Source organism: Myotis nattereri (genome assembly GCF_964212035.1).
Source record: "Myotis nattereri genome assembly, chromosome: 2".
NCBI classification, from domain to species: domain Eukaryota; kingdom Metazoa; phylum Chordata; class Mammalia; order Chiroptera; family Vespertilionidae; genus Myotis; species Myotis nattereri.
Window position 1 is genome coordinate 123,080,723 of NC_138076.1, and position 122,658 is coordinate 123,203,380.

At 43.0% G+C, this 122,658-nt stretch overlaps 1 protein-coding gene and 1 long non-coding RNA gene across 2 annotated transcripts; both read right to left on the reverse strand.

The window, feature by feature from the left end:
- Positions 1 to 10,237: 10,237 nt before the first annotated feature.
- LOC308513844 (maestro heat-like repeat-containing protein family member 1) lies at positions 10,238 to 76,414 on the reverse strand (the record flags this gene model as incomplete). Its single annotated transcript, XM_081083945.1, has 37 exons — positions 10,238 to 10,509; positions 16,507 to 16,572; positions 18,756 to 18,861; positions 19,738 to 19,860; positions 20,439 to 20,597; positions 31,662 to 31,835; positions 32,164 to 32,304; positions 32,953 to 33,070; positions 33,279 to 33,416; positions 34,231 to 34,415; positions 35,057 to 35,189; positions 35,444 to 35,598; positions 36,664 to 36,813; positions 37,376 to 37,473; positions 37,932 to 38,067; positions 39,040 to 39,144; positions 42,519 to 42,608; positions 44,093 to 44,228; positions 44,819 to 44,898; positions 45,268 to 45,393; positions 46,109 to 46,261; positions 46,574 to 46,696; positions 49,517 to 49,633; positions 53,433 to 53,540; positions 54,360 to 54,412; positions 54,894 to 55,053; positions 57,448 to 57,492; positions 57,721 to 57,837; positions 60,595 to 60,668; positions 61,828 to 61,938; positions 62,484 to 62,562; positions 63,113 to 63,211; positions 72,609 to 72,757; positions 73,204 to 73,296; positions 74,632 to 74,794; positions 75,842 to 75,964; positions 76,316 to 76,414. The coding sequence occupies 37 exons, from the start codon at positions 76,412 to 76,414 to the stop codon at positions 10,238 to 10,240; spliced, it is 4,557 nt and encodes a 1,518-aa protein (XP_080940071.1).
- Positions 76,415 to 110,859: 34,445 nt separating this feature from the next.
- Positions 110,860 to 117,735, reverse strand: LOC308513256. The gene is made up of 4 exons (XR_013995523.1): positions 117,555 to 117,735; positions 116,412 to 116,491; positions 112,208 to 112,391; positions 110,860 to 111,934 (listed from the first exon to the last, which is right to left on the reverse strand). It is a non-coding gene; the product is annotated as an uncharacterized lncRNA (long non-coding RNA).
- Positions 117,736 to 122,658: the final 4,923 nt, after the last annotated feature.

The following is a 122,658-nucleotide window of genomic DNA, read 5'->3' on the forward strand; positions in this document are numbered from 1 at the left end:
CACGTTCGAGGAGCGGCAGCCCTGCGCAGCACACACTGGTCCGAGGAACGGAGCCACACACAGCCTGCACCTGTCCGATGAGCTGCAGCTGGATGAGTAGCCCGTTCCTGTCCAACGAGGAGCAGCCACGCATGCAGCTCACTCCCATCCAAAGAGCAGAAGCCAAGCAAGTAGCCCACCCCGATCCAAGGAGCAGCAGACTTGCAATCAACCAGTCCAACTCCAAGGAGCAGTAGCACCACAAGCATCCCACCACATCAGAGGAACAACAGCAGTGTGCAGCCAGCCCCCATTCAAGGAACAGCAGCCACATGAGCAGTCCGCCCCACTTCAAGGAGTAGCAGTTGGGTGTGTAGCCCGCCCCCATCCAAGGATCAGCAGCCTCGTGATCAGCACACCCTCTGTCTGAGGAACAGCAGGTGTGTGAGAAGCCTCTCCCCAACAGCCAGAGGAGCCACCACAGCTGTGAACAGCACCCACCAGAGAAGCTGCTGCCAACTGAGGAGCAGCTGCTACCACACCTGCCTGAGGAGCAACCGCAGACTGAGGAGCCACTGCCACCCAAGGAGCAGCCCCTGAAGGACTCAACATTAAAATTTGTTGGTGAGATCAAACATGGGTAGACAAAGAAACCCCCAAAAGGAAAGAAAAGGAGGACTCACCAGAAAAGCAGCTAGGTGAAACAAGGGATGCAACATGTCAGAAAAAGAATTCAGATTAAGGGTCCTAGAGTGCATTAACCGGATGGAGGAAAAAATCAACAACTTATGCAAGAATCAAGAAGAAACGGATGAAAAAAAAATCAACAACTTACGTAAGAATCAAAAAGAAATGGATGAAAAAAATCAATAACTTATGTAAGAAGCAAGAAGAAGTGAAGAGTGATATAGCTGCAATAAAAAAACACCATTGAAAGTTTCAACAGTAGACTAGGAGAAGCAGAGGACCAAATTAGCGAATTAGAAGACAGGGAAGCAAAACACACACAAACTGAACTGCAATTGGAGAAAAAAATTAAAAGACAGGAGGAGATCCTAAGGGAGCGATGGGACAACATGAAACGAAACAACATACAAATAATAGGGGTGCCAGAACAACAGAAAGAGGAACAAGAGTTAGACAACCTATTTGAAGAAATAATATCAGAAAACGTCCCTGAGATGGGAAAGAAAAAAGTCACACAAGCACAGAGAGTCCCAAACAAGATGAACCCGAAAAGACCCACGCCAAGACACAGCATAATTACCATGGCCAATGTTCAGGAAAAAGAGAGAATCTTAAAGGCTGCAAGAGAGAAACGGAAAGTTACATACAGGGATCTCCCATTAGATTATGAAATGATTTCTCAACAGAAACACATCAGGCCAGAAAAGAATGGACGGAAATTTACAAAGTGATGCAAAGCAAATGACTGAATCCAAGAATACTCTATCCAGCAAGGCTATCATTCAAAATTGAAGGGGAAATAAGAAGCCTCACAGACAAAATAGGCTAAGGGAGTTCATCACCAAGTCAGCAATGCAAGAAATGCTAAAGGGACTGGTGTAAAAAGAAGAAATAAAAAGGTAAGAAAGAACACAGGCACAAAAAATAGAAATGGCTACAAACAAGTACATTTCAATAATACCTTAAAATGTAAATGGACTAAATGCTCCAATCAAAAGACATCGAGTGGCTGAATGGACAAAAAAAAAACATGACCCATATATTTGCTGTCTACAACAGACACACCTCAGAATAAGGGACTCACACAGACTAAAAGTGAAGGGATGAAAAAATATCTTTCAAGCAAATGGAAATTAAAAAAAAATAGCTGGGGTACCAATACTTATATTGGACAAAATAGACCTCAAAGTGAAGGCCATAACACGAGATAAGGAAGGCCACTTCATAATACTAAAGGGATTGATACAACAAGAAGATATAACCCTGATAAACACATATACACGCAATGCAGGAGCACCCAAATACATAAAAAAAAACCTCCTGGAAGATATCAAGGGAGACACCGACAACAAAACAACCATAGTAGGGGACTTTAATACACCACTGACATCACTGGATAAATCCTCTAGACAAAAATCAGCAAAGACACAGCAATCCTAAATGACTCACTAAATCAGATGGACTTAATTGACATCTTCAGAACATTTCACACCAAAGCCACAGAATATACGTTCTTCTCAAGTGCACATGGGACATTTTCAAAAACAGACCACATACTGGGTCACAAGAAAAGTCTTCCCAAATTCAAGAAGATTGAAATCATACCAAGCATCTTCTCATACCACAATGGCATAATATTAGAAAAAAACTGAAATAAAAACATTCCAAAACACTCAAACACTTGGAAGCTGAATAGCATGTTATTAAATATTGATTGGGTTACCAATGAGATCAAAGAAGAAATTAAAAACATCCTGGAAACTAATGACAATGAAAACACAACAATCCAAAACCTTTGGGACACAATGAAAGCAGTCCTGAGAGAAAAGTTTATAGCTCTACAGGCCAAACTCAAAAAAAAAAAAAAGAAAGAAAGAAAGAAAGAAAGAAAGAAAGAAAGAAAAAATGGTAGTAATCATCTAACTCTACATCTCAAAGAATTGGAAAGAGAACAACAAGAAAAGCCCAGAGTGAGCAGAAGGGAGGAAATAATAAACATTAGAGCAGAAATAAATGACATAGAGAACAAAAAACAATACAGAAAATCAATGAAACAAAGAGCTGGTTCTTTGAAAGGATACACAAGATTAATGAACCTCTAGCCAGGCTCATCAAGAAGCAAAGAGAGAGAACCCAAATAAACAAAATCAGAAATTATAGAGGTGAAATACAAGAGACCCCACAGAAATATAAATGATTTTTAAAAATTACTATGGACAACGCTATTCCAACAAACAAGACTACCTGGAAGAAATGGACATATTCCTAGAAAAATACAACATTCCAAAACTCAATCAGGAAGAATCTAAAAATCTCAACAGGCCAATAACTATGGAAGTAATTGAAGGAGTCATCAAAAAGCTTCCAGCAAACAAAAGCCCAGGGCCAGACGCCTTCACAGGGGAGTTTTACCAAACATTCAAGGAAGAAATAAAACCTATCCTCCTCAGACTATTCCAAAGAATTCAAGAGGAAAGAACACTTGCAAGCTCATTCTATGAAGCCAGAATCACCCTAATACCAAAACCAGACAAAGACAACACAATGAAAGAGAATTACAGGCCAAAATCCCTCATGAATATAGACGCCAAAAACCTCAACAGAATCTTAGCAAATCAGACCCAGCAGTACATCAGAAAGATCATACACCATGACCAAGTAGGATTTATCCCAGGGATACAAGGATGGTACAATATTTGCAAATCGATAAACGTGATATATCACATAAACAAATTGAGTGATAAAAACCACATAGTCATATCAATTCATGCAGAAAAAGCATTTGACAAAATCCAACACCCATTTTTGATAAAAACTCTCATCAAGGTGGGAATAGAAGGATCATACCTCAACATAGTAAAAGCCATATATGACAGACCACAGCCAACATCATAATCAATGGGCAAAAACTAAAACCATTTCCCCTAAGAATAGGAACAAAACAGGGATGCCAACTCTCACCACTCCTGTCCGACATTGTACTGGAAGTATTAGCCATTGAAATTAGACAAGAAGAAATAAAAGGCATACAATTTGGAAAAGAAGAAGTAAAACTGTCCTTATTCGCAGATGACATGATATTATACATAAAAAACCTAAGGACTCCATCAAAAACCTATTAGACTTAATAAATGAACTCGGCAATGTAGCAGGATACAAAATTAACGCCAAGAAATCTATGGCACTTCTATACACCAATAGTGAACTCACAGAAAGAGAGACTAAAAAAGCAATCCCATTTACCATCGCACCAAAAAAATTAAGGTACCTAGTAATAAACTTTACTAAAGAGGTAAAAGACCTCCACTCAGAAAACTACAGGATGTTGAAAACAGAGGTAGAGGAAGACATAAACAGATGGAAGAACATACCATGTTCATGGATTGGTAGAATCAACATCATTAAAATGTCCATACTACCCAAAGCAATCTATAAATTCAACGCACTTCCCATTAAAATACCAACGGCATATTTCACAGACCTAGAAGGAACTCTCCAAAAATTCAACTGGAATAAAAAAAGACCCTGAAGCTGCAGCGATTTTGAGAAAGAACAACAAAGTAGGTCGGATCTCAATACCTGATAGCAAGCTGTACTACAACGCCACTGTTCTCAAAACTGCCTGGTATTGATTGGCACAAGAACAGACATATAGATCAATGGAATAGAATAGAGAGCCCAGAAATCGACCCAAACCAATATGCTCAATTAATATTTGACAAAGGAGGCAAGAACATACAAGGGAGTCAAGACACTCTCTTCAGTAAATGGTGTTGGGAAAATTGGACAGATACATGCAGAAAAATGAAACTAGACCACCAACTTACACCATACACAAAAATAAACTCAAAATGGATAAAGGACTTAAATGTAAAACGGGAAACCATAAAAATACTAGAGGAATCCAAAGGCAACAAAATCTCAGACATATGCCAAAGCAATTTCTTCACCAATACAGCTCCTAGGGCATTGGAAACTAAAGAGAAAATAAACAAATGGGACTACATCAAAATAAAAAGGTTTTGCACGGCAAAAGAAACCATCAACAAAACAATAAGACAGCCCCTGCATGGGAGAACATATTGGCCAATGTTATCACTGATAAGGGTTTAATCTCCAACATTTATAAGGAACTCATACAACTTAACAAAAGGAAGACAAAAAATCCAATCAGAAAATGGGCAAAGGACCTAAATAGACACTTTTCAAAAGAGGACATTTAGAAAGCCAAGAGACATATGACAACAGGCTCAAAGTCACTACTTATCTGAGAGATGCAAATCAAAACAACAGTGAGGTACCATCTCATACCTGTCAGACTGGCTATCATCAACAAATCAACAAATGACAAGTGCTGGAGAGGATGTGGAGAAAAAGGAACACTTGTGCACTGCTGGTGGGAATGCAGACTGGTGCAGCCACTGTGGAAGACAGTATGGAGTGTGCTCAAAAAGTTAAAAATGGAACTCCCATTTGACCCAATGATCCCACTTCTAGGAATATATCCCAAGAAACCAGAAATACCAATCAGAAAAGATATATGCACCCCTATGTTCATAGCAGCACAATTCACCATAGCTAAGCTCTGGAAATAGCCTAAGTGCCCATCAGCAGATGAATGGATTAGAAAACTGTGGTACATCTACACTATGGAATACTATGCTGCTGTAAAAAAGAAGGAACTCTTACCATTTGCAACAGCATGGATGGAACTGGAGAGCATTATGCTAATTGAAATAAGCCAGTCAATGAAAGAAAAATACCACATGATATCACTCATTTATGGATAATTAAGACCATTATAAACTGATGAGCAAAAATAAATACAGAGGCAGAGCAACATCGAGCAGACTGTCAAACTACAGCGGGAAGTCCGGGGAGGGTTGGGGTGGGTGGGTAAGAGATCAACCGAAGGACTTGTATGCAAGCACATAAGCATAACCAATGGACACAAGACACTGGGGGGTATGGGAGTCTAGAGGAAGGTCATGGGGAGGAAAAAAAAGGAGACATATATAATACTCTTTGTAATACTTTAAGCAATAAAACAATTTTAATAAAAAGAAATATTCAAAGTGATGAAAAGGAAGAATCTACAACCAAGATTACTCTACCCAGCAAAGCTATCATGTAGAATTGAAGGTCAGATAAAGAGCCTCACAGACAAGAAAAAACTAAAGAACTTCACCACCACCAAACCAGGATTATATGAAATGCTGAAGTGTATTCTTTATGAAGAGTAGGAAGAAGATGATGAACAGAATAAACTGGTGAATATAATAGAAGCAGGGGCACAGAAAAGGAGTGGACTGACAATTCTCGGGGGGAAGGGGGTTTGAGGGGTGGAGGAAGAGATCGGACAGAAATACACCTATGGATGAGTACAGTGGTGGGGGGCAAAAGCATGGGGTGGGGTGGGAACCAGGTGGAGGGGAGCTATGAGGGGAAAAAAGAGGAACATCTGTAATAATCTGAACAATAAATATTTATTTAAAAAAGAAGCAAAAAAGGGCCCATATTTTTCTTAATGGTTAGAGCCTTGGCCCATGGACCAGAAGGGTCCGAGTTTGATTCCCGGTCAAGGACATATATTTGGGTTTCAGGCGTCACCAACCTAAGTTGGGACCTGTGCAGCAGGCAACTGGTCCATGTATCTCTCATATCAATGTTTCTCTCTTGTGGCCCCTCCCTCCCTTCTACACTATCTAAAAATCAATGGGGAGATAGCCATTTTGGCTCTTTGGATAGAGCATTGGCCTGTAGACCTAAGGGTCCCAGATTTGATTCTGGGTCAGGGCACTTGCCCAGGTTGTGGGTGTGGGTTGTGGGAGGCATGCAGGAGGCAGCCAATCAATGATCCTCTCTCATCATTGCTGTTTCTCTCTCTCTTTCCCTCTCCCTGCCTCTCTGAAATCAATAAAAATATATTTATTTAGCCCTAGCTGGTTTGGCTCAGTGCATAGAGGGCTGGCCTGTGGACTGAAGCGTCTCAGATTTGATTGTGGTAAAAGGCACATGTCTGGGGTTCATATTCAAAAATATGTATATATTTACTTTTTAAAAAAATCAATGTGAAAATAATATCCTCGGGTGAGGATTAACCAAAAAATAAATAAATAAATAAATAAAAGAGGTTAGAGGGGCTTATAATCGAGATGGCAGCACAGGAAACACGGTACTCGCATCCTCCCACAACCACATCAAAATTATAACTAAACTACAAGACAATCATCATTCAGAATTATGCAAGAAAAAACTGGAAGGATATACATCAACATGGTAACATATCCACATGGTGCAGTATTCACACCTAGTAGTACATATACTATTCTGGACATTTCATATAAATGAAATTTTGCAATATGTGTTCTTTTGTTTCTGGCTTCTTTCATGGAACACACATTTTCAAGGTCCATCATTATTGTAGTATGTATTAGTAATTCCTTATTATGGTTGAATAGTATTTCATTATATATACATACTACACTTAGGTTACTCTTTCATCACTTGATGTGGTTTTGGTTGTTGCCACAGTTTGGCTCTTGGGGTTAGCGCTTCTATGAATATTTAATACAATTCTTGGCACTTCTATAAAAAATCAATTGACTATAAATGTTATGGACCAATGTTCGTGATTGTAAGACCACCAACTCCAATTAAGTCTTAAGCAGCAAGTGAGGATTTATTGAAAGCTGGCCAGCGACTGCCGTAGGAGTGTTTTCCTATGACTGCGCCTACCCTGGTTCTGGGCCAGCCTTTTATTCCCCAAAACCATACAACGGTTGGCTAAACACACACAAAGTTACCTGGGATACATTAATAAACACTGCCCCGTTACCAAGGTATTCATTAATCAACTTGCCCCGTTTCTCTAGCTACTAATATCAACTTGCCCCATTGCCCCGACTACTAATATTAACTTGCCCTGTTGCCCCAACTACTAATATTAACTTGTCCTGTACCCTAGACCCTCGATCACAGTTGGTTCCATTTCCCCACTACAAGAGGGGCTTAACTGTAACATAAATATAAGGTTCAAATTTTTTTAATTTATTTATTTGAGAAGGAGAGAAATATCAAATTGTTGTTCCATTTATTTATGCATTCATTGATTGATTCTTGTATGTGTCCTGATGAGGAATCGAAGCCACAACCTGTGGCTTATTAGGGCAATGCTCTAAACAACTGAGATACCCAACCAGGAGCCAGGAGGAGGGGGGGGCCCTCCCCTTCCTCTCCCCCCCCACCCCCCCCACCACCACCATCACCTTTCCCCTAGGACACTACTGGCCCAACCTATTGTTAAACAGACAGCAACCAGCAGCCCGCAGGTCCTGATCACCCAATCAGGTCTGGGCTGTAGGCTGACATGGGAAATTGGGGGTGGGTGGCAGCAACCAACTTCCCAAGGTACCTGAGCTGGGGGCTTCGACCTCTCACAGGCAGGGTGAGAGGGACAGAGGTGTGGTGAGAATGCGGGGTGTAGGCCAAACTTGCTCTCACTCCCTTTGCTACCCTCCCCAGGATGCCAGGGTTCACGCACTGGGGAAGCCCCTGCACTAAGGTGCCTGGTGCCTGCTCCACACCCGTGAGGCCTCTTCTGGGTGAGCCGGGACTCAAGCGCCGGGACCACTGGGGCCCGTCGGGCTCCCTGTGGGTTCATGCAGGAGCTGGTCTGTGAGGCCGGCCAGGAGAGCGTGTGCTGCCTTCCCAGCTTCTGTGTGGCACCGCTGGCAGCCTAGAGGCCCACGCTGTGCCCTGGCCTGCGGTGTCCAGCTGCACTCAGCACATCTCCACGTGGGGACTCGGGCACTGTGACTCAGCAGAGGGGGACGCGTGAGGGCCCAGGAGGCCCAGGTGCAGCCCATGGCCCACAGGTCACCTGGGACCCGTCCTTCCATGCCAGACACTTGTGCTTCAATCTCTGGCCAGGTCTAAGGACCGCACGCATGCAAGAATTTCTTGCACCGGGTCTCTACTTAAAGAATGAATGTGTGATCATGATACTCTGTTAGGTTTTTTTGAAGCAACTTTATCTTTTACAGATATATACTGAAGTGTTTATGAATGAAATTATATGAGACCTAGGATTTGCTTCAAAATAGTAAGAAAGGGGGGAACAGGATGGAGTATGTGTGACACATGATTGATTCTGAGTTAATAAATGGTGAGATTTGGTGATGAATACAAAAGGCTTACTATGCTATTCTCTTGACTTCTGCATATGTGTAAAATTTTCCACAAAAGAAAATTTTCCTAAAAATGTACTTCATAGGTTTGTAATGAGTATTATAAGAAAATGAATAGAATGTTTATCACCATGGCTTACAGTCCCCATTGTTTTCTATTGTTATACTAGAGGCCTGATTCACAAAATCCATGCAAGGGGCTCGTCCCTGCTGCCACTGTGGCTGCCTCTGCCTCAGCCCCTGCCACTGCGGCTTTGTCCAGAAGGTCACCTGGAAGGACATCTGGTCTAACTGGCATATGACACTTTTATTATTATAGATTTTCTTTCAATTAATCACACCTAGAAGAAGTACATTATTTAGACCGTGAGCCATGGCCCACATGACTTTGTCCACCTAGTAGAAATTTATTAAAACTTCAAGTTTAGAATTAGGAAATGCCAACCTATCATGCAACAGCAATCAACAATTTCAAAAGCCTCCCTACCACTTCTAGTAAATAGGATTGTCTTCTTATCACCTTGTAGAAATAATTGAGATCATTAAATCATTATTTTTCAGTCATTTATCATGAGTAGGTTCTGAGGGTGCAAATATTAACACAGTGGACCCTTGACTGATTGAATGTATTTCAAGTGCCAAATGAATTCAATAAAAAGTGCTAAGCAACTATTATTGATACATAACTCAGTAATCATTAACTCCCCTCCTAAAAGCTTTTTGATGTGCTTTTTGAGTGAGAGTTAGAGTTATTGCTGCTCCACTGTATGTAACCCGAAGCACGCCTTTTATGCTTTAACCTGAAATCTGAATACACCCGTGGAAATGTGTCAAACATGTGAATTTCCTGCAACCTGTACAGAGGTGGGGGAAAGACTGAAAACTAGGTGCCCTGTGATTCTACCACCCTGCTCCTCCCTTTTGCCATTTGAAACTTTACCTGAAGGTAGAAGGAACTGCTTCCAGAGCTGTTGCTGCCACTCAGGTTTACCCCCTAACCCCCAAACTAGGATGGAAGCCATTTTGTTTAGGATGAAAAAATAACGTTTATTTACAAATGTATATACTGATAGCTCACAGTACCCTAGGGGAGATAAAGAACAAGGACTATACTATCTCTTCTAAGATCAAAACTACCTATTTGGGGTTAAACCAAAGTTGCCCATCCAGTTGGAGAAAAAGTGGGAGAGACCACGGCAGAGTCCAGCACTGACTCTGAATAAACAACTGGAAAAGGCTTCAGCCACCGGCTCTAAATGTTCACAGTGGCTCAGGAGCAACTTGTTTCGGGATCAATGGAGTTTCCTCAGGGGGACTTTCAGACTCTGGTGCTTGTGACTGTGTTGACTTTTCTAAGTTGCCTACTAGAAGGGGAGTATTTTTTACCCTCCCTTGCACCAGCTGCACAGTAAATTTAGAGGGCCTAGGAGCCAATTCCTGGGCCGATCAGTATCATTATCTCCTTCCCGTCTGACAGTCTTAAATAGGTGCCTCTTTCTTTTTTGGGCTTTCCTGGCACATAATCCGAAGAAGCGAGTACTTATAATGGAAGTGGAGCTGTCCTCGGGATTAACATATTCCTCAATATTTTGAAGAAGAGTAGTCACCAGAATCTGGATAGATTCCACAGGATCATTCCTCATACTTTCTAGAGCTGAAACCAGAAAGGAAGTCAACTCAGATTCGCAATCTCCAAAAACTGTTTACCCAAACTCCATTGTTTTCCACCCCACATGTCACATTATGACTTCATTTAGAATACTTTTTTGTCATTGTAAAAGTGCTATTGTTTGATTATAGAAAATGTTTAAATACAAATTGTTTTTTAAAAAGGAAAGGAAGAAAAAGCACTCAACCCAGCAAAATATATATATTTTCATACCTGTCCTTGCAGTATTTCTTTAATATCTAACATAGACACTTTGTTTTACAAAAATAGGATTAACATTTTTCTCCCCATAAAATATTTCCCCATATAACTTAATATCCAATCACATGATTCTATCATAATTTCTTTGATGAACACCTTATTAGTAAACAATAAGGCTGCTTGCAATTTTTCACTGTTATAAACAATGATCAACAACTCTTAATTGAGATTTACAGTACTATCATCATGCACTGTGCTATAAACAAAGACTATATATCCCATCCTCCCTTGCAGCTAGGTGTGGTCATATAACTAAGTTCTGACCAAGTGGGTGTAAGGGAAAGTGGCATATGCAACTTCCTAGAGATATAGTAGTGAATAAGAAAGACAGATTCCCCACAGTCAAGAACATTCTAGCCCAGCCGGTATAGCTCAGTAGTTTAGCATCAACTTATGAATCTGGAGGTCACGGTTCGATTCCTGGTCAGGGCACCTACCCGGGTTTCAGGTTCAATCCCCAGTGTGGGGCATGCAGGAGGCAGCCGATCAATGATTCTCATCATTGATGTTTCTATCTCTCTCTCCCTCTCCCTTCCCCTTCCTCTCTGAAATCAATACAAAGAGATATTTTTAAAAATAGAACTTAATATTCTAGTGGAGAAAAAAAAGTAAACATAAATTAAGTGCAAAGAAGGAAATTTAACAGTATGATGAGAACACCTAACTGGGAAGGACCCCTTTAGATAGGCCAGTCAGGGAATGCCTCTCTGAGAAGGTGACATTTGAGCTGGGATGCAAAGAATGGGAGCCACCCTCCAAGGCAGCCCCATGAAGATCAAGGGCAGAAAGTGTCTCAGTGGAGGCAGGGATTGCGTCATCCTGCAGAAAATAGCCAGAGTGGCTGCCCCTTCTAGTGAGGGGGACATGATGTAGGCTAAGGGTAGAGAGAAGTCAGAAGACATACTTTTCAGGGCCTGTGACCCAGGGTAAGGGACCAAACTTTGACCCAAAGAGCAGCGGAGAGCCACTGAAGGGGTTTAAGCAAAGGCGTGCCATATCCAGTGTACACGTTTCAAGGAGATCCTGGCTGCTGCATGGAGAGTAGTGTAGAGAGAGGAACCGCATGTCAGGAGCTGACAAAGTGGTCCAGTTAAGGAATAGGGGTGCATAGTTCAGAGTTGAGTGGGAACAGAGGGATGGAGACAGGAAATTACTTACTAGTATTGCAAAGGAGAAAAGGGACAGGAAGAATGTGGGCTCAACAAATCTAAAAGCCAACCAGGCCATCAAAGTCTACAGCTTCACGTTGATCTCATTTAGAATAGAAAAAAAGAGAGTTGGGCTTGCACTATATAGAAAAATATACAATCCTTTAAAGAACCACTTCTCAACCACAGGTTTGCTCAGCACTAGACATGGGTGGAAGTGTAATTAGAAGTATTTGTGGGAAGCTGATATAGGGTTAAGCCTCGGACTGACCTGTGGGTAAAGTCACAAACAATTCCCAGCTTAGAGGGCACAGTCCTCTTAGCATAATTAGGCTTGACCTTATAACACTCCCTAGATCTTATCTGGGAAGCTAAGGGGCTGAGGAAGTGCAGGAAGTGTAACCATGGTCAAAACAAGTGAAACTCACAAGAACTGTGTAACTATGGTAACCACTACCTTGTTTACCTCTCACTATAAAAAGCTTGGTGAGACCTGAGCACAGTGGAAGTCCTTCTCCTTGAGTTGGACTTGCTCGCCTGGCCCCCAATATTCCCAAATTATCTCTTGTCTTTTCTATTTCATTTGTTGTGCGGCTCCTCTTCCAGACCCGAACCCTGAACCACGCAGGACGTGGAGGGAAACACGACAAGTATTTTCCTTTGGAAAAATGTCCTCCTATCTAGGTATTTGGGCATCTTTCTAGGAGGCTGGGTGGGAAGAGGAAGGCAAGGGGAATTCAATGATAGACATAGGAGTCCAACATTTCCATTCTGGATATACTTTCCCTGAAATTGAACTATGGTAGCTGGAATAGGTGTCTACTATTTAGTAGAGACCTCAACTGTAAAACGTAAGAGAAGGCAGCCAGCATACAAAATATCAGAGCCAGAAATAAAGCCAGGGTCAAGCCCTCAGAGGGCAGATGCTACCAGCTGATGGTTAATGTGCTAGCAGTAGAATGGCTTCTCTCTGGGAAGCAACAAATATACTCCCTTAGCTACAAATATACTCCCTACCTGCCCTCCCACTACCACCCCTCCCCTGGTCCAGAAGCCTGAGTCAGTTCAACACAGATGTTTTGTGGGACATCTATGTGCCCAGCAAAGCTCAGTGCTTCCCATGTTTTGTGTTCAATCTTCAAAACAATGTTCAAGATCAGCACTATTATCCTCATGATGCCAATGGAGAAACTGAGGCACCCCAAGTTCACATGGCTCATTATCAAGAGATCTAGTATGTGACAGTGGTCTGAGTAATGCAGACTTTGTGGAAGAAAGTACCCTTAGAAGTCATTTACCATTTTACTCTCTGGACAAAGAGCTGTAAAGACAAGGACTTGTCTCTCTCCAGTTGTCTGCTAGGTATTTCCTCTTAGACACGATTCCACCACTACCTCACAAACAGCATCCCTCAAATATTACCTCACAGCAGGCACCAGGAAACTTTAACTGGGCTCAAAGTAGAGGGCAAAGCCCCTGAGGATAGGCATCTGCAACACCAGAACAGCAAGCCTGTGGCATTCATGCCAGGACTTTCAGACAAACACATAACACTCTCAACTACAAAAGGGCTGAGACATAGAAACAGGAGCTAGAAAAGCAAACATTCTCTTCATCTTGTCTCTACATCAAGGAAGGAAACTGTGGTATGAAAAATAGTGAAGAATAAGTAATTCAAAAATCCTTTCCATTTGGTCCTGGAATGAATTATACCACTCACCATTGATCACAAGCAACCTAAACTCTTCCCAGTGTCCATTAGCAGAGTTAAGAACTGTGTTCCATGCTGCACCCTACACTCAAGTAAAACCCTAAATCTTTACCATGGCTAAAGGCCGCATCAACATGACCCCACTGCTGTTCTCTGATCTCATCACCTCCTGCCCGTCCTTTTGCTCACTCCATGCCATCACATTGCTCTTCTTGTTCTTCCTTGAACATGCCAAGTGCTTATCCCTCAAAGAGTCATAGGGTTCACTCCCTCATTTCCTCCGGCTGTCTTCTTAAATGTCCCATAGCGGAGGGGTACCCCGGACCCCACTCCGGCCCTTCTTACCCCTTGCCTTATGGAGATAGTGACCTCCACAGTGCTTATCTAACATCTACGTATTTGTTGAGGGGGTATTCCTCCCTTCCCGACTAGAATGTAAACTGCATGAAGGATAGGTTATCAGTTTTGTTCACTGCACTATCTCATGCTTAGAATAGTACATGGTATACAGTAGGTTTTCAATAATTAACAAATGTAATTACTAGAGAACAATGGCAGGGAGTCAGCAGAAGTACATCCTATATAAAACATAGGTGTGGCTCTTCAGGGACTGAAGGGAGCAAAGGGTTTTGAAAGGTGAGGTAAAACTTTCTCTTCTGATGGACATTGGGAATAGCAGCTCCTCTTTCTCCACACTACCAACTTCCATTCCTACCTCTTTTTTAGGACTTTGGTAAGATTAAAAATAATGGAGACCTGGCCAACATGGTTCAGTAGTTCAGCATAGACTCATGAACCAGGGGGTTACTGTTCGATTCCTGGTCAGGCCACATGCCTGGTTGTGAGCTCAATCCTCAGTAGGGGGCATGCAGGAGGCAGCCAATTGATAATTCTCATCATTGATGTTTCTATCTCCCTCTCCCTCTCTCTCTCTCCCTCTCTCTTCCTCTTTCTGAAATAAAAAACAACAACAACAGCAAACCACATATCTTTTAAAAAAGAAAAGGTGACCATGAATTGCTACTTGCTGAAATTGGAGTATGGGAACCTGGTTACTATATTACTAGAGGCCCAGTGAAAGAAAATTCATGCACTGGATGAGGCTCCTCTCACAGTCCAGGAGCCCTCAGGTGTGGGAGGTGACCCGGCAATCAGGGGCAGGCAACACCCCATCACACCTCTGCTGCTGCCCCTGCCGGCAGCATAAGCATCGGCTAGCCCTAATTCTTAGTCTCAGGCTGGACCTGGGCAGCTGGGGGGCTGAGTGGAGTGGGAGTCTCCGGAAGCAGGCAAGTGGAGCAGCTGTGCCCACTGGGGGCAGGCTCGGCCTTGCTGCGTACCTGCCGCCCTGGGGGGGGGCTGAGGGGACTGGGCACCGCCATCTTGTGGCTGTTGGTGCCGCCATCTTTGAGGGCGGGGCAGTCAATTAGCATATTCCCTCCTTATTGGCTGTGGACACTGCCATATTTGCGCTGGAATAAGGGTCAATTAGCATATTTCCTCTTTATTAGATAGATTCTCTATATTTTTAAATAACATTTTAAAAAATCTTAAAACAGCCACAGGAAAAGGAGAGATTACCTACAATGGAAAAAAAAAACTAGAATAGTAGGCTTCTAGTTAGCAACAAAGAAAGCCAGGAAATAATAGCACAATGTCTTCAAAATGCTGAGAGAAATTAATTGTTGGTGTAGAATTTTAAAACTAGTAAAGCTATCTTGCAAGGATGAGGGTAAGAAGAAATTCTTACAAACAAAATCTAAGACAGTATATTATCAAGATACCAGCACTAAAATGCAATAACTTAATCAATAAAAATATTAATAAAAAGTGTGCAAAAAAAAGATACCAGCACTAGCCCTGGCCAGGTGGCTCAGTTGGTTGGAGTGTCATTCCCTACACCAAAAGGTTGCAGGTTCCATCCCCTATAGGGCACGTACAGGAGGCAACCGATTGATCTCTCTCTCTCTCTCTCTCTCTCTCTCTCTCTCTCTCTCTCTCTCTCTCTTTCTCTCTCTCCTACTCTCCCTTCTCAAGGCAATAAACATATCTTCCAGTGAGGATTTTTGAAAAAGATACCAGTACTAAAGAAACTTCTAAAAGGATGGAGAAAAATGACCCCTGAGGGATGGTCAGAGATATAAAAAGGAATGGTGAGCATATAACACTTTGTAAATCTATAGTTTGTATACAATAACAGTAATCATAGCATATAAATTATGATTTTACAAAAGGAACTAAAATATTGGTTAATAAAAGTCTGTAATTGGGAAAGGCGGTGATTGAAATTCATGTCAACATAGTAGGAAAGATTAAAATGTTGTACTTTAAACTCGGTTAAGTTCAACATGCATAATAAAAGTCTACCTTTTAGTACCTAGTCTGGAGTAAGAATTACACTTGCATATAAGGAGGCATATATAAGAATGTTCATGGTAGCATTGTTTGAATAGCAAAAAAATTGAAATAACTTAAATATTAATATATCAAGGGCTCTATAAGTATAAATTAATTTTAAAATATTTTAAGGCAGTAAAAAAGAACACAAAACTGCATGTTCTTCGGGGGAAAAGGAACCATGTCTGCCTTACACACCTCTGCAGGGTCAGCCCAGAGCACAGGACAGAGGAGCAGTGACAAGAACGTGTTGTTAGCAGAGCTTTTATCTAACTGGTATGATGATAAATAATCTTATCTTTCTCTTACTTCTCTTCACTTAAACTTTTAGATATAACATTCATACTGGTAAGAGTAAACTTTTAAAATAATGGCATATGTACATCAGGAATTGCCCCTTCCTAATTTCTATCTTGACCCATCCCCTTATGTAACCCAGAACCCAGGTGCGAGGCCCAGACTCACCATTTCGTAACAGCTGCACATCATCCTCATGTATGGAATGCAGGTTTATCTTCTTAGCTATTAATGCTAAAGACAGAACAGATGTAAAGTCTATCCAGAATTCCTGAGCCTTTGGGCCATCCCTTTCCCCAGGCTCGGTAGTGAACAAGGAAATTTATAAAATGATTTTAGCAAGGAATGTATGTAAGAGATGCCTTGCTGGCTACATGTCAGTGACCTAGTGAAAGAACAGCCCTCAGAGCAGCTGTGACCCAGCTGATAAGTGGAGCCTGCGCCAAGGATGTTAAACTTCATGGGGCTCCTACTCCAACAGAAGGATGGACAGGGGGCACTAGGCAATAATTTGCAAAAATAAAATATGGATGGGCAATAAACAGGACAAAATACATAACCTAGCTGTTGATTAAAAAAAAATAATAATAACCAAAACAACAAGCTTCTTTGTTTTCACCTAGCAAATTGGTAATGATTTTAAAAACTTATTACCTAGTGTTGCCAAATGTTTGGCGAAATGGATACTCATATACATACTGGTGACAAGAGAAAATGAATCTAACTTTTTAGAGGCCAGTTCCAAATCCTTAAAATTCCGCATACCCTTTGGGTCCAGGAACTCTACTTGTGTGTGTGTGTGTGTGTGTGTGTGTGTGTGTGTTTTGTTTTGTTTTTTCTTTTTTTTTCTTCTTTTTTATTGCTTCAAGTATTACAAAGGGTATTACATATGTGTCCATTTTATCCCCCCGCCCTAGACAGTCCCCTAGCCTCCCCTATTCCCCAGTGTCTTATGTCCATTGGTTATGCTTATATGCATGCATACAAGTCCTTTAGTTGATCTCTTACCCCCCTACCTCCTGCCCCCCAACCCTCCCCGGCCTTCCCAATGCAGTTTGACAATCTGTTTGAGGCAGCTCTGCCTCTGTATCTATTATTGTTCAAAAGTTTATAATGGTCTCTATTATCCATGAATGAGTGAGATCATGTGCTGTTTTTCCTTCACTGACTGGCTTATTTTACTTAGCATAATGCTCTCCAGTTCCATCCATGACGTTGCAAATGGGAAGAGTCAGGAACTCTACTTTTAAGCAATGTATCTTAAAAAAATAATCATGATGACATGCAGAGATTTAACCACTATGTCCCTGTCTATAAAAACAAAAGATAACACAGTCTCAATATTCAAAAATAAGGACTGGTTTCATAAATCCATCTATACAATAAAATTAATATCATGTAGTCATTAAATAAAATGTTGATGAGTATGTAATGCATGTATTTGTGATAGAGCTATGTACCAAAGTTTACTTTTAAAAAGTTTGCCCTAACTTTTTGCTCCCAGGTTCCATTCTGGTCAAGGGCATGTACCTTGGTTGTGGGCACATCCCCAGTAGGGAGTGTGCAGGAGGCAGCTGATCAATGTTTCTCTCTCATTTTTTTTCTAAATCTCTATCCCTCTCCCTTCCTCTCTGTAAAAAATCAATAAAAATATTTAAAATAATCAAATAAATGGAAGTTCTATAGTTCTGCTCCAGTGGGTCAGTGATTGAGCATCGGTCAAGGACCCAAGATATTATGGTTCAATTCCCAGTCAAGGCACCTACCTGGCTTGTGGGCTCAATATCCAGTAGGGGGAATGCAGGGGGCAGCCAATCAATGATTCTCTCTCTCCCTTCTTCTCTCTCTAAAATCAATTAAAAACATATATTTTTTAAAGTGCTATATATATGTGTGTGTGTGCATGTGCATGTGTGTGTGTGTATGTGTGTGTGTGTGTAGCATATTTTTAAGAAAAATAATTCTATGGTGTTAGTAGTGGTTAAATCCAAATGATGTAAGTTCTGGCATTACTCATTGTCTTCTTTCAGCCAGTCTGAATATTTTATGCTTTCTAACATAAACACATACAGTTATAGTTTAAAACAAAAAATATTTTGAGAAATCCATGGGGTTCCAGTTGAAGCAACAGTTTTTTCCTTCCAAATGCATACATTTCTCTTCCTCACAAAGCAGCATGCTGACAAAGTGGGTAGATGCACACAGAGCCAGGACAAAGGCGGATAGCTTACTACTCCTCCCCAGGCTTTTCTAACACAAATTTTGGATTCTGACAGCATATCTCAAATCAGGTCAGAGCTAGGAAAGGATGTAACCAACTTCTTCATGCCATGGTTCTGGCTTAGCCCTTTAGTGAAAGGTCAAGGAGGGCTTTCCTGCTGGAGAGAAGGGAGGAATTGACAGGAGGGACCCCTTACCTATGAAATGGAGTGCAGCTGTCCGTAGGAAGGACTCGGAGCTCTTCAGGAAGCTGAAGCTCTGAAACAGTAACTCCCCCACTAATTGTCTTTTGCATGTATTCACCTGTGAAGTCAAAGAGGTGTAATGCTGACAAGGAGAGGGGGGCTGCTGGGAACTCTACTGAAGACCGTCTTGCAGCCTTGGCCCTCTCACCTTGTCCACAAGCAGCAGCATTTTCTGTCTTCAGTCCGCTTAAACGATGTGAACCTAGACACTCAGACACCCCCACCCCAGCAACAGTGCAGACTCAGCAGGAAGTTCAAAAAGAGAATTTTGCCCCTAGGAACCAACATGATAAGGGAGAAAACAACTGATGTAGAGCCAGGAGACGCATGTTTGAATACTGGTCCTGACACTGGCCTCAGCTTTTTCATCTGAAGTGTTGAAATAAAACCTGCCGAACCTACCAGTGGCTCCAATGGGATAATGGATGTTAAAGTATACAGGGTAAAGTGCTCTATCTATGTAAAACATTCAAATTCATAATATTAGAATTAATCATTTAGTTCCTAACCTACTTGCGTAGCCCTTAAATGTTTACTTTTCAACAAGGATTCCTGCTCTATGGCCTGTTCTTGACTTCACTGAAGTCACTGAAGCTACAGACCGTTACCACCATGATTGGTGATCTCAAGCCCTGAGGAATCCTGTCTATACTTCTTCCTCTAACCAGAAGGCTTCTATCCCATTGGCATCTATTCACCTTGCATGATGTCCCTAGCCTCTGAGGCAGTTTGGGATGCTAAGAGGATCAAATATGGAGATCCAGGGACTGGCATCCCAAATGTGGGTTCTCAGAGTTTGCTGATGAGAAAGAATGAGAATCAAGGAAAGGAAAGAATACATCTTCTGTCAGCCTTCTCCTCTTTGCCCACCAAGCCTGCCAGTGAGTCCATAGCATGCATATTGCAACTGGCTTCCTCAGAGACTCTCACTCACCAAATGGTTGCATGTTTCTTCCAACACCTGCATGTGATCACTGAGGGTGGTATGCTGAAACATCTGTGTGAAGGACGACCAGCCAATCACCTTAGTCCACTCAGTCAGGGCTGCTCCACAGGCCTATGGGATGGAGACAAGGAAATCCTAAGTCTCACTCCTATAATTCTAGAGAGCCAGGCCTGACCATGAAACTAGCCCACAAGGGGTTTGGTTGGGATTAGTTGCTGGGATCAGGGGCCTTGATCGTGTGAAAAGATGTAAATAACTTCAGGGAGGAGTACCATATCTGTCTAAGACTGATGGCACCCAGTAGAGGGTAAAAGTGCTCAGATTCAGCCCAGAAGATGATACCAAAGAGGTGTAGAGCAGCGGTTCTCAACCTGTGGGTCGTGACCCCTTTGGCTGTCGAACGACCCTTTCACAGGAGTCGCCGAAGACCATCCTTCATATCAGATATTTATATTACGATTCATAACAGTAGCAACATTACAGTTATGTAGCAGCAACGAAAATAATTTTATGGTTGGGTCACAACATGAGGAACTGTATTTAAATGGCCAGAAGGTTGAGAACCACTGGTGTAGAGTGAATGTAGATCCCAGACCAGGCTCATGAAAGAGGACTAAAGGGAAGGGGCTGTGCTCTAGCAGATAGGGGTTGTATCAGGCTGAGTTTGGCAGGACAGAGATCACCCATACCTTGACCACCTCTGTGTTGTCGTTCTCTAAGCTAAGCAGCAGCGGGACTAAAAAACTGTACAGATGTTTCTTGATGCCATATCCAGGCCTGAATTTGTTGACTCGATGTAGCATGTGCCCAAAGGCAGAGGTGGCTGTGATCCTCACCTGGTCCCTCTCCTGCCATGAAGAGCAAAACGGAGAATGAGGAAGCTATGGTTTCCCTCTGACCCTGCCTGGCTTGGCTTTCATACACCCACATTTCATTTTTCATGTCCAAAGGATGCTGCTTTTACATACTGGAAAGGCAACATGATTTGTGTAGCTGAGTAAATCTCTTAGCCCCCTAGAGCTAATAAGCCTCCTAGGGTTATGGCACTGTGCTAGGGAAACTAAGATTATAATTTCAGTTCTGCTCTGGATCATATCTACAACCTATCACTTTATTCTCTTCTGGGGATTTAGCTCAAGAATGCCAAATTTAAAAAAAATTTAATTGTCCCGGTTATGCTGTAATTGTTTAAATCTATATTAGCTTGTGTTAATTAGCAAGGATCACAAACAGCTAAACTTTATACACTTTCAAGAGTATAGTATATATTAACTGTACAAATATTTTTTAAGCACCTATTATGAGCTAGGCACTTACTAAATAGCAGACATGATGGGACAAGACAGTTCCTCAATTTGTAGGATATGGAAAACAGATATTTTAACAAGTTGAATTATATTTTGCACAAAGCACATAATGGCTATACAGAGGGATGATTCAATGTTAGTATTTTAATTAAAAAAAAACCCAACAGGATCCAATACAGTGGTGGAGTAGGTGGAAGTTACACTCACCTCCTCCCAGGATCAAACCAGAAGTACAACTAAATTTTAGAACAATCAACCTAAGTAACCAATTGAAGTCCAGCTGAACAGAAGTCTTATGACCAAGGATTTACAGAAGCAGCCACATGGAGACTGGTAGGATGGACTGAGGCTCAAAAAGAGGTGGCCCCACATGTGCAGCAGTAGAGAATCTGGAGAGATATTTCACCTACGAAGTCCTCTGTCAGGAGCAACGGGCTCAACGCAACACAGGCTCCTCAGCCTGGAGCACCACAAAAGGAAGAGAAACCCACCTAATTCCTGGCTGTGAAAGTCATCAGAGATTCCATCTATTAGGGAGAGAAGGGAGTCTGCTGGAATCCCAGGAGCCCCCTTAAAAAGTCAGTGCAGAAAATGTTGTTTGCAGCCTCTCGCCATGGACTCCAGCACAGGGAAGGTGGCTCAGGGCAGACTGGAGTCATACAGGGAGAGACTGGGTTGTGTGGCTTCAGGGAGAGAGCTAAAGGGACAGCCAGCAAGGTCCTTGTGTTGAATCCCTCTCCCACCACAGTCCACAGATGCCATATTTCTTGGGTTGAGCATTCCCCTCCACAGGGCATCAGCCTGGTGGAATGTATTAGTACTCTCTCCCAAATACCTGTTTCCCTGCCCTGCCAAGCTCCCACCAGCCAGCCTGAGCTGGCAGTGCAGACTTTCTTGGAGGGATCTTTAGGATGTGTAGGCAGACAAACGGGATGTCAGATACTGAGTTCTGTGGCTTTAGGGTGAGGGTCATTTTCCCCCTCACATGCTGACTGGAGCCACCATTGCTGTGCAAAGCTCTCTATCCACATGACCAAATATTGGTCTGTTTTAGCCCTATAAACTCTGCTGGCCTCACCCTGATGACTCCCTTAAAAACCCACCCCACCACAAATGTCTGTAGGCCCAATGCAGGTGGCAGCTGGCAGCTGGGCCTGGTGTACAATGAGACATTTGCTGAACGGCCTCAGAAGTAGTACTGGCTTCAGGTTTGTATATGTATCAACCTGGTGAATACCACTGGCCCTAACATGAGAACCTACTTCAATTTGCATATTGCCAGAGGCAATTCCAGTGATTTGGTCTAACAGGAAGCCAGCAGGAAAGGCATATCTTGGAGTGCCTTGGGACTTCTGCTGACCCCTCCCATGGGTTTGGTGCTAGTGGAGCCTGGCCTTGGCATGCACTTTGGCTCCTCCCATATGCACCCCTGTCTTGCAGAGGCTTCCACAAAATGTGGATCTTTTGTAGCTCCTGACAGGTAGCCCAGGGCCAGTCACAGGCAGCATCTGATATTCACCAGCACCAGAGTCCCTCCCAAGAGGCCTCAGGACCTGGTGGCAGGCTTCAGACCACATTAGAGCACAACGCAATTAGCCCCACAAGTGGCACATTGAAAGGAAGATTTTGGCAGATACCAGACCCTGCTGGGGTGAATTCTACTTCATGGGGTTAGTCCCTGCCCAGCAGCTCATACAGTGAGATCAGGGTCAATCCTCATATTCAGCCAGCCTGAAGGTAAACCCCACCCATGGATGCACCAACATCAATAAGGGTCAACTACAGCCCTGGCTAGTGTGCTTCAGTAGGTTGGTTGTCTTCCTGTGCACTGAAAGATTGCCAGTTCAATTCTTGGTCAGGCCACATGCCCAGATTGTGGGCTCTATCCCTATTAAGGGAGAGTGCAGAAGGCAGCTGATCAATGTTGCTCTCATACTGATGTTTCTCTCTCTCTTTCTCCCTTCTTTTCTCTCTAAAAATAAATAAACATTCTTTTTCAAAAAGACCCTACTACAACAAGAGGGCTCACATAACACACTCCCAGAATACCTTGCTCTAGTGATCAGGGAGACAGCACTACCAAGCCCCGCAGGACACCTACGAAATAAATACCAAGATGGGGAGACATAGCAGATCTACCTAATACAATAAAGCAAATACAGAGAGGTAGCCAACGTGAGAATACAAGGAAACACGCCCCAAATAAAATAACAGAAGAAATCCCCAGGAAAAGAACTAAAAACAATGAAGGCAAGCAATCTACTAAATACAGAGTTCAAAACAATGGTTAAAAGGATGCTCCATAAACGTAGGGAAGAACGGATGAACTCAGTGAAAACAAGAAAAGATAGTAATAGAACACAGAAACTATAAAAAAGAACCAGTGAAAAATACAGAATACACTAGAAGGAACCAACTATAGACTAAATGAAGCAAAGGATTGAATTTGCAATTTGGAAGATAAGGTAGCATAGAATAGCAAATAAGAGCAGTGAAAAAAAAAGAGAGAGAGAGAATTCTTCTTGTTGTTAATCTTCATCCGAGGATATTTTATCTAGTAATTTTTAGAGAGAGTTGGAAGGGACTGGGAGAGACAGAGGGAGAGAAACATTGATGTGAGAGAGACACATGGATTGGTTGCGTCCCGCACACTCCCCAACCAGGGCCAGGTATTGAACCTTTGACCAGAATTGACCCTGTGACCCTTCTGTCCATGGGCCTATGCTCTAAACACTCAGTGAACGAGCCAGGGCTAAAAGAGAATTTTAAAAAATGATAATGCCATAAGGGGCCTCTGGGACAACATCAAGTATACCAATGTCTGCATTATCGGGGGCACCACAAGGACCAGAAAGCAAGCAAGGGATTAAAAACCTATTTGAAGAAATAATGATGGAAAACTTTCCTAACTTTATGAAGGAAAAAGACACACATGTCCAGGAAGTGCAGAGAGTCCTCTACAAGATAATCCCAAAGAGAACCACGCCAAGACACATCAAAATTATGATTTTAAAAAAAACTCTCAGCAAAGAAGAAATAGAGAGAACATACCGTAACATAATAAAGGCCATCTATCACAAACATGCAACTAACATCAAACTCAACAGGGAAAAACTAAAAGATCAGAAACAAGACAGAGATGTCCATTTCCACCACTCTTAGGCAACATAGTTCTGCAATGAGACAAGAAGAAGAAATAAAAGGCATCAAAACTGGAAAGAAATAAAACTGTCATTATTTGCATATGACATGATACTGTATATTGAGAACACTAAAGATTCCAACAAAATAGACTACTAGAATTGATAAATTAATTCAGTAAAGTATCAGGATACAAAATAAATATTCAGAAATCCATTGCATTTTTTTCCTTTTTTTCCTTTGCAGTTGCATTTGTAAAAACCAATAATAAACTACCAGAAAGTAAACCTAAGAGAACAATCTCATTTACAACTGCATCAAAAATGATATAAAATAGCCGAAACCAGTTTGGCTCAGTGGATAGAGCGTCGGCCTGTGGACTGAAGGGTCCCAGGTTCGATTCCCGTCAAGGGCATGTACCAGGGTTGCAGGCACATCCCCAGTAGGAGATGTGCAGGAGGCAGCTGATCGATGTTTCTCTCGCATCGATGTTTCTAACTCTCTATCTCTCTCCCTTCCTCTCTGTAAAAAATCAATAGAATATATGAAAAAAATATATATAAAATAAAATACCTAGGAATAAATTTAACCAAGGAGATAGAAGAACCATTCTCAGAAAACTATGGAAGACATTAAAGAAATACACTGAAGAAGATACAAATAAATGGAAGATTATACTGGATAGGAAAAATTAACATAGTCAAAATATCCATACTACCTAAAACAATCTATACATTTAATATAATTCCTATCAAAATATCAATGTTTTATTTCCCAGAACTAGAACAAATAATCCACAAATTTATCTAGAACCACAAAAGACCCCAAATAGCCAATAACAATCTTGAGAAAGAAATACAAAGTTGGAGGTATCATGTTACCTGATATCAAAGGCCATAGTAATCAAAACAGCATGGTACTGGCAAAACCCCTCCCCGCCCCCCCCCCCCCCAAAAAAAAAAAACAAAAAAAAAATCAACAGAACAAAATGGAGAGTCCAGAAATAAACCCTCGCCTATATGGTCAAAGGAGGCAAGAACATACAATGGGGTAAAGACAGTCCATTCAATAAATGGTGTTGAAAAAATTGGACAGACACATGCAAAAAAAGAGAAAGAAACTAGACCACCTTCTTACACCATACACAAGAATAAACTGAAAATGGACTAAAGACTTAAACCCATAAAACTTCTAGATGACAATAGAGTAAAATCTCTGACACTTCTCTTAGCAATATTTTCCTTTCTGATATATCTCTTTGGACAAAGGAATCAAAAAAAAAATAAACAAATGTGACTACATCAATCTAAAAAGTTTCTGTACAGCAAAGAAAACCATCAACAAAGTGAAAAGTCAGTCCAGCCGGCATGGCTCAGTGGTTGAGCATCAACCTATGAACCAGGTAGTCATAGTTCGATTCCCATTCAGGGCACATGCGTGGGTTGCAGGCATGTAGACATGCAGGAGGCAGCTTAACAATGACTCTCTCATCACTGATGTTTCTATTTCTCTCTCCCTCTTGCTTCCACTCTTAAATCAATAAGAAAATATTTTTTAAAAAGACAACCTACTGAATAGGAGAACATGTTCGCCAATGGGTTAACATATTCTGATAAAGGGTTAATATACAAAATTTATAAAGAATTTATACAGCTCAACACCAGGGGGGAAAACTGATTTAAACACTTCTCCAAAGAGGGCATACAGATGGAAAATAGACATGAAAAAATGCTCGTCACTAATCATCAGGGAAATGCAAATTAAAACCACACTGAAATATCACCTCACACAGTCAGAATGACTATCATCAATAAGTAACAATTATTGGCATGGAGAAAAAAGAATTTTCACGCACTGTTGGTGGGAATGTAGATTGGTGCATGGGAGTGGAAAAGAGTATGGAGATTCTCTCTTTGGCCCTGACTGGGTAGCCCAGTTGGATAGAGTGTTGCTGACTATGGCAAGGTTGTGGATTGATCTCTAGTCAGGGCACCTACAAGAACCAACCAATGAATCCATGAAGAAGGGGAACAACAAAACGGTTTTTCCCTCTCTCCCTTCTCTCTCTCTCTCTCTCTCTCTCTCTCTCTCTCTCTCTCTCACCAATGCTTCTCTTTTTTTAAAGGTTCTCCATTTTTAATCTTTTGCATTTTAATTATGTATTTTGGTGTGGGCTTCTTTGGGTTCATCTTATTTGGGCCTCTCTGCATTTTCAGGACTTGTATGTCTGTTTCCTTCCTAGGTCAGGGAAGTTTTCTGGTTTTTTCAAATAGATTTTCAATTCTTTGCTCTCTTTCTTCTAGTACCTGAATGATACAAAGGTTGGTACACTTGATATCACAGAGGCCCCTTAAACTATCCTCAACTTTCTGTGGATTCTTTTTTCTTTTTGCTGTGTTGAGGGGGTGTGGTCTGCTCCCTTATCTGCGAAATCACTGATTTGATCCACTACTTCATTCAATCTACTGCTAACTACTTCTAATGTATTTCTTTATTTTTCAAAGATTTTTAAATTTATTTTTAGACAGAGAGGAAGGGAGAGGGAGAGAGAAGCATTCATGTGAGAGCGAGGCATTGATTGGCTGCCTCCTGCATGCTCTCTACCGGGTATCAATCCTGCAAACCGGGCATGTGCCCTGAGTAGGAATTGAACCTACAACCTTTAGGTGTACAGGACACCATCCAATCAACTGAGCAACACCAGTCAGGGCTCTAATGTATTTCTTTGTTATTGTATGTTCATTTCCAAATAGTTCTTTTTTTATATTTTCTATCTTCATGGTTTTTGAAAATATATTTTTATTGATTTCAGAGAGAAAGGAAGAGGGGGAGAAAGATAGAAACATCAATGTCAGAGACAATCATTGATTGGCTGCCTCCTGAATGTCCCCCAATGGGGATGGAGCTCACAAATGGGGCATGTGCCCTGACCAGTAATTGAACTGTGACCTCCTAGTTCATAGGTCAATGCTCAACCACTGAGTCATGGGGGTCAGGCTCTACCTTTGATTTTAGATTTCTTCTGCATTAAAGTTCTCACTGAGACCATTTAGCATCCTAATAACCTGTGTTTGGAATTCTGCATCTGGTAGATTGCTTGTCTCCATTTTATTTAGTAACTTTTCTGGAATTTTGTTCTGTTCTTTCATTGGAACATGATTCTTTGTCTCCTTATTTTGGCTGTCTCCTTGTGTTTATTTCTATGTATTAGGGAGAGCTGCTACATCCCTCACTCTGGTAGAGTCGTCTTATGTAGTAGGTGTCCTATGGGGCCCAGTGACACAGTCTCCCTGTTCACCTGAGCTGGGTGCTCTAGGTATGTCCCTTCTGTATGTTTGTGTGCCTTCTTATTGTAGTTGAGCCTTGATTGCTGTTGGCACATCAATGGCAGAGATTGACCTTCAGGCAGATTGGGTGTGAGGACTGGTCATGACTCCAGTGGAGGAGCTATTGTGCAGGAGTGAACCTACAGAGCAGAATTTGCTTTAGCAGGACTCTGGTACCATGTGAGTCTGCCCTTTGAGTGTGTCATTATGGATGGAGTTGGGTGCTGCTCTGGTGTAGTCTGCATCTGACTACTGGGCGTGTTGGTTCTGGGGCCTATTGAGAGGTGCAGGTGAAGGTTATCTGTGGCTTGTGACCTGCCTGGGGCCACCTTGTATTAGTTACAAAGTTTGCCGCTTGTGGTGGACTGGGAGGTGCCGGGGAGAGGCTAAGATGCAAACTGAGGCCAGATGCTGCTAGTGCCAGGCTTGGAGCTGCTTGGGAAGTGGGGCAAGGCATGCCAGGGCCAGATGCTGCTTTTTTGGGGTTTGTGAACCTTTGAGATATTTCTAGGAATATTGGCATATGCCAAGACAAGCTTTTTGTATGGAACAGTGTTATCGAGGTTAGTGGAGACTCAGATTTGATGCTTGCCTATACATGCATGGGGAGGGCTTAGCAAAGGAACAGTAGCTTCTGCTAGCACTTCCTCTGGGAGACAGCTGCCCTTCCAGCCTTTCCTTGAAGCCAGATAAGTCAGTTCTACCTCTGGCATCCTTTGAGGTACTGCCCCAGGGCTGGAGATCAGAGCAAGTAAACGCATCAGCGAGTAATTCCATGCAAAAGCCCTTTAAGAGGAATGCTTGGGATTCCAGGAGCCTCACCCCCTCCACCTGCCAACCCCCTAACCCCCGCCTCACTGAGCCACCATCTCTACTGTTTTTCTTAGTCAGAAGTTAGGGACTTCTCTTGCCAGCACTGGAACTGGAGAGCCTGGTGTGGGGCTGGGACTCCTACTCCACACTGGGAGACTTCACAGCTGAGATCTCTCTCCCAATTTTAACCAGTACATGTGGGTGTGGGACCAGCTCATTCCAGGCCTCTGCCCCTCCTACTAGCCTTGATGTGGCTTCTTCTGTATATCCTTAGCTATAGGGCTTTTGTTCAGCTAGAGTTCAGGCAGGTATCAATGATGGTTGCTCGGAAGTTTAGTTGTTGTGGTCATGGGAAAAGGGGAGTACAGTGTTTACCGATGCTGCCATCTTGACTGGGAGCGAAAACTACAGAGTCTTAACCAAGTAAATGTATATGACTAGGTCAATGTTAAAGGAGCACCTAGAACCCAAATTTCACAGCCCTTGCCTTTCAGTTTCTAGGTTGCCATTGTGTATATAATGGCCATTTACTATTTTTCAGTTAGACAATAAATCTTGACTTCCCACTCCAGCAATATGGAAGATAACCTGAGAACCTTCCCATTATAGACATCTTAAAATGCAAAAGAAAATATACTAAGAAATATTTAAATAATTACAATTTCAAGAAAGGGAAATTCCCAGGGCCAAAGATAAAGAGGCTGCTGACACTCCAGCGCCCATGGGGTAGAGGGATATCACTGGTTTCTATGACCTAGGGGCCTGGCTTTTCCTGTCGATTGGTCTTCCCAACCTGCCCAGAAGGCAACCAGAAACTGGGAAGGAAACACCATAGGCTGACAGAATGCTCCAAGAGAAGTCGTCTAGTTAATCTCAAAGAGCCAGAAAGGGAACTCACACTGCTCAAAGAGAGGGGAAACCCCTCAGTTCTTTTTCTCCTACTGTTCTCTCATGCCACAGCCCCCACACAAACCTGGGGGAACCTATAGGAGGCAACACTCTGAGGGAGGGAAACCTTACTTTCCTTTTGAAGGAGCTGAGGCCCCAAGAGGATGGGCAACCCCCCATTTCTTTATTTCCTCTCTCTGCCTTCATGCCACTTGGCCCAAACATAGGCACAGTCACAGAAGTCCCTGGCATTGCAGGCTAACTAAAGCCTCAGCTTTGTGGCCGGGGAACCCCAGGGAACTGTAAAATCAGGGAGGTCACAGAGAGGGAGGACCTAGGGAAAGTGAACATTCAAGGGGGCAATGGCTGGCAATTCAGACTGACATGGAAATCACACTGTGCACACAGAAGGCTAGTCAGAACTTGCAGCCTGAAGTTAAATAGGCCAGTTGCCTTCTAAAGCAAAACTATAAACATCCTCCATAGGATTTCAATGAGACTCAGAGTCACATAACTTAATATTTATAAAGATACGATCAAAAATCACTCTGGCCAGTTTTTCTCAATGATTAGAGCATCAGCCTGTGGACCAAAGGGTCACAGGATCAATTCCTGGTCAAGGGCATGTACCTCCATTACAGGTTCGGTCCTCTGCAGGAGCAGGAGGCAACCAATCTACGTGTCTTTCTCATATCCATGTTTCTCTCTCTCTCTCTCTCTTTCTCCTCTCTCCCCCTTCCACTCTCTTTTATAAAAAAAATCAATAGAAAAATTATCCTCAGGTGAAGATTAAAAAAAAATCACTCTGTATATGAAGAGCCCAGAAAATCTTGACTCACATGGGAAAAGCCAATTGAGATGAAACAGTTAAGATGAAACGGATACCAGTTAAGATGAAACAAATGTTGGAATTATCTGATGTAAACCTTCAAGGAGTTATGATACAAAATACTCCAAAAACAACACTGAATAACCTTGTAATCAATTCAGAAATAAAAACCTCAGCAAAGAAGAAGACAAGATAAAAAAAATGGGAAATATTTAAACTGATAAATACAAATTAGCAAAACACAGGTGTCAGAGGAAAGACACAGTGAACTTGAAGACAGATCAATAAAAATTTTCCAATCTGAACAAAAAAGAGAAAAATTATTGAAAATGAACTGAATCTTGGGACCGAGGGACAAGAGGAAAAGGTCCAACATATCTGTCATCAGATTTCTAAAAGGAGAGGAACACGAATGTGCCGAAAATGTTTTGGAGAAATAATGGCTACAAACTTTTAAAGTATGGTAAAAGACATAAACATAGAGATTTCCAAAAATTCAGGCTAAATCTCAAGAAATTCATGCCAACACATCCTAAACTGTTAAAAACTAAAGACAAATGTGAGACAAAATAAAGACATTTTCAGACCCGGACTGAAAACATTTGCTATTAACAGCCCCTCACTGATGAAGCCACAAAGAAAAAAGAAGAAAATGAATCTAGAAGGGAGGAGAGAGCTATAAGAAGGAAAGGTAAATGAAGAAATGTGTAAGCAACATATGGGAAAATCTAAATGAGTATTGACTGTATAACATAACACCAATGGTGGTGATTATGTTAAAGACCACATTTGGGGATTTTAAAAGAATGTGAAACTAAACTACTAGACAATATTAATTAATAAAACGGGGGCGGTGTAATCAAGCTTCGAAGGTTCTTATATTGTTTGGATGAAGGGTAAAGATTATTTTTAGGCTTTGTCAAGCCAAATATACATGTTGGGTTTTAAAAGTAACTGAAAAATGGATGAATCATGGAGTGAGTGTCCAGGCTCTTCGAGATTATGAGGCCGATACAAAAATAATTGAAATCCAAGGTTCAAATATTAAAAATTGATAGATCCCAGAACAGGAATACTGTTAAGTAAGCATACACTCAAATGTGAAGTCCCTTCAACTCAAAATGGCTCTGATCTGTAAAGAGGCTGAGACATGGAGTGGGCTGTTACTGGCCTGGGAAGTTCAGATTTCTGATCCTTTGGGTATTGTAACAAGGCTCCTAGCATTCTAGGGTCCCTGTGCTGTTGGGAAGGAGGGTAGAAGTTATGAGTTCTTCCCCCACTCTTTAAGTTTGCAGGAGAAGATCGTTGGAGTCAGAACCAATTTTACATCAGTATGTCACATTTTCCCCTTCAGTGGCTCCTTCAGGAAAGTTGTGGTAAGAGAGTAAGTGGATGAGTGCTACATCTGTATGGAATAGGGAATGAATTTTGCACCTGTCTAATGCACTGCTTCAAGTAGCCAAGTCTCCTTTTTTCTGCCCCTCAGTGATTTTAGCCTTCCACCAAGTCCCATAGCTCTGCCCCAGGGCCCTAAATTCAGCTTCCAGGGTTCACCTTCAGCCCCAGCCCATACTGTTCCCAACTAATCCTAGGGACTTAGGCCCATACATCATTGATGAGTGGACGCAGATGCTTGGAGATGCTGCAGAACATCACCTTGACCTCTTCTCCATACCCATGTACAACGATGTTCCGTAGGGCCTTCACTGCCTGAACTGTCACTCGTGCCTCACTCTTTAGGAAGTCTCGCAAGGATGGAAACACGTTCTTCACAGACTCTGACTGTTTGAAAGAAGGCAGAGATCACTTTCCACCTGGGCATCATGCAACACTTTAGGGATAGGGTTTTGAGAAAACAAGTGGTGCCTAAAAGAAACAGACGTAGGGAATCTAGGGGCTGGATGTGCAGAGGAAGTGGAAGGCTGGTGCTCAGGGTGTTTGGGAGGCCAGATGGCCAGGCTATGTAAGTCTATAAACTGGATGTTGTACTGCCCTAGGATGAGGGGTTGGGAAATTTACTAAGCTCTGAGTAATTAAGAGACCCCAAGGGAAATAAATTAAGTGGTCCAGAGACTAACATTTGATTCCCATTGGGCCCCCCCACTTTTACTTGACTTTCATGCAGTGCCAGGTTACTGATTCCACGGAGTCCAATTTCTTTCATGATGAGGTTGGGCTCCTTGGTCCACTTCATTAGATTGCCCACAAAGTCTTGTCCCAGAGTCTGAGCCACTGATTGATGCCAGAGGAGCTGTGGAAACAAGGTGACTATAACCATGGATGGAGAAAAGGTCATGGGTACCTGGTGCTTCCCTAGCTCCCCTCAGGCCACATACTCAGGTAAGAACTGTGACCAGTTGAGAGCAGTAGATCTATGCACATGGGGTAGAGTCTACGGCAATGGTGGATAGCGCTGATAACGTTAGCATTTTGGGCCAGATCCTGGGATCCTAAAATCATTCTGGGAGGACTAATGCCGCTGATCCCCTCCCCAGGCTTTCCCTGCCTTTTTTATTTTTTAAAAAATATATTTTATTGATTTTTTACAGAGAGGAAGGGTGAGGGATGAAGAGTTAGAAATATCGATGAGAGAGAAACATTGATCAGCTACCTCCTTCACATGCCCTACTGGGGATGTGCCCGCAACCAAGGTACATGCCCTTGATTGGAATCGAACAGGGAACCCTTTAGTCCACAGGCCAACGCTCTATCCATTGAGACAAACTGGTTAGGGCTTCACCTGTCTTTTTTAAACCAGGCTCTGAAGTGGCAGGGAAGCAATCCCACTCAATTCTATTCTTTCCACTTTCTGGGGCAAGTTATTTAACATTTCTGTTAAATGTTCCTCAGCTACAGGAAATGAATGGCTAGGGCTGTGGTCCTCCCTCCAGGCTTTCACCTGTGCATAGACGGCCCTGGCCAAGATCTTCCGATGATTATCTCCGCTGTCAAGGAAGGTCTTGGCAAGCTTCATAATTCGGTGCAGCATGACTACTTCACAGTTCTTCACAATGCCACTGGGGTGGGGCAGAGGAAGCCAAGAGTTGCTGGGTGGGGAGTGGGCAGTGGTGGAGGGGAGGTGGCAAGGGAACAGTATGCACAGAACAGGGAAAATGTGAAGGCTGAGGTCTGGGAGATGAGCAAGGGAGGGTTAAAGTCTGCTGTATTTGAAAATTGGGATTGGGGGCTAGAGTGGTATAGGGCATGCTGGGGAAATGGTCCCACCTTGTCAGGTCCATGATGCCTATGTAGTAAAATTTAGAGGAGGACAGATGATCCCAGCACTTATGCTCATCTGCATAGACCACCACTCCATCATATGCGGCTGCGAACAACACAAGCTTCACCACCTCCAGGGCACAACTGAAGGCCCGTCGTCACGAGGTTTGTGAAAAGAAAGGAACAGAAGGATGGACAAGGTGTTATGCCCTAGTTTGCATCCTTGTCCTGGCAAGCCAGGAGACAGTTCTCTAATCTGGATCTGGTGCATAGCTGGATCCTGCTTTCCAGCTGATGAAAACCCATGGCTCTCTGAAACCCATCTCCAATTGTGTCTGCTCACCCCTTCAACCTTGGTGCTCATCCAACCACAGAGTCTTGTAAAAGAGACTATAGAGATGTGCTAGTGCCACAGCTTTCAAATTCAGCTCTCCAGAGTGTAGCAGGGTTAGGATACCTCTTCACCTCCACACCCACCTAACCAGAATGTCTCTGGTTACTGGTTTTATTTTTTTACTGTAAGATTTCACTTGAATAGAATACCCTGAGGTTTTTTAAAAAGGTCTGACAACCGCTTACTTAGGAGTTCAACACCCTAAACTGCAGTAGTAACTTCCATGAGATGGCGCAGTTAGTGACAAAGCTAAGCCAGAGGTGATCCAGATTCGAATGGCCACAGCTGCATGGAGAGAATTGAATCTTTCATGGGCCGAGTCATGAACAGAGACCTGAACCGCTGGGTGAAGCAGAGGAGTGCATGCAAGGAAAAGGATAACGAGAAACTTCAAAACACGTGAGAACATTCCAGCACGTGATGTTGGGGCACCCACACCGACATTCCAGCTCTGTGCTGCTGTCAGTCTCTTCTTCAGCTTCCCTAGGGGATTGGCATCCAGTTGTCCAGGGCCCTCTGGAGTTGACTAGTCTCATTTCTCCATCACACCAGGGTTAGGCTTACCTACTGGAGTCAAAGGCCTTGCCTAAGCCCCCATCCTTCCTGTAGACCACCACCTTCTGGGGGGTATTTTGTTCAATCACCCAGAAGAGATGACATAGCACAGCCAGCAATAGCCGGGGGTAGAGTTCCAGGATGGCCTCCCGGCACAGAGTCCCGGATAGCATCTCACACAAGGCACACGCCGCCTGGGGAGGACACGTGGAAAGGAGGAAGCAGAATTGACTAGGTCTGGTAAAGACAGAAATGGTCCCACAATCCCACACACTGCCCCTCCCTGTCACTGCCCATAGGTCACAGTGCACTCTGACTGAGGTTTCTAAGAAGCACTCAAAGACTGAATGCCCACAGCTCAATCCTGGGGAAATGAGGGGCCACACACATGTAATCTGCTCTCTCTTTATTGACAAACATTAAAAACAAAAAGGGAACCAACTCTAATTTTTCAGCAGAAAATAAATTGGGCCACCCAATTTCAGACAACCAAACTTCATCCTCTGCCCCAGCACCGCATGCCCCTGGCCAGGCCCCAGAAATATGGGCGCCAGACACAAACTCAGGAGATAGAAAAGCTGATTAACACTGAACATCAGTTTCCTTGTCTATGAAATGGGATTGATTCCTGCACTTTCTACATCATGCAGTTCTTGGATGTACAAAGTTAAAGTACTAAACGTATGTGCAGTATTCATGAGTCCAGTGTTAACAGTCTCCTCTTCACTGCTCCCTAACAACTGCTCGCACCTGACAGGTGCCCTTTAATCTTCGCCTCTCCACGCAAGTCCCAGACATAAGTCCTCCGCCCCCCGCCCGCCCTCCCCATGCTGACCTCCACGGGCTGCAGGGCTTGCTCCGTCGTGCCCTCTGTGGAGTGGTTTTCCAGGATGCCTATCAGCAGCTGCAGGACGTTGATTGTGGTCTCTCGCTCGGTGCCGAACACCTTCCACACGGCCAGAATGGTTCTGCAGGAGCCAGGGACAGCTATGTCATGGGCCCTGGTAATCATATTCTAGTACCAATCTGGTCTTGAGCCTATGAAAGGCCAGTTCTCCGGTTCTAGAGGGAGTGAGGCCCAAGAGGACTTGGCCAAAGAATATGAAGTTTGATTGGCATCAAGAAGAATGCATCGTTGTGCAGTGATTTTTAACATGGGCTTGGCTTGGAGCAGGGGAGGGTTTACTGGGATGGAGTGTGCTCCTGGGTGTGGGAGAGGTACCTATCCCAAGGGAGGGGCCTGTTGAGCAGCAGGGGCACAACGCTGTGGGTGCTGTTGCCTGCCAGCAAGCACAGGGCCCGAAGGGTCTCCTCCTTTGTGTTGGGATCCAGCTGCAATTTGAGCCTTTCCAGGATGCCCGCCACAATTTCCTCCACCTGCAGGGGAGAGCCAGAACACCCCGTCAGTCCTTCTTTACTTCCTTCCTTCCTCCTCCCTCTCTACTGAGTCCTCAAACTCAAGAGGCATAGTTGCAATCCTGTCCCTGACTCTCTTCTCAAGGAAGAGTTGCGGGGTGCCAAAGGCCAGAGCAGCAGGGCCCAAAAAGGGAGCTCGGGCCAGGCCCACTAGAGCAAATGCCTGTCCAGAGCCCCAATGTCCAGAGAGGTGGTCTGAGGTTGCTCAGGAGACAGAAGACCCTCCAGAAAGAAAGCCAAAGCCCTGGAGGCACTCAGGCCTTTCCCCCCAGCTAAGGTCAACTTCCAGTCCTGAAACTGCAGGGACAGTGGCACTGGATGTGGAAAGACCACAGGGTTCTCATCTGGTGCTCAGAGCTCTAAACTATGGACCTCTGGGAAGTCCTTTTCATTGTAATATCTCAAGGACTGTCATGGTGCCCGCCCATTTCTGGTACCTAGGCCACGGCAGTCACATAAATGAGTGAAGGCAACCGGTGTCTGGGGATTCATAGAGAGAAGGGGGTGGACAGCCCATGACAGGGGATGATGGCCACTCAGTACTATGTGACCCGATTTTAAAGTTGTTTTTTTCTTAGTGATGTGAGGAACAGATTTCTAAATGCTAGGCCTTCCCATATTTATGCTAGCTTAAAAGAACATTTATGCATAGGTCAGTCATTCTGTGAACTTCCTTGTTTCCAATCCACAGCCTTACCCCTTCACAGAAGTCTAAGCTCCAGACACCCCAGCAGGTTGGGGTGAGTCCCCCAACAATGCCTACACCCCTGCACATGGCTGTCATTACTGAGGAATCGGCCGCCCAGATAGGAGGCACTGCAGTTACAAGCTCAGGATTACAAATGTCGGAGCTCAGTGGGACCACAGAGGAAATGTAGTGCAAGACTACATTTTAGAAGTGAATGAATTAAAGCCAGTAGAGGAGAGGGACTTGGCTACAGCCCTTTGGCTGCTTGGTAACAGAGCCAGGACATGAGCCAGTGCTCCTGACATTCAGGCCAGAGCTCCCACCCAGCACCATACTACCTTTATCAAATCTGAGCCCCGCTGTTTCATGACAGCGCTCATCAACTGGGCTGCAGCCAGAGACACGTTAGCCCTGCTGCCCGTCAGCTCCTCCATGGATGTCAGCACCAGGTTGGTGAGCTGCCTCTGGGTGAAGTACTCTGCAAAGGCCTGCAACAGGGTGGGATCACATGGTGCGATGAGTCTGGATGCAGGGCTCCCCCTGCCCGAGACAGCCTGTGCCATTCCTCCTGGTGAGGGAGGGCTTCTCTTGGGAGCTTCTGTGCTTCTGTCCTAGGCTTGTGCTGTCTGCCTAACTCCTAGAAGACCCTTTCCTGGGGACAGAGTCCTGGGGATGGAAGGGAGGAAACACTGGACTCAAGTGCAATGTGGGGCTCAGAGGTCAGGGGGTGCAGAGCAGAACCCCAGGAGAGGAGGGCTGGGGCTAAGATCCTCAGTGACATCTCTGAGTCTACACATTGCTCACAAAGCAGCATTAGCATGAAGCAAATGCTTCTGGGGGGACAGGGGAAGACAAGGATCAGGACCATTGATGCTCAAGGGGGGACAAATAGTAGCATGTGATAGGAAAATTTCCCCCAAAGGAAAAGTTCACATCCAGTAACAGAATGGGAAGAGAGACAGGGTAGGAGTCCCACCCCAGGAGTCTATTACAGCCTGTAAATGAGACGCCCAGGCTTCCCTCACTTTGTCTCTGGTCCTGCTCCCTCACCTCGGCAATTTTAAAGGTGTTGTTATAGAACAAGTTGGCACTATAGACTTCATTCATGTCCTCTTCTATCCACAAGCCTTCTATTTTCTTCTTCATCTCTGAAACAGAGACACCCGACCCCACCTCTCAGACACTCAGAAGGCATGTTAAACTCCCCCTTTCCCACCTTCTAGCCCAAAGCTCCTACTGAACTCAGTCAGCTTGGGGCTATGTATGTCCTTTGGGGCTGGGAGTAGAGGAATGGGCATTAAGATAAGAAATGGTGGGAGCTGAGGTAAAAGACAAACAAACTATCTTGCCTGCCTCCGAGCAGAGATAGAATTAGATAAAAGGATGGGGTTGAGCCAAAAAAGAAGAAACTAATTCTAAAGAAGTATTTCCTATGTAGGTATTTTTTCCCAAGAGATTATCTGTAGATGTTTGGGGGTAGGTTCCTCAATGGAAATGAGGTACTCAGGCAGCTTCTTGGCCCTCACTGTCTTGGGATGAGTGTGTGGGGATGGCCAGGCCTAAGTGTGTGGTTGGAGGGGGAGGGGTAAGAGCAGGCTCCTCATATGCTTTTTCTTCAAGAGGATACAGTAGAGGTGATACACAGCCTTGGAAGACAGGAAGCAGATGCTGTCCACTGGGTCCTGGCAGCGCATGGCCAGCAGCTTTACCAGGCGCCCCAGCCGGGTGAATTCAATTGCCATCTGGGGAAGGAAGCTGGAAGTCACAAGTTATCCCAGCCATTCCCTTAGGCCAGCCATGGGCAAACTATGGCCCGCAGGCAGGATCCAGCCCATTTGAAAAGAATAAAACTGAAAAAAAAAAAAGTCCGTACCCTTTGTGTAATGATGTTTACTTTGAATTTATATTAGATCACACAAACACTCCATCCATGCTTTTGTTCCGGCCCTCCGGTCCAGTTTAGAACCCATTGTGGTCCTCCAGTCAAAAAGTTTGCCCACCCCTGCCTTAGGCTGAGCAATCACAGGAAGAACTCAGAGGAGGAAATGCATATACCAGAGACATGAAAGGTGAGACTATGTGAGGTTAATGGGAATGGAATTCGATAGATGAGTTGTGGCCATAAAGGACATCAGAGGTCATCGTTTTATAATTACCTTACTCTATCCCCCATCTTTGCCCCTTGACACCCCACTCATCTGTCAAGTCTAGTTCAATGCCTTCTTCTCTATGACGCATTCCCTGCCCCCTCAACTTGTAATTGTTTGTTTTGATCTTTTAGTCCCACTATATTCACTTTATCTATTCATTATCACCTTCTCTTTAAGTTTGTTCTATGCATGCCTCTCTCCCCAGTGGACTGTAAGGTTCATGAAGTCAGAAACTATCTTGGTCATCTGTGTATTCGCTATAGCACCTACCACAGCGCCTGGCACAAGGCGAGTGTTTAGTCATTGCTTGTTCAGACAAATAACATCAGACTGAACCAAGTGGGATGAAATAAAACTGATGGATGGAGAAAAACACCAAGTAGAAGATGACAGAAGGGGAAAAGGAGAGAACAGGATGGGATCCACAAGAGAAAATAGTATGGGCCAGGGAGAATGAGGATGAGAATGAGTGACTGAGGCTGGGTAATATATATGATGAAGGTAGGGATAAGGGCAACCAGACAGGGTATGATAATTCAGACTCCACGGCCGCCTCCCACTCACATTGAAGTCCTCCATTTTTGCTGTAAACTCCAAAATACGTGCAGCACACCACATGGCCCGTTCCCGCTCGTTATCCTTCTGGGAATTGAGCCAAGGATCCATAAGCTGGAGGAAGAAGATAATGAAAGGAGATGCCCATTCATCTGTGTCCCAGAGAACAGAAAGATATTCTTGAACCTGGCTTTTACAAAGTTTTAGGACAAGAGTTCTGACAGCAGGACCTCTTTTGCCAAGAGGCAGATTATATGTGGGTCTGGCACCAGAGGTTTCATTCTCTCCTCTTTCCTATCAAGTATACGCGGTATTAAATCCTCCAGCCCCATATTTTCCCTTCGTCTAGGTGATAGAAATCTCCTCAATTCCAACCCCCTTCCTTCAGGTTCAACAGTGGCTCTCAAAATATATCCACTATATTCACTTCAGTGATTCAACATACCTCTGAGTTCTCCTACCCTTCGCCTCCCATTCTTCAGTAGAAAAAGAACTTGGTGATAAAAAATAACAGTCACTGTATTCACAGATTCCAGAGTAAAGTGTGTGTAAATCTATTTGAAAAATATCACTATAAATGGTTTCACATGAAACACAATGGAAAAGTGTCTCACCTTTGGTTAATTATGGGTACTAAATACCACTGCTACTTGTCAATCTACAGTCATCAATCTGACAATGATGCAACCACACAGACCATGATATATAATTGAAAAAGAAGAAGAGTAGCAGGTGAAAAATCCACAAGCAACTCAAAAGAACACTGATGCTACACTGACCAGAAGAAACACGTCCTGCCCTAGTCAGTTTGGCTCAGTGGATAGAGCATCGGTCTGCGGTGGGTCCTGGATTTGATTCTGGTCAAGGACACATGGCCGGGTTGCAGGATCCATCCCCATTAGGGTGTGTGCAGGAGGCAGCCAATCAATGATTCTCTCCCATCATTGATGTTTCTCTCCCTCTATCCTTCACCCTTCCCCTCTGAAATCAATTTTTAAAAATTGCTGAAAATTGAATAAAGTCTATGTCTTAAAATGGCGTGTCAACACCAATTCGCTGTTTTTTTTGTGTTTTTAAATATGTTTGTATTGATTTTAGAGAGAGAGTAAAGGAGAGGGAGAAAGAGAGAGAGAGAAACATTGATCAGAGGGAAACATTTATTGTCTGCCTCCTGCACACACCCTCAAACCCCCTCAATGGGGATCAAGCCTGCCACCCAGGCATGCGCCCTGGCCGTTAATTGAACCAGTGACCTCTTGCTGCATGGCCCAATGCTCAACCACTGAGCAATACCGGCAAGGAAATTCCGTGGTTTTAATAGACGCTTTATGTAATATTTGTGCAACTCCCAGTGAATCTACAATCCTTTCAAATTTAAAAGTTAAGAAGAAAACCAGTAGCAAAATAATTACAAGCAGTCCAACATGCATCCATAGAGGACTGATTTAATAAACTATATTACATGCACACAATATATAAAACCATAAAAAAAGGAATATATCGCCGAAACCGGTTTGGCTGAGTGGATAGAGCGTCGGTCTGCGGACTGAAAGGTCTCAGGTTCGATTCCGGTCAAGGGCATGTACCTGGGTTGCGGGCATATCCCCAGTAGGAGATGTGCAGGAGGCAGCTGATCGATGTTTCTCTCTCATCGATGTTTCTAACTCTCTATCTCTCTCCCTTCCTCTCTGTAAAAAATCAATAAAATATATTAAAAAAAAAAAAAAGGAATATATCTGTGAACTGATGAGGATAAATGAAAAAAGCAAGGCCAAGAGCACTGAACAGAATGTGCTAACGACTGTGTAAAACAGAAAGGGAAATAAGAATACACCATAAACAGAGATTTGCTTATTTTCACAATAAGAAAAACAGGCAGGACAAACCAGAAGTTAATGAAAACGGTTATCTATAGAGGGTGAGTGCGAATAAGGTTAAGAGGATCAGCTTGGGAGCAAAAATCCTCTGAGTAAAGCTTTACATGGTTTTACTAGCAAGTTTTTAACTATGTAAATCTTTATATCATCAAGCCCTTCAGTTAAGTAAAAGAAAAGCCCTAAAATTTAAGACAAACAAGTCAAAATTATATCAATTGACAATATAATCATACAGAAAAAAATATTTCAAGTAACTTTTAAACGCAATACTCTGAATATAGTCCTCAGTGACCTATATTTTAATAACAACAGGAACTGCAAAGAAGTCTTGAACTCCCTGTGGTAACTGGGGAATAGCAATTTCAGGAGAAAGCCAAGTATCCCAATGACAGTAGCATAGAGTACATCAAGTCAATAAAAAGACAATTTTAAAATGGGCAAATCAGTTGTACCTGCACCTCACGTCTTTGAGCCAAGCACTTTGTAAACACCTCACTCGATTACCAAATGACTGTATTAACTAGGTGCTCTATGTCATTCCAGTTTCCAAGAGAAAACTGAGGCAAACAGACATTAAACAACTTCCCAAGACCATACAGCAAACAGCAGAGCCACCATCTGGAACCATAGTGTATGGCAGTCCCCAGCCTGTGTTTTGAACTGTTAACTGCTATGTGGGAGCAGTGGGCAGCTGAGAGAGAAGCTGGCCACAGCTATGGCTGAAGGGGAAGAAGGAGGAAGCTTTCTCCTCTAAAGGCAAGACCAATATTAGTTATTTGATCTTAGCCCTTATTATCATTTCCCTAAAAGCTTTGCACCCAAATTTCATCAGCAGTTCTACTTCTTAGTTTTTCTGACTGTGAAAATAAGCAGTTCCTAGACAGTTCTCCTGGTCTGTTCCCAACTGCACCAGGTCGATAGTGTCCCCCCAAAATTCATGTCCAGTCAGAAACTCAGAATGTGACCTTGTTTGAAAATAGGGTCTTTGCAGATGATTCAAATTAAGGTGAGCTCATACTGGATTTGTGGGTCCTAACCCAATGACTGCTGCCCTTATTAAGAGCCCTAGCTGGTTTGGCTCAGTGGATAGAGGGTGGCCTGCAGACCGAAGGGTCCTGGGTTGGATTCCAGTCAAGGACACATGTCTGGGTTGTGAGCTCAATCCACAGTGGGGTTGTGCAGGAGGCATCCCATCGATGATTCTCTCTTGTCATTGATGTTTCTCTCTCTCTCTCTCCATCTCCCTCCATCTCTGAAATCAATAAAAACATTTTTTTTTTAAAAAAAAGAAGAGAAACACACACACACACACACACACACACGAATGCCCTGTGAAAATAAATGGAGGCTCAGATTGGAATGATATGTCTACAAGCCAAGAGATACCATGGGTTGCCAGGAGTTCCCAGAAGCTAGGAGAGATGCACTGAACAGATTCTCCTTCGGAGCCTCCAGTAGGAACCAAACCAGCCAATACTTTGATTTGGGACTTCTGTCCTTTACAACTTGAGAGAATGTATTTCTGTTGTTTGACGTCACTTCGTGTGTTATTTATTTATGGCAGTTCTAGGAAATGAATAAACTGACGTTCAGGGGCTTCCTCCCACGAACCTGCAAGCAGTTCTGGATCCGGGTGGGCATCTCAACAATAAGTGTCTCCATTAGTCCTAGGAGGGATTGCATGGTTCCCTCCAACAGATCCTGAGGGGGAAAAGAAACTCAAAAAATTACCGACCTATCAGCCCCAACCCTCCTTCTAAACTGCTCAGCATTCTGGCTGTCCCAGCCTTCCTTGACAAAGCCTGCTCCAAAAACTTCCCTACATTCAAGCACTACTGGCCCATCATTCACTTGAATTAATCCTTCTGTTGTTTCACCAGAGCACAAATGTCTGCCTGGTGTGTAGTTTGTCCTGGTGGACTGGGAGTTCCCCTGCAACATAGCTACCCCCCTCCTCCATCCCCACTCCCTAACTTGAGCTCAGCTGGGACTCTGGTCCCAGGGATACAGCTTCAGTAAGCAGCCAGGACTGACAGGCTGACTGGCTCCAGGTGGGAGGAGGACTGGCCTGGCTGTCTGCAGAGTAACTGATTCACAAAATCTAGGACAGTGGGTTTCTCCCTCTTATCCTTGAATGAACCAAGTGGCCTTGCCCAAAGCCTTATAAAGAGAGTAGGTGATCTGCCAAGGAGGACTTCTAAACGTAGGGCCTGCTGGGAGAACCAGAGCAACATTGTGATAGATCCCAGCCACAAAAACTGAAAATCAGGGGGGAGAAAAAGAAAGGCAGCTCTCCCTGGAATAAAATACTCGGAAGAAACCTACCTAGGTGTAAAGCTATTTGTACAGGGCAGCTGGAACTCCCAGCTTGCTCCAAACACAGGGAAATCCTGTCAAAATAACTTCCTCATCCAAAGCAGATTCACACTGAGGGAGGCCAGAGAAAACCCACCTCCGCCTTTTCTATATGTACCAGTCTTTCCTTCATGACATAACTGTGAACTAAAAAATAAGGATTACCAGAAATCGGATAAAAGGAGGCCCAAGATGAACAAACCAACTGACCGTAAAGAAAATCAAGCTAATTTGGTAAATAATAGAAACCTGTATTTTTAAATTCTTTTTAATAGCTTCAAAAACATTTCAAGAGACTATGGCATCAATAAAACAAGAACGACCAGGCAAGATAAAGGTGTAATCAGAACACATGAAAGAATTCCTAGGAATTAAATATGTGAATATAAATTAAAAACTGAATCTCTCTTTCCTTCCTTAAGGAAACACTGCAGGCACTATAAGAAATAGACTCTGATTGCTTGCTCCTGGGATTCCCTGGCTTTACTTACCTGTCAACCGTTAGTAAAATCATATTTGAACCTTCTAGTCTCGTTTCAATCACACAGCAGTTATAAAGGGAAGGATCAAGTGTCTGCCTTTGGGACAGAGTGTTAAAGTGGTGGCAGTGGTAATCAGCGGGTAGAAGGAGGAAGTTAGATCTCAGGAGTAGTGTTCAGACTACATGACCTACAACCTCTTCTTCACAGGAGGGCTTCCTTCCAATGATTTTGTGTTTTTATTAAAGAAGGCAGAAGACTATTACATAAAACTGCCAAACCTATAGTTCCTAACCTCTTAAAAAAAATAAAAAATGAGACCAGAGAGACAAACATCAAAGAGTTACTTACCACATTGGCCTGGCCCTTCTTGGGACTAGATGCCTCCTTTCGTAACACTTCTCTGGATGGCAGGCAGAACACACTCTTGAAGCATGTTCCCAGGAGCTCTACTCTTTCTTCTATCTCTAAGAGGGGCCTGAGCATCCTACGATCCAGGGAGAAGAAGTGTAACCAGTGTGCTCAGGAATAACAACTGAAAAGGGTATAGACAGAGTGATGGAGACAGAGGAATAAGTCGGAGCAAGAAAGAGGAAGATATCAGAAGAAAGGGTATTAAAAGAAGAAAGGGAGTAACAGTAAGAAAGGGTGAAAAGAGCCAGGAAGATGGAAAGAAAGGAACTAGGGAAAGAGAGGAGGAATGACTATTACAGGAAAGGGTGCTGCTAATTTGGGATGATATATTATTACTTGTTAGTTCCCCAGAGCTTTTGAGAGAACGGGATATCACTGATGGAGATGGAGGTGCCTATCAGGGACAGGGCTGAAAGCAAAAGGATGCCTAAGGCAGAATTAACAGCAAGTGTCTATAGAGATAGAAGGCCATCTCTACTAGGTCCTTTGAAAATCCAATTCAAAAACTCTTGGCCAAAAGAAGTGGCAGATATTGGCCAGTAAATTTCTACTATTCCCTTATGCTAGAAGCAGAAGCAGAAACTAAGAGGGGGGATCAACTAGGGAATAAAGAGCTGCAATAGAACTGGGTCAAGGAAGACAGAGTGGATGGTGTGTTGTTACCTGAAGTTATTGATGATGTTCATTGCCTTCTGTCTAATAGAGCTGGAAATGGAGTTCAATGGCTCCTCCTTGATTAGGTCCTAACACACACACACACACACACACACACACACACACACACACCAAAAGGATGGTGAACATATTTTTCCTGTTTGCCTCTGCCTCCTCCCACTCCAGGCTGTGTTCATAACAAGGTGGAATTTAGAATGTTTAGTGACTTGCAAAGGCTCTGAGGACAGCACCTCTCTCCTACTCCCCACCACACCTTCCCTACAGTACTCACCCCAGCCTTGAGGATGGCAAAGGGAACACTAAGGCGGGAAAAGGAAACTAGAAAATCTGGGCTTTTACCTTCAGCTCCAGCCTAGGAGTGCCACCAATGGTTTCCCTGTGGACCCATCCTCCCTCCTCTCTGCATTCCGGCCTCCATCCTCCTGCAAGATACTTACCAGCATGATGGAAACAATTGCCAGCTTGTGGGGGAACTTGAATTGAAAGGCCACGTGCTGCTGCCTGCCCAGGGCTTTTGTCAGTATGATGAGGGCATTCAGGTAATCCAGCTTCAGGGCCTTATCCTGAATGAACCAGTATGCTCAGGGTTCTCCAAGGTGGCAATGGATCTGTGCCAGGGCACACTACCTACACAGTCTGGGGGGTGAGGACCTAAGCCTTCTTTAGCCTTCCTTAGGCTGATGCTCTGCACCTTCCCTCTGAGGGTAGACCAGTGCATCCCTGTGGTGGACAGAGCCAGTCCTCTCACCAACCCCCTTCTGAAGCCACCCTCATGTTACTCTGTAACTAGGACACATCAAGCTTCCTGGTCTTTCAAGGTATTGTCTTTCCCTTGAACAAGTTTTACCAAAAGATATCTGACTTGGGAATGGAAAGGGATTCTTCTCCAACCCGGGACCCATGCTTTGGACACATAGCAAAGGCAGGAAAGCAGTACGGAGCTCCGCTGCCTCTCCTGAATGCTTCTTCCTACAAACACTAGGGAATTTAGGTTTTACTCATCCCTTCATCAGAGAGGGCAGTGAAGAGCTCAATGGCAGGTTACGAAGCTCTGTCAGCAGGAAGGACACACTGTGAAACAGACCTAAAGTTACTGTGGTCTCCTCCTTGGGCCAATTAGAGTCTCCAAGTAGCAGGATTAAGTGAAAGGATTAAAATGTGGGAGAAGTCACTGTACTAGCCCCTGACTCCCATTTAAGGCCAAGCATCTTTTCTTGGGCGGTAAGAGAGGACATGGCAGAAATGGAAAGCTGGAGAAGTAGAGTAAGCAGGAAATACCTTTTCCAAAATGCAGTTGTGGTAGTGTTGCAGGATCAAAGCCAGCACGGCATCGAAATGCATGAAAATATCTCCCTTGCTCTCTAAAATAATCTTGCTGTAGCTTAAGTAGATGGTGTTACAGACAAGCACCCACTCCTTTCGCTGATGTTCCTGTAGGGGGGAGGGGGAAACAGAGGTTCAGAGAGGAAAAGGTTGCTCAGACGATTTGGGAAAGAAGATGGGACTGTGGGATGGCGAGCAGCTTGGGGGACAGGGTGGGCATGTAGCTGGTGATACCAGGGCCTGAAATGCAGAGCAAGAGAAAAGGATCAAGGATGAAACTTTCCCACAGTTGTTTCCAGGGAAAGAGAAGCATTTATAGATGAGTCACAAGGCCTCAGAGAATTGGGAGGCTGGGGTGATGGGGATGCCTTGGAAGGCTTTGTATGGGAGGCTGGTAGAGCACCCTGGGAATGACATCACCTTTGCCAGTGTGAGGATGGACGATGACTCCTTGTCAGTGAGGACAGCACTATACACTTTCAGTTGCTCCAGGACTGTCTTCAGATGTTTCTTGGACACGATGCTGAATGCCACAGCAATGCCCTGTAACAAAGAGAGCCTCAACCCCACGCCACAGTTCGGGGTGAGCCAGACACATGCTATGTTCCCCCACAAGCAGGATATACATAGAGGGAGTGGAAGGGGAAGGAGAGGAAAAAAATGGAAAGGAGATTTGGTTCTCCACGTTTGAACTACTGAAAATCCAGGTGGAGAACCAAATATCTTTGCGAGAAGTAATTGAAGAAGTAAATTATTAAGAAAAATCATAGTCACAGATTTACAAACTCTTGGTATTGTCAAACCTAACCCTGTACATTTGAGAATGCTTATATAGGCACTAGGAATTCAGAGAATGGTTACTGTGAGGAGGGAACAGAAGGAAGAACAAATCCCAGGCACCTTGCTGACAGGATTGGATAGCTAGTCAGAGAGGAGATGGAAGACAGGAAGACTTGCAGAGAATGCCAATATTTCTAGTTTAGGAGAACAGGAAACATCAGTAACTCTGACCAAAACAGGCAGGTGAAACAGAGGCCTGTCTAAGTTGGAGAAAGAGAGAAAAGAGTGAGTTTCTGAATGTGTTGTGTGGGAGATCATGGCAAAACAACTCAGTGGAAATGTTGTCAGTGCCAGTGGGTTTGGGAATCACAACCTAGAGAGAGTCAAAAGCATGAAGACTTCGGGATTCTGTGGTTCCTGCCAGGAACAGTCTTTAACTTAACCCCTCAGCCTCATAGCAGGCCCTTTTGACAACAGTGTCAGTTGAGTCCCTCCCTAGAGCTTACTCAACAAGGATGACTGGGCACAGAGCTAAGAAAATGCTCAAGCAAACATCCAGGTGCCAGCTGTTAGCAAATGGGCTCATTTGTGCTGGAAGGGCCACCATTCGACTTTGCAGCAAGAGCAGACAGATGGAGGGAGCCTCGGGACAGTGACAGGCTCCAGGACACAGATCCTGGAGAGGGAGGAAATTTTAGTGGGACTTGTAGACCATTGGATATCAGGTAGATAAAGGGAAAATTTTACCTCTTTAGAAAAGAGGGACTAGTGGAGCATCAGAAGGGGGTTCTATTCTGTCCCTCTTCTTATGTCCTCCCTTAGCCATGGCTACCACTCCTTCTGGTCATCATCATCATATGACATCATCATCATAACTGACATCATCAGAACATCAGTGCTTAATGTTTACCAGCCTTATACATGTTACTTGATTAATCCTCACTAATACATTGAGGTAAATATTGTTGTCCCCATTTAACAGTCAGGGAAAATATGTTTCCCAAATCTAGACACGAAGCCCAGGTTTGAGATCCTGGTCTACATGCTTCTGTACATGACCACCTGACACTCCAACCCCTCCCAGTCAAAAACTAAGTACATCTACTGCCTCCCCCTTTGTCCTGGGTTTCTGGCCTTAGGGAAGGATACCATTCTCCTCCCACTTGGACCAGAAACCCAAGAATCATCCCAGAGGCCCTTTCCCCTCTTATCTTTATCTCCTGTATTCAATCTGTTCCCAAGTGCTAGCAAGAGGTCACTTTTACTTCCTTGTCAAAGAACTCTGCACTCCAGTCCCACTAGACCATTGACTGTTCTCTAGATGTGCTCCCCAAAGTCTTGATCCTGAATCTTGACTCAGAATGTTATGTCAACCGGGAATACCTGCCTCCCTCCTTCTCCTAAACTCGCCCCAACCAACCCAAGTCCCAGCCAGCCTCAATGCCACAATGACTGCTCATGTAGCCATTAGAAGGCCATTGAGTATAGTTAGCCGTTTCCTTCCTATATATGTCTTTCTCCTCATTGATACTGTTTGCAACTCAGGCTTAGTAAATACCTGTTGCTGATCGTGGAGCTGATGGATGCTCTGAGAATCTGGCAGGAGAAGGGCCCTGGAGAGGGAGGTCCTAGGGCATGAACACCAGCACTACCAGTAATCAGCAAGTAGAGAGTGCTTATGTACCAGCATTGCTCTTAGTGGTTTTACATTTTAATCCTCAAAACCATCCTTCAACACACATCACTTCTGTGGTATTCCACCAACAATGCACACTCTGAATCTAATCACGATGAAATATGACAGACCCAAAACCGAGAGACATTGTATAAAATAAGTGGTCTGTGCATTTTTAAAATGTCCAGGCCATGAAAGATAAAGATGAGGAACTTGTTCCAGATTAAAGAAGAATAAAGAGAAATGACAACTGAATGCACAGCTTGATTCTGAATTAGACCCTGGACTAAAAAAAAAAAAATTTCTTCTGCTCTAAAACACATTGATGGGACAATTGATGATTTTCAAACTGGGTCTATAATTTAGATATCAGTGGTGTAGCAATGTTAATTTCCTGATTTTGATCATTGTACTGTGCTTATGTAAGAGAATATCTTTATTTTTAGCTAGTAGACAGCAAAGTATTTAAGGGTAAATGAGCTTCATGACTGCACCTTTCATTTCAGATTCAAAAAATATAGTAATAATGCTAGTAAATAAATTATGTAATTTATAAGAAAGAGAATGATAAAGCAAACATGGAAAAACATTTATATTTTGGGAATCTGGGAGAAGAATAAATAGGAATTCTTTGGGATTTTTTCACAACTTTCCTCTAAATATAAAATTATTTAAAATTCAATAAATCTTTTAAAGAAATATCCTATCAGGAAGGTACCATAGCCTTGTCTTAAAGAGGAGGAAACTGAGGCACAGAGAGGTTCGGTAACTTGCTCAAGGGCACATAGCTAGTAGGTGGCAGAGCTGGAACTCTCACCCAGGTGCTCTGGTTTGCCAGGCCCAAGCTTTTAGCCACCTTGCCATCCTGACTCAACCTGAAAATGCTTTGCCAATGCACTCTGCCTCACCTCCCTCTCCTGCACGTTTTCATGGGAAGTTTGAAGGATGGCGGAGAGCATCATCTTCACCAGTTTCTCACTTCTTGAGGTCCACAGGGCGAAGCCAAAGAATTTATAGAGAAAAGCCTAGGAAAGGAAGGAGAGCAGGGTCACGCAGAGCTTGAAATGAGGGTACGGCAGCATTTCCTATACTAGCCACCACCTTTGCCCACAGCCCCATCCTCCACCCTGGCCCTTGCTCTCTAGAGGCATCTGGATAAGGCAGTGATCCTATAGAGCAGGGGTTCAAGTTACAGGGAAGAGAAAGCTGCCTTTCCAATGTCTCAGCCTCTTAGGGATCATCCTTTAGGAACTTGTTCTGACCCCTCTAACTCCCACTTACAGCTAGGAAATTAAAAAGTTCCTTAAACTTGCATAATTTTAAAACCAAAATTATATAATTGAAGAAGTACTTTTATGTAATTATTTCTCCCTCCTCCTAATGTCAGTGGCCTTTATCCTTGCTTACTGCACACCGTCCTGTCCACCTTGTAATACCAGACTGTGTGGACTCACCACTCCCTTCTTCAGGGTCTCTGCACTCACCATTTTCTCTGTGTAGAACCCTCTTCCCCAGGCTCTTCAAAATGTCTCATTCTCTTGCCCAAACCGGTTAGGCTCAGTGGATAGAGACCGTCAGCCTGCGGACTCAAGGGTCCCAGGTTCGATTCCGGTCAAGGGCATGTACCTTGGTTGCAGGCACATCCCCAGCAGGGAGTGTGCAGGAGGCACCTGATTGATGTTTCTCTCTCATCGATGTTTCTAACGCTCTATCCCTCTCCCTTCCTCTCTGTAAAAAATCAATAAAATACATATTTTTTAAAATGTCTCATTCTCACTATGCTGCTCTAAAAAGGAAGGAACTCTTACCATTTGCAACGTTATGGATGGAACTGGAGAGCATTATGCTAAGTGAAATAAGCCAGTCAATGAAGGAAAAATACCACATGATCTCACTCATTCATGGATAATAGAGACCATTATAAACTTTTGAACAATAATAGATACAGCGGCAGAGCTGCCTCAAACAGATTGTCAAACTGCAGCGGGAAGGCCGGGGACGGTTGGGGGGCAGGAGGTAGGGGGGTAAGAGATCAACTAAAGGACTTGTATGCATGCATATAAGCATAACCAGTGGACATAAGACATTGGGGGATAGGGGAGGCTAGGGGACTGTCTAGGGCGGGGGGATAAAATGGAAACATATGTAATACCGTTTGTAATACTTTAAGCAATAAACTAAAAAAAAAAAAGTCTCATTCTTATCTTTCAGATATCACCTCAGGGAGCCTGCTCTGACCTCCGAAATCCCTCTCCAGCTCATCACCCTGTTTCCTTCTTTCAGGACTTCATCATAATCACTCATCTGGTCTGTGGATTTATTCCGTTACTTCCCAACTTGCACCAACCCCACATCTCAGGTGAGACTGGAGCTCAAGAGCAGTGTCTACCCAGTTCATTACTCTGTCCCATTGCTATCAGTGCCTGAGGCAGTAGGCAAACAGGACATTCCTGCTGTTCAATGAATGCCTTAGCTCCCCCTCTTATGGGTATCTTTTCCCCTCTAGCAGATGCTCATGGTGCCTTGCCCAGACCTCAGGGTTCCTTCCCTTCAACTGGCTGCAGGAACTTTTCTGAACAGCTACTCCCTGCAGCCTTGGGGGAGAACTGTCCTGAGGTGACTGGGGCCTCCTTACCCCAGATGCTCAGGCGCTGCATTGTTCTCTCTCCCCTCCCTGCACAGGACCAACCTTGGAAACCTGGAGCCAATGACAAACAACCTGGGGGGCAGAGGGTACAAAAGCCCCCTCACTTGTCTCCAGGCAGGATAGACTGGGCAGTTTCCATCCAGGGCCCCCATGGGATCAGGCCACATCCTGGCTTGGCTTCTCCCCTCCCCTATCCTGTGTCCTTCGCTCTATCACAAGGTCTCCTGAGAGCATTTCCTCGCCAAGTCACTTGACAAGAATCCTCACCTTAAGCTCTGCATCAATTAAACCTGACCTATGGCACCTACTTTTCTGCTTCACTGGCAAAGACTACTCATCTTCCCAGACTTATCCCCTCCTCTGCAGGAGACTCATCTTCCCATTTTGCCCAGCACTGAGGGCTTCCCCGGACACTGAACTTTCAGCACTAACATCAAAACAGTCTTGAGCAAACCTAAACAGTGCATCGCCTCTGACAAAGCTGCTCTGCCCAGGCCCCTCAGGCCTCCTCCCTGCTCCCAAGCACACAGTGCATACTTCCACCCTGATAGCTACAGGCTTAGAATAATTGCCCACTTTCTTGTCTATTCACTCAAGCAGATGATGCTTTCCTGAAGGCAGAGGCTGGTTTCACATGAATACCTTGGGCCCAGCTCAGTGTCTGCTCTGCTCTAGGCATTTAGTGCACTTTGTTTTTAATCCTCACCCAAGGATATTTTTCCATTGATTTTTTTTTTTTTAGAGACAGTGGAAGAGAGAGGGAAAGACAGAGAGAAATATCGATGTGAGAGAGACACCTCAATTGTTGCCTCCTGCACTCGCCCTGACCAGGGCCCAGGAAAGGGTGGAGTCTGCCACCAAGGTATGTGGCCTTGACTGGAATCGAACCTGGGAACCCTTCGGTCTACAGGCCAACGCTCTATTCACTGAGCCAAACCAGCTAGGGCTAGTGCACCTTTTAAATAACTGAACTGAAAAGATCAGAATTCTCGCTTGCTTCATTTTGTGTCCCTAATCTACCAACCACAAAGATGTGCATACACTAGGTGCTTCATAAGTACTGTTAATAATGAGAGAGCAAACCGTCTTGGAAATAAGGCCACTTTCCTGGAAACCTCCAGAGCTCAAATAAAGTATTTCTCGGTGACAGGAAAATAGGAATCGAAATCAAGAAACCTGGATTCAGGCCCTAGCCAGTTTGGCTCAGGGGATAGAGTGTTGGACTGCGGACCAAAGGGTTCTGGGTTTGATTCCAGTTAAGGGCATGTATCTCGGTTGCAGGCTCCTCCCTGGCCTGGTCGCTAGTCAGGGCATATGCAGGAGGCAACCAATTGATGTGTTTCTCTCACCTAGATATTTCTGTCTTTCTGTCTCTCTTCCACTCTCCCTAAAAAATCAATAGGAAAATATCCTCAGGAGAGGAAGGAAGGAAGGAAGGAAGGAAGGAAGGAAGGAAGGAAGGAAGGAAGGAAAAAAGGAAGGAAGGAAGGAAAAAAAAACTTGGATTCAGGTGCCAGTTTTACCAATAATTTTCTTAAGATTTTAAATCCTCCTGGATTGTGTTTCTTCAACTTCAAGGTAGGGATGACCACAGCTATAGGTTATTTAGGCTAATATGTTAAAAATCTTTATTGTTGACACTTTATCAAGACTGAATTGGGAGCACATGGAAATGCCAGTGCAGGACCCCAGGCCATCACCACCACCAACCTTGCACTCTGTGAGGAAAGGAGCCCATATTTCTTCCTCAACTCTGTATCCCCAACATGAAGCACAGTGTATGGGATGCCCTCAAATATTACTTGAATTGACTGCTTAAATAGGACTCTAAAATCAACAATCTTTCCACTGCACCAAGTACAAGCCCCATTCTATTAAGAATATTAGGAGATTTCAATGAAGACAATCGATGGCAAACTTCTTGATAAAGCCTAAAAGGCTAAGCAAAAGTAAGACACTTTGATATTTTTGTCATGCCAGTGTGACGACCAGTTTGTGGTCCTCTCCACCCCTTGATTCCCAGGATGCAGGAACACTGGTTTGTTCTTTCCCCAAGGCCTGTACTCATTCACATTTCCTCAGCCACCTGTGTGAGCACCAGGTTTCTTCAGCACCATCCTCCACCTTCAACGCACCCCTCCGCCCCCCGATTGCAACCACCACACACCCAGACAAACCTTCTCATCACCATCATCGCCGAAATAACACATCCTCTCCAAGATGGCTCTGATGAGTTGCTCCTGCCAGCGGTCATCATCAATAGCCACTAAAGAGTGACTCAAAAACTGAGGAAGAAGAAGGGAGAAGAGGACCACAAAGGTCAGTGGTAGGCTGTTCTGCCCCAGAAAAGTGGGGTCAGGAAGGAGCAAGAGCCGTAGCCCGTTGGCTCAGTGAATGGAGCGTCAGCCTGCGGACTGAAGGGTCCCACGTTCAATTCCGGTCAAGGGCATGTACGTTGGTTGCAGGCACATCCCCAGTGCGGGTGTGCAGGAGGCAGCTGATAGATGTTTCTCTCTCATCGATGTTTCTAACTCTCTATCCCACTCCCTTCCTATCTGTAAAAAATCAATAAAATATATTTTTTGTTAAAAGAAGAAGAAGAAGCAAGAGACAGGGGTTATGGCTTGTAAATATGGATAAAGAAGTGAAACACATGGTGGGAGTTAGGACTGAAGAATGATAATACAGTGAAAATGATGGTAATGCCAATTACATGTGTGAAGCCCTTTCCAATTTACGTTTTCTCCGATATCATCATTTTTAATTCTAGAAGGCAGGAGTTACTTCCATTTAACCTATGAAGACCCTGAGACGTGCAAAGGTTAAATACCTTGCCCAAGGACATACAGCTAGGGCCCTTTCCCTTACTCCCTCTTGATATAGGGTCATAAGGGTATGGAAGGGGGCTCAAGACTTAGCACACAGTCAGATACTCTGAGGCAGAGGCCAGGAGGCAAGGGGACCACAGAAAGAGGTTTGCTTGAGCAGTTAGGCCCTTCATCATGGCCTCAGTCTCTGGGGGGCTTGGGGCTATCCTCCCTCAGGTTCCTGAAGATGGGAAAGAAGGCAAGTGTGGAGGGAGAAAGGTCTTGGGGAGTGCTTACGCAAAACAGCCTGTCCTCCCACTCCTCCTGATTCAGGCTCTTCTCAGTATGATCTAGGAAAGGAGACAGCATGGGTACCGACTCAACCGGAAGGTCCCAGCCAGGGAGAAGAAAACATTTAAGTACTATGCGGCTCTCAGCCTACAAGGAAACTGCTCTCCCACTTTACAGAGGCTCCAGAAGATGAATGACTTTCCAAAGGTCAAAAACACACAGCTGACCAGTGTCAGAGCAAGGATACAAAACTGGTCTGTCTGTTTCCAAAGCCCACACTCTTCCCTGATATGCCCATAAGAAAGTGCAGGAGTCATTCTGGGAACCCTGGAGCCACAGAACTTTGGACTGTGTTTCTGCACAGTTCACAACATTGCCCCCAAAAGCAGACCGATCCAATAGCACCTCAAAGGGACAGAGAGACTGGTTCCAGTTCTCCTCACCCCAAGGAAGGTCCATCCTGCACCTCGGGACGCCATCTCTTTTTGAGTCTGGCCACTGCCCCAGCTTCATTCCTCTCCCTGCTAACCAAGCCCTTACCATCTAGTATCTCCAACATCTGTGGGATCACCTTCCTCCACAGCTGGCCAACACTATGGTTTCTAACAGGATGCAGAGAAGTGATAGGATGCAGGGCAGATAATAGCCTCAGAGAGCTTCTACCAAACTCCTTTTCCCTGTAGGGCTTCCGGGAACACATCTGAGAAGCAAGCAGAAGGCAGAGAAAATATTTAAAAGAAGAGAACAAAGAAAATGAAAGCAAATCCATAGAATGGTAGAGCTGGAGCTTAGGCCCTGCCCATTCTTTGCCACCTGTTGAACTCCTACATCCTCCCAGATGCTCTGGAAACATCACCTCTTCTGTGATGCCTTCCTGCCTCCTGGAGACCATGTCAGCCTGGTGCTCTTCTAAGTCCCGTTGCACCTTATGTATTCATCTATTAGTACATCTGTCACACTAGACTATAGATAGCTATTCCCACACTTGTCTTCCCCACTAAGTCTGTGAACACCTCAAGGGGAGGTCTACCTCTGTCATTCCAAGTGTGCATAATGTCTAGCACATAATGTCTGGGCTAACAGAGAAACTCAACACAGAGATCCAGAAAGGTATGTGGGCTTGTCCACTGTCAACAGAGAGCAGCTTACAATAAGGCCACATAGGAGAAAGGCAGGCCTTTCCCATTGCCCACATCCTCATCTCGAGGCCTCACCACTATACTCCCAGGTCCCTCCTCCACGCTCTTTGGCCCCTATCTCATTATTCCATACCCAGCATAATGCCTGAGACAAAGTAGTAACCAGCTCTTTGTGAAATGAGTGGATAGATGAGTGGGTTGATGAGTGGATGGAAGAATATATGACTGTGGAACTCATTCTGGCATCACTTACCATAAGATGGGTCAGGAGTCTCTGAGGGGAAACGTACTCGGTAGCTAAGTTAGAGAGAGGATAAAAGAAGAGGGCAGAGTCAGTGCACACTTCAGGATGCTCAACCCCCAGCCTCCACTGGCAGCTCCCCATCAGTACTTCAGAGGAGGAGAAAGAGCAAAGAGGAGAGGGAACATCAGTGTCAATGCCACGGGGGCTGTGACATTTTGATTCAGACTAAAACACAAACCATTACAACTTCAGCCTTTAAAAAACACACACACATCAATGATATGCTGAACAGACATCCTAACTCTAACCCTAAGTCCCACTGGGGTTAGAGGTCAGGGATGGGGTGAGCACAGAGTGAGGCTCAGAGTTAGGGCAAAGGAAGAACTAAGGGTCAGGAGTGTGTGTATTCATTACTTTGTTATTAACAATGTTTGTACATCTTGAATCAAGTGTTTTATAATGAGGAGTGAAGGCAAAAAGGAACTGTGACTATGAGAGGCATCCCCCTTTCATTCATGAGGCCAAATGGCCTTAAGTAGTTGCCTTACTCTTCCCATCATGGCCCAAGCATGGGACCTACAACCCCGCCTCCAGCATCCTCTTCATTCTCTTCCCCACACCCATCACCCCTGCAGTGTCTCAGCCAGCCCCCAACTCCAACACTCCATGCCCACAAACAGACTTAATTTCACAGTGAGCACCTCTCCACAGGCTGCCACACCCTTGTACTTACGATCCTGGTGAAAGCTGCTGAGGTAAGGAACCTGGCCCAGGGAACGGACCTTCAGAGCCATTTGTGTGGCTGCCTTACACAGAGGCACAAAGGCCAAGATGTTGTTGGGCTCACACACCAATGTGACCAGTTTGGGCAAAGATACCTGGCAGGAGAGGTGGCAAGAATTTCAATGCCAAGCCCCAAGTCAGCCCGTCTTCAGTCTCCAACCCCAAGACCTTGTCTCCCTTTCCGGACTGAGTATTTGAGGCCTGTATACAGAGCCCCCTTAACCCATTCATATTCATTCTCTCCCTCCTCTTCCTCTTCTTTCTCTCTCTCCCCACCACCCCCACCCCTAACCCCTCACTTCAGGTTGGAAAAGTATAACCAAGGTCCTGATTAAAATTATAGCAGGCATAAGTTGACTTGATAGATGAGGACTTCTTGAAATTTGGAATGTGTGACTTGTAATCACCTTCATTGAGGAACCTTCCAGAGTCAGAGACATGCTGAAGGTCAGGAGCCAGAGCTCACTGGGAGGGAGAATAAATCTAAAGTCCTTTTCCTCCCACAACACAGCCCTTTCCTCAGTGCTGATGCAAATCAGTTCATATGAGCCTCCCAGAATCCCTGGAGGTTGCTGAGAACAGTCAGGAAATATAATCACCCCCTTTTTTATAAAAGAAGACACTGCGGCTGGGAGAACAAGTTATTCAAGATTTTACAGCTAGAAAACTGGCTGATCAGGACTCAGACTCTGGCTTCCAGATCCACACCCCGTGACCCTCCTTTGCTGCACTGAGCACTTCTCAGTGGAACCCCAGGCACTTGTATGGAATGAAAGGTAGGTGGGCTGAGGTGACAGAGACACCACAAGGCATCTGATGCAGGGGGAAGGTGTGAGGTAGTTGGGGGTGGGGCCGGGGTCAGGGTAGTGATCTGGGGAGCCAGGGGAGGAGTAAACGGAGAGGTCTGTTTGGCCCTAGCTGTTTATACCATCTGTAGGATTCTGGAACACATTATTCGGATGTCCTCTTCATTCTAGAATGAGAAAAGGAAAGATTTAAATCTAAAACCAATGCTACCTAAGTCTCTGGGTTCAGGGCCTTCCCTGGCTCACTGCTTAGGGTTTTACAGGCCAAAGACCCTTCACATGTGCCAGGCATACCCTCTTGTTTCCCTCCTGCTCCCAACCCTGCCTTCCTCTTGTTCCATCCCCTGAGGTGTGCTCCCATCCTCGGTCCCCTCCCTGCCCAGCCCCTTGCTCACTGATGACTCAGACTCCACAAGCTTGATGACAAAGCTGATTAGAGTGTTCCCCTGGGGCAAAGCCAAGTAGTTATGCTGACCCAGCATCTCAATGAAGTGCACGAGGACCTTCGGCACCTGTGGAGTCACAGACCATCACATGACAAGACAGAAAGGAATGTCAGGGACTACCAGTGTGACCCTTCATAATCCAGGTGAGGACACAGAGGACCAAGGCAGGTGAGGGGATCAGATCTCCTGACACTAAACCCAGTGAGACTCTACAGTGGGCTCTCAATAATGACAGACCACAAGCCACTAACCCTGACCACTTCTGTACTTTGCCCAGAAGTTCTAACCGCTTCAGCTCCCACCACCTCCCTGGAGAACTCTAAGTACTTACCTTGCCCTCACCTTATTTCCCCAGAGATATGAAAATTAGCAGGAGTGTGGGATTGGGGGAGAATCTGAGTCCAGGGCAGTCCCATGGTCTGGCCTTTCTAGTGAAAGCCAGGAATAAATCCCTCAAGATTCCAAGCTTTCCATGAACCTTCTGGAATGTATTTTTAGGGATGATCCTATTGTCATGCATTTGGTACCCCAAACCACTGCTCCCCTCCTCTTCTGTTCCCCTATTCTGTGTGATCCTGAACTGAAGCAGTCTCTGCTGTCTCCAGCCCTGTCTGAAGAGCTTTTTAAAAAATAAGGTTTCTCAAAAAATATTGAGTCATCAATTTGAAAGGTAAGGTAGCAGAAAACACCTAATTAGAACAGCAAAATAAAATGAGGATAGTTTGGGGGCATCTGGGACAATAGCACACATACAAATATTCGTATCATCAGGTGCCAGAAGGATAAGAGAAATAGGAAGGAATTGAAAACTTATTTGAAAAAATAATGACAGAAATCTTCCTTCACCTGGTAAAGGAAATAGACATACAAGTTTAGGAAGTGCAGAGTCCCAAACACGATGAACCCAAAGAAGCCCACACTAAAACACATCATAATTAAATGCAGAAAGTTCAAGACAAAGAAAGAATTTTAAAGGCAGCAAGAGAAAAACAGTTCGTTACCTACAAGGGAGCTCCCAGCTGATTTCTCAACAGGAACTTTGCTGGCTAGATACACAAAGTGATGAAAAGCAAAGACCTACAACCAAAATCACTCTAACCTGCAAGGCTGTCCTTTAGAATTCAAGGAGAGATAAGGCTTCCAAGACAAGAAAAGCTAAAGGAGTTCATCAACACCAAACCAATATTACAAGAAATGTTAAAGGGACTTCTTTAAGGAGAAGAAGAAAGGAATATCAAAAATATGAATCATTAAATGGCAATAAGTACATATCTATCAACAAGTACTTTAAATGCAAATGAATAAAGTGCTCCAATCAGCCGAAACCGGTTTGGCTCAGTGGATAGAGCGTCAGCCTGCAGACTGAAAGGTCCCAGGTTCGATTCTGGTCAAGGGCATGTACCTGGGTTGCGGGCACATCCCCAGTGGGGGTGTGCAGGAGGCAGCTGATCGATGTTTCTCTCTCATCGATGTTTCTAACTATCTCTCTCCCTTTCTCTCTGTAAAAAATCAATAAAATATATTTAAAAAAAAATAAAGTGCTCCAATCAAAAGACATAGAATGATTGAATGGATAAGAACACAAGATGCTTCCATTTGCAAGAGTCACTTCAGGTCAAAACACACATACACGGACTGAAAATAAAGCGATGGAAAAGGTATTTCATGAAAATGGTAACAAAACAAAAATAGCTGGAGTACCAATACTCACATCAGACTAAATAGACTTTAAAACAAAGACTATACAGAGAGCCAAAGGAAGACCCAGCAATTTCACTTTTGGATATTTATCTCAAGAAACCCAAAACGCTAAATTGAAAAGACATATACATCCACATGTTTCTTGCAGCATTATTTATAATAGCCAAGATCTGGAAGCAACCTACATGTCCATCAATAGAGGAATGGGTAAAGAAGAAGTGGTGCATATATACAATGGAATATGACTCAACCCTTAAAAAGAATGAAATCTGGCCATTGGCAGCATGGATAGAGCTAGAGGGTGTTGTACTGAGTGAAATAAGTCAAACAGAGAAAGACAAATGCAATATGATTTCACTTAGTTGTGGAATCTAAAAAACAAAATAAATGAACAAGCAGAACTGAACCAGACTCACAGAATCAGAAAACATTTTGATAGTTGGCAGATGGGAGGGGAGTGGGTGGATGGATGAAAAGGTGAAGGAATTAAGAAGTACAAATCGGCAATTATACAATAGTCATGGGATGTAAAGTACAGCACAGGGAACATAGTCAATAATTTTGTAATAACTGTGCTGGGTGTACACAAGATTTATTGGGGTGATCACTTCATAAGTTATATAAATAAATGTCTAATCCCTAGGATGTACACATGAAACTAATATAATATTGTATATCAACTGTAATTGAATAAAAATTTTAAAGAATTTACATATATATGTATATAAAGAAAAGATAGGCATATATTGATAATATATATATATCTTCTCATGCAAGATGTGATGTTTCAGGACTTCTCTCCCTAACCAAACTGTGGATTATCTGGGAGCAAAATTAATATCTTTCAGAGCTCCATGTCCCTACTGGGCTCACCACAGTATTGCCCACAGAAAAAGCTCAGAAAATAGGAAGCAACCACCTTCCCACTTCTCAAACCTTTCTCAGGTTTTGACAAGCCCAAATGTAACCCAAGGGCAGAAGTCTGAGGCCAGAACTAGATTGGCAAGGGGGCCTTACCTCTCTCTTCATTCACCCAAACCTTCCCCTCTCCATCTTACCACACCTCAAGTTCTCAAAACAGCAATTGCCCTCCCAGCCCCAACATTCTGCCATTCTGCTCACTGGTTTGAGGTCCTCCTGAATCACCAGAATGGTAGAATTCAGTACCATGCGCTGCAGCTTCTTGGTCTGAGGCACTAGAGGAAAGACAGACATGCAGAGGGGTCAGTCTCCTCCCTCTCCCTTTGTTGCTTTGGGAGGCATGAGAAGACAGAGAGGCAGGAGAAATTTTAGATACAGTCCTGCTCTTCAAGGCCAGATCAAACCCGAAAGGCTATCTCCCCCACCCCCTGCTTCAAACCAGAATAAAAAGTGACCTAAAACAGTATTTCATCAAGCTAGCGCTTGCCCCTCAGCGCTTGCCAGGTTCCCACAGCTGACCACACAAGTCAACCTCATTGGCGGAGCTCTTCTGCTCACCCTTTGCCTATCTCAACCTTTAGAACTGCCAGCACTGCTCTTCTGTGTGAATTCCTTCTACTCACTCACAGTCTCCTTTCTGCTCCTACACAGAGTCTACCCTATCTCCTGACTGACGCCTTCTCTGCATTCCTGTTGCCCATTGCCATCGCATTTAAGTAATTTATCACATATTAGCCTGTATCCTTTTGCTGTGTGAACAGTCTCATCTTCCCTCCTTGACGGAGTTCCTCAGAACAAGGACCATATCTTATTTAAATGTGTACTTTCTGTGCTTCGTACTGTAAGTCACACAGCAATGTTTTGATGGACACTTGATTGAAGTTAAAACCTACAATCCAAGATATGTTTTGTCTTTTAATTCTCACTAAAAATGGCTAAAGGTAGGAATTGTTACCTACATTTTTAGTTTTTATAATCCTCACCCAAAGGATATGTTGTTTTTTTTATTTTATTGAATGGGGGCAGGGGGGGAGGGAGGAGAGAGAGAGAGAGAGAGAGAGAGAGAGAGAGAGAGAGAGAGAGAAACATTGATTAATCACCTCCCATATGCCCCTGATCAGGAAACACACCAGCGACATAGGTATGTGCCCTGACGGGGAATTGATCTGACAGTCTTGGGGTGTATAGGATGACACACCACCAAACTGAGCCACCCAGCCAAGGCAACTCCATTTTCCAAATGAGGAAATAGAGGTTCAGACTAAAAGTAATCTGCCCCAGTTTGCACAGCTATTAAGAGTCAAAATCAGGATTTGAACCCATTGAGTTTATGTTGAGTTTAAAGCTGTGCGTTTAACTACTCAATGGGACTATCTGCCAGAGCAAGGAGATTTCCTGAGAAGATCCCTAGGACCAGGCTTGTTTCCTACTCACAATCCTGGAACACATCTGTGAACGCCTGAAGGGCTGATTCCATCTTGGCTGGATCACTGGATTCCATGGCGGTTAGTAATAGGAATACCATCTGATCCTGGTATAACTTGGCTATTGGAGGGCATGAATAAAGGGAGTCAGGGGTATGTTTAAGTGGGAGGTGGTATGTAGAAGTAAATCATGCTCACAGCAAACCACTGATGCCATGGGCTGGATAAATTAGGGTCTATTAGGTTGGAGAAAAGAAGCAGGAAGAAAGAGAGCCAGGGTTTGTCCAGCATTTACCATGTGCCACGCTTGGGGGCAGATGCTTTTCCTAACCTAGGCCTGTCCCTCCCCTGCCCCGCCATGTGCACACCAATTAGGTCAGAACCTCTTTCGCGACCATCAGTGCTCTAATCACAGTATCACCTTTCTGAGCTCAGGATCACCAAAGGAGAACGGGAAGCCAACCACAGGGGAAGGGAGTGGTAACAAAAGGGATAGGGAAGGGAGAATGTCTGTGCCCTTGGAGATTCATTGAATTTCAGGAAAACTTTACATGGATTACTTTGCATCTTGTCTGAAGGAAAGAAGGCTGTCTTGGGAACCTAGCCTCCCATTGAGTACAAGGTCCCCGGGCCCATACCTGGGGTTAGGAAAATGTGTGGACTTACCCAGGATGAAGATAGCCCTCAGGGCGAGGCTGCGGTTCTCCACAGAGTGAGGGTCTGCTGGGTTCACTCGCTCACAGAGCTGTGGGGAGACCAAGGGCATCAGACCTGGGAGCACTGAAAAATCTGGGGCTTTGGGCATGGATGGAGAAACTGAGGTATGCAGCCAGAAAAAGTGCGGCACTTGCCCATAAGAACGTGAAAAGAGGACCCAGGAATACACCTACACAGCCCCAAAGAAAAGAAGACAGTGGCCAGCAAATATATGGACGGTAACACCTTTTAGCAAAATGTTCAATTGTCCTCTTCCTCCTCTAGGCTACAACACAGAAGGCCTGCCATTTCCCTCAGGCATAATGGGTCGGTTTGGACTCTCTGCCCTTAACCAGTTTAGAGGGAGCAACAATGGCCTCCACCCCCAGAAACATACAGAACTGTATCCAATTTACCTCATAGAGAATATCCACTCTGTGACTAGAATCCCGGCAGGAAAGCCTGAGGTGTGTGCAGTTACAGTCACCATGAAAAAAGCCCAGGGCCATGTGGAGGTAGTGACCTGCCCTGGGGGAACCATCACCTCCAAACAAGAGGGGAAGACCAAGCCCAGGATACCTGCAGCCTCCAGCACTCACCTGCTGGAACAGCATGCCTGTAATGTTTTCCAGCTGGGATTCCAAGTTTACACCTCCACAGCCGCTGAGCGCCAGAGCCTCCACGAGTTGGTAGATACACTGTGTGTGTAAGGACAGAGTCAGCCACTCAGCCAGCCCTTGCCACGGCCTCAACGGAAAGCCTCTGTCCTCAGATCTCCTCTTAGAGGTGGCCCAATATCACAGTTCACATGCCCTCTTGGACCTTTGCAAGGAGGCCCAGGGGCTAGTTTTTCCACAGACAAATACAGCCATGACCTGTTCTTTCACCTCACCCAAGAAGCTACACTTACTTTCAAATAACCTCATTATTTCACGGTAACTTTTAGAGCAAATCAACATGGCAGGTGTTGGCTGATTTCAAAGAAATAGGATAAAGAAATCATGGTCAAAGAAAGAACTCGTTCTATTTTCCGACTTTCAAAATTCAGAAAACCACATTTTAAAGCCTAAATATCTACCCTTTACCTAGTGAACTGTATTGTTTTATGGGTTATTCTTCTCACTTGTATGAGAGGCTACAAATAGCCTTACTTTTCACATGTGTAAGCAGTCCATTTTATTTTTTTAATATTTTATTGATTTCTTACAGAGAGGAAGGGAGAGGGATAGAGAGCCAGAAACATCGATGAGAAAGAAACATCTATCAGCTTCCTCCTACACACCCCCTACCGGGGACATGCCCGCAACCAAGGTACATGCCCTTGACCGGAATCGAACCCGGGACCCTTCAGTCCGCAGGCCGATGCTCTATCCACTGAGCCAAACCGGCTAGGGCCATTTTATTTTTTTAAAAAAAGGCTTTATTGATGTCTAATCCTATATAATAAAAGGGGAATATGCAAATTGATTGAATGGAAGAACATCTGGTCACTATGATGTGCACTGACCACCAGGGACAGCCGCTCAATGCAGGAGCTGCTCCCTGGAAGTCAGTGCGCTTCCACAGGGGAAGTGCTGCTCAGCCAGAGGCAGGGCTCATGCAGTTGCAGCTGTATTTGCAGGAGCCTCTCTTGCCTCCATGGCACGGGACATCCCCCAAGGGCTCCTGGACTGCAATAGGGTGAACGCCAGGCTGAGGGACCACACCTCTCCCCCACCGAGGGCATGAATCTCCTGCACTCGGCCTATAGTTGATATATAATACACTGCACATATTGAAAATATACTATTTAATAAATGTTAACACCCTTGAAACCATCTCCACAATTAAGATAATAAGCATACTCATCATCCCCAAAAGTTTCCTCTGGTCACTTTCTAACCCCTCTTGCCCTGCCCTCCCAACACTGTTCTTTCCTCAGACAACCACTGATCTGCTCTCTGTCATTATAAATCTCTCACTTACTTTTTAAAAAACTGCCAAACTGTTTTCCTAAATGGTTGTGCCAATTTTCATTCTATCAGATGTATAGTGGCATCTCATTGTAATTTTTAATTTCCTAAATGATGTTTAGCAACTTTTCCTGTGCTAATTTGCTATCCCCATATCCATTCAATTTTTGTGCCAATTTTTAAAATACTTTTAAATTTATTTTAGAGAGGATGGCGGGTGGGAGGAGCAAAGGGAGAGAGGAGGGAGAGAGAGAGAGAGAGAGAGAGAGAGAGAGAGAGAGAGAGATAGAGAGAGAGAGAGGGAGAGACATCAATGTGAGAGAGAAATATAAATCAGGTGTCTTCCACATGTGCGCTGACCGAACCTAGGATCAAACCAAAACCTGGATATGTACCCTGAATGGAAATCAAACCCACAACCTTTTGGTGTACAGGACAGCGCTCCAACCAATTGAGCCACACTGGCCTAGGCAGTTTTTTAATTTTTTAAATTGCATTTTGAGAGTTCTTTATATTTTCTGGATACATATATATATGATTTGCAAATGTTTTATTCCAGTCTGAGACTTGTCTTTTCATTCTCTTAACAACTTTCAAAGAACAGAATTTACTCACTTTTGGAGGGTGGAGAGAGTGAAGGGGGTGGAGGAATTGAGCAAAATATTTTAAAACGAGAAAAAAAACTCATGGACAGGGACAGCAGTGTGGGGATAGCTGAGGGATGGGAGTCAGAGAAGTTGAGGAGGGTATAGAGATGATAAGTGGTGATAGATGGAGACTTGACATGGGATGGTGAACACACAATACAGTGTACAGGTGATGTGTTGTAGAATTGTGCACCTGAAACCTGTATAATTTTGTTAACTAATGTCATCCCATACATTCAATAAAAATGGAAAAAAAATAAAATAAAATTTAAAAATAAAGTATTCACTTTGATGAAGTCCAATTTATTAATCCAGGTTTTAAAAATCATGTTTTATTTTTCACCCTGGCCAATGTGGCATTGTCCCAGGCACTGAAAGGTTGCAGGTTTGATTCCTGGTCAGGCACATACCCAGCTTTCGGTCTTGTTCCCTGATGGGGGGTTGCAGGAAGCAGCCCATCAAAGGATCAATGCTTTGCTCCCATTGATGTTTCTCTTTCTCCCTTTCCCTTCCTATTTATTATTTTAAATCTTTTTAAAATAAATAAATAAAATCAAGTTTTATTTTTCATTTACAATTCACAACCCAGTCACCAGACATTAAATAACTTACAAAGTGGTCACCTCGATAAATCTAGTAGCCATCTGACACCCTACAGAGTTGTCACAGTATTACTGACTATATTCCCTATACTGTACTTTACATCCCATGTCTATTCTGTAACTGCCAATTTGTACTTCTTAATGCCTTCATCTTTTTCACCCATCATTCACCTGCCTCCTATCTAGCAATCATCAAAATGTTCTCTGTATCTATGAGTCTGTTACAATTCTGATTGTTTATTTTGTTTCTTAGATTCCACAAATAAGTGAAATCATATGACATTTGTCTTTCTGTGACTAACTTATTTCACTCAGCACAACACCCTCTGGACCAGTGATTGCGAGCATTTTGAGCTCAGCGTATCAGCATTTTGAAAAACCCTAATTTAACTCTGGTGCCGTGTCACATATAGAAATTTTTTGATTTTTGCAACCATAGTAAAACAAAGATTTATATTTTTGATATTTATTTTATATATTTAAATGCCATTTAGCAAAGAAAAATCAACTAAAAAAATGAGTTGGCGTGTCACCTCTGACACGCGTGTCATAGGTTTGCCATCACTGCTCTAGGCACATCCATGTTGTTGCAGATGTTAAGATTTCATTCTTTTTTATCGTTGACAGTGTTTTTCTACAGGCCGGGCTGGCTTCCCTCTGGCCACCTGTAGGCACCCCGGATGCTAGCTGGCTTCCTTCTGGCCCTGGCTTTGTCCGGAAGGATGTCCAGAATGATGTCCTGAAGGATGTCCAGTCTATTTAGCATATTACTCTTTTATTATAGATCTTCTCAGTTCCATTGTTTCCATTGAGAAATCTATTATTGTTATCATTATTTCTCCATATGAAACATCCTTTTGTGTATTTAAGATTTTCTCTTTTTCAAAACATATCCTTCTCAAATTCTTCCAAAACATTGAAGAAAAGGCAATACTTCCTAACACATTCTATGACGCTAATATAACCCTGATACCAAAACCTGGCAAAAATAACACCAAGAAAGAACATTACAGACCAATATCTCTGATGAACACAGAGATATTGTGTTCAATATCTCTGATGAAAAGTCCTAAACAAAATACTAGCAAATCAAATACTACAGTATATCCAAAAAAAAAAATAATAATACATCACAGTCAAGTGGGGTTCATTCCAGAGTCACAAGTATGGTTCAACATACACCAATCAATCAATGTAATACACCACATCAGCAAAAGAAAAGATAAAAATCATATGATCTTATCAATAGATGCAGAAAAAGCACTGGTTAAGATATAACATCCATGTAAGATTAAAACACTCAATAAAATAGGAATAGAAGCAAAGTACCTCAACATAATAAAGGCCATCTATATTAATCCTCAGCTAATATCGTACTCAATGGTGAAAACCTGAAACTTTTCCTCTAAGAACAGGAACAAAACAAGGATGTCCACAGTCACACCTCTGATTCAACATAGTACTAGAAATCTTAACCAGAGCAAAAAGGCAAGAGAAAGAAAGAAAAGACATCCAAATAGGGAAGGAAGAAATAAAAGTATCAGTTTTTGCAGTTGACATTTTCCTAGTGTATATAGAAAACACTAAAGACTCCACCAAAAAAACAAAACTATTAGAAACAATAAACAAATACTGTAAAGTTGCAGGATACAAAAATCAATGTGCAAATATCCACTGCCTCACAGCCAATGACATGGGGATGGCCAAGTGCACCAGCCAATCAGGCAGCCACTACCCATGTGTGGCCACTGAGCACTGAAAACAGCAAGTATGAGCTGAGACATGCCATAAGTGCAAAACACAAACAGGTTCTGAGGACTTAAAAACACTTTTAAAAAAGAATGTACAATATCTCATTAATAAACTGCCTGGAGGCTGTGGCGCAATTGGTGGAGCCTCCCCCCATGCACCAAGAAAAAATAAATCCATTGCCTTTCTGAATACTAACAACAAAACTTCAGAAAAGGAAATGAAAAAAATAATTCCTTTTGCAATTGCAATCAAAAGAATAAAGTACCTAGGAAGAAACTTCACAAAGAATGTGGAAGACCTATCTACTGAAAATTATAAAGAAATATTTAAAAAGATTGAAAAAGACACAACAAAATGGAAAAATATTTCATGTTCATTGATTGGAAGAATCAAAAGAGTTAAAATGGCCATATTACCCAAAGCAATATACAGATTCCAATGTCATTTTTTAAAGAAATAGAATCAGAAATCATCAGATTTGTATGGAACCCCAAATAGCCAAGACAATACTGAGAAAAAAGAATGAAGTTGGAGGTATCAAACTATCTGACTTCAAATTATACTACAGAGCTATGATCATCAGAACTGCATGGTACGGACATAGAAACAGACACACAGGTCAATGGAACAGAATAGAGAGCCAGGCTATAAAACCACATGTATATGGACAGATAATTGTCAACAAAGGAGCCAGAAACACACCATAAAGATAGTCTCTTTAATAAATGGTGCTGAGAAAACTGGAAAGTCACATGCAAATGAATGAAAGTGGGTTACAGTTTGGTCCCACGTACAAAAATGAATTCAAACTGGATCAAAAGGGGTGGGGAGAGCAGAGGGAACTAATATATGGTGACATGAGAAAATCTAACATGATTTGGAGTAGTTTTTTTTATTTCTTGTGTTGGGTTCATTGACTGTGTTGGATCTGTAGGTTTATTCTATTCTTCAGATTTCGGAATTGTTCAACCACTATTTCTTCAAATACATTTTCTGACTCTTCCTTTATGAGGGGACTCACATTGCACATAAATGAAGCTGCTTAGAGTTGTTGCATGCCTCACTGATGCTTTTTTTCCTAATTTATTGTGTTATTGATTTTAGAAAGAAAAGGAGAGGGAGAGATAGAAACATCAACCATGAGAGAGAATCATTGATTGGCTGGCTCCTGCATGCCCCCCACTGGGGTTCAAGCCTGTAACCTGCTCATATGCCCTGACCCGGAATCAAACCATGACCTCCTGCCTCATAGGTCGACGCTCAACCAGTGAGCCACTCTGGCCAGGCTGATGCTTTCTTCTTTATTTTTTTCACTTTTTCTGTTTCATTTTGTGTAATTTCAATTGCAGTCTTCAATAAATAAGTACTGTCTTTTGCAATGTCTAATCTGTCATTAATAGTATCCAGTGTTTTTCATCACAGATATTCTAGTCTTTAACTCTAGAAGTTCAACTTGGGTACTTTTAAAATATATTTTCCTGGTTTTTACTTATTTACTTAAACTTTCTTCTAGTTTTTAATCCAATAGAACCAGTTATAAAACATGTTTAAATGTCCTTGTGTGCTACTTCTAACATTTGTGTGAGATCTGGGTCAGTTTTTTATATATTTTTCTCCTTATTATAGGTCATATTGTCCTGCTGCTAAGCATGCCTGGTTATTTTTTAAAAAATTAATGTGACTCATTGTAAACTTCCCTTATTGGGTATTGGACATTTTAGTATTCCTATAAATATTCTTGAGTTTTCCCTGGAACACAGTTAAAGTCACTTGAAAATAATTTGATCCTTTGGGTCTTGCTTTTAAAATTAGTTAGGCAGGAACAGAAAAGCATTCAGCCTACCATTAATTTTGGTCCCCAACGCACCCATCTACCTAACGACCTATGAATTATAAGGTTTTAAGACTGGTTCGTGGGAACAGGTATAAGAATTGGCCCTGTGTGAGTTCTGGCTACTATTCTTTCAGGCTTGGGCGTTTTCCTCACCTGGAACCATTTCCTCACACACGGACTATTTAGTACTCCACCCTGTAAACTCTAGCTATGCTGGTCTCCCTGGCCTCTCAGTCCTATCTTCTCAACTCAGAAAGTCCATCAACTCTTCCTGGGGTTTCTTTTCCTCTGCCACTGACTGGAAATTTTCACAGAGAAGTAAATAGGGGCAACAATAGAGCTTATGCAATGTCTCCACTGTCTCTCAGGGACACTGTTGTTTGTTGCCTGCTGTTCAATAGTTTGAGAACCATTATTTCATATATTTGCATAGTGTTTTAGTTGTTTCAGAGAAGAGAGTATTTGTGGCCTCAGTTACTCCATCTTTGCCAGAGCAGAAATCCCTCCACTGGATTTTAAATATTTAACATTTCTTCCCCTTTGGTTTGCCGATAGACCCCCACATTGGGCCAGCCTCACTAAGTAGAGCTGGCTAGTGCTAGTTACTGTCCAAACAAATTGTACTACAGATTGACAAATATCTCAATTCTTAATCACTATCCCCTGGAGTGATAGAGAAGGAGAGAGGAGGAGGAAGTAGCCAAAACATTTCCACTGTCCGTAAAATGTAGGGTACAATCTCTACCTGCACAATCTGCAGACTAGCGGGTAGGTTACAAATTTCATCCTCTAACTGGCTAACTGACCTCAAAGAGCAAACCTCTGCTCCAGGTTCATAGACCTTACCTGAGGCAACATGCAGACACATGACAGGAGGGTACGTACTAGTAAATGAGAGACTGGCTGCTCCACTAAAGGAGAAAGCTCAGAGCACATACATGAGGAAGGTAAATCTTCCCACACCAAAGAAAGTGCATGTGAGGTGGTAGTGCAATTGTAGACCACAAATTGTGATCCCCGAAAACTTGATGCTAATGGGGGTTGCACTAAAAAGAAAAAAAATCTCCTGTTGGAAATTTACAAGTGCATACTAACATGTTGAGCAACCATGAAAAATGGGCCTCTCAGATGCCTATTCTGGAGGGCATAATTGAACGACATCTCCAACTTCTTTACTTTAAAATCCGTCACTGTTTAAAAGTGCGGCTAGATTCCCAAAGGTTTCTTCCAGCCAATGACTGAGTATGGCAGGCCCACTAAAGCAGGCCTACATATGCAAGATGTAGGACTTTCTGATGGGTAACATTGGCTCAATGACTCCCTGTTGGCATTGATTCCCTGTTAGCATTGAACTTTCTTAGAACGACACTCTAATGTAAAACTTTTTTTTCTTCCCTTCTCTCCCATCTTTCCCCCTTCTCCTTCTCCTTATCAATGGTCAGAACATCTCCTCAGTCTGATGGCTCTCCCAGCCTCCTCTGGCTCCTTCCCTATTTTTTCCTCACAGGTGTCCCTCCAATAACTCTCTTGCACCTCTAGTCCAAGTTGGTATGTGCTTCTTAGAGGACCAGACTAACCCACATATTGAACACTCAGAGAAGTCCTACAGGTAAGAAATTTGTTTAATTTTAAACTCAACATTTCTCACCCAGTTTACTAAATAACACGCCTTCTTTTTGTGGAATACTCATGAGAAGTTGGGGGAACTCGGTTTGAGAAATGCCACTGAATTAGAAGGAAAACTGAAACAACAATCAGAACATTTGTGTTCTGGTTCTTGAAACTCTGTTCATAAAATACCTAATATGTGTACAACATTTCTATCACAGGCATAATTCTGAAATGGCCTTAAAATCCCAGGTCCCTGGTATACACACACCTTCTCCTGGTTTTTCAATCAAGCACTAAGCTTGGTGTTGATGTGAAAGGATTTTGCAGATAAAGGGTGTCCCAAAATTCACCCAAGATTTGAATTTTACGCCATTTGTGCCGTCAAGTGTTGCCAATGGAAAAAGAAAAAAGATAGCGTGACAGCTGACAGTTCAGGGTTATTAAAAATGGAGAAACTGCAAGAAAGAACAACACGTTTTCATTGTTGAGCAATATTATAAAAATAATGAAGCTTTCGCAGCTACAGTTAGCAATTTTCATGCAAAATATGGTCGGAATAGTGATTTTACTTCATCAACTGTGAAGAGATTAATTAAAAAATTTAGACAGACTGGATCAATTAGTGATCTTAAACACTCTGGCCGTCCTTCAACAAGTCGTTCAACACAAAACATCAAAGCAGTTCATGAGAGTGTAGCTGAGAGTCCAAGGAAATCAATTCGGCACTGTAGTCAAGAATTGGACATTTCGAGAAGCCTTTTACCCAATATGCTATTCTATACATAACCCTATACTGTATACTTCATGAATCAATAAAAAGATTACAATTTTTAATTATAAACCTGTGTTTTCTATCAAAATTACTTCTTGCATCAATTTTGGGACACCATTTATAAGTAAGGTCCCATACCAGTTGACTTTAACATAGGGAGGTATTCCAGGTAGGCTTGATCTTATCTCATAGGCCCTTTAAAGCTGGGTCTAAAGGTCAGAGACAAGGAAGTCAGAGAGTTTCAAAGCATGAGGTGAATTCAACAAATGGACATGGCTGAGTTCCAGTAAAACATTCCTTACAAAAATAAGCTTCAGAATGGATTTGACCTATGGGCCAAGCTTTGCCCACTCCAACATTAACTACTCAATAAATATGAAATACATGAACGAGTCAAATTTCCCTCTCACGCACAACCCAATCACCTGGGAAATGTAGAAAGGTGTCACTTTCGTGGACATCAAAATCATTAACCATCGTGTTAACCGGTTTACTTGGTTCTTGAGTTTGGATGATGGCATAAGGAAGAAAAGGTGGCCCATTATCTGCAGAACCTGCACTGTCACCTGTGCCTACGGAGATATAGAAACTTGCATCAGCAATAGAATGAAGGAAGAAAAGTCCTCAGGGGTTGTGCTTTATTCATATTTGTATGACCAGGGTCCAGCATCATACCTGGCAAATGAGACTAATCAATAAATGTAAATTGAACACTTAACAAATAAGTGAATGGACAGTGCGGTGTTTTTTTACTCTATGTTTTTCTGGAGCATGGTAAGAGGAGCCTGAGGAGGAACACCTGCTCTCCCAGAAGACCCTCGTGAGTCAGCCTTCTACCAGCAAGTGGACAAACTTGAGCCCACCTGTGGCTCAAGCGTTACCCCTTCAGCCCATCCACCCAACCCCTGTTATCTCCCACTCCCACCTTGTCCTTGCTCTTCAAAGACCAACGGTTGAGGAAGATGCGGAAGGTGATGTAGGCCTTCATGGACATTTCCCTTTGACTAAAGCCCGTCACCTTATCATCCCAGGAATCCAGGTGTTTCTGGGCACTGATGGCCAATCCATAGAATACTGTACGGAGGGAAGGGAGTTAGAGCTGCCCATCACCTTTCCCATCCCACAAAGTAAAGCATGCACACCTATAAGTACAGTCCTCTCCTCCCCAACCCAAAAAGGGCTTTGGGGGTCCTGTTCTGGGAAAGACCCACCTGCCCACCACCTCCCCAACTATCGTTCCTTTCTGACCTCACCTAGTTCCAGGATAGGCAGGGAAAGTGAAAGAGAAAGGCGGTCAACACCTACAGCCTCCCTATCAAGTTTGCTCCTTGCCCCAAACCAGGCCAAGAAAGGTCAGATGGAGAAGAGCATCTACTCATACCTGGCCTGCTCTCAGCCATCATCTTCCCCTTCCATAGACTGAAGAGATCCAAATTCAGAGGGACCCAGTCTCTTCCTGGTCTTCTTTCCTCCCTCCCGGATTCCAATTAAGCCTTTCCCCAGACCCTCCTGACCCTTACCATGACATATCGCCAACATGTCATTCTTCTCTTGGGCCAACTTCAGAAGAGGCTGGATAAATCTCCATATAGAACCAACATAGGAAACTGTATCTGGGAGGCAAAGTAAAAGAAAAACATCCCTATCCCAAGGAAAGGAGCCTCCCGCCTTAGTGTACAAAATCTTATGATTAGGGACCAGGAGGTTTGGGTTCTGCTCCTAGCTCTGCCTCCAAAGAGTCTGGGCAACCCAGAGTAAGATACTTAATTTATGCTAGTTTCCATGTCCTGAGCTGTTAAATAGGACTACTGTTCCTAATGTGCCCACCTCACAGGGCTGTTGGGATAATGAAGCTCCATAATGGATGCTAGCACAGCATGCAGATGCATGGTACTGCCACACCCTACACATGCACACTCCCTTCCAAGGACCCTTATGGAGCAAAGATCTGTGCAGCCTGAGGCTCTCTCACTCTTCTAAAGTGAGAACATTTGCCCTGATTAGATCAAGAGACACATTTCCAGCTTCTGTGCTGTGTCCTCTGAGTTTGCTATGCAGCCCAAACCATAAGCCTTGTCATTTTGAACCTAATGCCCAGAAGGCCAGCTGACTTCCCCCAATATCTCTCTGGCCCAAGGTCCAAGTGGCAAAGAAAGGGCAGGGTCTGGCATTTGCCTGATGACCTGATTTTTTCCTCAACACTTTTTGATTGAGGGAGGGGAATACAATGGGTAAGAGAACTAATGCTGTCACCAACAGCCACCAGGATGGAGATTGTATGGTGATTCTCTGCCTCATCCTAGTACACTATTACCTTCCAAACCTCTAATCAAATTCAAAACTTCAGATTCTCCTAAGCCAGCCGTGGGCAAACTACGGCCCATGGGCCGGATCCCACCAGTTTGAAATGAATGAAACTAAAAAAAAAAAAAAGACCGTACCCTATTATGTAATGATGTTTACTTTGAATTTATATTAGTTCACACAAACACTCCATCCATGCTTTTGTTCCGGCCCTCAGGTCCAGTTTAAGAACCCATTGTGGCCCTCCAGTCAAAAAGTTTGCCCACCCCTGCCCTAAGCAAAGCACTCCTCACTTCTCTTTTGCCCCTCCCCACCTCTGTTGAATGGGGGCTTTCTATTCAGCCTTCCCTCTAGTTCTCCTAGTCTTACCTCCAGCCCCACAGTTTCCTGAGCTTTAATATGCTCTCCTGTGCCACTCCTATTCTCCAGGAACTCCCTCCTGAGTTCCCATTGGTCCCACAGGGATGCTAGTTTTACCCCCTCGCCCCTACACACACACCCTTGACTAAACTAAGTGGAGATATACTAGTACAGTGAAAGGAGTCAGGAGAATAAAGCTATATTCTAAATTCCATACAGCACCCCCACGACCTGTAGCCCCTGTTCCTTTCTCAGATAAACTCTTCCACCACGGGGACCAATACCTTGGGAAAGGATGATCTTCCCCACTGCAACCATGAGGCTCCTTGGGGGCAGACAGTATATATTTGGTCTGTCCCATAGCTTGACAATGATCACTTCTGGAAAATGTGACCCCAGAGCCATTAGGACCACAGTGAAGGCCTTTTCCAGTTCTCCCTTTGTCTCCTGGAAAAAGAAAGACTCAGTGTTCCAAGACTAATCTCCAAGATGAGTGCCTCAGCTTCTGAGAATTGGCTTTGCTCAGTAAGTGTTCTCCTCTATCTAGAGGGCAGTAACTATCCTATCTCATCCTACAACCACACTCAACATACACCTTTCCCATGATAGAGGGCAAGAGCTTCCTAGAGTATGCAAGAGGGCAGGAAATGAAAAACTGCAAAGTCTCCGGGCTTGTGTTGGGGTGGGAATGGGGCTTGGCATTTCCAGAGCACAGAGCTTTCCCTGAAGCTACAAGTGAACCGTCATCACAGGTGTGGGTACATTATGGAGGTAACTTTGAAAATTTCTTGAAGGGTCAGGTCTTGATCAGTAAACAGGTGTGCCAAAGAAGGCAGGTAAAATGGAAGACACCTTGTATGTAGACAGTTAACCAAGAAAATCAGAAACCAGATTTACCCAGTACCAGGAAAATTAAGTATAATAGTATCTGGATAGATGATAGGTAGTGGTCATGAATGTTCAGTCCAAAGTTGGGCTAGCAGGCAAGTGGGTGGATTTAAATAGGATAGTAAATAAATTGATAGGGGACTGTCTAGGGTGGGGGGGGAAAAAGGGACACATATGTAATACCCTTTGTAATACTTCAAGCAATAAATAAATAAATAAATAAATAAATAAATAAATAAATGAATAAATTGAGGTGATTAGCTGAGTTGCAACAGCAAAGGTGTGACTGCCTAAAATATCCCAGGAGGAGGATTAGGACAGCTTAGATTTTGAGGCCCAAAGCCTAAATCCGTTTCCCCCTTTCCATCTCACTTCTTTCACCCTACCACCTTCCTTCATTACTTTAACTTTTAGGTCACAGTTCTTGAGACATGTTCAGGGTATAAGACATACGCTCTAGGAAACTGTTTAGAAACTTGAGGTACTCATCTCCCAAATACTACTTAACTTCAAAATGTCATCACCCACCAGAAAGGAACTCCTGGCTTTAGATCTGGAATCCTTTCTTTCCCCATAGCCCCCAACCCACAGGCATGAGCTCCTCACCATTCTCCTCAGGTAGTTGATAAGGACACCTGTAATTTTCCGGCAGAATGTATTAGGCATCTTAGTATTTAGAATTTTGACTTCCAGTAGTTTGAGGGTCTTTATGATATCATCTTCTGACATCTAGAGGAGAGAAGGGATTCAAGAAGAAAGGAAGGTTGAAGGATGGAGGGTTAAAAGAAAGAAAGAAAGAGTAGTGATCCATGGTAGAGAAAGGAAGAGGAGGACTGAGTCTAGAGAGAAGATTAAAGCTGGACCCAGGTTTGGGGGGAAGTAGGTGGAGAAGTTTATGGGTTAACCTAGGGACATGGGAACCTGACCTGGAGCTGTGAAGGGACTGAGCCGAGTAGTGCTCTGCTGACTGGAAATACTTGCCCCCCTCCTGACAGAATGGGTATGCACCCAACCAGCTACCTTTATGGAGGTGGTTCCACCCTGGGGCCAGTGCCAGGAAGATGTCTGAGATGTCCTCACCTGACCTCCAACTTTGAGTGCCATCATAAATTTCTCGATGTCTTCTTTTGAGATATACTGGCTCAACTTCCCTTTCGAGTTAGCTGAGGAAGCTGCCATAGCTCTAAATATCTCTGTAAGGAATAAAGAGGGTTGGTAGAGGGGAACTGTTTCTCTCTTGCTGGAATTGGGTATGTTTTTCTTCAAAAGTGGGTAACATAGTATGATGAAATCATACAAAAAATAATGAAAAACCAGAAGAGACCAGTGTGGTTGCTGATTATGACTTTGCCCTTCACTAGCAATATATCCTTTGGCAATTCATTAAATCCTGGAGACTCTATTCATCATGTGAAAACTTACTGTAATAAAAATCAATATGAGAATCCTAAGAGATTGGATATGTGTTATTAGGTACCAACTTTTAGGATCTCAGCCAGCCCTTTGGATCACATCTTTTTTTAAATTTAAATATATATTTTATTGAGTTCAGAGATGAAGGGAGAGGGAGAGAGAGCTAGAAGCATCAATGATAAGAGAGAATCATTCAGCCCTAAGCCGTTTGGCTCAGTGGATAGAGCGTCGACCTGCGGACTGAAGGGTGCCAGGTTAGACTCCGGTCACGGGCATGTACCTTGGTTGCGGCACATACCCTGTAGGAAGTGTGCAGGAGGCAGCTGATCGATGTTTCTCTCTCATCGATGTTTCTAACTCTCTATCCCTCTGCCTTTCTCTCTGTAAAAAAGCAATAAAATATATTTTTTTAAAAAAAAGAGAGAGAGAATCATTCATCGGTCTGAGATGAATGTCTGAGATGCCTCTCAGACATCCTGCACACCCCCTACTTGGAATTGAGCATAAAACCCAGGCATGTACCCTGACTGGGAATTGAACCAGTAACCTCTTGGTTCCTGGGTCAACACTCAACACTTGAGCCACACCTGGCGGGTTTGGATCAGTGGTAAGAGCATTGGCCTGCAGATCAAGAAACATCTATTTAAAGAATTATAATGTCACTGGCCAATTTGAGCATTGGCCCTCAGACCAAAGTATCTCAGCTTCGATTTCCAGTCAAGGCCAGATACCTCAGTTGCAGGTTCTTCCCTGGTCCTGGTCAGGGCACGTGTGAGAGGCAACCATCTATGTGTCTCTCTCACAACAATGTCTCTCTCTCTCTCTCTCTCTCTCTCTCTCTCTCTCTCTCTCTCTCTCACTCGTCCACTCCTCCCTCCCTTCCATTCTCTCTGAAAATCAATGGGGGCAGGAGAAAGAATTCATTACAAGTTCTATAAAAAAGAAACAACTGAAACCACACCAAGGTTCCATTTCTTCTCATATCAGATTGACACAATTTTTAAAGCATGCAATGCTGGGAAACAAGCTCTGCCACACAGGACTGGTGAGAACCCACACCAGCACGACCCCCTGGAGTGAAGTATCATAACATCTAACATCACATTTTATTCACTCTCCCCTCAGCAAACTCTCACTTGTAGAATTTACCCTGAAAAATCCCCTGCCATTAATATGAAACTATATTATGTCACTATAATGAGTAACTTTGTCCACATATCGTTTCATATTTGTAACAGCAAAATATTGAAAACAATGTAACTGCCTATGAGTTGGAGACTGGAGGAATATACTACGGCATATTCCCCAGTGGGGTATTATGCAATCAAAGTGTAAGTAAGATCTCTATGGAACAATGTGCAATTATGCTACCTTTAGAGTAATAAAAAAAATAAGGATAAGTGTACATTTGTGTGCACATATATATTCCTATTAATGTGTATAGTTTTATTTATTAGGAGGGGAGAGGACCACAGAGAAATAAAACCCAGAAATTAATGAAAATGATTACTATTGGGGTGCGTAAGAGGAGAACGGAAGGGCTAAGGATGGCATTAAAACTCCTCTGGGGGGGAAAACCAAGATGGCAGCATAGGTTAACGCCGGAGTTTGCTGCTTTGAACAACTACTTCAAAAGTGAGACCAAAAAACGGAAGGGACGTCACCCAGAACCACAGGAACGCTGGCTGAGTGGAAGTCCTACAACTAGGAGGAAAGAGAAACGCATACGGACACTCAGAGGAGGCGCAGTGCTGAAGTCAAATTCTGAGGTGCGGAGTGCGAGGAGCCGGCTGGCGGCGGAGGGCGCGGTTGGCGTTTTCAATCGGGAGGGAGTCGCAGACTCTGAGCTCCAGATACAGGCGAGTCTTTAGGGACCCAGACTCAAACGGGAGAAGCGGGACTGTCTGGCTTTGGTCAGAGCGAGTGCAGCTTTCTCTCCGAGGATTGCAGCCGTTGCTGGGACTCAGAGAGGCAGAGCCCCTGGGGACAGGACTGAGAGCCGCCATAACTGCTCTCTCCGGCCCACCCTGTTGATCCTGTGCGACCCACCCCGCCCAAGCCCTACACAGAGGCATTTGCCGGATAGCCTCAGGCAAAGGCTAGATTAGCACCTCCCTAGAGGACAGAAGTTCTCTCACTGCAGACACAGCTGATTCTCATAGCCACTTGACCTGGAGGTCAAACCCTCCCTGGTATTAGCTACAACAATCAAGGTTTAACTATAAGACTGCGCACAAAGACCACTAGGGGGTGCACCAAGGAAGCATAACAAAATGCGGAGACAAAGAAACAGGACAAAATTGTCAATGGAAGATATAGAGTTCAGAACCACACTTTTAAGGTCCCTCAAGAACTGTTTAGAAGCCGCCGATAAACTTAATGAGATCTACAAGAAAACTAATGAGACCCTCGATGTTATATTGGGGAACCAACTAGAAATTAAGCATACACGGACTGAAATAACGAATATTATACAGACTCCCGACAGCAGACAAGAGGAGCGCAAGAATCCAGTCAATGATTTGAAATGCGAGGAAGCAAAAAACACCCAACCGGAAAAACAAAATGAAAAAAGAATCCAAAAATGCGAGGATAGTGTAAGGAGCCTCTGGGACAGCTTCAGGCGTACCAACATCAGAATTATAGGGGTGCCAGAAGATGAGAGAGAGCAAGATATTGAAAACCTATTTGAAGAAATAATGACAGAAAACTTCCCCCACCTGGTGAAAGAAATGGACTTACAGGTCCAAGAAGCGTGGAGAACCCCAAACAAAAGGAATCCAAAGAGGACCACACCAAGACACATCATAATTAAAATGCCAAGAGCAAAAGATAAAGAGAGAATCTTAAAAACAGCAAGAGAAAGAAACTCAGTTAACTACAAGGGAATACCCATACGACTGTCAGCTGATTTCTCAACAGAAACTTTGCAGGCCAGAAGGGAGTGGCAAGAAATATTCAAAGTGATGAATACCAAGAACCTACAACCAAGATTACTTTATCCAGCAAAGCTATCATTCAGAATTGAAGGTCAGATAAAGAGCTTCACAGATAAGGAAAAGCTAAAGGAGTTCATCACCACCAAACCAGGATTATATGAAATGCTGAAAGGTATCCTTTAAGAAGAGGAAGAGGAAGAAAAAGGTAAAGATACAAATTATGAACAACAAATATGCATCTATCAACAAGTGAATCATGAAATCAAGTGAATAAATAATCTGATGAACAGAATGAACTGGTGATTATAATAGAATCAGGGACATAGAAAGGGAATGGACTGACTATTCTTGGGGGGGGGAGAGGGGTGTGGGAGATTCGGGAAGAGACTGGACAAAAATCGTGCACCTATGGATAAGGACAGTGGGTGGGGAGTGAGGGCAGCGGGTGGGGCGGGAACTGGGAGGAGGGGAGTTATGGGGGGGAAGAAAAGAGGAACAAATGTAATAATCTGAACAATAAAGATTTAATTTTAAAAAAAAAGAAACTCCTCTGGCTTTACCTTTCCATAAAGTTTTTACTTTTAAACCATGTAAATGCTGTACATATTCAAAAATAAACTAAATCCAGTTGGATCAAAAACTCAATACAACAGAAAAAAATGAATCTAACTGCATACAAAACTGATTAAATAGCAATGCAGAAAAAAAATAATTCAAGTAACTTTAAACACTGCTCTAACTGGACATCCTTAGTGTGATATAATCTAAGGATAAAAATACTTGCAAAGAAGCCCTGAAACCAGCTTAATGAGTTTGTTATTGGTAGTGTTATTATGGTGGGAATGCTGCACCTATTGTGCATATTGTGCTAAAGGTAGTGATGCTTTTCAGGAAACAGGATTCTTGCCATGGAAAATGTGAGATGTAATGTGTAATGGGAGCCTTACGATGTTCCCGTTGTAATTGGAAGTGTGAATAAACATCCACCACTCATCGTTATCGCTGTTCACTGGAAAAGCCTAGAAGCAATGACACTCCAGCAGCAAAAGCACATCTACTGCCCAAATGCTGCTTCCCACACGTCGTCCCCACAGCACTCTGTAACAAGAACGGCTCCTTGGAGAAGGAGCTGACTACTGGTTGGGAGTAGGAAAAGTGCAATCTGAGTATCTTTTTATGCCAGAACTAAGGAAGTGCTCAACAACTAATGGGTACACATGAAAAGGACAGAAGTTTCCGATTAAAGGGTTCTCCCATTGGCGAAATGAGAAACAATTTGAACATCAAAACGAATAATGATGGGAATAGATTAAAGCCCATTGAATAAAATACCAACTCATGGCCCTAACTGGTTTGGCTCAGTGGACAGAGCATTCAACTCCAGTCAAGGTCATGAACCTTGATTGCGGGCACATCCCCAATAGGGTGTATGCAGGAGGCACCTGATTGATGTTTTTCTCTCTCATTGATATTTCTAATGCTCTATCCCTCTCCGTTCCTCTCTGTATAAAATCAATAAAATATATTAAAAGAAATACCAACCCATGAGTCCAAATTGGAACCAAAAATGCACGATGGCTGGAAGAGGGGATTCCACTCCAAAATATGCCAGCTAATAAATATAGAAGAAATGACAGAATTGCAACTACAGATGAAATAGTTGATGCAGACAAGAAGCATCAATGAAACAAGAGATAACCATGGCCTCAAGGTATCACCATTCATATTACTTACAAACTGCAAAAGGACAAAAGGTACTTTACAATGGGAAGACCTGATGGAAACCACTTTCACGAAGGGATCAAACTAGGCATCACCAATAATGGAACTAGCTGATATCATGTGCCTTCTGATGATGCAAAAGAAAATTGATGACATCACCTATGCAGCATTTTGGCTCAATACATTTAACCTGAATCTCTAATGAGGAAACAATCACTGAAATCCAGATTATGGGACAGTCTACAAGGCAACTAAAGATACAAATTATTGGTGGAATGTTTTGCTAAAAGGGGAATGTAATCCATGATCTTCGTTGGAACTTATGTGGGGGAAACACAGCTATAAAGAAAATTTTGAAGAGATTTGGGAAATTTGACCATAGGCTATATTATATTGACAATGTTATTGTATCAGTAAGTTCCTGGAGTATAATAATTTTATTAGAATTTGCTTTTTTCAAAGGGGATGCATGCCAGAATACTAATAGTATCATAATATAAATCTGAGTTTACTCCAAAATGATTCAGACCTGTGTGTGTGTGTGTGTGTGTGTGTGTGTGTGAGAGAGAGAGAGAGAGAGAGAGAGAGAGAGAGAGAGAGAGAGAGAGACTGGAAAAGAACTAGAGAACACCAATATGGCAAAATACTTTAGCAATTTGGTGAATGTAAGTTGAAGAATAATAGGTGCTCATTGTACTGTTCTTTCAACTTTTCTATAGGTTTGGCATTTTCTCAAATCAAATTTGGGAGAGAAATTAAAATCTACTAGTCATCAAAAGACATCAATAGGTGAGTAAAAACTGGTAAACTACAGCATGAAAAAAGGGCAATGTCACCATAAAATCAACAAAGGCTTCACATCTAAAATATATAACACTTTCCTGCATATCAAGAAAAAAGACAAATAGAAAAATTGGATAAGAAGACACTTGTGAAGAATTCATAAAAGAGGATATACTAATGGTCCATAAACACTTAAAAAGTGTGGCTCAGCCTCACTAGGGATTAGGGAAGTGGAAATGAGAGCCACAAAAATGTATCCTACACTCACCATAATGGCTGAAATTTAAAAGGTTTACAATGAAAAATGTGGCAAGGGTGTGGAACAATAGAAGTTTTCTTATACTACTAGTGGGAGTGTAAAACAAAACAGCCACTTTGGAAAACAATTTGGTATTATCTACTTTATGATCCTTTCCTAGCTATGCGCCTACCAAAAATGCATGTTCACTTACAGCAGCAGACACACATGCCTGTTCATAGTGCCATTATCATAATAGCCCCAAACTGTGAGTCAAATTTCCATCATCATCATAACAGATAAATAAGTTGTGATATATTTATATATCATTCATCTGATGGAATCGTCTACAGCAATGAAAATGAACAAATGACAATCTTATGTAATAATATGTATAAATCTAACAAATGTAAAATGAATGAAAAAAAAACCATACACAAAATAACACAAACTTCATTACTGCATCTATAAAAAGCTCACAGCAGGCATATATAGACTACTGTGTTTAGGGATGTAAACTTAGGTAGTAAAACTTTCAAGAAAGGCAAGGGAGTGATTGTTATAAAGTTTTCATGGGCTATGCTGGGAGGGAATTGTGACTAGGAAGGATCACAATAGGGAATTCCAGGGTTCTGGTGATGTCAATTTTTTACCTAGATCAGGGGTCCTCAAACTTTTTAAACAGGGGGCCAGTTCACTGTCCCTCAGACCGTTGGAGGGCCGGACTATAGTTTTAAAAAAAACTATGGACAAATTCCTATGCACACAGCGGCGGCAAAAACACCCGGCGGGCCGGATAAATGTTTTCGGTGGGCCGCATGTGGCCCGCGGGCCGTAGTTTGAGGACCCCTGACCTAGATGGTGGTAACACTGATACCTTCTTTGTGATAAATCATTGAGGTCTACACAATTGGCTCATGTATGTTTTTCAATGTTTATTTAACAACAAAAATATATATTTTTAATTTTTATCCTCCTCTGAATATATGTTTATTTAGAGAAAAAGAAGGGAGAGATAGAAACATCAATGTGAGAGAGAAACATCCATCAGGTGCCTCCTGTATATAAACCCCAACCTAGGAGTGAATCCCCAACCTAGGTATGTGCCCTAAATGGGAATCAAACCCACACCTTCTGGTGTACAGGATGATGCTCCAACCAACTGAGCCACCCAGCCAGGGCAGCAGTTACTTTTTTACATGACAGATACAGAAAAGAAAAACATCGAGATGAATTAAACACCTCAGTAGAAAGATTTCATAGTAGACTAGACACAGCTGAAAGTGAATTCGTGAATTGGAAAGTAGACTAAAGTGACTCAGAACATGGTACAGATATAGAGAGAGAGATGAAGAAAAATGTTGAGAGAGATGAAAGATAGCATGAAAAACTCCAATAGATGCTTAATGGGAATTCAAAAATAATAGAGTGAATGGGCAGAAGGTAATAGTAATAACGGCTGAGAATCTTTCAGAATTAAAGATATGAATCCTCAGATTGAAAAAGCACACCAAGAATTTCACAGGATAAAAATAAATTCATACCTAGATACATTGGAATAAGATAAAAGATCAAGGAAAGTGAGAGAATCATAAAAAGTTCAGAGAAAAAAGATGAACTACAGAGGAGATAACAGACCAACGGCAGACTTCTTGTCAGCAATAGTAGATGAGACAATGCAATAATAGCCTCCAAGTTTTGAAGGAAAATATCTATCAATCTGGAAACTTATCCTCAGCTATAACATTCAAGAGTGAAAGGCAAAATGAATACATTTTCAGATATACGAAGACATGTATTACTCATAAGCCCTCACTGAAAAAATTCTAATATATTTTCTTCACCAAGAAATAAAATAAACCTGGAAAGGAGTAGTGGGATGTGAGAAATTATGGACTAGGAATTAGTAAAAACACATGGCACCCTGAATATCTTCTGTTGGCTCTCCAAATCTTCCCTACACCCTGCTCCACTCTAAGTGTCGTGGAGGCTGCCCAGTATGGACTACATCAACTAAGTTCCCTTATTCTCTTGCTTGCAATTGAGTTTTGCCAATGAGTAGCCCCAATAGGACACTGCAGAAAGGGAGGATGGTCATGTCAGAGAGTATGGTCTCATGGTTCCTCCTGGCATGATGATCCTTGGCTTGGGAAAAAGAAACAAAGAGGACGACAGATGGAGTAACACTGATGCCCCCATAATGCATATAAATTGCTGAAAATATCTGAAAGAGAAACATATGAGGAACCTTCCCTGATTTCATGATGTTGATGAAATGCACTATGTTAATTCTCTGAGGCCACTGCTTCTCTCAAGATAACCCCGTACATACATCTCTTCTTTCAGGTTTCTACAACTGCTCCTTTCCCAAATCCCTTCAGGCCTAGCAGTGCTAAAAGTCTGGTTGTTACAAGCTCTGGCACATTAAACTGCCTCTTGTGGGTTTCTTCTTCTCTACCCATACATACTCATTAGATAAAGCTGCTTTAATTAATTTCTTTGTTAAACTCTCCTGGAATTGTCCTAATTTGAGTATGTAATCTGTTTTCTATTAGGACACTGACTAAGAAGCTGGCAAATTTAAATAAGTTATTAACTGTTATGATGTAGTAATAATCACCTAATTTGAGAGAATTTAAGTCGTGATAGAACTAAAACATTAGCCAACACAACAGAAAAGATGAGAAAGGTGAATTACAGGGCAATTAAGGGGTTGGAGACCCTTAGCTTGTTCAGAATGAATATAGAGAATTAGTGAAATTTAACCTTTGCTAGAAAAATATAGTCAGAATGAATGTTTAAAAATTTTTTAGAGTTACAAAATATATATATCTCCAGTCTTATTTGAGTTGCAAACCCTTCTCTCTATATTTTAGAATTCCTTATTTGTTACAGTTCTTCAAACTGAGTACATCTCACATTGAACTTAGTATCTGCTCTCCATTCAAACTTAATTTCTGTGGCTAGGCAGTGCTTGAGTCTTACTCCTTCTCTCTCGAACCACCCACAGCCCTTCAAGAACAGAAAATTGTACTTAGGAAATACCCCTTGAATCCATCCCTTTGCTATTCTGACACAGCCACTGTCCAACTTTATTTCTCATGTTCGAACTCACCTCCACTCTAGGCCTAAGCCTATTTCTATTCTCTCACCAACACCAATGCGCAAGTAGCACTATGAGAAAGCAGTCAGACGACACAGAAATGTCTCCTGAGACTACTGTTCAGCGGTTGAGTAATATTCGTATCTTAGCAACCAAGCCTAGAATGCCCAACTGTAACTGACCAATCAGCTCATATCTAAAGAACCTAAGGTGGAATGGAAAGCCCCTCCCCCCTATGTTGACTCCTGAGAGAAATGGCACAAAGATGTTACTCCATAAATATCTGTTGAGAGAAAAAACGAGTAAATGAACTATTTTTTCTTATTGTGAATCAAAATTATGCACAAGGAGATATATACAAATATATGTTCACAATGACATTATCCTATATAATAAAAGGGTAATATGCAAATTGACTGTAAGGGCAGAATAACCGCTGGACCAGTCACTATGAGGCGCACTGACCACCTCTTGGTCTCTTTCCCCGGCCAGCCGGCTCCCATCGCCCGATGGCCACCTGTGGCAGGTGTGGGGATAAAGAGCCAGCGGGAACAGCCTATCTCTCAGTCCCTTCCCCCAGCCATCAGACACTGATCACCTGATGGCAAAATGGGAACCGGGGGGGGGGGCGGGGGGGGGCTGCAGGCACCTGGGAAGATGGTCTTGACCACCAGCCAGGCCTAGGGACCATACCCATGCACAAATTTAGTGCGCCAGACCTCTAGTTTATCAATAAGTAAACTTCAAAATACTCGGCATTTCACAGTATATAGGTACATTTCAGTTCAAATACATGATGCAATTCATTAAAATAATTTTTAAATACTTTTTAATGACATAAGAAAATGTTCATACTACATTTTCAAAAAAGAGGTTTCATGCCCTGGCTGATGTGGCTCATTTGCTTGAGTGTTGTCTCAGACACTTCAGGTTACTGGTTTGATTCCCAGTCAGGGCACATGGTCAGGTTACGGGCTCGATTCCAGTCGGGTCGGGCGTGCGGGAGGCAGCTGATTGGTGTTTCTCTCTCATGTTCATGTTTCTCTTTCTCCCTCCCTCCCTCTCTCCCACCCTGCCTCCATTCCTGCCTCCCTCCTTCCCTTCACCCCTCCCTTCCTCTCTCTCATAAATCAATAAAAAAATATTTTTTTAAAGAGGTTACCTTTGGAGACTTCCAAAATGGCGACCAGCAGGATGGTAGGGAGGAAGAGAGTGTGAGAGCGCAAGGAAGTGATAGAGGAGTGTGTGGACGTGTGTGGTGTGTGTGTGTGAGCTAGGGACAGTTAGATTCTGCAGGTCTTCTTAGGGTCTGCTAAACCGGGCAGTCCTAGGCGGCAGAGTCCCGCTTCCTGCACGGACACTCCTGGGCGGCCAGCACAGGCACGGAGACCACGCCATCTTGGGAAACAGAGCTGCTTGAGACTACGATCCTGGCCTCAGCACCACCCAGTCTAATCTCAGAAGCATACCAGGACCCTGCAGCCACTGGGGACAGAGACCTGTGACCACAGCTACAGACCTGCGGACACCAAAAGTTCAGAAATCCCCACTGCAGATCCGTGAGTAACAGAGCCCATCCCCCCTTCCAGCAGGCTTGCAGGCAGTGCCAGAGTAACTAACTGATAGACCCACCCCTTGCCAGGGCCTCAGCGCTCCAGAAACTTTAGCCTGGAAGTGCCCGAGCACCTTGGATCTGATCCTAACCGCACTGCCAGCTTCTGAGCCCTGGGCTGGAAGCAAATGTTTGAACTCTAGGAACTGAGCCTAAGCGCACTGCCGGCTTCTGAACCCTGGGCTGGAAGCAAACACGCAAACCACAGGAACTGAGCCTACGCGCACTGCCCGCTTCTGACCCTGGGCTGGGAGCAATCGCGGGAACACCGGGAATTTGTCCCACATATCACAGGCCCAGGGACCCCGATTCTCTGGGCAGGTGGAAGCACCAAGCACCAGAGACTTGACTGTGTTTCTTTTCACCTGCGCCTGAGATCCTGATTCCCTGGGCATTCATACTAAGAGCCAGTGACTCCAATTCCTGGTGCAAGGGCACACAGGGACCCTGATTCTCAAGGCAAGGTCGCGCGAAGCAACAGAGACTCTGATACTGGATTCTGGGGAACTCTGACTCCTGGCGCACGCTAGGGGGCTCTGGTTTTCAACACGCTTTAGGGGGGTCTCTGTTTCAGCATGGTGCAGGCAGGGTCCCTGATTCTGAGGGCGCATAAGAGGACACATTGAGCGCTGACAACACTGACTCTGAGCGAGCCTGGTTCTCACCAACCCACAACAACCACACATCTTAGTGTCAGAGCTCCTCAGTGACACTAGGGTGGTGGGAGGCTCCCACTGCACACAGCCCAGGCCCACGCAACTCGACGTTTGAACCATCGGGAGATAATCAGAATGAAGAGACAAAACAACACCCAGAAAAAAGACAATGAGGAGTCACCAAGAAAGGACATTAATGAAGTTGAAGCATGCAACATAACAGAAAAAGAATTCAGAATAATGGTTGTACAATTCATTCACCGGATGGATGAGAAAATCAACAACCTATGCAAGAATCAGGAAGAAATGAAAAGTGATACAATCAAAAACACCATGGGAAGTTTCAACAGCAGACTAGAAGAAGCAGAGGACCGAATTAGTGAATTAGAAGATAAGGCGGAGAAACAAGCTCAATCTGAACAGCAACTGGAGAAAAAAATTAAAAAGCAGGAGGAGAGCCTAAGGGAGCTTCCGAACAACATGAAACGAAGTAACATATGCATAATAGGGCTGCAAGAAGGACAAGAAGAGCAGCAAGGATTAGAAAATCTATTTGAAGAAATAACGTCAAAAAACTTCCCTGATATGGGGAAGAAAGAAGTTACACAAGTACAGAGAGTCCCAGGCAAGATGAACCCCAAAAGACCCACACCAAGACACGTCATAATAACGATGGCAAATGTACAAGACAGAGAGAGAGTCTTAAAGGCTGCAAGAGAGAAACAGAGAGTTACCTATAAAGGATCCCCCATTTATCATTATCAAATGATTTCTCAACAGAAACACATCAGGCCAGAAAAGAATGGACAGAAATTTACAAAGTGATGCAAAGAAAAGGACTGAATCCAAGAATACTCTATCCAGCAAGGCGATCATTCAAATTTGAAGGGGAAATAAGAAGCTTCACAGACAAAAAAAGGCTAAGGGAGTTTATCACCACCAAGCCAGCAATACAAGAAATCCTAAAGGGACTGGTGTAAAAAAAAGAACGAAAAAGCCCAGAAAGAAAACAGCCACACAAAAAAATAGAAATGGCTACAAACAAGTACCTTTCAATAATAACGTTAAACGTAAATGGACTAAATGGTCCTATCAAAAGACATCGAGTGGCTGAATGGATAAAAAAAAAAAAACATGACCCATATATTTGCTGTCTACAAGAGACCCACCTCATTAGAAGGGACTCACACAGAATGAAAGTGAAGGGATGGAAAAATATCTTTCAGGCTAATGGAAATGAAAAAAAAGCTGGGGTAGCAATATTTATATCAGACAAAATAGACCTCAAAGTGAAGGCCATAACAAGAGATAAGAAAGGCCACTTCATAATACTAAAGGGATCAATACAACAAGAGGATATAACCCTGATAAACATATATGCACCCAATGCAGGAGGACCCACGTACATAAGAAAACTCCTGGAAGATATCAGGGGAGAGATCGACAACAATACAATCATAGTAGGGGACTTTAATACACCACTGACATCACTGGATAAATCCGCTAGACAAAAACTCAGCAAAGAAACAGCAATCCTAAATGACTCACTAGATCAGATGGACTTAATTGACATCTTCAGAACACTTCACCCCACAGCCACAAAATATACGTTCATCTCAAGTGCTCATGGGATATCTTCAAAAATAGACCACATATTGGGTCACAAACAAAGTCTCCCCAAATTCAAGACCATTGAAATCATACCAAGCATCTTCTCAGACCACAAGGCCATAATATTAGAAATAAACTACAACAAAAACAACTCAAAATACTCAAACACTTGGAAGCTGAATAGCACGTTATTAAATATTGATTGGGTTACCAATGAGATCAAAGAAGAAATAAAAAACATCCTGGAAACTAATGACAATGAAAACACAACAATCCAAAACCTTTGGGACACAATGAAAGCAGTCCTGAGAGGGAAGTTTATAGCTCTACAGGCCTATCTCAACAAACAAGAAAAAATGGTAGTAAATCAGCTAACTCTACAGCTCAAAGAATTAGAAACAGAGCAACAAGAAAAGCCCAGAGTGATCAGAAGGAAGGAGATAATAAAGATTAGAGCAGAAATAAATGACATAGAGACCAAAAAAACAATACAGAAAATCAATGAAACAAAGAGCTGGTTCTCTGAAAGGATAAACAAGATTGACAAACTCTAGCCAGGCTCACCAAGAAACAAAGAGAAAGGACCCAAATCAACAAAATCAGAAATGATAGAGGCGAAATAACAACAAATCCCAAGATATACAAATGATTGTTAATAAATACTATGGACAACTCTACTCCAACAAACTAGACAACCTGGAGGAAATGGACATATTACTAGAAAAATACAACATTCCAAAACTTGATCAGGAAGAATCTAAAAATCTCAACAGGCCAATAACTACGGAAGAAAGTGAAGCAGTCATCAAAAAGCTTCCAGGAAACAAAAGCCCAGGACTAGACGGCTTCACAGGGGAGTTTTACCAAACATTCAAGGAAGAACTAAAACCTATCCTCCTCAGACTACTACAAAAAATCCAACAGGAAGGAACACTTCCAAGCTCATTCTATGAAGCCAGCATCACCCTAATACCAAAACCAGGTAAAGAAAACACAATGAAAGAGAATTACAGGCCAATATACTCATGAACATAGATGCCAAAATCCTCAACAAAATCTTAGCAAATTGGATCCAGCAGTACATCAGAAAGATCATACACCACGACCAAGTAGGATTTATCCCAGGGATGCAAGGATGGTACAATGTCCGCAAATCAATAAACGTGATACATCACATAAACAAATTGAAAGAAAAAAACCACATAGTCATATCAATTGATGCAGAAAAAGCGTTGGACAAAATTCAACACCCATTTTTTGAAAAAACTCTCAGCAAGGTGGGAATTGAAGGATCATACCTCAACATAATAAAAGCCATATATGACAGGCCCACAGCCAACATTATACTCAATGGACAAAAACTAACACCATTTCCCCTAAGAACAGGAACAAGACAGGGATACCCACTCTCACCACTCCTGTTCAACATAGTACTGGAAGTATTAGCCATTGCAATTAGACAAGAAGAAGAAATAAAAGGCATCCAAATTGGAAAAGAAGAAGTAAAACTGTCCTTATTTGCAGATGACATGATATTATACTTAAAAAACCCTAAAGACTCCATCAATAAACTATTAGACTTAATAAACGAATTTGGCAATTTAGCAGGATACAAAATTAACGCCAAGAAATCTATGGCATTTCTATACACCAATAGTGAATGTGCAGAAAGAGAGTCTAAAAAAGCAATTCCATTTACCATCGCACCAAAATAATTAATCTACCTAGGAATAAACTTAACTAAAGATGTAAAAGACCTCTTCTCAGAAAACTACAGGACGTTGAAAAAAGATATAGAGGAAGACATAAACAGATGGAAGAACATACCATGTTCTTGGATTGGTAGAATCAACACCATTAAAATGTCCATAATGCCCAAAGCAATCTATAAATTCAACGCACTTCCCATTAAAATACCAATGGCATATTTCACAGACCTAGAACGTACTCTCCAAAAATTCATCTGGAATAAAAAAAGACCCCGAGTAGGTGCAGCGATCCTGAGAAAGAACAAAGTAGGTGGGATCTCAATACCAGATATCAAGCTGTATTACAAAGCCACTGTTCTCCAAACTGCCTGGTACTGGCACAAGAACAGACATATAGATCAATGGAATAGAATAGAGAGCCCAGAAATCAGCCCCAACCAATACGCTCAATTAATATTTGACAAAGGAGGGAAGAACATACAATGGAGTCAAGATAGTCTCTTCAATAAATGGTGTTGGGAAAATTGGACAGATACATGCAAGAAAATGAAACTAAACCACCAACTTACACCATACACAAAAATAAACTCAAAATGGATAAAGGACTTAAATATACCATGGGAAACCATACAAATACTAGAAAAATCCAAAGGCAACAAAATCTCAGACATATGCCAAAGCAATTTCTTCACCGATACAGTTCCTAGGGCAATGGAAACTAAGGATAAAATAAACAAATGGGACTACATCAAAATAAAAAGCTTCTGCACACCAAAGAAACCATCAACAAAACAAGAAAACCCACTGCGTGGGAAAACATATTTGCCAATGTCATATCTGATAAGGGCCTAATCTCCAAAATTTATACAGAATTCATACAACTTAACAAAATGAAGAAAAAGAATCCAATCAAAAAATGGGCAAAGGATCTAAATAGACACCTTTCAAAACAGGACATTAAGAAAGCCAAGAGACATATGAAAACATGCTCAAAGTCACTAATCATCCGAGAGATGCAAATCAAAACAACAATGAGGTACCATCTCACACCTGTCAGACTGGCTATCATCAACAAATCAACAAACGACAGGTGCTGGAGAGGATGTGGAGAAAAAGGAACACTTGTGCACTGCTGGTGGGAATGCAGACTGGTGCAGCCACTATGGAGTTTCCTCAAAAACCTACAAATGGAACTCCCATTTGACCCTGTGATCCCTCTTCTAGGAATATATCCCAAGAAACCAGAAACACCAATCAGAAAGGATATATGCACCCCTATGTTCATAGAAGCAAGATTCACCATAGCTAAGATCTGGAAACAGCCTAAGTGCCCAACAGTAGATGAATGGATTAGAAAACTGTGGTACATCTACACGATGGAATACTATGCTCCTCTAAAAAGGAAGGAACTCTTACCATTTGCAACGGCATGGATGGAACTAGAGAGCATTATGCTAAGTGAAATAAGCCAGTCAATGAAGGAAAAATACCACATGATCTCACTCATTCATGGGTAATAGAGACCATTATAAACTTTTGAACAATAATAGATACAGAGGCAGAGCTGCCTCGAACAGATTGTCAAACTGCAGCGGGAAGGCCGGGGAGGGTTGGGGGGCAGGAGGTAGGGGGGTAAGAGATCAACTAAAGGACTTGTATGCATGCATATAAGCATAACCAGTGGACATAAGACATTGGGGGATAGGGGAGGCTAGTGGACTGATTAGGGCGGGGGGATAAAATGGACACATATGTAATACCCTTTGTAATACTTTAAGCAATAAATTAAAAAAAATAAAATAAAATAAATAAAAAATAAAAAGAAAGCCAAGAGACATATGAAAACATGCTCAAAGTCACTAATCATCCGAGAGATGCAAATCAAAACAACAATGAGGTACCATCTCACACCTGTCAGACTGGCTATCATCAACAAATCAACAAACGACAAGTGCTGGAGAGGATGTGGAGAAAAAGGAACACTTGTGCACTGCTGGTGGGAATGCAGTCTGGTGCAGCCACTATGGAAGACAGTATGGAGTTTCCTCAAAAAACTACAAATGGAACTCCCATTTGACCCTGTGATCCCTCTTCTAGGAATATATCCCAGGAAACCAGAAACACCAATCAGAAAGGATATATGCACCCCTATGTTCATAGTAGCACAATTCACCATAGCCAAGATCTGGAAACAGCATAAGTGCCCATCTGTAGATGAATGGATTAGAAAACTGTGGTACATCTACACGATGGAATACTATGCTGCTATAAAAAAGAAGGAACTCTTACCATTTGCAACGGCATGGATGGAACTGGAGAGCATTATGCTAAGTGAAATAAGCCAGTCAATGAAGGAAAAATACCACATGATCTCACTCATTTCTGGATAATAAAGACCATTATAAACTTATGAACAAAAATAGATACAGAGGCACAGCTGCCTGGAACAGACTGTCAAACTACAGCAGGAAGTCCACGGAGGCTGGGAGGGCAGGAGGGGTTGGGTAAGACCAAAGGACTTGTATGCATGCATATAAGCATAACCAATGGACATAAGACACGGGGTGGTAGGGGAGGGCAGGGGATTGTCAAGGGTGGGGGGAAAAAAAAGGAGACATATGTAATACTTTTTGTAATACTTTAAGCAATAAAAAAAAGAAACTTTAATAAAAAAAAATAGGTTACATTTGAAACCTATATATTATTAACCAATATCACTACAATAAATTAAATAAAAAATTTAAAAAGCAAGAACAGGGAGAACCAATATGGCGGCATAAGGTACGTGCCACCCCCCACAACCACATTAAAATTACAACTAAAAGACAAAACAGCTATCATCCAGAACCACAGGAAAGCTGGCTGAGTGGAAGTTCTACAACTAGAAGGAAAGAAAAAAGCACACTTAGACTGGTTAGGAGGTGTGGAGGTACCAAGAGCAGAGGTACCGAGGCACGCAAAACAGGCTCCAACTCGGTGCGCAGTTTTCTTATTCGGAAGGGAGATACAAGCTTCCGACTGCACTGAACTCGTTTCCGGCGATACTCTGGGGACCCAGACTCCTATGGGGAGAAACTGGACTGTCTGGAAGTGAGTCGGAAAGTGAGGGTGGCTTTCTCACAGAGCTGCTCGCAGTGATCATTGTTACTGTGGGGGCACGGGACACGAGGACGTGGAGTCGCAGAGATGCTTAGATGGCTGACCGACAGCCATCGTTTTTTGCTCCTCCCTGGTGATTCTCTGTGACCCCGCCCCACCCAATTTACAACCCCACCCACGCTGTGCACAGAGGCGCAAATGAATCGCCTTTCCTTTTACAGCCTAACCTAACAAACTGCAGATGGATCAGAGAGCTCCAAAAACATCCAAACCCCAAACAAGGAGGAGAAATCTGCACATCTCCCTGTAGCTGCTGCTGGGTGGATTCACGCAGCAGCTAATTTTGCACCTCATTGGAGATCCAGGAGCCAGTGTACCCAGTGCTCAGATACCAGATTTCAACTCCTCACATCCACAAGTGACACACTCAAGAGGCAGACTCAGTGAGCACCAAAGCCCCACTGAAGCAAGTCCTGCCATATAAGGGTGTCTCAGGCACAGCAGTTCTTCCCCTATATACACAGCGGGTCTTTACAGTCCATTGGCCTGGAGGTCATTTCTTCCCAAGGATACCAACAACAATCAAGGCTTAACTACAACAAGACTGTGCAGCCAACCCACAAAGGGGTGCACCAAGAATGTCCACCTCAGGTGATTGGGGAGGCTGAGCCACTGGGCCCAATAGGACACATACCACACAAAGCCACACTCTCAACATAGGGAAGCAGCCAAAATGCAGAGACAAAGAAACATGTCACAAATGAAAGAAATGAAGGAAAGCAAACTACTGGATATAGAGTTCAAAACCACAGTTATGAGGTTACTCAAGAATCTTCAACAAACCTCTGAGGAACTTAGGGAGACCTTCAAGGATCTTAATGAGAATGCCAAACAAATGGAAAAGGACCAGTCAGAAATTAAGCATACACTGACTGAAATAAAGAATCATATACAGAGATCCAATAGCAGACTGGAGCATCACAAGAATCAAGTCACAGATTTGAAATATGAGGAAGCAAAAAACACCCATCCTGAAAAGAAAAAGAATCCAAAAATAAGAAGATAGTGCAAGGAGCCTCTGGGACAACTTCAAATGTACCAACATCTGAATTATGGGGATGCCAGAAGAAGAGAGAGAGCAAGATAGTGAAAACCTATTTGAAAAAATAATGACAGAAAACTTCCCCTACCTGATGAAAGAAATAGACTTACAAGTCCATGAAGCGAAAAGAACCCCAAATAAGAGGAATCCACAAAGGACCACAACAAGACACATCATAATTAAAATGCCAAGGGAAAAAGACAAAGAGAGAATTTTAAAAGCAGCAAGAGAAAAACAGTGAGTTACCTGCAAGGGAGTACCCATACAACTGTCAGCTGATTTCACAACAGAAACCATTCAGGCCAGAAGGGAGTGGCAAGAAATATTCAAAGTGATGAATAGCAAGAACCTACAACCAAGATTACTATACCCAGCAAAGCTATCATGTAGAATTGAAGGTCAGATAAAGAGCTTCACAGACAAGAAAAAGCTAAAGGACTTCATCACCACCAAACCAGGATTATATGAAATGTTGAAGGGTATTCTTTTTTTATTTTTTAAGCCAATTTGATTTTCAAATTTACTTAGCTGAATTTTTTTTTTCATTTTTATATTTCTTTATTGATTTCAGAGAGGAAGGGAAAGGGAGGAGAGATAGAAACACCAATGATGACAGAGAATCATTGATCGGCTACCTCCTACATACCCCCTACTGGGGATCGACCCCACAACCCAGGCATGTGCTCTCAGCTGGAATCGAACCTGGGACCCTTCAGTCGGCAGGCTGACACTCTATCCACTGGACCAAGCCGGGTAGGGCTGAAGGGTATTCTTTAATAAGAGGAAGAAGAAGAAAAAGTTAAAGATAAAAATTATGAACAACAAAGAGACAACAAATACGTATCTGTCAACAAGGGAATCTAAAAATTAAGTCAATAAAAAAAATCTGATGAACAGAATAAACTGGTGAATATAATAAAGCAGGGACATAGAAAAGGAATGCACAGACAATTCTCGGGGGAAAGGGGGTGTAAGGGGTGCGGGCAGAGATTGGACACAAATCGTACACCTTTGGATGAGTACAGTGGTAGGGGGCAAGGGCATGGGGTGTGGTGGGAACCAGGTGGAGGGGAGCTATGGGGGGAAAACGAGGGAACATCTGTAATAATCTGAACAATAAAGATTTATTTTTTAAAAAAAGCAAAAAAGGGCCCATTGTTCTCAATGGTTAGAGCACTGGCCCATGGACCAGAAAGATCTGGGTTTGATTTCCGGTCAAGGGCATGTGTCTGGGTTGCAGGCCTCAGCAACCTGCATCAGGACCTGTGCAGGAGGCGACTGGTCCATGTATCTCTCATATCAATGTTTTTTAGTCTCGCCCCCTCCGCCCCTCACTTTCACGCTATCTAAAAATCAAAGGGGACCTAGCCATTTTGGCTCTTTGGATAGAGCATGGGCCTACAGACCTAAGGGTCTCAGGTTTGAATCTGAGTCAGCGCACTTGCCCGGATTGTGGGTGGCATGCAGGAGGCAGCCAATCAATGATTCTCTCTCAACATTTCTGTTTCTATCTCTCTCTCCCTGCCTCTCTGAAATCAATAAAAATATATTTATTTAGCCCAGCTGGTTTGGCTCAGTAGATAGAGGGTTGGACTGCGGATGAAGGGTCTCAGGTTTGATTCCAGTAACAGGCACATGTCTAGGGTTCATATTTAAAAATATGCATATATTTAAATTTTCAAAAATAAATGGGAAAATAATATCCTTGGGTGAGGATTAACCAAAAAAATAAATAAAAAAGGAGGTAAGTAAGTAAGTAAATAAATAAATAAATAAATAAATAAATAAATAAATAAAAGAGGTTAGAGGGGCTTATAATCGAGATGGCAGCACAGGAAACATGGTACTCGCATCCTCCCACAACCACATCAAAATTACAACTAAACTACAAGACAATCATCATTCAGAAATGCAGGGAAAAACTGGAAGGATATACATCAACATGGTAACATACCCACATGGTGCAATATTCATACCAAGTAGTACATATACTATTCTGGACATTTCATATAAATTAAAGTTTGCAATATGTGTTCTTCTGTCTCTGGCTTCTTTCATGGAACACACATTTTCACGGTCCATCATTACTGTAGTATGTATTAGTACTTCCTTTTTATGGTTGAATAGTATTTCATTATATAGACATACTAAACTTAGGTTATTCTTAAATCAGTTGATGGGTGTTTGATTGTTGCCACAGTTTGGCTCTTGTGGTTAGCGCTTCTATGAATATTTAATACAATTCTTGGCACTTTTGTAAAAAAATCAATTGACTATAAATATAAGGTTCAAAATTTTTAAATTTAATTATTTGAGGAGAGAAATATCAATTTGTTGTTCCATTTATTTATGCATTCACTGATTGAGTCTTATATGTGTCCTGATGGGGAATTGATGCTTAAGAAAAAATAAAGTTGGTTGCAATTGAAAGGTATGAAACAACCAATTATTTTAAAATTGTAAATAAAAAGAATAAATCAAGCTATATACAGACCTTTACATATATATATATATATATATATATATATATATATATATATAACCACTGGGTAACAAAACAGTTTATAAGGGACAGTATATCTTTATAGAAATATACCAGCTAATCAATGAAGAAATAATATAAGAATACCACCATTTTTCAATCCATAATGGATCAACAGTTAATATCACCAAAAAAAAAAGACAACCAGACATTGTGTACCTCCTGATAGAACTTAGCAAAATATTTGTTGTCCCTCCATATTTAACCTGAATTTGATCAAGCCTTTATTTATGTTTAAAAATATTTATAATATGTTTTCATTGACTTTAGAGAGAGAAAGGGTAAGAAAGAGAGGGACAGAAACATCAATGATGAGACAAAATCACCGATCGCTGCCACCTGCACAACCCCCACTGAGGAAGGAGCCCAAACCCTGGCATGTGCCCTGACCAGGATTCAAACTGTGACCTCCTGGTTCATGGGTTGACACTCAATCAGTGAGCCACACTGGCCAGGCTGATCAAGCCTTTGGATCAAACTACTAATTTATAGTAAATACAGAGAACAGAAAAACATGTTGGACAACTGCATGAAGACATAATTAGCAAAATCCAAAATATGGAAAAAATGACCTGGTTTCTTCAATAAATAAATTTCAAGGGAAGAAAAACAAGAGATCAAAGTAGAAACCAAAGTTCAAAAAAATCCAAGAAGCCCAGGCGGTATGGTTCAGTGATGAGTATCAACCCATGCACCAAGTGGTCGAAGTTCAATTCCCAGTCAGGGCACATGCCTGGGTTGTGGGTTTGGTCCCAGTGTGAGGCATGCCGGAGGCAGCTGATCAATGACTCTCTCTCATCATTAATGTTTCTATGTCTCTCTTTCCCTCTCCCTCTCTCTAAAATCAATAAAATCATAGTTTTAAAAGTGTTTTAAAGTAAAAATAAATTAGAACAATTGCTTTAAAAATGCAAGAAAACAAATTCAAAAATCATAAAGTAGGACTTTATTTGGATTGTGGTTCAAAAAAATACATTATATAAAATATGTCAGACCACTGGAAATTTGGAATACTAGAGTATTTGAAGATGTCGTATATAATAAAAGCATAATATGCAAATTGTCCCCTTGACCGGGAGTTAGACCACTCGCTATGATGCATGCTGACCACCAGGGGGTGGTGTGGAACATGGCAGGCTTCAAGGATGCATGACCTACTATATCCAGCAATCCACAGGGGGACTGAAAACTTTGCAATGATGACAATTAGTGAAGATATGAATCAACAAAAATAGTTGACAAAGACAATTCTTACATCTTTGAAAATATCTACATCAAATCTGTTTAAATAGATTTTCATCTGCATAATAGAATACATTCTGACAAGACCACCACTACCGTGGTCAGTGTTGTGCCGATAAACGTTTAGTAACTGAGGGAACCCCCAAGTGCATAAATTTTTGTTCACCGGGCAACTAGTATATGTATAAAAGCATAAGCGACCGGAATGCCATAACAACTGGAATGACCAGTAGCTATGACACACACTGACCACCAGGGAACAGATGCTCAATGCAGGAGCTGCCCCTTTGTGGTCGGTGCACTCCCATAGCCAACCCAGCTCTTGCCTGTCGCCTGGGTTTCCGATCACCGTCAGCGGCAGGTGGCTTCTTCCGTCCTTCTCCTTTCGACTCCTGGCATTGCGCCTACGTATGTAAATTAACCGCCATCTTTGTTGGCGGTAAACCGCCATCTTTGTTGGAAGTTAATTTGCATATTGCCCGGATTAACCAATGGAAAGCGTAGCAAAGGTACGGCCAATTACCATGTTTGTCTATTATTAGATTAAACTACTGGCCCGGTGCACGAAATTTGTGCATGGGGGAGGGTGTGTTCCTCAGCCTGGCCTGCACCCTCTCCAATTTGGGACCCCTCAAAGGATGTCCTACTGTCAGTTCACAGGGATCGGGCATAAATCGGCAGTCGGACAGCCCTCTCGCAATCCGGGACTCCTGGCTCCTAACCGCTCACCTGCGTGCCTGTCTGATTGCCTCTAACCACTCTGCCTGCCGGCCTGCTCGCCCCCAAATGGTCGCACCCCCCCCCCCCCCCGCCCACTGCCGGCCTGCTTGCCTCCAAATGCCCCCTGCCAGCCTGATCACCCGAAACTGCCCCCCCTGCTGGCCTGCTTGCCCCTACCTTCCCTCCCCACTGGCCTGCTCAACCCCAATTTTCCCCCTGCTGGCCTGCTCACTCCAAACTGCCCCCACCCCTGCTGCCCTGATCACCTCCAACTGACCTCCACTGATGGCCTGCTTGCCCCCAACTGGCCCCCCTGCTGGTCTGCTTACCCCCAACGGCCCAGCCCCCCACAAGCCTGATCACAACTGCCCTCCCTCTTGGCCTCTAACCACCTCTACCTCGGTCCGCCACCATGGCTTTGTCCAGAAGAACATCTGGAAGGTCTCCTGGAAAGTCTCCCAGTCTAATTAGCATATTACTCTTTTATTAGTATAGATATATTTGTCTGTAAATATGGTTATGATTACAGATATGAGTAGGACCAGGTAAAATTTTATAGAATGGGCCTTTTATTACAGATGGTGCGCCATGTATGCATTTTTTCTAAAGAAGTAAAAATTACTTTAAAAAATGTTTCAGGAAGACTTTGAGAAATTTACAGTATCTGCTTTTCTTCCAAGAGAAGTTGTCACTTTTATGCCAGAGTGAGAATTATTTGTATGCTTTGTATGTCAGCATTGGGCCACTGTGATTGGGAGGCACTTAGCTTGACTTGAGAGTAATTATCTTGCTCACTGGCTGGGAGGGAGGGTGTGTGGCAGAGGAGATAAATACTGGGTTCTGGATTATTCATAGATTGCTGACTTTCTGGATTGATTGTGCAAGCCCCTCCTTTTATTGATGTCCACCTTCTGTTGACAGACATCTACCCTGGGAGAGAAATGAGATGAAACTCTCTTTCTTTTCATTGTAAAAAGCATTTGAATTCCTAAGGTGTGATAAGACCACCCAGCCATCCACAGTCACTGTGCACATTTTCATGATGTTCCCACTCTTGAATAAATTAAAACAATTTTTTTCTTTTAATTTAAACTTTCTTCTATAACTGTTTTCTTGTTACTTAAAAGCTAGTTTTTTTGAAACTACTTCCAAAGCTTTTCAAGCTGTACATGTCCTTGGAATGAATTTATGAATAAGAATTGAGCCCAGCCGAAACTGGTTTGGCTCAGTGGATAGAGCGTCGGTCTGTGGACTGAAAGGTCCCAGGTTTGATTCCGGTCAAGGGCATGTACCTTGGTGCGGGCATATCACCAGTAGATGTGCAGGAGGCAGCTGATCGATGTTTCTCTCTCATCGAGGTTTCTAACTCTCTCTCTCCCTTCCTCTATGTAAAAAATCAATAAGATATATTAAAAAAAAAAAAAAGAATTGAGCCCAGCCAGTGTGACTCAGTGGTTTAACATCGACCTATGAACCAGGAAGTCACAGTTTGATTCCTGGTCAGGCCACATGCCCGGGTTGTGGGATTGATCCCCAGTACAGGGTGTGTAGGAGGCAGCCGATCAATGATTCTCTCTCATCATTGATGTTTCTATCTCTCTCCCTCTCCCTTCCTCTCTGAATCAGTGAGAATATATTTGAGAGAGAGAGAGAGAGAGAAGTATATATGTTTGTAAATAAGAAAACATGTATTTGATGCTCTTAGAAAATCTTACTTTCTTTCATTAAAACTTGTGCAGTATAGGGAACGCCATACATTCTCTTAATTTGAAGAAAGTTAGAGGGAAAGGTACTAATTCAGAGTTCCATGGGAAAATGTGTCACTTACATATTTTTTTATATTAATTTTTTTTAAATCAAAAACTGAAATATTTGCTATTCAGAAAATATATTTGGATCTAAATATCTTCTACAATTTTTAACCCTAAAATATCAATTTAAATATTTTAAAAATGATTGGGATGTTCGTCTGTTTTAAATTAGTTAGGTTACTGGAGTTCTACATGTTACTGGATCACCTGGGGTAATTTTCTGATTGGAAAATTAAGAATTATAGTCAGAGGGGAGGACATGAGAAATTTTAAAGAACATATTCAATTTACTTTAGAAGCTAAAACTCTCTTATCATGTGACTTGTTTGTGTGTGTTAAACTATATTATCACATAAGCATTGCTGCTATTGGGACAAACAGTGACAGTTGATTTGGGTCATTTGAATGTTCATTGTCTTTATTTTTTTTAAAATATATTTTATTGATACTTTACAGAGAGGACGGGAGAGGGATAGAGAGTCAGAAACATCAATGAGAGAAACATCGACCAGCTGCCTCCTGCACACCTCCTACTGGGGATGTGCCCGCAACCAAGGTACATGCCCTTGACCGGAATCGAACCTGGGACCCTTCAGTCCGCAGGCCGACGCTCTATCCATTGAGCCAAACTGGTTTGGCCCACTGTCTGTTTTAATTTGTCTGTTTGTGTTGACTCTGTCATATGCTCAAACTTCAGTGGAAGTCATGAGAACCTATTATTTTTGCCTGCTCCCTCCTTTACTTTGGAAATATTCTTTTTTACTCAGAGGGACCTTCACTTTGATGTAAGGGATTGTTTCCGTTGCCAACTGTTTTCTTCCTTGCCAAGTAAGACGGTTGTTGTGAACTCTTCAGTGATGCCTTCCCCAGGATATTTGCAGATGTGGTTGGGAAAAGTCATTTCACCCCCAACCTTTGCATTTCAGGTGCTGAGGTGCGGGGGTCGCCATGGCGATCACGGGAAAGCAGGCCAGCCAGCACCCCGCCACCCGGGGGATCCAGAGATGCCAGTTGGCCTGCGTCCAGGCTCTCTCTCCCTCTGATAGCCATGGCGATCACGGGGAAGCAGGCCAGCCAGGCTCTCTCTCCCTCTCATCCACAATGCGATCACAGGCCACAGGCAGCCCGCACCCCCAGCCTGGGGTTGTTGCCTCGCCTGCCGCCAGGCTTTCCAATGGCGATCACCTGCTGGGGGTGGGAAAAGCCTGCCGGCAGGGCCGCCTTTGCCCAGCCCCCAGCTCTTGCCTGCCACCTGGGTTTCCAATCCCTTTCGCCTCCCATGATTGCACCTATGTATGCAAATTAACCACCATCTTTGTTGGCAGTTAACCACAATCTTGCTTGGCAGTTAATTTGCGTATCGCCCTGATTAGCCAATGGGAAGCAGGTCGGAGGTACGGTTAATTACCACGTTTGTCTATTATTAGATAGGACTAGAGGCCTGTTGCACGAAGAGATTCGTGCAATAGGCCTTCCTTTCCCCTGGCTGCTGGCACCGGTTCGCCTCCAGCACCCAGGATCCAGGCCTTCGCTCTGGCCGGGCTCCAGCCGGAGCCGGCCCCAGAAACGTCAGGCCTCGCTGCTCCGCTGGCCCCGTAGCCATGAGGCCTCGTGGATCCTCCGGCCCCGGAGAAGTCAGGCCTCTCTGCTCTGCTGGCCCCGGAGCCGTGAGGCCTCGCTGCCCCGCCGGCCCTGGACACATAAGGCCTCTCTGCTCTGTGGGCCCTGGAAACATCAGGCCTCGCTGCTTCGCTGGCCCCCGGGGCCGAGAGGCCTTGCTGCTCCGCCAGCCCCTGGGGCTGTGAGGCCTCGCTGATCCGCCAGCCCTGGGCCATCAGGCTTCGCTCCACCGCTTGGAGCATATGTATGCAAATTAACCACCATCTTTCTTTACTTAATTTGCACTCTCCTGATTGGCTGGTTAGCATAGCGAAGGTATGGTCAATTTACATGTTTGTCTATTATTAGGTAAGACTAGAGGCCCAGTGCACAAAAATTTGTGCACTCGGGGGGGGCGTGGTCCCTCAGCCTGGCCTGTGCCCTCTCGCAGTGTGGGACCCCTTGGGGGATGACCACCTGCTGGCTTAGGCCCGATCCCCGGGGGGTTGGGCCTAAGCTGGCAGTCAGACATCACTCTGGCAGCCCGGGAGCCCTCGGGGGATATCCACTTGCCAGCGGGGAGGAGACCTAAGCTGCAGTCAGATATCCTTAGCGCTGGTGAGGAGGCGAGAGAGGCTCCCACCACCAACACTGTATGGGCAGCCATCAGCCGGACTTGTGGCTGAGCAGAGCTCCCCCTGTCGGAGCACAATGAAAACCAGGGGACAGCTCCTGCATTGAGCGTCTGCCCCCTGGTAGTCAGTGTGTGTCACAGTGGCCAGTCATTCCCAGTCATTCTGCTGTTAGGATCAATTTGCATGTTACCCTTTTATTATATAGGATAGAGGCCTGGTGCATGGGTGAGGGACGACTGGTTTGCCCTGAAGGGTGTCCCAGATCAGGGTGGGGGTCCTGCTGGGGTGCCTGGCCAGCCAGGGTGAGGGGCTGATGGCTGTTTGCAGGCTGGCCAAAGCCCCTTCAGGGTGGGGCTCCCTGCTGGGGTGCCTGGCCAGCCAGGGTGAGGGGCTGATGGCTGTTTGCAGGCTGGCCAAAGCCCCTTCAGGGTGGGGCTCCCTGCTGGGGTGCCTGGCCAGCCTGGGTGAGGGGCTGAGGGCCATTTCAGGCTGACCACACTCCCTTCAGGGTGGTGGGGGGTCCTGCTGGGATGCATGGCCAGTCTGGTTGAGGGGATTATGGCTGTTTGCAGGTTGGCCACGGCCCCCAGCCACCCAAGCTCCCAGTAGAGCTCCCAGTAACTGGAAGCAGGTATCTGGGATTTATTTATCTTCTATAATTAAAACTTTGTTGCCGTGAGCAGAGGCCACAACCGACCAGGGCAGGCGGGAAGCTGGCTTCCTCCATTGCCGGGGCAACCAAGTCTCCTGCTTGCTCCAGCTCCATGGCTGCCAGCCGCCATCTTGGTTGGGTTAATTTGCATGTAATCGCTCTGATTGGCTGATGGGCATGGCTTGCGGCATAGCAGAGGTTCAGTCAATTTGCATGTTTCTCCTTTATTAGATTAGAATAGTGACCCAGTGCATGAAATTTGTGCACATTGAGAAGGAATTAATTACAGGAAATATTTTAATATTGTTATTTGCCCTTTCTCTATAGTAAAAGTGTGAGAAATAAAAGGAAATGAGTACATTCTATATGAAAATAATACATAATTTTATTAATAAATAATAACAACAAAGTCACGATATAAAAACAATATTGATGCAAATAGTGACTGATAAAGTGATTAAACTTATTCTACTATCTCCCTGTATACCACGTTAAGAGTGAAAACACTTTCAGAGTGCTTGACTAATTTCCCCTGGGATAAAGTATTTACAACTTTAACTTTAACATCCCATGCTCTTCGAACTTCAGAGTATGCAACATATAACTGCCCATGTGCGAAAATGGGTTCAGGTAGGAATATTCATACTTTATCTAGAGTAGCGGTGGGCAAACTACGACCTGCGGGCCGGATCCGGCCCGTTTGAAATGAATAAAACTGAAAAAAAAAAAAAAAAGACCGTACCCTTTTATGTTATAATGTTTACTTTGAATTTATATTAGTTCACACGAACACTCCATCCATGGTTTTGTTCCGGCACTCCGGTCCAGTTTATTTGTTTTGTTTTTATATTTTATTGAGTTTTTACAGAGAGGAAAGGAGAGAGATAGAGAGAAACATCGATGAGAGAGAAACATCGACCTGGTGCCTCCTGCGCACCCCCCACTGGGGATGTGCCCGCAACCAAGGTACATGCCCTTGACGGGAATCGAACCTGGGACCCTTCAGTCCGCAAGCCGACGCTCTATCCACTGAGCCAAACCGGTCTCGGCCCCGGTCCAGTTTAAGAACCCATTGTGGCCCTGAGTCAAAAAGTTTGCCCACCCCTGGTCTAGAGTTTGTCCTTGTGATTTATTGATAGTCATTGCAAATGCTGGCATCATGGGAAACTGTCGTTGAATTAATTTAAATGGTAGGCCAGTGTCAGATGGGGACAAATCAATTCTTGGAATCAGAACAACCTCTCCCTCTGCAGATCCTGTTAATACTTCAGCTTCGATAATGTTAGGTCGTAATCTTTTGATAATAAATCTGGTACCATTACAAAGACCCCATTTACTATTACGATTTCTCAATAGCATGATGATTGCACGCACTTTATATTTTAATTTAAGACACGGCATTCCTGAAGGAGTAATACTATTAAGAAATTCAATGCGAATGTTTTCCTTTTCAGTATCATCTGTTGAGTCAACGGAATCATCACTCAAATATGTGTGAAATTCTCCATCAAGTATATCCAAAATTTCTTCATTTAATTTTTGAACATGCTCATTTTTTGAACAAAAAATTGCATGTTTAGATATATTTTTAATATTATCTATAGATATACTATTTCCAAAGGTGGCTTTAATAATAGATCCGTTACAAATCATTTCATGGGGGATTTCAATAATATCCATTCCTAAATGAAAACTGCTATCAAGTTTTCCTTCTCCAAGTTTGACTAACCATTCACTATAAGCAGAATCCTCTGATCTCATATTTGTTTTAAGAGACAACTTTCTAAAATATCCCTAATCATCACAGTACTTTGAACTTGAGTGTACTATGGCCGATCGCATAGCATGTGGTACAGTACTGAGGCATTGTTGAAAATCCCCTTTGAGAAGGAGAATTTCCCAACGAAATGCAACATTCAAATTCATAATTTCTCTTAGTAATCTGTCTATGGCGATTATAGCATGACTAGATGCCATCGTGCATTCATCAAGAGAAGTTGGGCCTTTTTAATGGTTTTAGCAGCTTCATTCTTTATATCAAGTCTAGAAATTGAAGTTTCATTTAATGGAATGGGTAATTTATATGTGGAATGAAAGGTTCTTCCACCAAGAAGTAAATTTGCAGCAATTCCTGTAGATGCTGTGGGCAAAACAGTACCACCACAACCTCTAATATAATGTGTTAAAACCTTTTACAGATATGTTTTTCTACTACCACCTGGACCATCCAAGAAAAAGCACTTGGGGTGTACAGTTTGCTCTTTGATGGCTGAAGTTATAGTCTGAAAGGCTGCCAACTGTTCATCATTCAGAAAATTTATCAAAACCTCTGCCTGTTGTTGCTCATACAATTCATCACATGTATTTGCATTCATTAATAAAGGACAGTCCTGAAGTTTGAAATGTGAACATTTCATTCCATGCAATGTGAATACCTCCTGAATTTCGTTAAGGGCATGAATTTCACAGTTCACACAGGCACCTTCTCTTCAGTGTAATTTCCAACAGAAATCTTCAATAAAATGAGATTTAGTCTCAACTTATAATTTGTCTGAGCTGAAGGACATCCAAACACACATATGCATGCAAAAAGTTGCCGTAGTTGTTTAGGCATATTAAGGAAGATTGCATCGTCAGTCGTATCTTTCCAGATACTGTTGTCAAGTAATAATCCTTGGTGTTTAGCAGCTTCATGAAATGTATCATAAGTTAAACCTCCTACAGTTCGCAGATCCTCAAAACTTATCGCAACTTTTACATGCAGAAGCAAAAGTCTAAGGTAATATCGTTCTGGTTCTCTAAAGCTCACAGAGAACAGTCTACCTGATACTTTATTCCCACCCTTTCGGTGTTTTGTCCACAAAGAATTATTAAACACATAATGCTGTGGAACCTCCCAAAATAATAATTATGTGCTTCAGAGTCTTCTCTATTCAATAAGAACCAAGCCATCAAAGTCGACTTATGCCTTTTAGCCCTATCCAAAACTTCAGCAAAATCATCGGCATGAAAATACAAATGCTGATCATTTGGCAAATGAATAGCTAATCTTGTGACTGCATGAGATTGGACATGCATTTGCATTCCAAAAAGTCTACAAACAGCCTCAGGAGTGCTCACATACCTGGAATCAATGAAATCCTGTACTTCGTCATGATTGATAATATTTTTTTTTCAGAAATTTGAATATTTGCACAAGCATGCCCTTTATAGATGTATTTAAATAGATATTTGAGACTTCTCATTGATGCACACACTTCAACATTTATATGACAGTTATATTAGAGACACAAATACAGGTTATAAGGGACAATCCAAGTATTATCGACAATTTTATTTCCAATAGAAATGGTACTACCAGATCTTTGTTTGTATTTGGGATATCCATCAATATTTCCAATGGTCGCATTTTGAAATTCTTTTGGATATCCCTTTGAACATTTTCCATTTTCCATACATGAACTATTTGGATTTTGTATTCCACATGGTCCATGTACCATATTTGATTTTACAATTTGAAAAAGTCGAGGACACTGGTCCTCATCTGGAATTTCTGCCTTAACTATACGGTCAATGTCATCTTCTGAATGTAATTTGGACTCACTATCTAATATCAATAATATGTGAGCGTGAGGCAGTCCACATTTCTGAAATTCAATGACATGAATCTTAGCTATTACTTTGCCAAATAAATGGAATTTACATATATCATTTAAAAGAGCGCTCCGCTTAATATTAAAAACTCTGGCTACCAGGTCAGGTCCGTTTTCAACTTTTTGCCAGCGTTGTAAATTGTTTGTGATATCTGCCCATTTGGGGTTGCATGTCATGGTTATAAATAAATTGGGCCTGCCATACTTCGTTACAATTGCCATAGCATCCTGATATCGCTGCTGCATATTTCTGGGACTACACTGAAGAGATGATGGAAGTATTATCATTTTACCAATCGGCACATTGTCACTTTCAGATCTAGATTTGAATAATCCATCAAACCACTATATTTTTCAACTCTCAACTTAGATTGGTTTGCTTTGATGAAATTTATCCGATTGGCCTCCATTTTTGAATACGAATCCACAATAAACTGTTAATTTTCCTGCATTTAAAATAGAATTGAACGTATCCCTCACAGAGAGATGAAATCATAATACTGCATTTGTTTGACCCGTGTCCTTACATTTTGCCTAGTATTATTGTCGATTACACTGTTGTCTCTAAGTCTTAATGCAGTATCTGTTCCCCAGCCTTTTTCACCATGAGGAAAAAGAATAGAATATGTCATTGCATCTAATGTAGGAAACAGGATACTGATTTGTTTCATTTTAGTGGCACTTGGATTATTGGGATCTGGTTTACAATGAATGAGCAAGTCCCTTTCAAAAGGAGGTTCTCCATCTTTGTTTCTGAATATGACAGCAACCTCGGTTACACGGGGAGAATTATATCTACCTGGGTCACAGTTATGATCGTATTTAATTGCCATTGTTACTGCTGTGGGAGCAATACCTTTTGCTGCTACTTCAGACTGGGCTTCCTATTCTACCTCATGTAGCATCTTGTACGATTTTGTTAATTCATTTATTTCATGCATGAGGTTGTTGATGTTGATCATGAGAATTTCTAAGCAGCCCTGATTTCCTGGCATTGCTAATCTTTTACTTGTAGCTTCGGCTGTATCCAAAATATAGAGTTGAGCAAACTTCCGAGAAACACCATCCAAAGGATGTAAAGTTCCAGTATGGTGATAAACTTTTCCAGGTATTCTAAAATAGTATGGCCCATACCATGATAGCGATGCAATATTTGCACCCATGGAAGCAAATGCAAAAGAACTATTTATGGATCGAATATTTTTCATGAAATTTTTACGGTCAGAATCCTCATTTGTCATTAATCTTTTTAAATATGGCAGGTAATCTGGAAAATGTGTATCATTTGGACAGACTTTCCCTTTGCTACAACATCAAGTAAATTTCCCATCAGATGGTTTTTCAACAGAGAAATTTAGGGATCGGCAAAATTCACATTGAACAGTCATTCCACCACACCTGTGTTCGAGAATTGCATCCTCATGTACAACATTTTTGCTGAGAAGGCAGTTCCTACCAGTATTGGTAGTACTTGTTGATGACTGTTCTCTAGACTGTCATCACCACCGCCTTCTTTCAACCTGAAAGGCACGTGGTTTTAGACATTTTCTGTCGATGACATCGGTGTTTTTCAGCTTCACAGTGATGTTTTTCTAGTAGCTGGTCTTCAGATATATTCTGTAGCAGGCGCAGCCTTCTTTCAAGATCAGACGCAGGTTGCTCTTCAGACATTTTCTATCGATAACGCAGGCATCGTTCGGCTGCAGAACTACCTTGTATCAACAGTTCTTCTTTGGACATAGTCCCACCTCTCTACTGTCATGGTCTGAGACACAGGGGAATGAGAGTCTTGGCTGTCAGGCCGCTGACAGCTGTGTGACCAACGGCTGATTCTGGCTAATTCTGTGGGGGTGGGACTTCCTCCTCCCTGCTGTCAGTTTCCACAGCTGTGATGAGGAAGCTGGATGACAGAGGGAACCACGCCACCCAAGACACCAGTTTACTCGCTCTACTGGACCCTGTGGGCAGCATCTCGCCCATCCCCGATCTGGGACCCGGACCCCGCAGGTGGTGTCTGGCGCTACCCGGCCTGACTCCCGGGTGGTGTCGGGTGCTGCCCACCCAAGCTACCCTTTCCCCGGTCTGGAACCCGCACCACGTGGGTGGCTTCTGGAGCTTCCCACCCACCTCCCCAGGTCCTGATCTGGGGCCCGGACCACAGGGGTTGTGTCTGGCACTGCCCGCCCTGCCTTTCCCGCATCCTCAATCAGGGGCCCAGACTCCACGGGCGGCATCTGGAGCTGCCCGTCCATCTCCCCCGTCCTCAATCTGGGGCCCGAACCCCGCGGGTGGCTTCTGGCGCTGACCGCCCTGCCTTCCCGGGTCCCCGTTCTGGGGCATGGACCCCACAGGCGGTGTCTTTCGCTGCCCGGCCTGTCTCCCTGGGTCCCGTTCTGGAGCCAAGACCGACTGGCAGCGTCTGATGCTGCCCGCCACACCTGGGTATGCAAATTTAACTGCCATCTTTGTTGGGTTAATTTGCATAGTAACTCTGTTTGGCTGGTGGGTGTAGCAAAGGTACGGTCAATTAGCATCTTTCCCTTTATTAGTGTAGATAGATGACTTAGTATTTGCACATAACCTATGCACATCCTCCCATATACTTTAAATCATGTGTAGATTACTTATGATAATATAATGTGAATGTTATATAAATAATTGCTATACTATATTGTTTAGGGAATAATAATAAGAAAAAAGTCTCTACATGTTCAGCAACTGTCATAGGTCTAACTACATAGTACATGTCAGCAACAAGGTAGCTTTTTCCCCCCAATATTTTTGATCTGGAGTTGGTTGAACCCATGGGTGCAGGACCCACAGACAAGGGCCAACTGTAGTTTTGGACAAGGTGAACATCTGCATCATATTGACAGACTACTGGATGATGTGTGTGGAATTAGCATAAGCATATTAAAAACTAAACAAGCTTTTAAAAGGCAATTACTATCTCTAGAAAAATAACATTATTCCATGAAAAAACAATCATAGTATAATGACTTAGCAGAGACTAAAAACAGCTAATGACATCAGGAGTGACAGGGAAAAGGGATGGTAAGAAAGCTATATCTTATCCATCACAAGAGGAAGGTACCAATCACTAAAATCCACAAATCAGGAAACAAGAGCACATAGGTTATAATTTCAAAATGTGCTATGAGAAAAGTACATTTCTTAAGAAACAGACAAAAGAATTAAAAGCACCAGCCCATCACGCCAAATTTGATAAATTTGACTTTTTTTAAAAAAATGTTTTCATTTATTTCAGAGAGAGGAATGGAGAGGGAGAGAGAGAAACATTAATGAGAAAGAAACATTGATCAGCTATTTTCTGCATGCCCCTACTGGGGTTCAACCCACAAACGAGGCATGTGCCCTGACCGGGAATCAAGCCAGTAACTTCCTGGTACATGGGACAATGCTCAACCAACTGAGCCCAACCTGGCAGGGCAATAAATTTCTATGTTGCTCCCTGAAGGAGAACCACTGCCATTCAAATTCTCCTTAGCCTGTAGCCTAACTTCCCTTAGAACCCGGGGTTGTGTTTAACAATTTAATAGAGGGAAGTGAGCATTACTCAGAAAGGTAAACTGAGAAAACTACTTTGCCCAACTCCAAACCATGAAAATCTCTGCAGAGGCAAATAAACCTCTGACTAGTCGTAATCAGGGTCTCCCAAGAGCCCTCTTGGGGCAACTGTTCATACTTACAGTGCCAGCTGGACTCTCAAATATCCCAATCTTGCCATCCTCCAACACCTGGTACAGCACTGTCATGAAGTCTATCTGGATGGAATAGGGTGTGAAGGGAAAAGGGAAATGGATGCCACCGATCTCCTGGTTTTTATCAGCCGTGATCCTAAGGGGAGAAAAATATCTGGTAGTTCGCTGATGAACCAGGAAGAACGGACTTGAAATTTAGAATAGTTCTTAAGAGCAGTCTCAATACTGATTACGGATTTTCTCCTTAGGCTCTACATTATTTGGCAAGCAGAGATCATGTTCTCCATCATGTGCATATCCCCATGAAGCCACACCAAATTATGCAATCCACCCAGCGACATTTATCACAAAGGGCTCTAGAAGAATGCAGAATACGAAAGCCCTTATACAGAAACTCTCTGCATTTCACCTGAGGTACTTTTGCTGCCTGGATAGCCTTCTAATGCCTCTTCGAGAGGCTTGGAGATTTCCTCTCAAAGACCTGTGCCCTGGGATCAAAGATGTTGCCTGTATTCACTTCTGCAGCAGTCTTCCCTCACTTCTGCACAGGGCGGTAATTGCATGACGAATGCTGCTTTATCCTGATGGGAGACCTGGAAATAGAATCATGACACACAGGCAGAGAATTACAAGTACAATTACAGTTTTTCTGACATGGCACAGGTTAATGTACATAACTTTATTTTACAGACACCATTAGTTTGCTGCTTAGTTCATTCTACCTTCCATTTCTGTACAAACCAGAGCTGCCTCCAAAAAATGTTTTGGCCTCAAGAATCAGAGGGAACCAAGATGGCGGCATAGGTTAACACCGGAGTTTGCTGCCTTGAACAACTACTTCAAAAGTGAAACTAAAAAACGAAATGGACATCACCCAGAACCACTGGAACCCTGGCTGAGTGGAAGTCCTACAACTAGGAGGAAAGAGAAACGCATACGGACACTCAGAGGAGGCGCAGTGCTGAATTCAAATTCTGAGGTGCAGAGTGCGCAGAGCGGGCTGGCGGCGGAGGGCGAGGTTGGCGTTTTCAATCGGGAGGGAGTCGCAGACTCTGAGCTCCAGATACAGGCGAGTCTTTAGGGACCCAGACTCAAACGGGAGAAGCGGGACTGTCTGGCTTCGGTCAGAGCGAGTGCAGCTTTCTCTCCGAGGTTTGCAGCGGGTGCTGGGACTCAGAGATGTAGAGCCCCTGGGGACAGGACTGAGAGCCGCCATAACTGCTCTCTCTGGCCCACCCTATTGATCCTGTGCGACCCGCCCCGCCCAAGCCCTGCACAGAGGCATTTGCCGGATAGCCTCAGGCAAAGGCTAGATTAGCACCTCCCTAGAGGACAGAAGTTCTCTCACTGCAGACACAGCTGATTCTCATAGCCACTTGGCCTGGAGGTCAAACCCCCCCAGGTATTAGCTACAACAATCAAGGTTTAACTATAAGACTGCGCACAAAGACCACTAGGGGGTGCACCAAGGAAGCATAACAAAATGCGGAGACAAAGAAACAGGACAAAATTGTCAATGGAAGATATAGAGTTCAGAACCACACTTTTAAGGCCCCTCAAGAACTGTTTAGAAGCCGCCGATAAACTTAATGAGATCTACAAGAAAACTAATGAGACCCTCGATGTTATATTGGGGAACCAACTAGAAATTAAGCATACACGGACTGAAATAACGAATATTATACAGACTCCCGACAGCAGACAAGAGGAGCGCAAGAATCCAGTCAATGATTTGAAATGCGAGGAAGCAAAAAACACCCAACCGGAGGGGCGGAATGAAAAAGAATCCAAAAATGCGAGGATAGTGTAAGGAGCCTCTGGGACAGCTTCAAGCGTACCAACATCAGAATTATAGGGGTGCCAGAAGATGAGAGAGAGCAAGATATTGAAAACCTATTTGAAGAAATAATGACAGAAAACTTCCTCCACCTGGTGAAAGAAATGGACTTACACGTCCAAGAAGCATGGAGAACCCCAAACAAAAGGAATCCAAAGAGGACCACACCAAGACACATCATAATTAAAATGCCAAGAGCAAAAGATAAAGAGAGAATCTTAAAAACAGCAAGAGAAAGAAACTCAGTTACCTACAAGGGAATACCCATACGACTGTCAGCTGATTTCTCAACAGAAACTTTGCAGGCCAGAAGGGAGTGGCAAGAAATATTCAAAGTGATGAATGCCAAGAACCTACAACCAAGATTACTTTACCCAGCAAAGCTATCATTCAGAATTGAAGGTCAGATAAAGAGCTTCACAGATAAGGAAAAGCTAAAGGAGTTCATCACCACCAAACCAGGATTATATGAAATGCTGAAAGGTATCCTTTAAGAAGAGGAAGAGGAAGAAACAGGTAAAGATACAAATTATGAACAACAAATATGCATCTATCAACAAGTGAATCTAAGAATCAAGTGAATAAATAATTTGATGAACAGATTGAACTGGTGATTATAATAGAATCAGGGACATAGAAAGGGAATGGACTGACTATTCTTGTGGGGGAAAGGGGTGTGGGAGATGCGGGAAGAGACTGGACAAAAATCGTGAACCTATGGATGAGGACAGTGGGTGGGGAGTGAGGGCGGAGGGTGGGGTGGGAACTGGGAGGAGGGGAGTTATGGGGGGGAAAAAAGAGGAACAAATGTAATAATCTGAACAATAAAGATTTAATTTAAGAAAAAAAGAAAAAAAAGAATCAGAGCCTTCTGTCTGGCTCCTGCCCTTTTAAAACAGATCAATGGTCAGCCGACAGATATCTAAGGCATCCAGCCTGATCTTATCAGCTCTGCACTTTCTGTCCCTCCCCAGGGGATGAGGAGTCCTCAAAGACAGCTCAGCTCCTCAGGAAGTCTCTCCCTTTAGTTGGCCCCCATACAGTGCTCAAACACCCTCCCTCCAAATACGTGTGCATGCACACACGCAGGCCGCTCTATGGAAAGTCACTCTTTGATGTCATTACCCTGCATTTAATTTCTTCATAGTTCTTAGCACTCAACTCAATTCATTTAGTCCTCCCCACTACAGTATAAGATGCATAAAAGAAAGAACTCTGTCTGTCTTGTTCTTGCCTGCCCCTAGCACTCACCATGCCAGGTGCTGTGACAAGTAGCAGGGATTCAATAAAAATTTGATGAATATACAGCAAGCTTGACATGGGGGCTGTAGGTGGAGGTTTCTGTTATAGAAACCTCTTCAGAGGTGTCAGTGGAGGATGTCCCATAACTTAAATATCTAGTGCAAGGCCAGTTCTTTAGTCGTTTCAAACTGTCTTCATATAACCTCACAACAACCATGTGGTCAGTATTATTACTAGCTCTATTTTACAGATGAAGAAACTGACAGAAAGATTAAGTCACTTGCCCACTTGGTGTGGCTCAGTGGTTGGGTATTGATCTATGACACTAGGAGTCACGATTCAAATCACGGTCAGGGCACATGTCTGGGTTGCAGGTTCCATCCACAGTAGGAGGTGTGCAGAAGGCAGCGATCAGTGATTTTCTCTCCCTTTCCCTTCCTCTCTGAAATCCATAAAAAATTTGTTTTCAAAACAAAAAGTTAAGTGACATGTCGATAGTCACATAGCAATTGCCTGAATCCAAGATTTGAACGCACATCTGCCAGACCTTCAAGCTCCTAAGCTTTGTATTTCCTCATTCTTCTCTCACCAGGGTAAGGTGAAAATAGACTTGTTTACCAAACTTTAGGAATAACAACAGGAAACAATACAGAAAAAAAGTAATGACTGACCTAGCTGGTTTGGCTCAGTGGATAGAGCGCCGGCATGTGGACCAAAGGGTCCCAGGTTTGATTCCAGTCAAGGGCACATACCTCAGTTGCAGGCTCTTCCCCGGCCCAGGCCCTGGTTGGGGCATGTGCAGGAGGCAACCCATTGATATGTTTCTCTGACATCGATATTTCCCTATCTTTCCCTCTCTCTTCCACTTTCTCTAAAAATCAATGGAAAAATATCCTCGGGTGAGGATTAAAAGAAAAAAAAAAGTAATTATTATTTCACTCCCCGTGGATGGTAATTATGGATCTCATTATTCCAGAAACAGCACAAGCTAAGTCAGAAGTTAAAGAAGGTTTTAGATAAATCCACAAATAGTAGATACACTATGTGTGCTTTAAGAATGCTTGGTGTAGCTTTTTCTGACCTCTTCAGATTGGCTGCCTGAAGGACAACCATGACCTTCCACACAAGTTCTCCCTACAATTCCCCACCAGTGCTAAGGCACAAACCTCATGCTCATTAAATGAGGTAATAAGAGGTTATGTGGAAGTGTAAGTTTTGAAAGTGTTCATTTTCTTCAGTCTTCAATTATTACTTGTTCTTTACTTGGGGATAAACTATCGCTACAGACTGAACTGTGTCCCACCCTCCCTCAAACTCATGTGTTAAAGCCCTAACCCCCAACATGAGACTCTATTTTATTTGGAGGAGGGCTTTTAGGAGGCAATTAACATAAAATGAAAAGGGTGATTAAGATTAAATTAAGGTATAACAGTGGGCCCTAATCCTTATTAAAATTGGTGGCCTTCTTGGAGTAAGAGAGAGCTCTCTCCTTACCAGCCATGTGAGGACAAGTACTAGTAAGAAAGGAACCGACCTTCTGCAAGACAGGAAAAGGGTCCTGGACAGGGAACAGAATAGGCTGGACCTTAATCTTCGGCTTCCCAGCTTCTAGAACTGTGAGGGGAAAAAAACAAAACAAAACAAAGAACTGTGGCCCTGGCCAGTCTGCTAAGTGGTTAGAGCATCAGCTTGCAGCCCCAAGGGTCCTGGTCAAGGGTACCTCAGTGGCAAGTTCCCCAGCCCTGGTAGGGGCGGGAGCAACCAATCTGTTTCTCTCCCATGCTGTTTCTCTCTCTCCCCCTCTCCTACTTCCTTTCCACTCTCTCTAGAAATCAATGGGGAAAATATCCTCGGGTGAGAATTAAACAGAACAAAAACAAACAAACAAATACTCTGTTGTTTCAGCCACCCAATGTATGGCATTTTGTTATGGCAGCCAGAGAAGACAGAAACAATTTAAAAGCACAATCCCCATTTTAAGCCCCTAAAATGCTTTAACTTCACACACCTGGGAGACAACACAGCCCCAAAAGAACACGTTTTCTGCACCTACAGTTAATCCAGGCACAGCACCAGCGGGGCTGCAATGCTCCCACAGCAGGGGACATGGCCCGGCCTCCCACCTCCAGCCTCAGAGCTCTCACATCCTGTAGAAAAAACCTGCTACTTGGTGTTTTATCCACTTTTCATTGCACATCCTCCAACAATCTGGTCAATTCCATTCAACCGAACCCTCTTGACTGGACCCCACTCCACCTTGCTTTTCTGAAGGGCAGAGCCATTAACAGTATGGGCTCTGAGGTCAGGCTTCTAAATTTGGGACCCCAGCTGTATTCTTGCCTAAGTTAATAGCCCTAACCCTCAGTTTCCCCGCGTGTAAAGGAGAGACAGATAAAACTGCATATCCATAAGGTTGCAGTGACCACTAAATAAGTAACTTATAAAAAGCGGTTAGCACAGATGGGTTACTGAAGTCCCTGGTGCGTGTTAGTTATTATTACTCCAAAGCACCACTCCAGTTCAACTGCAGATCCCGCCCTCACTCACCTCCCATTCGCCCTTGCACGGGTTTCTCGCCTATCAATCACACGTTAGCTCCGCCCCTCCGTGCCGGAAAGGTTTTCCCCGCTCCCGACGCCCCCCGCCCCTCCGCAAACAGCCACTGGTTAGCACTTACACCGGAGGACGTCCTTTCTCATGTAGGTTCTCCTCGTCCTAAGCTTTGTTACCACGCGACACCGTGACCACTCTCTTCTCGGGCAAGACAGCTTCGCTTCAGGCCAGGCGGCTGAGGTATGAGAGATGAGGTCGTGGAGCTTAAGAGGAGCGTGCAGCGTTGCCACGCCCCGCGCCACTGCGCGTGCTCCCTTGGGGACTTGGGCGTGGTCTCTTTTTGCACCACTGCGCCTGCGCGGCTGGCTCCTGCAGTGACTGTTTCCTGGAGATAGGAAAGCTGCAGGTGGTGGACCCTGGGCCAGCCTTTCTGACCACACACAGCCTTTGGGCTTAATGCTAACCTGCGACCTCCCTTGCAGTCCTGCCCTGTGCAGGATGTTTGATCCTCCGCCTATTGGCGCAGATGTTCTAATCTCCACAGATGATTGGCTGGAAGAAATGGGCTCATATTTACCAAACACTGCAGGCAAAAAGGCTAGCAGAAAATTGAGAAACCAGTATTCTGATCCTCGCTCTTGCCAGGCCTTAATATGTGAACGTGTTATTTTTACCTCTGAATGGACAGTACTCGCCTCAACTGGGTTGTACAGTAACCTGGACGTCATTTTTTTCCAATTTCAATTGTCATGCAATATGATATTAGTTTCAGGAGTACAACAATACTGATTGGACATTTATGTGACTTACCTAGTGATCACACAATTAAATCTAGTACCCTTCTGACACCATACTTACCTATTAAAATCTTATTGACTTTCCTGTATGCTCTACTTTACTTCTCCTTGACTGTTTTTATAACTGGCAATTTTTTAAATATATATTTTTATAGATTTCAGAGAGGAAGGGGAGGGAGAGAGAGACAAAAACATCAATGATGAGCATCATTGATTGGCTGTCTCCTGCACTGGGGATCACCTGCAACCCAAGCATGTGCCCTGACTGGGAATCGAACCTGGAACGCTGAGTCCAAAGGGGGATGCTGTATCCACTGAGCCAGACCACATAGGGCTATAACTGGCAATTTGTACTTAATTTCTTCACCTTTTTCCTGAACCCCCTTCCATCTGGCAACCAACGATTTGTTCTCTATGTGATTTTGTTTTGGTTTTGCTTGTTTGTTCGTTTTGTAAATTCCCCATATGAATGAAATCCTGTGTTGTTTGTCTTATTTCACTTAGAATAATACCCTCTCGGCCTATCCGTGTTGTTGCAAGTGGCAAGATTTCATTCCTTTTTATGATTGAGTCATATTCCATTATATATGTACCACATCTTCCTTATCAATCTATGGATGGACACTTAGGCTGCTTCCATATCTTGTTTCTTGTAATAATGGTGCAATGAGCATAGGGCTGCATATATCTTTTCAAATTAGTGTCTTGGATTCCTTTAGATAAATATCCAGAAGTGGATTTTTTGGTCATAAAGTAGTTCTATTTTAAATTTTTTTGAGGACCCTCAGTACTGTTTTCTACAGTGGCTGCACCAATTTACAATCTTACCAATAAAGCACAAGGATTCCCTTTTCTACATCATTGCCAACATTTGTTTGTTGATTTAATGATGATAGCCATTCTGACAGGGGTGAGGAGATATCTCATTGTGGTTTTAATTTAATTTACTTTGCTTTCCCAGATGATTCATGATGTTTGTTGAGCATCTTTTCATATGTCTAATAGCCATATGTATGCCCTCCTTAGATAAGTGTCTAATGAGGTCCATTGCACATTTTTAAATTGGGTTGTTTGGGGTTTTTTGGTGTTGATGTATCATTGGCAAATATGTTCTCCTGTTCAGTGGGTGGCCTTTTCTTTTTGTTGGTTGTTTCCTTTGCTGTCCAAAAACTTTTTGTTTGACAGTCCCATTTCCTTTCTTTTCTTGTTTCCCTTCCCGGACGAGATAACCACCCCCCTCCCCGCCCCCCTGCCACACACACACACAAAATCATTAAGAGCAATGTCAAAGTGTTTACTGCCTATGTTTTCTTCTAGATGGTTTATGGTTTCAGGTCTTACATTTAAGTCTTTAATCCACTTTAGTTTATTGTTGGATATGTTATAAGAAAGCAATCCAGCTTCATTCTTTTGCATGCATCTGTCCAGTTTTCCCAACACCGTTTATCGAAGAGGCTGTCTTCACCGCATTGAATATTCTTGAGTCCACTGTGTTAGATTAACTGAGGTGTGGGTTTATTTCTGGGCTCTCTATTATGTTGCATTGATCTATGTGTCCTTTTATGCCATAGCATGCTGTTTTGATTACTGTAGCTTTGTAGTATAGTTTGATATCAGGTAACTTAATACCTCATCTTTGTTTTTCTTTCAGGATTGTTTTGGCTCCTCAGGATCTTTTGTGATTCCATTTAAATTTTAGGCATACTTGCTCTAATTTTGTGAAGAATGACATTGGTTTAACTAATAATAATAATAATAATAATAATAATAAAAGAATGACATTGGTAATTTGATAGGGATTGCATTGAATCTGTAAAATGCTTTGGGTAGTATGGGCATTTTAATGATGGTAATTCTTCCTATTTATGAGCGTGCTATACCCTTCCATTTCTTTGTATCTTCTTCAGCGCATTTCTTCAATGTCGTACATAGTTTTCTGAGTGCAGGTCTTTTACATCCTTGGTAAAATTTATTCCTAGGTATTTTATTTTTATTTTTTATACAATTGTAAGTGGGATTCTCTTCTTAATTTCTCTTTCTGATAGTTTGTTATCTATCTATTTATGAAAGACTAGTATGCAAAGTGTCCCTTCAGGAATTCAACCAGGAGTTCACTCACTCACTATGACATGCACTGACCACCAGGGGGTGGCACAGAACATGGCAGGCAACCAGTGTCAGGGCACTGAGGGAGCAAGAGAAAGCAGGAGATAGGGACCCAAACAGTGACAGCAAGCAGGCAGTGAGGGAAAGAGGAGGCAGGAAGGCAGGGAGACGAGGAACCTGATGGGCCCTGATCACTGGCCAGGCCTAGGGACCCTACCCATGCATGAATTTCATGCACTGGGCCTCTACTTGCTGTATAAAAATGCAACACATTCCTGCATTTCTTTTTTTGTTTTGCATCTTACAACTTCACTGAATTCATTTATTAGTTCTAATAGTTTTTTAGTATATTCCTTAGAGTTTTCTATATATAGTATTCAGCCACTTGCAAATAATGACAGTTTTACTTCTTCCTTTCCAATTTAGACGCCTTCTATTTCATTTTCTTGTGTGATTGCTGTGGCTAGGACTTCCAAGATTGTGTTGCATGAAAGTGGTGAAAGTGGACATCCTTCTGTTGTTCATGATCTTAAAGAAAAAGCTTTTAGCCCTAGTCAGTTTGGCTCAGTGGATAGAGTGTCGGCCTGAGGACTGAAGGGTCCTGGGTTCAATTCTGGCCAAGGCACATGCATGAATTGCGGCCATGATCCCCAATGTGGGGTGTGCAGGAGGCAGCTGATCAATGATTCTCATCATTGATGTTTCTATCTCTCTTTCCCTCTCCCTTCCACTCTGAAATCAATAAAAATATATTTTTTAATTTTATCAGATATTTAAAAATTTTACAAAGAAAATAAAAAGCTTTTATCTCTTCACCATTGAGTATGATGTTAGCTCTGGGTTTGTCATATCTGGCCTTTATTACATTGACATATGTTCCCAATATACCCATTTTGCTGAGATTTTTTTTTAATCACAAATGGATGTTGGGTTTTCTCAAATGATTTTTTTTGCATCTATTTGATATGATCATGTGATTTTAATATTTCATTTTTGTTTTTGTGGTATATCATATTAATTGATTTGCAGATATTAAAACAGCCTGATGGATTAAATCCCACTTGATCATGTTGTATGATCTTTTTAATGTATTGCTGAATTCTGTTTGCTAATATTTTGTTGAGAATTTTTTTTTTAAATATATTTTATTGATTTTTTACAGAGAGGAAGTGAGAGAGATAGAGAGTCAGAAACATCGATGAGAGAGAAACATGGATCAGCTGCCTCCTGCACATCCCCCACTGGAGATGTGCCCGCAACCCAGGTACATGCCCTTGACCGGAATCGAACCTGGGACCTTTCAGTCCACAGGCCGACGCTCTATCCACTGAGCCAAACCGGTTTTGGCGAGAATTTTTGTATCTATGTTCATCAGATGTTCATCAGAGATATTGGCCTATAATTTTTTTTCTTTCTTTCTTTCTTTCTTTCTTTCTTTCTTTCTTTCTTTCTTTCTTTTTTTCTTTCTTTCTTTCTTTTTTTTTTTTAGATCTTTTGTCTGGTTTTGGTATGAGAGTAATGGTGTCCTCATAAAATGAGTTTAGATGCCTTCCCTGCTCTTCAAGTTTTTTGGAATAAATTATGAAGGCTAGGTATTAATTCGTCTTTGAATATTTGGTAAAATTTGCCTGTGAAGCCATCTGGTCCAGGGCTTTTGTTTGTTGGAACTTTTTGGTTACTGATTTGATTTTGTAGTTATCAGTCTTTTAAGATTTTCTGTTTCTTCCTGATTCAGCCTTGGAAGATTGTATATGTCTAGGAATTTATAATCTCTTCCAGGTTGTCCAATTTGTTAACATAAAATTGTTCATAGTATTTCCTTATAGTGCTTTGTTTTTCTGTGGTGTTGATTGTCACTTCGCGTTCATTTCTGATTTTACTTATTTGGGCCCTCTATTTTTCTTGATGAGTCTGGCAAAGGTTTACCAATTTTATTTATGTTTTCAAAGAACCAACTCTTGGCATTATTGATATTTTATATTGGTTTTTTTTTTTAGACTTTATTTCCACTCTGATCTTTATTATTTCCATTCTTCTACTTACTTTGGGCTTTGTTTCTTGTTTTTCTGGTTCCTTTAGGTGTCATGTTAGATTGTTTTATTGAGATTTTTCTTGTTTCTTGAGGTAGGCTTGTATTGCTGTAAGTTTCCCTGTTAGAACTGAGTTGGCTATGTCCAATAGAATTTAGGTTGTTTTGTTTTCATTTCCACTTGTCTCAAGGTCTCTTTTGATTTCTTCTTTGATGTCATTCTTAACTAATTCATTGTTTAGTATCACGTTATTTAGCCTCTACATGTTTGTGTTTTTCAGTTTTCTTCTTGTAAT